This window comes from Poeciliopsis prolifica, unplaced genomic scaffold (assembly GCF_027474105.1).
Source record: "Poeciliopsis prolifica strain line A6 unplaced genomic scaffold, Auburn_PproV2 SCAFFOLD092, whole genome shotgun sequence".
In the NCBI taxonomy this organism is placed as follows: domain Eukaryota; kingdom Metazoa; phylum Chordata; class Actinopteri; order Cyprinodontiformes; family Poeciliidae; genus Poeciliopsis; species Poeciliopsis prolifica.
In genome coordinates, this window is record NW_026562467.1 from 302,163 (window position 1) to 404,541 (window position 102,379).

Consider the following 102,379-nt stretch of genomic DNA (forward strand, 5'->3'; position numbering starts at 1 on the left):
CAGGGCAAACTGAGCGGAGACAAAAGGATTTATTAGCAACAGATTTATTGGCTTTTTTATGCCAAACAATATTGTTTTTATTTTGCGTGCAGAGTCCTGTGGTACGCCACTTCTAATTTGAATAGTAACCCTCACTTAATTGCCTTCCAATACTGTTGAATTTCAGTCCAATTCTGAAACTTTTGACTAATTTTGACGCCTGAAACATTACATATATTCACATATATATATTGTTTTTTTTCTGTTTGTTTATTTTATTTTGCCAAAGTTTCACTTCTTTCTGCTTTTTCCTCTTGTGTAATGACTCCAGAGTGGAAATTGTGCAAGAAAGATTGGATTCTCTTCCAGGGAAAATGCTACTTATTTTACAATATGCATCCTTGGCTGACCTGGACAAGAAGTCGAGCGTTCTGTCAGGACAAACATGCAGATTTGGTTGTTATTGATGATCTGGAGGAGCAGGTAAAATCTGACACCACCGATACACTAATATAAGAATTAGAAACAAATCTGGAAGGTTTTGTGTAAAACTGATGGCTTGACATAAGAAGGTTTATAAAAGATGATCTGCTAACAGGAATTTGTCAGCAATCACATCAAATTCTACTATGACAAACACCACGGATACTGGATGGGATTACAGCAAACTAACAACGTCTGGATCTGGGTTGACGGACGAAGAGACACTCTTGGGTAAGAATCAAACAAAACAAAAATGTAACTGAAACATTTTAGTTTCTTCCTCTATGAACCAGCACATTTCCAGGTGGCTTTTTCTGATAACATTATTGATAGTTTCCTGCTGCTTGATCATCATCACATCAACTGTACAAACAAGAAAAAAAACAAGTCAGAAAGTCAGTGAATCTGTCCATGTCAGAAGCATCAACATTTTCAGTTTGTCTTTCAGGATATCACAGTTTCTCTTCTTCTGAAACTTTAACGTCTCGGTGGGTTTAAACTGGGCAGCATTAAGCCAAACTGACTCAGGGCGTCATTTCGGCGTCCCTCACTAATGGTCACAACTCCTCCCACCTACAGGAAGCTACATAGAGTTTGTTTTGTTGAAGTGGAACTCACTCTGCATGGTGAGGACAATTCTTGCAGCTATGAGTGCAGAAAACATCATAAAACACAGCAGCACCAGAGAGCAGAGACAGAGTGTTGATGCTTCCTCTTCTGCTCGACCTGAAAGAAACGATGATGATCAGAATGGCTGCTGATGTGGTTTCAATCTGATTTCCACCACTAACATGTGCTGTATGTTTAATCCGACTTCAGTTGAATTCAGTTCAAAGTAAATGAAGAGTCAAAGTCCTCAGGATGGATTATTTAATCTCTGTTTGTGGGACGGGTCTGAATAGTTTTAGATGTAACTGTAAAAAAAACAATATTTAGATATTTACAATCCAGTCTTGCAAGCACAAGCAATTTTTGTTGATTTAATATGATACTGATGTTATCAGTTCGATATCAACAGCTGAGATTTTATTTTGTTCTGAGGTTCATTTCTGTTGTAAAGGTTCTGGGTGAAGGAGCATCTGTACTTCATCCAAAAGCGCTGCTGATCCCAGGGGATCAGGGGAAGAGAAAACCCACAGAAAGCTGAGGCAAAGCAGATGATGGTTTTGCAAACAAATTTATCTGTGAGCGTGAAGCTCTTTCCGGGTTCATGTAGCAGGATTCCTGCAGGAATAAAGCGTGTCATGGTTTTTTGGAATCCACAGGAATCTGGTTTCAGCTCTCTTCATGTTTTGGACCAAGTATAGATCCCTGATGTATGCCACTTCCAGAAATCTACTTTTCAATACTTTTATCACACACTGCTTTTCTTCAGTAACTTTTGGTATAAATTATGATGTCATATGCCCATCATAATTTATACATATATGTATAGAGATTATTTTACCATTGTGATTATGTTTGTGTTTCATTAGGAAGAGCTTATTAAAACTAGAACTTCTTCACATTAAGCAACATATTATTTTGCATTGATAGCCTTTAACTTTGCTCATTAGAGTAAATAATATTTTTAATGCAGTACACTTATAAAATGCTACACATTCAATCATTTCTCATGTATTTGTTGCTTTTGTAGTTATTATGTTTTAAGATTTGTATTTACTTTAGTAATGAACCATTGCACGCTTGTTTTTTTTGTCTAATAAAATATGAAAAATCATTTTGTTGGTTCATTATTTTGTCTCCCTTGTCGCCCTGCAGAAAATGATTTTACTACCATAAATTACACATTTGATCAGTTTTAGCTTTAAAAGGAATAACGGTCCGCCGCAGCCGGGACCGAAGAACGTTTGAAAAGAGCGCGTACGTTGTGTATATCCGCCGAGTGTGCAGCGAGTCCGACATTAAATAGAGCGACCGAGCGATCGGTTGACCTAGAGGGCGTAGAAGAGGCTGGTTTCTGTTTTCACAGGTGAGTCACGTGAAGAACTGAGAGATAGACATTGTTGTTAGAAGTGTGAATAAGTTCAGGACAGCATTTTATCAACGTCAATTATATTCTGAGATATTTATAAGTGACTGTTCACTGCCCTAGCTTGAATGCTAACGGCAGTTAGCATTTTGGAGGCGCTTGACAACTTAGCACTTCCAAAATGCAGGACAGCTCAACTGTGACGTCATCGTACAATATGTCTCCCAGGAACACCTGAGTCATTTCTCGGGTTGCCAGCCGTCCGAAAAATGCGGAATCGTCCTTTATTTGGTACTTAATTAGGTTGCATTCCATATTGAACCGACTTTTCCGTATTTTCACCAATATCCGGAAGATATTTAACACTAAAGGTAACTTTAATCTGAAAGGTCCCGGTCTGTTGCCAGGACAACCAGCCGCTGTCCTGGTTGCCTGGAGACAGACGCTACACACCTGGACGCTTTCTACATCCGCGCGTTTTTATGAAGAAAATAGGACGGAGTTAATGTAACGGGGCTGCTCACCATAGGAGGCATCAGGTCGAGCTTTTTAAATGAAAGTCTCTTGCACAAGAGCAAAGATAATGAAATACATTGATACATTAAGAGCAGGAGAACTGCAGAAACGTCGACGAGACACTGCCTCAGCTGCTTGATAAGAAAGGTTTTTACAGAAGCAGATTCTGAGGATCCTGACGAGGGGGAGAGGAACCCGCCTGCTTTCCGATGAGCTTCAGCTTCAAACAAAAGATACTTACCTTTTCTAATCCTTGTTTTCTTTCTAAAGGATGAAGAACAGCGGGGACAATGACTCCACTTCTACACACAATGACAGCCGTAAGTGACTCAATACATGCTTTATGAAGACTAACAGGTAACATTAACACCCACACTGTAAAACATTTGAGCTGCACTGAGTTGTGTCTATCAAAAATCAGTGATCGGCCAGAGAACTGCAATCGGTGCACACCACTTCCTTTTGCAACAGTAATCAGTACGTAGTTGAGTAATGACCATTAATACAAACAAAATCTATTTAACAGCTATTGTAGAAGTACCTGATACATTTTGAATATTTGACAAAATATTCCCAAGGAAAACAAATCCGTACACTCAGGTGCCAATCCGAGATGTTGACCCTGAGAGAGTTCTTGCTCTGTCACACAGTATCGATTGTCCAAGAACGAGAGGCTGTCAGACATTATGAACACAGTTGCACAGCTCTTTATTCTACTGGTGTTTATTCTGCCACCTGTTTTGCTTCACTTCTGGTTAAAGTAACAAGAAGACAAGAGAAGAAAAGGGATATTATATTCAAAGGCCTCACTACTAGAGCTTGATGCAGACTTGCAGTTAATGGCTCTCATAAGGTTCAGTGCACAATGTGGGAAACCAGCTGAAACCCACTCAGTCCGCCCAAGTGACCGGCAGCCACCTCACGCATCACATCTGAACCAGGCTGCAAGAGGAGGGGCCCAGCAGGAGGGCTGTGTTTGTAGCTATGAGCGTGTGTGTTTTTATCAGTAAACACTGTCCCAGATAGCCGTCCCAGCCTTTGTGTTTGATATGATGGAGCGACTATCGGCACAGTTCTGATGAATTATAACTTTTATACCTTAACAAGTTCATTGTTCCTTTCAGGCGAAGCACAAGAAGAAAGATCAGAACTCTGCAACTCTTGTTGTTTTTGGGGTGTTTGTGGATTTCTTCTATCCTGGTAGCTGGATATATCGTCTACAGTGAGTTTCATTTCAATACAATACATTTTAAATAGCTTTTAGAGTAGCTTTTAGAGTAGCTTTTAGAGTAGCTCCTTGGTTCCGGTCAGAACCAAGGAGCCATGGATTGGAAGACGCTGCAACTGGAAAAACAGCTGCTACTGTTTCCTGAACAAGAAACTCATGGCTGATTAGAAACTGTGTGCAGGGTAGAGGAGAGTATCACAGGGCATTATATAATAAACGTAGCACTAAAGAATAAAGACTTAAGAGACAATAAAATAAGAGGAATGACGTGTTCACAACAAACGTGTCTGGTTTACATTCAAAGTCAATGTCGAGGCACATCGAGGGCCGTTGCAGCGCATCCAACGCATCCAACCAACACATCCAACGCATCTGATGAATGTCAAGCCTCTGCAGTCAAAGTGCAAATGTCGAACCGGAAGCGTCTAAACGCACCATTACTAAGAAAAGGACTAAACACACTAACTAGAATCACTAAAAACTAACTGAAATATAAGTAGAAACAATGCAGAACTAATAGAAAAAACTAAGAAACACAGAACAAAACAAACTAGCAACCCAAGATCCCGACACCAGGAATTCAGGACCTTATTGCTGCAAGGCAGCAGTGGAACTGCGAGGCAGCCCAAAAATAACTTAATGAAATACTAAACTCAGTTAAATGTCTTCTTGTTCTATCCTACGGCAAACTGTCTGATATCCTGAAAGGGGCTGAGAGAGAAACTGAAAATACTTCTGTGATGCAGACAGATTCACTGACTTTCTTACTAATTTGTGTGTTTTTATAGTGAATGTAAACATGAGAGAGCAGCAGGGAAGGATTAAAGACCTTAAAGGAGTAAAAACGCACCTGATAGAAGAAAGAAAGATGGTGAAGCTGAACCAAGCGAATCGAGAGAGAGAAGAGGTGACCCCAGAGAGAGAGGAAGTGACCCCAGACAGAGAAGAGGTGACCCCAGACAGAGAAGAAGTGACCCCAGAGAGAGAGGAGGTGACCCCAGACAGAGAAGAAGTGACCCCAGAGAGAGAGGAGGTGACCCCAGAGAGAGAGGAGGTGACCCCAGAGAGAGAGGAGGTGACCCCATACAGAGAGGAGGTGACCCCATACAGAGAGGAGGTGACCCCAGAGAGAGAGGAGGTGACCCCAGAGAGAGAGGAGGTGACCCCAGAGAGAGAGGAGGTGACCCCAGAGAGAGAGGAGGTGACCCCAGAGAGAGAGGAGGTGACCCCAGACAGAGAGGAGGTGACCCCATACAGAGAGGAGGTGACCCCAGACAGAGAGGAGGTGACCCCAGAGAGAGAGGAGGTGACCCCAGACAGAGAGGAGGTGACCCCAGAGAGAGAGGAGGTGACCCCAGAGAGAGAGGAAGTGACCCCAGACAGAGAGGAAGTGACCCCAGAGAGAGAGGAAGTGACCCCAGAGAGAGAAGAGGTGACCCCAGAGAGAGAAGAGGTGACCCCAGAGAGAGAGGAGGTGACCCCAGACAGAGAAGAAGTGACCCCAGAGAGAGAAGAGGTGACCCCAGACAGAGAGGAGGTGACCCCAGACAGAGAGGAGGTGACCCCAGACAGAGAGGAGGTGACCCAGAGAGAGAGGAGGTGACCCCAGAGAGAGAGGAGGTGACCCCAGAGAAAGAGAAAGTGACCCCAGAGAGAGAAGAGGTGACCCCAGAGAGAGAGGAGGTGACCCCAGACAGAGAAGAAGTGACCCCAGAGAGAGAAGAGGTGACCCAGACAGAGAGGAGGTGACCCAGACAGAGAGGAGGTGACCCCAGAGAGAGAGGAGGTGACCCCAGAGAGAGAGGAGGTGACCCCAGAGAGAGAGGAGGTGACCCCAGAGAGAGAGGAAGTGACCCCAGAGAGAGAGGAGGTGACCCCAGAGAAAGAGAAAGTGACACCAGAGAGAGAGGAAGTGACCCCAGAGAGAGAGGAGGTGACCCCAGAGAGAGAGGAGGTGACCCCAGAGAGAGAGGAAGTGACCCCAGACAGAGAGGAGGTGACCCCAGACAGAGAGGAGGTGACCCCAGAGAGAGGAAGTGACCCCAGAGAGAGAGGAGGTGACCCCAGAGAGAGAGGAGGTGACCCCAGAGAAAGAGAAAGTGACCCCAGAGAGAGAGGAAGTGACCCCAGAGAGAGAGGAGGTGACCCCAGAGAGAGAGGAGGTGACCCCAGAGAGAGAGGAGGTGACCCCAGAGAAAGAGAAAGTGACCCCAGAGAGAGGAAGTGACCCCAGAGAGAGAGGAGGTGACCCCAGAGAGAGAGGAGGTGACCCCAGAGAGAGAGGAAGTGACCCCAGAGAGAGAAGAGGTGACCCCAGAGAGAGAGGAAGTGACCCCAGAGAGAGAGGAAGTGACCCCAGAGAGAGAGGAGGTGACCCCAGAGAGAGAGGTGACCCCAGAGAGAGAGGACCTGAAATGGACCCTGGGATTCCTCCAGAAGTTGACATCTTTCCAATTAATGACTACTGTCCTGCCAAAAGTGATTACATTTATAGACCTTTGAAACTGTGGATTATTCATCTTATTATTTTTTCCTGTAGCCTTCAATTATCAACAGTTTTGCAAAACATACGTGGCCATTATTAGTGATCCAGGGTCTGAGCTGCTTCATTCTCAGCTCCTTACATGTTTACAGCAGTTTTTATCTCTGCTGTTCTAAATGAAACAGTACAAATACTGTTTAGGAGAGGATATATGCCACTCAGAAGCAGAACAGTAGCTTCATCTAATCATCTTCCAGTTTTTCTGCTTGAGATCATTTTGACCAAAGTTTCACTTCTTTTTTTCTCCTCGTCTGATGGATCCAGGATGCCAGCCGTGCCTGCGTGACTGGATTTTCTTTCAGAAGAAATGCTACCTGTTTTACGACGACCCAGTTCCTTGGAAGACCTGGGAACAAAGTCGAAGGTTCTGTCGGGACAGACGAGCAGATTTGGTTGTTATTGATGACCTGCAGGAACAGGTAAAATCTAAAGCCACCTGTGCTTGAAATCTAGAGCTAATCCAGAACTTTCTTACTCAAAGACAATAAATGGTGATCTAAAAAAAATCTTTTCACAGGAATTTGTCAGCAAACATGTCAAATCCTACTCTGATATTCAGTGGGGATACTGGCTGGGGCTACAACAAACTAACAACACCTGGACCTGGGTTGATGGACATGTAGACACGCTTGGGTAAGATCTACTGTTTTATCTAAAAAGTATACACTTCATCATGCAAAAGCAGCTTTTCCTCATGTTATTCCCTCATCAAACACATTCCTGGAGTTTTGCCTTGATTCTTTCATGCATGTTTGAGAAATGCTGTAACCTCCTGTGGCAACAATTGATCCGTGCAAAACGTGTGTTTGGACCCGACGGGCCTTCGAGACGCAGCTCATCCTTATTCTGCCTCTGCTTGTGTGTGTAGGAGAGATCAACAGATAAGTCCAGAAAAGCAGCTCGTTAAGATTCCTTCAAAGCTTTACTGAAGACTCAATGCAAAAAAAAACAACTCGTACAAATACGTCTCGGTTACATTTGTTTCATTAAAACACTCATTAAAAACTGGAGCAACTGTTCATGAATTCAAGCAAACAAAAGGTATAAAAATGATCTTTGTTCATGTGCGATACGAGATCAGGGTCAGTTATACTGACGCTCACATATGATGCAGAGTAAGAAACTGTTTCTGTTTGGCCTCCTCTCACAGCTTAAAGCTCTTTATGTCCTAAATTTAAAATGTTCGCCTGGATATTTTTGCATATTCTAATTGTAGACAGTTCTTTAAATGTGAGTAAATATATTTGCACATTTATCTATAACTGGAACTTTCCATATGTAACGAGTAATTTTCGCAGTCATCTATTAAAAGCGTGCCCTTCACATTAATTCATTCCCTGATAAGGGGGGAGTGAAATTATTAATAACTCGATATCGGCTGAAATGTCTCCCTTTTCAGAAAATGTTGGAAGTTTTCCGATAAAACAAAAGTGTGGCGGAATGATGGTCCTGCTGATTTGTCTGCATCGCCAGCGCTTCGTTTAGGACGTAAGGGTTTAACGCCACACAGGGAAACTAAAGATACAAAATAACACTGCAGTAAAAATTGTGACCACTAGGGGTCCTACTACTATACTTGGTGATGTACTGACAGAATGCTGTTCTCCCAGTCTAACATAAACCTTTATAACACCTGCTCCCCTTTTATAAGTAAAACAACCTCAGAGACAAATCCAGAAAAAACTTTTTTAAAACCCAATACCACTTTACAAACTTTAAAGCCTTTGCAGGGATTCACCACCACTACGATGAGCCACTCGCTTCTCTTGACATGACATCTTTAAGAAGCACAGCGTGTCCCGACAGGTTTGGCTTCTCCACATGCCTCTTTTGCCTTGGCTGTAGTGATGTCAGGTATTCCTGATGCCAGCGATTCCAAACCTTTGGCCAGAGCCTGGACCTGCTTCCTCTGCTTCCTGTAGGTCAGTGAGGTCACATTGTCCAGGTGGTAGCAGCACCAGATCAATTAGCAGCCGTCAGAACAAATGGCATGTCTGGACCAGAAGAAATGGGAACCAGACGCATTTGATGGTCATAACTTTGGACACGAAGATGACCAGAACCTTGTGTCAGATGAAGTGTTTTCGTCTTGAGCCCTAGAGCATCCAGTACTCTGAGAGTCGGGTTCTTAGCCCAAGAGAGTCGGGTTTTTAGCCCAAGAAGCATCTTTAAATAAGTGGAACGATGTCTGGAGTACGGCAGCCTTTCTCCTCTCGGAGCTGCTGCTGCCGGCGGCCGGTTCAGAGCGAACGGCGGGGAAGATTTATTCAGGTCAGCGGATAGACTGAACACCCGTCTATCCACTGACCTGCAGTTGGTGCTCCAGGTAAATGTCGCTTTACGGACAAACCGGAAAATAAGTTTCGTATCATCCCGTTCTCTGGTGGAGCGCAGCGTGGCGGTGCAGAGTGGTATGTTTCTGTGTGTGACGAAGGAACCAAATCCAGTCGTTCACATGGAATCAAGAGCTATAAATTCTGGGCAAGGCCATTAAATCGACTGAAGATAAATAAATCAAATCAAATTTTACTCAATCATCAGAATAATAGATAGATTACTCGATTACTAAGATAACTTTTACCACAGCTCTAAGGGTTATTATAGTTTTCATGTTGTCCAATTTTCTTTTACTGAAAATTATCCTCTGCATTCTGTTAAATGATAAATAAGGTTTTAAATGTATTTTTGAAGTGTTGGATCACAACACTGACTCAAAATAAAAGACAGATCAGCACATGACTATTCTCAGGTTCATGGTTCTGTTTTAAAGGTTCTGGATGAAGGAGCAGCTCAAAAGTCCAGGACCCAAAGCCAGGCTGATGCCTGGAAGAAATCCCTCAGAGAGCTGGAACAAAGCAGACAATTTCTTCCAAGACAAATTCATCTGTGAGCATGAAGCTTTCCGAAGGTGCATCTAGCTGACTGTTCCCTCAAAGCTTGTACAGGAAAGCTCAACCGTGTCCTGAATGTCTATGTATAAAGTATAACACCATGACTGATAATCTGCTGGTGTTTTGTCTCTTCATTCTCATTGTTTATGAACTTTCACCTGATGAAGCCATCATGTTGCACAGCCAGGATTAGATGTTGTTTTTCTGCAGCTGCTCAGGAACCACTGCCTCTCCATTGTTCAGGATTTCTTATCCTGACAGAGAAAACGTTTGATCTATGATCTGAACTGTTCACAACAATACGGTGCGTTGGCCGGCTCCCTCGGCTGGATGCTGGGGCACGAAGCTCCAGCCTGGAACCTCGCTGAGGCTTTCAGACAGAAGAGGACGGGCTCTTCGGCTCCAGTGCTGCAATCAACAAACTCAAAGTAAATCCTGTGTTTTCTGGTGAGACCCTCAGTGTAATAAATTAATTATTGGCCAAACTAAAAATAAACTGACATCTAAACTGGTAAAGGATCCAATGAACCACAGATTATCTCATACTAACCGTTTTAATAAATATGTAAAAAAAAAGATTTTTTATCAAAGTTACATTCTGCAGTTTTAACTCCTTGCAATCGGGTTTCTGTTGGTTTTCAACTTTCTGCTTTCTGAAACTCTGAAACTTTACCAACATTTTACCAGCGTTGCATTGAGAAGCAGCTCAGATGATGAGCTCAGCAGACGCACAGTTCCATCAGGTGTTTGCTAATTGTTGCTGGCTAGTTTAGAGGAGTCGCAGAAGAGGGCTGTTCTGTGAGGCGTCCGAACGTTGAATGTCTGCGAGATTAAAGGATTTCCCAAACATGCATGGATGAACCAAAGCCACGTTCCAGGGATGTTTCTGATGAGGGAATAATACATCCATTTAACTAAAGGTGCAGAAATAAGTGTTAGAAAAAAAAACTTGGAAATTGTTTAAGAAAAGATTTAAATTGTCAGTGTAAATTATGAGAGTATAAAATAAGTTTGAGAACATTTGTGACTCAGTTTAGTTGTTTTTTCCTTTTTGAAAGATGATTTTAGAAAGTATATGAGAGTCAGAATGAAACGCTGGCAAAATGGGAAAGAGGTGAAGATATTCTAAACAGCAGGACATTCCCAGAGAGGCAGCCTGACATGTTGGCGCATTCCTCTCACTTCAATCATTTAATATTTCAAATTGACATCATCAGACAGACCAAAACAAAGTTTGTATTTTAAATATTTATTTTTATTCTAAAGACCAAAATTAAAACAAATATATGAATAACAAAACCAGACAAACAATTATTTTTCTAATCTTTTTTAAATACAGAACTTGAGAAATTTTAACAAAAACTAAGTTTTTGTTAAAGTGGAGTTACTAACAGTGGGAATATTCACTATAGAGACCCAGAGTAATACATTTTACTCAAGTAAAAGTAAAAAGTACATCGGAGCTGAAATACTCCTAAACGTTTCTTTTCTTTCTTTCTGTCCTTTTCGGGTTTGTTTGTTTGTTTTTTTAACAGAAAGGGACTCGGTACCACCCAACTCTGTCAACTGTTAACAATTTACTTTGTCTCTGGTGACGTAGGGCTACGAATATGGCCGTAACCGAAGAACGCTTTGAAAACCTCGCGTCCGATGTGCACATCCGCCGAGAGCGCAGCGAGTCCGTGGTTAGATAGAGACGTTGGTCAGTTCAGTGGGAGCTGCCCGGCTTGAGGGCGAAATCCGTCCCGAAGTTATCTGTTTCCACAGGTGAGTTAAGTGTGGAAGTCACAGATAGGAGCCGTTGTTAGAAGTGTTTGTAAGTTCAGGGCAGCATGAGAGGGTTTTTATTGACATCGGTTGTATTTTGAGTTATTTAGAAGTTGCCGTTTCCTGTCGCTAGCCTAAATGCTAATTACTAATGTGGAGTTTGCCAAAATACAGGACAATTGTGACATCGTTGTACAATATTTCTTGTCAACCTAACATTTTAGCTGCATTTAGGGTTTCCACCTGCCCTTTGCCCGCTGCCAGCAGGAGCTGCTGTCCTGGTTGCCTAGAGACAGGCGCGACACACCTTGACGCTTCCGCCATCCGCGTTTTCCGCTCCACCCAGTCCACACCTAATCAGAAACGAAAACTCTCACAAAGAGCCGCGATCAGCTGGAAGACGCTCATCCCAAGAACAGCGACAGAGGAGGCAGCAAGTCCGTTCTGATCGTCCCTGTTTCAGTACATTGAACAAAATGGCTGAGTTCCCACTGCAGGCTTTAATCCTCAGTTCTGATTTATAGTGAAAACTCGTTTTTTTCAGTTTTTTTGTGTATGCTCGTTCACATTTCCAAATAAATGCGACCGTGATCTCCCGTGTGCGAACTGCAAACCAAACGAGCTTAAAATGTCCCGCTGCGAATGCGCAGTAACGTCACACGTAAAGAGCGTGCTCAGTGTTTGCGGAAGTAAAATTGGATGCTGATAGTAAAAACTCATTATCGTCCGTCATGGTGGATGTTTTTCTTTAATTTTTTTATTAATTACTTATACAAAATCACGTGGCATATACATACATGGAGAAGTTAAATTTCACAGGCTTAAGGCACACATACAACTAAAAGATAATAACAAAATAAAGAAAAAAAAGTTAAATAAATAAAACCAGTCAGATATCAAACAGAGGGATCGCAGAACAAAAAAGAAAAAGACAGAAAAAAGACAAAAGGGCTTTAGTTCTCAAATAAAGTCAGGTAGTTATAGGCGTATAAAAGTTTAATTCCCTGCTTGTTTTTTTAAATCAATTTTAAGGTTCTGAAATGGTTCTCCATCAGAAGGTTTTTAAAGGCTGAAAAGTCCGGTTTTCTATTTCCCCATTGACAGGAGTGGATGAAGAATTTCGTGAGAATCAGCAGGTTGTTAAGAAGAGGTCGGTTTTTTGTGTCTTTGTGGGTGGTTCCAAATATTACATCCTCTCTTTTTAAGGGATGATGGAGGGAAAGTTTTGTTGAGATCCAGTCCTGAAAGTTTCTCCAAAATGATGCAGTTTGCACACAATAGAAAAAACCATGATCTGTTGTTTCAATGTCGTTGTCACAAAAGGTACAGATGTTAATGTCGAAGTTGAATCTTTGTCTTAAAAGTTCCCTGGATGGAACCTCTGAATCAGAAAATAAATTTAAAATGGAGTTCTTATTTGGTCGGACAGGAAATATAATATGAGTTAGATGCTGACGTATTCGTTTGTTAGAATTGCTTTTGTCCAAGAGGTTAAATCCAAACAGTTGAAGAGCTGGAAACTGAAGGTCAGCTGATTTAATGTTTATATTTTGAACCAGATGTTTGACTGCAGTGGGGATGGAGTTTAATACTGTGTGAAACTGAGTGCGTGAACAAACCATGGTGGATGTTTTCTTCCCACTTGAGTTTATCAGGGTGCAGAATAGTGACGTTTATTTGGCATCAATGGCTTTTGAAAAACTCAAACACACATTTTCTTCAGAGCCAAATAACCAAGATGCCTGGGTTGCACTTGTAAAAATCAGATCTGTGGTTCAGACTGTCATAGAAAGATAAGAAAGATAAGGCAGAAATGCATAAAAATCGGATTGGGTCAGTTTGGGCTGCAGTGTGAATGAAGTCAATGTCATACCTGAATGCTCCTACACAGTGAATGCTCAACACATTGAATGCTCCAACTCACTGAATGTTCCAACTCACTGAATGCTCCAACTCACTGAATGCTCAACACACTGAATGCTCAACACACTGAATGCTCCAACACACCGAATGCTCAACACACTGAATGCTCAACACACTGAATGCTCCAACTCACTGAATGCTCCAACTCACTGAATGCTCCAACTCACTGAATGCTCCAACTCACTGAATGCTCCTACACACTGAATGTTCCTACACACTGAATGCTCAACACACTGAATGCTCCTACACACTGAATGCTCAACACACTGAATGCTCCAACACACTGAATGCTCCAACACACTGAATGCTCCAACTCACTGAATGCTCCTACACACTGAATGCTCCAACACGCTGAATGTTCCAACACACTGAATGCTCAACACACTGAATGCTCAACACACTAAATGCTCCAACACACTGAATGCTCCAACACACTGAATGCTCCAACACACTGAATGTTCCTACACACTGAATGCTCAACACACTGAATGCTCCTACACACTGAATGCTCAACACACTGAATGCTCCAACACACTGAATGCTCCAACACACTGAATGCTCCAACTCACTGAATGCTCCTACACACTGAATGCTCCAACACGCTGAATGTTCCAACACACTGAATGCTCAACACACTGAATGCTCAACACACTAAATGCTCCAACACACTGAATGCTCCAACACACTGAATGCTCCAACTCACTGAATGCTCCTACACACTGAATGTTCCAACTCACTGAATGCTCCAATACACTGAATGTTCCTACACACTGAATGCTCCAACACACTGAATGCTCCAACACACTGAATGTTCCAACACACTGAATGCTCCTACACACTGAATGCTCAACACACTGAATGCTCAACACACTAAATGCTCCAACACACTGAATGCTCCAACACACTGAATGCTCCAACACACTGAATGCTCCAACTCACTGAATGCTCCTACACACTGAATGCTCAACACACTGAATGCTCCAACTCACTGAATGCTCCTACACACTGAATGCTCCTACACACTGAATGTTCCAACTCACTGAATGCTCCAACACACTGAATGCTCCAACACACTGAATGCTCCAACACACTGAATGTTCCCAACTGAACCACACACAACAACTGAAACACACTAAATGCTCCAACACAGTTCCAACACACTGAACACACACTGAATCCAACACACTGAATGCTCAACACACTAAATGCTCCTACACACTGAATGCTCTAACACACTGAATGCTCCAACACACTGAATGCTCCAACTCACCGAATGCTCTAACACACTGAATGCTCCAACTCACCGAATGCTCTAACACACTGAATGCTCCAATGCACTGAATGATTCTACATTTAGTGTGTTGGAGCGTTCAATGTGTTTTCAGTTTAAAAAAATGTTAGAGCATAAAGAAAAAGAACTAAGAGATCTATGTTATAGAGAGTTTATGCTGTAGTTTGGCCGAGTACAGATTTATAAATCAGAATCATCAGGTGATTGTTTCTCCATATGCTTAAAGGAGGCCATTCAGCTTTTGCATAGAACTCACAATGACGTGTCAAACGTCTGCTACCGGTTATAAACCTTAAAGCACGATGATACACAGTATTCAATGATTGAAGACATTTGGTCGAAGCATTCATATTTAAAACATCTCTATAATCCAGGAGTGGCATGAATGTCGCTGCTAAATTTACTTCTAGCTTTGAGAGCGAAACAAGATAAATTTCTGTAATAAAACCCAATCTCCATTTTCAATGTTTGTAATAGATTAGCTATGCGATTTTTATAAGAAAGTTTTTTTTATCTAGAATAAAACAAAGATATTTACAATTACTGACAAACTCCTGACCATATTGGGAGGTTTTTAATGATTGTTGAAGACCAGCACTACAAGCACTCACATAACCATGTCATCTGTATACATGAAGTGGTTCATTATGATCTCACCAATATTCAACGCACCCTATCCCACAATTTTGTATTCAGTTTGATTAATCATCATCAAAGGAGACGTTGGACATTTTCTAATCTTTATTATTTTCTCTGTAAAGGATGTCGAGCACCGAGGATGATGACTCCTATTCTACACTCAGTAGCAAAAATAGTAAGTGGCTCAATATATGTTATATATTTATGGGGATTGAAAGGTAACAGTACTATCCAAATGCTCTTAAATAAGTTATAGTCGGTTTTTTCATATAACTTAACGCTTTTCAACATCAGAGAAATCTCTTGGCAAGGCAGTTTTATTTGTTTATCCCATTTCATCAACAATTCAAAGTTCTTGATGAAACATAAAAAGTGCAGGACAGTAAAAAAGATCCATTGTTTTTACAAAAAAAAAAAACACCAGCTGTGATTGCAAGAAAAATGAAATCATACAGTAAACATGTACACAGTTTTTTGCCAACCTAGCAATTTTAAATTTTCTTCTAGTATTTAGAAAAAAAAAAATTTTCTTGTAGATCAAATTTTATTCAGTCTTAACAAAAAATACTTTTCATCAACAAATTAACTGTTAAAATGCAAATGTTTATATATTTTCAATAAAGCTGAATTTAAGTTTACTTTAAACACTTTATTTTTTAATAATAATTATATTTTCAAATAATATCTAAACATAAAATGTCAAAGAACATTTATCACCTAAATGCAACTTTTTTCCTCCTGTGGTCTTCAGAGATCGGCTTATCTAATTAGTCAATCAATCAAACTTTATATGGTACATATATGGTTTATAATAAACAAAAACAGGCAAAACAACAACAAAAGGCCACTAAAACAATAAAAGGATCATCCATTATCATATAAACTCAGTGAAGAGCCTCGCTGAGCTTTGAACAGAGTGTGAATGTGTTTGCAGAGTCTGAGGTCAGCAGTGATGAAACGTCCCAAATGTTTCTCATCTCTGACTTTACTGCTGCCAGACAGAGTGAAGTCAGGGAAAGATAATTTAGTGTCCTTCATGCTCTTGACAGTCATGATGTCACGCTTTCTTGCGTTATATTTAATGTCATATAATGCTGAGCGCAAACAGTTGCTCCATACCAGCGCTGACGATCACGGCATCGTCGTCATTATCCAACATATTTAGACCCAGAGGGGAGCAGAATGTCCAAAAATTGCACTCAGGTAACAAAAGAACTATTTCAACTTATTTTCAACATATTTTTACTCAAGTAAATGTACAAAAGTAGCCACTGAAGAAATTACTGAAGCAAGAGTTAACAAGTATTTGGTAAAAAAAAAAAAAAGCTACTCCAGGACTGAGAAACTGATCAAATTATCAATCATTTAATGTTTAAGAATTACATAATCAGGACTGACCAAAATGTAGGGCTATGTAGAAATATCCTTATTTCAAAGATCAGAATGAAAATTATTAATATTGTTACCAAATAAAATTAGACAAAGAAAAAAAAAGATTCAAAATCAATTTGTTTCAAAATAAAACTTATGAAACTTTAACAAAAACTGCAAGTCTGTGTCTGGTGAAGTTTTGGTTAAAATATTATTATGCTTTATTTAATTGAACATTTTTACTCAAGTAGCAATACTTCATAAAGTTGCCCAAATAAAAGTAAAAAGTACAGTATAGTAAAACTTCTCTACTGGAAAGAAATTACTCAAGTAACCCAGTCCTGTTTAGATCCCATAAGTTTTTACCTCTGTGCGCAGACTAGCGGGGTCACACTGACCCGGCGTGCGCTTCTGCAACAAGGTTTTTCATGTATGTTTTCAGAATGGACTGTGTGACAGGACAACCCCGCTGTCCCACCGCGACATCAGCGCTCCTCCTGAGCATTGCATTGGGCTTAAAACACAAGGAATCAATTTTCTTGTGTAGCTTTTTCCTGTGTTGGCTGGAGCTCAGCTCAAAAGGGTTTGATTCAACCACAGTTTCACTGTTTTTCAGGTGAAAAAGAAGATGAGCCATCATCACCCCTTCAGTCTCGTCTGTTCTTGGGGTCCTTGGGGATTTTCGTTGTCATGGCAGCTGGAATAATCATCTACAGTGAGTTTAATTTCAACCCAATATATTTTAATTATCTTCTTTTATAACATGTTTTTAGAGGTTTAAAGCATCAGATACAAGAGTCTACCAGCAGGCAGGGTTATGAACATTGATTAAAAGTCAGGGACACTGCAGTGTCACCAAGAATCAACTTAACTTAATGCTGCTCAGCTTGAAACCCATAAAGGTGTTAAAGTTTAATATGGAAGATCTAAAGTTGTGGAGAGGACGCTGTCTGGTTGGTGAACCTCAGGATCTCATCTTTTTCAATGACGATGTGTCTCTGCTGGTTTCTTCAGCCCATGGTTCCAGTAAACTCCTCTAAGTCTGAGGCCATGAGTCTGACCTTTGCCCTCTGAGGTGGCGGTAGTCTCTGCCTGAAGTGGAGGAGTTTAAGGACCTTGGTGAAATCAGCCCAATTAAAGTGAAGACGTTCGACATGAGTGATTAGATTTATGCATTACCTTTGAAACTCTGGATTGGTCATTTTGTTATTTCCACACATGCATAAAATAGTGTAATTAGCAATAAAATTGTATAGTACACGATATTAGCACATTAAACATCCATCCATCCACTGGTTGTCAAAGCAGGCTGATAGGATCCGCGTTGCTCTGTGATGGAGCAATGCGGATCCTATCAGAGCAAACTACCACGCACACACTCTCCCCTGAGGGCAATTCAGAGAGCCCAATTAGCCTGAAAGTCATGAGTTTGGTCTCTGAGAGGAAGCCGGAGTACCCAGAGAAAATCTGGGGACATGCAAACTTCATGCATATAGACTCCAAGGATTCAAACCCTGGACCTTATTGCTGCAAAGCAACAGTTCTACCACCGTGTAGCACCCAAAGATAAGCAAGTTAATGAAATATTAAATCAATTTATTGTTCTTTGTTTCTAAACTGAGAATACTGTCTGATATCCTGAAAAGATCTGACAGAGAAACTGAAAATGTTGATGCTTCTCTGATACAGATAGATTCATTGACTTCACTGACTGAATACTTTGTGTTTTTTATAGTGGGCATAAAAATGACAATGCAACAGGAAAGTATCAATGATCTGACAACAGAAAGAAAGAAACTGATTAAGGAAAGAACGACGATTAAGATGCGCAAGCTGGACCAAATGAGCCAAGAAGGAGAGGACATGTTCCGAAATAAAGAGGAGCTGGACCGAGTGAAAGCTGAGATGAGCAAGGCGATAGAAGAAATAGCACATCTGAGTGTAGAAAAGGAAAATTTTTTGCTCAAGAGAGACGAGATGAGTCAAGTGAGAGCGGAGCTTACCAAAGTGAGCCAAGTGAAAGATGAGCTGAGCCAGGACAAACATAAGCTGAATCGAGAGAGAGATGAGCTGACCCGACAGATTAATAAACTGAGCCAAGAGAGATGAGATGAAGGAGACTCTGGAATTCATCCAGACGTTTGACACCTTTTCAGTTAAAGACAACTGCCTCAACAAAAGTGATTAGATTTACACATTACCTTTGAAACTCTGGATTAGTCATTGTGTTATTTTTTTAAATGTTATTATCTTCAGTTATAAATAGCTGTTCAAAACATACCTAACCTAATAGTCACAGGTTCAGTGCTGGTCTGACAGTAAGGTGAGCCAGGGCCTTTGCTGGGCTGGAGAAAAACTGATTCAGTAGCAACAAGTTTAGAATAAAGTCTTGATTTCAGAGAATACTGTTGTTTTTGAGAGAACCGAGCACAGAGCCCTGTGGTACACCACTTCTAACCAGAATGGTAGCTTAACTTAATCACTTTCCATTATTGATCTGCACTCTTTGAAATCTTTGATCAATTTTGACGAGTGAAACATTAAATATAGACACTGGGATATCTTTTATACATTTATGTTTTGTTCTTTTTGGAGTTATTTTACTAATGTTTCACTTTTTAATGATATTTCCTCTTGTCTAATGGATCCAGTATGTAAGCCCTGCACAGCTGAATGGATTTTCTTCAAAAAAAAATGCTACATGTTTTACGACAAACCAGCTCCTTGGAAGACCTGGGAACAAAGTCGAACGATCTGTAAGGAAAGAGGAGCAGATTTGGTTGTTATTGATGATCTGCAGGAGCAGGTAAAATCTAACGCCACATGGAGCAGTTTAGAGCCAATCTGGAAGTTTCTGTAAAATTGATGACTTGAAGTAAATAAAAAAAAATCTGTTCACAGGAATTTGTCAGTAAACACATCAAGTACTACCATGATATTCACCATGGATACTGGATGGGATTACAAGAAGTTAACAACACCTGGACCTGGATTACTGGAAATGTAGACACTCTTGGGTAAGAACTATTCTCTAAAAATATACATGTTGAAGTAGAAATATAAATATATTTGACACACTTGTAGAAGAGTTAAATAAACTGACTTCTCCAGGACTTCTTCTAAACCAAACCTTGGTGGACTGTGAGATATGTTTGGGTTCATTGTTCTGTTTGGACGTCCAATGATGTCAAAGCTTACTGGGTTTCCTCAAGCTTCATCCGTCCTCAGACAGCAGGACAGTTTCTCCCAGGATATCCTGATTGACTCCATCTTGACCTCCACACTCTGCAAGTTTCCAGAGGAAGGGAAGCGGCCCCAGAGCATCATTGGGTCCCCACCGTGCTTCACAGTGGGCAGGTGTTCTTTTCAGCATGAGCTTCAGACGTCTGATCAGACTCAAGAAGTACAGAAAAACAAAACCGTTCTTCATCCTCCTAATATCGCTAAGAGCAAACTGCAGCTGGGTTTTCTTGTGCCTTTGGGTCAGTGGTGCTGAAGGTGATTGAGTTCAGGCATGGAGACCTTCAGTCCTCAGTCTGTCCTCACTGTGGGACCTGAACCCTCTGGCTGATGCCACCAAGCCTTGCTGCTGGTATAGAGACAAAACATGTAGATGCTGCCAGTTATCAGTCTGATGTTAGTGAGCTGCTGTGTGATTTTATTTTATGTTCTGAGGTTCATGTTTCTGTTTTAAAGGTTCTGGATGAAGGACGTGGAGATACAACTAGGACCAAAAGCTCTGGTGGTTCCAAGACTAAATCCCTCAGAGAGCTGGAAACCAGCAGAGAACGGGTTTCAGAACAAATTCATTTGTGAGCATAACGCTCGACTGAGGTCCAACTAACTGTTCTCTTAAAGTTTCATTAAATGTGCCATGAATTTCTATATACAAGTCATCACCACCTTAATAATCTGCTGGTCGTTTTGTCTCTTCATTCTCATTGTTTATGAACTCTCACTTATTGAAACCGTCTGTGTTGCACTGCCAGGGTTAGATGTTGTTTTTTCCAAGACCAAGCAGTCATGAAGAGACGGTCAGGGATGTCCATTATATTCTTGATTTTATTGAACGTCTCCTACTATGCAAAGTTCACATTTAGCATGTTTCCATCTTTCCATTTGGTCATCTCCTGTTCCCAGAGACAATATAAGGGCAAAAATAAAACAAAACACCCAGCAGTTTTTTGGGAAAAGTGTTTCATATGTCGTTTTTGAAACTGTTTCAAAAACCTTTAAATTGATGCGTCATAATTTCATAGCTAGCAACCCCAAGCCAAACCCAGTCACTCACCTGGCAACCCAAATGGAGCTCCGCCCACTTCATTCCAAGCTACCGCTGTACAATGGCTGCTGGAAAAGGTTCACAGAGCTACAAAGCTTCATTGTATTTTTGCCATCAAGGTCAATGTGATGTTGCCAAAGAAAGTTGTAGTTTGCACCAATCAGCTTAGGAAGGATTCCTCTAACTACCAACCGAACAGACAGGATTTACCACAATACCTGGACTGAAGGAAGGCTCCGTCCTCATGGTTTGTCACAAATCTGCAGTCTTGTGTGCTTTGTATTGTTGTTCGGCATGAACATGATTTGTCTTTTAGCATGAGCTAACACTAGCCTCTGCTAGTCCTGTGTTTGACATTATTGTCAGTTGAACTGGAAATGATGGCCTATAGTTTTACGAGCAGATCGACCACAAAGCTGATTTGTTGGATTCTAAAGACGACGTCCGACCCAATTCCAGAAGAAACGGGTCGGAGAGGTTCCTGGGCCTCATATCCTCTTCAGGTAATGGTTTAGTTTCAGTGAAGCGACAGGACTCAACATGTTTTATGTGTTTTTAAGTCTTTGAACTGATGACTGAGGAAACCTTTCCATTCAGGGACCAATGTTTGGTGTCCTCTCGGACTTTCAGGGGACTGGTGTTTGTGGTCCATCACCAGAATGGTAGCTTAATTTATTTATCTGCACTCTACCGTTGAAATCTTTGCTTTAGCCATTTTAGCTATTGAAACATTAAATATACACACAGTGATTTCTTTCATCTATTTGTTTTTTTTGATGTTATTTCACTAATGTTCCACTTCTTTCTGTTCGTTCTCCTTGTCTAATGAAACCAGAGTCAGCAGTGCTCAGATGACTGGATTCTCTTCAAGACAAAATGTTGCATGTTCTTTGGAAAAGTCGTCCTATGCTGACTTGGGCAAAGACAGATTTGGTTTGAATTGATGATTTGGAGGAGCAGCTAAAATCTAATGCCACCTCTACAATAGAAACTCAAAGCTGGTCTGGTAATTTCTGTTAAGGTGATGGCTGGAAATAAGAAGATTAGTGATAATCTAACAAAAATCTGTTCACAGGAATTTCTCAGCAAACATACCAAACAATTCTGTCATCAATTGCTGGGATACTGACTAGAGTTACAAGAAACTAACAACACTGAACCTGCACTCTGTTGGGTAAGAATAATTATAGAAAGATATGCATAATTAAATAAACATTAATTAATGACAACTCACAAAACTTCTTCTGGACTGTGAGATACGATTGGGTTCATAGTGTGGTCGGATCGGCCTCCACCTGAAGACTGCAAACAATGGGCAGTGATATTCAAGTGCCCAGGTCGACCGGCCAGCAGGCCTTGATGCAGGCAATTTCCTCCTGGCACTGAAGAGATGCAGTATGAGGAGGAACTCCTGCTGTGATGCTCTCAGACTCTCTAATCGGAGTGTCTTTGTGAATTAAGCCCTCACAAACATACTGTCAACTCTGCAATGAAAATATATTTTAAAAATTCAGTTTTTCCAAAAATCTACTCAGCTGTTGAGATTGAACAGTTTTTATATCCAACTGTGAAAGCAGGGACATTTAAATCTTAAATATCAAATGTTGCAAGCTGATGCAACTCTTTTAACACGAGTCTGGCTTCTTTTCAAATCTGTTTCTATTCATATAGTCACATGCTGACAATTCTTAATTTGTTTTTAGTGAGCTGCTGTATGAATTTATTTTTTGTTCTGAGATTTATGTTTCTGTTTTAAAGGTTTGGGATGAAGGAGGATCTTTGTATTCCAGGACCAGAAGAACTTTTGATCTATGGAAAAGATCTCACAGAGAGCTGGACATAAATAGAGGTTCTCTAAGGAGATCATCTGTGAGCATGAAGCCAATAAGGTCCAACTAACAAACTTTTCTCTTAAAGTTCGAGTCAGTGAAAGGAATACTCAACTCTGTTATGAATTTCTACATGTAAAGTGTAACACCATGGCTGACAATCTGCTGGTCATTTTGTCTCTTCATCCTTAGTGTTTATGAACTCTGACCTGATGAACCTGTCTGTGTTGCACAGCCACAGCCAGATGTTTTTCTGCAGCTGCTCAGGATCCAGACTGCCTCTCCATTGTTCAGGATTCCTTATCTTTGGTATAAACCCATGTGTGGACTCTGCCTGACAGAACAAACTCTGAGTCTGACCCTTTAATCTGACATTTTGATGAGTTTCTCATCTTGAGGCTCTCATCTCTTGCACATGGCATTACATAAACCTGACTGAGTGATTTTCTCTTAACGGAGCTTGGAAATTTGTCATTTTCCACAACAATCGTCTTTATGGTTTAATGTCAGACATGCATGCATCCTGCAGAGTGGCACAGTTGGTAGTGATGTAGCCTTGCAGTGAGGTTTCGCTCTGGGTCATCCAGCTTCTAGTCCTAAATTCACCTGAGGTGTGAGTGGGTTATTTGTCCTGACCTTTGCTCTCTGATGGACTGGCGGCATGTCCAGGCCGAACCCGACTCCCGCCTGACGACTCCTGGAGACAGACATGTTGGAGATGAGCGGTTTTATATGCATTTAAGATGCAGTTTTATTAAAAGGATTCAATAAAAGATATATTATGAAACACATTAAAATATAAACAAAGTTCAGTGATTTCATTCAAACAGTTGCAGCTTATTTTTAAATTAACTCATTGTTGCAAAACCTCAAAATGAATTTTTTTATCTTGCAGGTCTAAGGGCAGTTTCCCAAAGCGAGGATCGTGGATTAAGCTGGGATTTTATGCATATCCTGGCTGAATTAATCCTCAATTTGGTTTTCACAACAGGACTTTATCTTGTGCAGCTGACCTGCTTCAGACAAGGCCAGCAGTCAGGCTTAGTTCATCCTGGAGCAGCAGTCAGGTCGGTCAGAAACTAATGTGTTTTTTCCATAATTCCGTTTAGAAAAGCAAGATTGGCAAAAGAAAAATATTCAAATTTAAAATAATCGTGTGGCGATACTCAGAAATAATATGCAATTTCACTTTCTGGACCCAAATGTTGAGTTGCTCAACACCCTGGGAATGTTTCCTTCTCTTTCAGGCACACAGGTTCGATTCCACACAGAGACATCTGAGACAGTCTCAAATTTATAAAAGACTATTTATTAAATTCTTTTAAAAATGTTATTTTTTAAAAACCAGTTCTTATAAAAAAAAAACACTAAGGAAAACAGAAGAAACGACAGTGGCTGAGGTTACAGGCAGAAGGGGCTTCTACAGGGAGGGCCCCCACCAAACACAGCAAACAAAACCCTGAAAGCATCAGACGCAGTGAGAAAACCCAAAGTCAGGAATCACAAAGAGGAAGACACGTCATCACGGCCTCAGCGCTGCAAACAGAAAAACAAACAACCAGAAACCTAATACAAGAAAAACAATGTCAGCCCAAATAAATAAACAGTTATATGAAGAATCAAAAGGGCTGGAACAAAATAAAAACATAGAAAATACAGGTTAAATATCAAAATCAGGTGTGGCCCGCTGGCCGCGCAGCAGGAGGCGGACTGGGCGCGCCCCAAACACCGCTTTAATCGGGGCGTGTGACGTCACCACAGTCCGAATCTGATGAACATGCAGAAATCCGGGAGACAAAAGAGCAGCAAAGGTCCGAATATGGGGGAGACCTATGAAATAATCAGCGTTTCAAACAAAGCTGCAACAAACTAGAGCTTAGAATGAGCGTTAATTCTTACCTGCAGAGCCGCACAAACACAATGAGGAGGGGGAAGAGGAGGAGGAGGAGGAGGAGGAGGAGGAGGAGGAGAGCAGCGCAGCGGCCTTTCACCACCATCTCACTGAAACTCAGCTGTTGTGCAGGCAGAGAGAAAACCTGCACAGGAAATCAGAGCAGCATGCGCCACACTTGGCGATTTGTTGCCATTCACGGCCATATCCCACGACACGCAGTGGGACACGAGGAAGACACGCGTCCACCTGGACGCAACGGCTTCTTACAGACCACGCCCACTTTACTCAGCTGAACCTTGTCACCTGGAAACTATTTGTGTAGAAATATGTACATTTCTACACCACTACATTGGCATTAAAATTTCATATTAATACAGTGAATTGATTAAAAGATAATTAAACGTCTTAATCAGTTTAGGTCAGATTTGAAACATAATTTGTCTGACTCTGAAGGGTTGAATACGTCACAATAAAGGCCGAAGAACGGCTTGAAAAGACCGCTCTAAGCGATGTGCACGTCCGCCGAGAGTGCGCTGCGGTCCGCTGTCAGAACGCTGTGTGGAGGCGGAGTGATCCGTTGGTCAGTACAGCGGTCCTCGGCTACATTGGACCAGAGAAGCTGATTTCTGTTTTCACAGGTGGGTCAAACTCACAAGTTATATGTACCACTGTTAGAAGTGTTTGTTAGTTCACGACAATTTTTTTTTTTTACTTAAATCGATTGTATGTTGAGATACTTGTGTATTTGAAGTGTCAGTTTGCTGGCGGGAGCCTAACTGCTAACTGCCGCTAGCAAAGGATCGCCAACTCAACATCTCCAAAATACAGGACAACTGCGACATCATCCGACAATATTCATTTGTTTCGCCAACATTTGAGTTGAATCCATGTAAAAGTATTTTTTACATTTTTCTTACAGTTTTTCAGCTGGTCTGGTCTCAGTAATAAAAAGAAGGATGTTTGAAAAGCAAGACTGCAACTTCAAAATAGAGCACCAATCCGCATTTTACTCAGAAGCATATAACTTATGTCAGTAAGCTCTACTTAAATCTTAATGATAAATTAAGTTTTAAATAGGCTTCATTACTAAATAAGCATGTTTATTAAATAGGCTTATTATCAAGTTATTCTCCAAGAGGATGATTCAATAGAGATTAAATCATCCTCTTGTCCATTTGAAAACTTTATTGCATAATTGCTAAAAGCTTTAATCACACCTGAGGTTTAACCCTTTGACTAGTTTGTTCTTTTTGCAACTGCATGGTCTCATTTTCTTTGCTGGAGCGCCATCTAGTGTTTGTAAACACTAATTGCAGGCTGCTGTCTCGTGACTCCAGATTCAGCCTGAGTGACAGAAAACCTGGCGGTTAAAACAGCTGGAAACTGCCGCCAGCCTGAACTCCAACCGCTGTCACTCTGAGTGCTATGACGTCACCATATGTGTAGTGACTGTTTACTACCGTTAGTGTGAAAGCTAGCAACCGTTAGCACCTTTTAGAAGTTGGGGAGTCACGTTTAGAGGGTGTTTTAGTCCAAACGACTTGATAGTTTTATGTAGAAAATGTATTTCTATTATTAGTGTAAACCAAATTTGTGTATACTAATTGTTTCATTGTATTTATTAACATTTCAGTCTGTGTAAAACAAAAGAAGCTGAATGAATGTAACCGCCATTACTGAAGAAACTGATTGCAGTTTTGGCTGCATATCAGATACTTTATACCCAAATCAGTCGTCTGCAGAGCGTAACCAATAGGTCCCAGCCTTTTCTGTGCCCTGGGCGAACATGCTGTGTTGTATCAACCTTCTCAGGTCTGGTTGGTTTGCTCAGCATCCTCAGAACCAGAACCAAACACGGGGAAGGAGCATTGACTTTTAATGCTTCTCTAATCTTGGACCAAACTTCCATAAAACTGTAAAACAGCTGAAACACTGAGTTCTTTTAAAGTTGCAGTATGAAACTTTTATAAAATATTTTTAACATATTCATTAAAAAATACAACAAGCAAAACATTACATTTTGTCAATGTTCAAGTTATTATCAAAGACAACTCTAAACAGGTGGGTTCTTAGGACAGTCTGATTTTTTAGACTGTTTTGATACATAATTTGTGGATTGACTGGAAGCTGCAGTTTGTAGCTTATTTAAAATAATATCTTTTGTAAATATTTGTTAAAACTCTCCATGTTGTGACAGTTTGTCATGAGACAGATAATCTGTGAAATCTCCCTGAGCTGCAATTGCTGTCTGAAAAAATGGCTGTTCCTGACAAAAGCAACCCATCAGAGCCAGGAGGGGGGGTCCTAGGGTTGTCAATAAACCTCATGTACTCGCTGCTCAGTGTGCTAAAAGTGAAGAAACACTTTAACATTTTTCCACTGTCATTGGTGGCCATGCTAACTATACTGAGCATTCACAAAATTCTCTACTAACTGCAGCTTAGCAGAAAGCCAGTGGGGGAGAGGGTTGAGTAACGCCACGCAAGGTTGTGATTGACAGTGCTAACACACGGCTCCTGGTTCTGATTTTTTGTCCGTAGTTAGCACTCAGAGAAGGTAGAGGAGATCAATTTCTTTCACAGGTTATCTGTTTCATGCTCTACCGTCAGGGCAGAGTGACCCAGCTGCATCGGTCTGGATGATTAGATTTTTTTAGTCAGACCTGTGAAGACACAGCTGCAGTAATCAACACAACTAAAGATAAACACATGGATGGGTTTCTCTAGATCTTGTTGCAACATTAGTCTCATAAGCCTGGAAATGTTCTGATGCTGCATCAAACCCTGACGTCTTTTAAAAAGCGGAAGAGGAACGCGCCTGCTTCCCGATGAGCTACAGCTGACATCATTCAAGCACATGTTGGACATTTTCTAAAATCTGAATCTTTATGATTTTGCCTTTAAAGGATGGACAGCAGCGAGGACGATGACTCCTATCCTTCAGTCACTAGTCACAATCGCAAATATTCTCATGAAAGTAAGTGACTCCATTGTATATTCTATGAGTATTAAAAAGTAACAATACTGCCCAAATGTACGTATTACATCATTATTTTTCCTGTGTGGGTTTTTTACATCACATGGCCTTGAGGCTTATCTCCTTGTATCATTGGAAATGTCTTTGCAAGGCAGGGTTATTTGTACAGCACATTTTAGCAACGAGACAATTCAAAGTCCTTCACATGATAAAAACAAAAAAAGGGGAGTAGCTACAATGCAGCGGCGTAATAAAGGAAAGTAAATATGATTTGGAGTGTGGACTAATATTAATGTTGTTTCTAGGGCTGCACCAATTTATTGGCCAGCCAAAGTATTGGAAGTTATTTCTTTAATTTTGGAAGATTGATGATTGGCCGATACTTACATGTGAAGCCAATCTTCTTCTCCACTGATGTTATGTACCTCAGAAACGATTTAAAAATCAGCCACTGTCCTCTTCTGCTCTACAGTGACAGGTTTGATTGACCGATCGCCCACCAGGTCATCTTTGCACATTTGCAGTTAACAATATTGACCTCACTGTTGCAGGCTCAGCGACATTCTTGCTATATTTAGCAATATTTCAGACAACAAAAACTTTAGTATCGTCCAGAATCAGAATCAGGGTCAGGCTTTTTAAAGATTAGTAATCGCCAAACCATCCACCAAGTGAACAGTAGACCTTCTTTGGTCTACATGGTTGGTCTCCAACAGCTGTTTGCAGCTCTTGCTGCAAGGCAAAAGTGCTACCAACCACTCCACTGTGCAACCCATGTTCAAACATTCAGATCTTAATCTTGAACCTTAGAAAGATGTCAAACAAGACAACACAGTGCGTTGGATCCATAGTTATTTCTTGCTCTCTCTTACTGATACATGCAAGATCCATGGTATTACCCAAGTGGTGGGTGTCCTAAATAGATACTCCATTGATGCTCCTTATTACCAATATAAATGGTCTAGACACTGTTCAGTACAATCCAGAGGGAGTCGTCTTCTCTCCGCTGTTGTGCAGCTCAGAGGCAGATCGGCCGTCCGGTCTGCTCTGTGTTTACCTAAACCAGTCACAGCTGATTTTCCATGTTTTCCTGTCCTGTTAAACTGGGACTAAGAAAATAACTCATACCCCTCTACCAGTATCCAGGCCTTCTGATGAATTATAACTTCTATACCTTATCAAGTTTATTGTTTCTTTCAGGTGAAGAAGAACAACAACAACAAAAGAAGAAGAAGCGCCATCACCCCTTCAGTCTCGTCTGTATTTGGCGGGTTTGGGGATTTTTTGTATCCTGGTAGCTGGAACAGCTGTCTACAGTGAGTTTAATTTCAACCCAATATATTTTAATTATCTTCTTTTATAACATGTTTTTAGAGGTTTAAAGCATCAGATACAAGTGTCTACCAGCAGGCAGAGTTATGAACATTGATTAAAAGTCAGGGACACTGCAGTGTCACCAAGAATCAACTTAACTTAATGCTGCTCAGCTTGAAACCCATAAAGGTGTTAAAGTTTAATATGGAAGATCTAAAGTTGTGGAGAGGACGCTGTCTGGTTGGTGAACCTCAGGATCTCATCTTTTTCAATGACGATGTGTCTCTGCTGGTTTCTTCAGCCCATGGTTCCAGTAAACTCCTCTAAGTCTGAGGCCATGAGTCTGACCTTTGCCCTCTGAGGTGGCGGTAGTCTCTGCCTGAAGTGGAGGAGTTTAAGGACCTTGGTGAAAATCAGCCCAATTAAAGTGAAGATTTCAGACATACAAGCAATAAAATTGGAATAATAAATGTAAAATTGTACAATACATAGTATTACGAAATGAAACATCCACTGTCTAAACTTGGCTGTCAGTGCAGGGTTGTTGGGCAGGTTGGTGTCGTATTTCTACTGGTACATGGGCAAGAGTGTCCATTGGTAAACTTTATGCATATAGACTCCAAGGATTCAAACCCTGAACCTTATTGCTGCAAGGCAACAGTTCCACCACCGTGCAGCCCCCAAAAATAAGCGAGTTAATAAATATTAAATCAGTTTACCTTTCTATATATTCTGAAAAGATCTGAGAGAAAAATTTAAAATGTTGATGTTCCACTGATAGACATAGATTCACTGACTTTCTGACTAATTTGTGTGTTTTTATAGTGAGTGTAAAGGTTAACATGCATCAGGAACATATCGATTATCTTACAACAGAAAAAAAGAAATTAACTGAGCAAAGAAGAACAATAAAGAACCAGGAGATGAGCCGAGTGAGCAAAGCGGAGAGGAGCTATTTCGAAAGAAGGAGGAGCTGAGCCGCATGAGATCTACGCTGAAGCTAGTGAACGGAGACAGAGCGCTGCTGAGACAAGAGATGGAGGAGCTGAGCCGACAGACGGAGGAGCTGAGCCAAAAGAGAGATGAGCTCAACCAGTTATACAAAGAGAAAGATGAGCTGAGCCACGCAAGAAATCAATCAACCCAAGAGATTGAAAGGCTCATTCAGGAGAAAGACAAGCTGAGCCAAGAGAGAGACGAGATGAAGGAGACTCTGGAATTCATCCAGACGTTTGACACCTTTTCAGTTAAAGACAACTGCCTCAACAAAGTGATTAGATTTACACATTACCTTTGAAACTCTGGATTAGTCATTGTGTTATTTTTTTAAATGTTATTATCTTCAGTTATAAATAGCTGTTCAAAACATACCTAACCTAATAGTCACAGGTTCAGTGCTGGTCTGACAGTAAGGTGAGCCAGGGCCTTTGCTGGGCTGGACAAAACTGATTCAGTAGCAACAAGTTTAGAATAAAGTCTTGATTTCAGAGAATATTGTTGTTTTTGAGAGAACCGAGCACAGAGCCCTGTGGTACACCACTTCTAACCAGAATGGTAGCTTAACTTAATCACTTTCCATTATTGATCTGCACTCTTTGAAATCTTTGATCAATTTTGACGAGTGAAACATTAAATATAGACACTGGGATATCTTTTATACATTTATGTTTTGTTCTTTTTGGAGTTATTTTACTAATGTTTCACTTTTTAATGATATTTCCTCTTGTCTAATGATCCAGTATGTAAGCCCTGCACAGCTGAATGGATTTTCTTCAAAAAAAAATGCTACATGTTTTACGACAAACCAGCTCCTTGGAAGACCTGGGAACAAAGTCGAACGATCTGTAAGGAAAGAGGAGCAGATTTGGTTGTTATTGATGATCTGCAGGAGCAGGTAAAATCTAACGCCACATGGAGCAGTTAGAGCCAATCTGGAAGTTTCTGTAAAATTGATGACTTGAAGTAAATAAAAAAAATCTGTTCACAGGAATTTGTCAGTAAACACATCAAGTATACCATGATAATACCCATGGATACTGGATGGATTACAAGAAGTTAACAACACCTGGACCTGGATTACTGGAAATGTAGACACTCTTGGGTAAGAACTATTCTCTAAAAATATACATGTTGAAGTAGAAATATAAATATATTTGACACACTTGTAGAAGAGTTAAATAAATGACTTCTCCAGGACTTCTTCTAAACCAAACCTTGGTGGACTGTGAGATATGTTTGGGTTCATTGTTCTGTTTGGACGTCCAATGATGTCAAAGCTTACTGGGTTTCCTCAAGCTTCATTCGTCCTCAGACAGCAGGACAGTTTCTCCCAGGATATCCTGATTGACTCCATCTTGACCTCCACACTCTGCAAGTTTCCAGAGGAAGGGAAGCGGCCCAGAGCATCATTGGGTCCCCACCGTGCTTCACAGTGGGCAGGGTGTTCTTTTCAGCATGAGCTTCAGACGTCTGATCAGACTCAAGAAGTAGAAAAACAAAACCGTTCTTCATCCTCCTAATATAGCTAAGAGCAAACTGCATCTGGGTTTTCTTGTGCCTTTGGGTCAGTGGTGCTGAAGGTGATTGAGTTCAGGCATGGAGACCTTCAGTCCTCAGTCTGTCCTCACTGTGGGACCTGAACCCTCTGGCTGATGCCACCAAGCCTTGCTGCTGGTATAGAGACAAAACATGTAGATGCTGCCAGTTATCAGTCTGATGTTAGTGAGCTGCTGTGTGATTTTATTTTATGTTCTGAGGTTCATGTTTCTGTTTTAAAGGTTCTGGATGAAGGAGAACTTCACCATTCCGCAACCAAAAGCTCTGGTGGTTCCAGGAAAAAATCCCTCACAGAGCTGGAAGAAAGCAATGAATGAGTTTGAGAACAAATTCATTTGTGAGCATAACGCTCGACTGAGGTCCAACTAACTGTTCTCTTAAAGTTTCATTAAATGTGCCATGAATTTCTATATACAAGTCATCACCACCTTAATAATCTGCTGGTCGTTTTGTCTCTTCATTCTCATTGTTTATGAACTCTCACTTATTGAGTTTAGATGTTGTTTTTCCAAGACCAAGCAGTCATGAAGAGACGGTCAGGGATGTCCATTATATTCTTGATTTTATTGATCGTCTCCTACTATGCAAAGTTCACATTTAGCATGTTTCCATCTTTCCATTTGGTCATCTCCTGTTCCCAGAGACAATATAAGGGCAAAAATAAAACAAAACACCCAGCAGTTTTTTGGGAAAAGTGTTTCATATGTCGTTTTTGAAACTGTTTCAAAAACCTTTAAATTGATGCGTCATAATTTCATAGCTAGCAACCCCAAGCCAAACCCAGTCGCTCACCTGGCAACCCAAATGGAGCTCCGCCCACTTCATTCCAAGCTACCGCTGTACAATGGCTGCTGGAAAAGGTTCACAGAGCTACAAAGCTTCATTGTATTTTTGCCATCAAGGTCAATGTGATGTTGCCAAAGAAAGTTGTAGTTTGCACCAATCAGCTTAGGAAGGATTCCTCTAAACTACCAACCGAACAGACAGGATTTACCACAATACCTGGACTGAAGGAAGGCTCCGTCCTCATGGTTTTGTCACAAATCTGCAGTCTTGTGTGCTTTGTATTGTTGTTTGGCATGAACATGATTTGTCTTTTAGCATGAGCTAACACTAGCCTCTGCTAGTCCTGTGTTTGACATTATTGTCAGAGTTGAACTGGAAATGATGGCCTATAGTTTTACGAGCACATCGACCACAAAGCTGATTTGTTGGATTCTAAAGACGACGTCCGACCCAATTCCAGAAGAAACGGGTCGGAGAGGTTCCTGGGCCTCATATCCTCTGCAGGTAATGGTTTAGTTTCAGTGAAGCGACAGGACTCAACATGTTTTATGTGTTTTTAAGTCTTTGAACTGATGACTGAGGAAACCTTTCCATTCAGGGACCAATGTTTGGTTTCCTGTTGGACATTTGGTCTGTTCAGTAGGGGTCACGAAGCTGACCTTGGTGACCCCTGTCGGTTCGGTCTCCTGTGGAGATTCTTCAGAGCAGTGAGATAAGAAGACACCACACTGATGTGTCTAATGCTGGTTGTACCTGTGGACAACATGGACGGTGAGGACAACCAAGGAACCAACACAGTGACCCAGCTGGGGAGGATTACGCTGCAGCAGCAAGAGGGCGAGCGAGGCGGTCCACGAGCCTCAGACTGAAACTGCAACCATTAAGTTCAGAAAAGAGCCAATAAAAACAAATTCCAACTAAAAATGTAGACGTTCTACGTTATGAGTTCTGGAGTTAAAATCGGATATTTTCAAAGCCCCATTACAACCTGCTCACAGTTTGCTCTACTTCACCTTTACGTTTCTAAAGGCGGTTTAAAGACACTACCGACGGGATCTGGCTGGAGGTGAGCGGTTGCTGCAGTAATAGAAGTTACTGCAGAACCTCAACTGTTAAAGGAAGATTAGGCCCATTGCATTTGGAGCCCACAAATATCACAAAAATACTGTAGCAATTATTAAAACAGCAGCATAAAACCAAACATGCCATGATTAACAAATCTAAAGGTCCCAAAAACATCAGTGGAGTGGCATAGGGGCACCCGGGGATTCCAGGTAGATTCCAGCTCATGCAGGGGCGGCCCAAGGTAATATGGGGCCCTGGGCAGAATCATGATTTAGGCCCCTGTCCCTCTTACTAAAATCCTCAGCATCACTAACATGTTTACACATACATTTGGTGAAGTTTGTGATAGGGAGTCCAGGTTAATTGGCTGAATTTAAAATAAGTCACTGGTTATTGGTATTATTTGCTGCGATGTATTTGTGAACAAACCCAGCTCAAACACAAAGACTATGCCATGATAGCCATGGTAACACAACAATCAACTATCAAGATGATTCTTTAAACTTTTGCAAAATAAACTTCCTAATTAAATCCCAATGTACTTTACATTTTTTTGAATGCATTAAATAAGATTTAATAGCATTATCATACTCAGTAAATGATGCTACAGGTTTGTATCTATGGTCTGTGTTACAGTTCACCATTTATAAGAGCCCTGAATGCCTGGAGGACATGGCAGAAAAAGAAACGAAGACTTAACACAACTGTGTGAATATCATCTCAATGGCAATCGGCAGGTATGCAGAAGAAAGGTTTTGCACATTGATAAGAGGACGCTCATATCAATGTCAGGATGAAAAGAAGCTTTAGGTCCAAAACATTCTTTAATTGAGCTGAATGTAGTCTAAAACAAAAAGAAAATAAAAATCAAGGAAAACTATTTGTTGACACTTTATGAATAATTTCTGATTTCTCCCAAATACAAAACCTACCATGCCTTTTTAATCTGAACTCTTAAAGTTATTATACTTATATTCTTAGGTTGCAGATTTACATCCTGTTCAAACAGAAAAAAAACTTACTTTTCTTCATCTTTACACATTCAGCCTCCAAGTTTCTCTATCAACTTGATGAACCATGATCATACAAAAACAGTTTATTAGCAGCATGAGCTTAGCAGAAAACACAGTTACACACACCGTTAAATTAGTTTAAACCTCAGTGTAAAGGCACAACTCATCATTCATTCATTCTGGAGTGACAGCCACTAATGAGAAAGTCCCACAGGTCACATGTAATGTGGAGTTCCTGACTTGAATCTTTGAGACACCAAAACAAAACTTACAATTTAATTAATCCTGTTAGTGTAAGCTGCATATGAAAGCAGCTTAGTCTGTTTAATCTGTGCTGTGAATAAAATATTCCATAAACTTCATCTTCCATCAACCTAATCTACTAATTTATGTCTCAATGTATCCGTTTATATACCTGCAGTATGAAAACTGTTTTGCTCTTTTTAAAAAAAATAAAGCCTAGCTTTTTTATTTCTATGAACATCAAAAATAATTAGTTCTTCCGTTTCTTTTGCATCCTGCTCTGTCACCTCAGACTTCCAGACTGTACTGAGCCTGGTTCTGGTTCTGCTGGACGTTTCTTCCTGTTAAAGGGAGCTTTTCCTCTCCACTGTCGCCATGTACATGCTCAGAGTGAGAGGTTGCTGGTCGTTGACTCATGCAGTCCACTGGGTTTCCTTAGGAACCTTTTAAATCACTTCCTGCATTGAGAACTTGAATCAACTGCAATGTTTCTTATGACTGAACTGAAATTATTTTTGTAAAGTGCCTTGAGGTGACATTTTGTCTGAATTGAATTAGTTATTAGTTTGTTTTTGAAGCTTCATTAAACTTATTTTACTTTTCCAGTTTTAACTTAAATGTATTTTGCATCTAATTTCATGTGTTTTTGGTCATTTAGGTGGTTTAAATGTCCAAATTGTTTAGCAACTCATGAATTCAGGTTTATGTTTCATTTTAGATAAATTTAAATGTATTTAACATTTAGCTATGCCACTTCTCTGCTCTTTGGAAAGACTTTTTCACTCTGATGCTGGCAGTTGTTATTCTGCATTTCTGTTTCATATTAAGCCTCGATTTTCATTTTAATGTTGAGATTTTGCATAAAAATGATTCATCTGTGTTGAAAGGATTTTCATTAGTCATGTTTTCTCTCTCCACTTAGAATAAGATAATATAAAATGACCATCAGATTACTAGAATAATGATGTAATACCTTGTATACAGAAATTAATGACACAGCTGATATTCCTGCACAAATCTTTAAGAGAACAGTCAGTTACATTAAGGCTTGCGAGGGTCACGCTCACAAATGAATTTGTTCTCAAACTCATTCATTGCTTTCTTCCAGCTCTGTGAGGGATTTTTTCCTGGAACCACCAGAGCTTTTGATTGCGGAATGGTGAAGTTCTCCTTCATCCAGAACCTTTAAAACAGAAACATGAACCTCAGAACATAAAATAAAATCACACAGCAGCTCACTAACATCAGACTGATAACTGGCAGCATCTACATGTTTGTCTCTATACCAGCAGCAAGGCTTGGTGGCATCAGCCAGAGGGTTCAGGTCCCACAGTGAGGACAGACTGAGGACTGAAGGTCTCCATGCCTGAACTCAATCACCTTCAGCACCACTGACCCAAAGGCACAAGAAAACCCAGCTGCAGTTTGCTCTTAGCGATATTAGGAGGATGAAGAACGGTTTTGTTTTTCTGAACTTCTTGAGTCTGATCAGACGTCTGAAGCTCATGCTGAAAAGAACACCCTGCCCACTGTGAAGCACGGCAGGGACCCAATGATGCTCTGGGGCCGCTTCCCTTCCTCTGGAAACTTGCAGAGTGTGGAGGTCAAGATGGAGTCAATCAGGATATCCTGGGAGAAACTGTCCTGCTGTCTGAGGACGGATGAAGCTTGAGGAAACCCAGTAAGCTTGACATCATTGGACGTCCAAACAGAACAATGAACCCAAACATATCTCACAGTCCACCAAGGTTTGGTTTAGAAGTCCTGGAGAAGTCAATTTATTTAACTCTTCTACAAGTGTGTCAAATATATTTATATTTCTATTTCAACATGTATATTTTTAGAGAATAGTTCTTACCCAAGAGTGTCTACATTTCCAGTAATCCAGGTCCAGAGTTGCTAACATGTTGTAATCCTATCCAGTACCCATGGTATTCATCATGTAATACTTTATGTGTTTGCTGACAAATTCCTGTGAATAGATTTTTTGTACATCGTCATAAATTTTCTTATTTTAAACCCTCAGCTTTTGAGAAACTTCCAGATTAGCGTTAAGCTACTACATTTGGCGTTAAAATTTTACCTGCTCCTCCAGACTACCAATTGTAAGCAAACGTGTTCGTTTGTTCTGACAGAACCTTTGACTTTCTTCCCAGGTCTTCCAAGGTGGTGGACTGTCGTAAAAGAGGTAGCATTTGTTCTTGAAGAGAATCCATTTATTCGGGCATGGTTCACACTCTGGATCCATTAGACAAGAAGAAGAGAAGAAAGAAGGGAAAATAATCAAATGGAAATAAAGTGTACATTTTAATGTTTCCTCATCAAAATTTCTCAAGCAAAGATTACAAAGGTAGAATGCATCAATATTGAAAGCTGATTAAATGAAGCTACTATTCTAGTTAGAATTGGCTCTATGCTTGCTCAAAAAAATTAATTATTCAGAATCTAAAGTTTGCTGTAACGCTGTTGCTAATAAATCAATCTTACTGAACCAGTTTCTTGTTAAACAAGTGTTCTTCTGCACCATATAATACATAATAATGATCAGGTAAAGTGGTTTTCAGAAGTATTCATACGCCTTAAACTATTCCATATATGGAATAAATGAACATAAAATAAATTGAATTCATTGAAATTTAATTTGAATCTTGAGCACATTATGAGCTGTGAATACTTGCAAACCACTGTAATTCTTGAAAATTGTTAAGAATTGATGATAACAGAAAATAAAGAGTTCCAAAGGTAATCTAAAAATCAATCACTTTTGTCAATCTCTTGGTTGAGTTCGACGATCTCTTCCTCCATCGTCTTAGTTTCCGAAATAAGCTGCATTCTTTTTGTTGTAAGGTGATTGATATTTTCCAGCACCGTGACCATCCTTACACTCACTAAAGAAAAACACAAATTAGTCAGTCAGTTTCTCTCTCAGATCTTTTCAAGATATCCAACAGTATTCTCAGTTTAGAACCAAAGAACAGTAAACCTATTTAAGATTTAAGCCCTCCTCTATGAGAAAGATGAGATCCTGAGGTTCACAAACCAGACTTCGTCCTCTTCACAACTTTACATCTGCCATATTAAACTTGAACACTTTGACAGGTTTCAAGCTGAGCAGCATTAAGTCAAATTGATTCTTGGTGACACTTCAGTGTCCCTGACTTTTCATCAACCTTCATAACTCCTCCTACCAGAACGGCCCAAGGCAAATGAAGTGACTGCTTACGGCCACTAGGGTGCACTCAAGTGGAACTGATTTATTTTTCAAGTAATTTCTATGGGACTATATTAACAGAAACACACAATTTCATTGTAAAGTTGTGATTGTTTTTTACAATAACAGATATTTGATCATTGTTTCCAGTTGCTCTTGCTCAGGTAGGTTATGCTTCACTGGTAATATGAGCTACAAGGAGCATTGCTCATTCAAACCGCCAAAGCACCAGTGGAAGATAAGTTGGCTGAACAATGTCACAAAAAGGTCAAAATCCATCAGGGACAGAGAAAAGAAAGAGGAAAAAGAAAAACCAAGATAAAGCTTGTTTTAATGTGTCTTAGTAATGTGATTTTTATCCAGAAAATTTCTGGAGCTGCTAATAGACTGATTAATGTCTCCTACATGACACATGCATATAGGATGTAATGTAAACAGCAATGTCAGAGATGCAGTAAGTTAATATCAGGTGTGTGGATGAACTAATCATCTCACTGTTGATAGAAGCAGTCCACATTATTAGCAGAAGTAGAGGGCCCCAAAACCAAATATACCTCCTACTGTTAGACACTTGTATCTTAATGCTTTTAACCAGTGGTCCCCAACCTTTTGTTGCGGTCCAAGTGGATCGTCAGATAATGTGTTCCTTGGCCAGGATGAAAACCACACTGCTCTTCCTGAATTCGAGGTTCGACTGTCCGACAGAACCTCCTCTCCAGGACCCCCAAATAGCCCTTGCCAGAGAGGCTTAAGAGTGTGGCCCCCTATAATTGAAGCACACCCTCCGCTCCCCCTTTTAAAATAGGGGGACCTCCAACCCAGTCTGCCAATCCAGGGAACTGCCCCTGATGTCCATGAGATATTGCAGAGTCGTGTCAACCAACACAACCCTACAACATCCAGAGCCTTAAGAAACTCTGGGCGAATCTTATCCACCTCCAGGGCTCGGCCACCAAGGACCTTTTAACCACCTCGGCAACCTCATCCCCAGAGATTGGAGAGCCCGACCCAGAGTCCCCAGACTCAGCTTCCTCAATGGAAGGCATGTTGGTGGGATTGAGGAGGTCTTCAAAGTACTCTGCCCACCGGTCCACAACGTCCTGAGTCAAGGTCAGCAGCACACCATCCCACTACAAACAGTGTTAGTACTGCACTGCTTCCCCTTCCTGAGACGCTGGATGGTGGACCAGAATCGCATTGAAGCTGTGCGGAAGTCTTTTTCCATGGCCTCTCAAAACTCTTCCCACACTCAAATTTTTGCCTCAGCAACCACCCGAGCTGCATGCCACTTCGCCCGCCGATACCCATCAACAGCTTTCTGAGTCTCAGAGGCCAAAAAGGCCCGATAGGACTCCTTCTTCAGCCTGACAGCTTCCCTCACCGAAAGTGTCCACCAACGAGTTTGAGGGTTGCCGCCGCGACAGGCACCGACAACCTTGCAGCCACAGCTCTGGTGAACCACCTGGACAATGGAGGCACAGAACATTGTCCACTCGGACTCAATGTCCCGCCACCTCCTCTTCATAGAGAAAAATATATATCGTGTTGAAATTAAACTTACTGTAAATGAGTGTTCCAGCAATCAGGCCAATAAAAATCCCCAAACCCACCAAATACAGACGAGACTTGGTGAGTGCTTGTTGCTCTTCTGGTTCATCATCTTCTTCTTCTTTACCTGAAAGAAACAATGAACTTGATAAGGTATATAAGTTCAATATAAGTCCATTCTCCAAATCGTATTTACGTTCTTTTATTATGCGACAGCAGAATAGCTTCTCCATGTTTTATGTTTTCATCATATGAAGGTCTTTAAATTGTCTTAAACTTGATTTGCTGAGAGAACTTTGGGATGATTCAAAGACATTAAAGCTCATCTGTGATTTAAAAAGAAAAACGAACACAACAACGTGGGTAGCACTGCTACTTTTCAGTCCTCATAAAACATATCTAGAGTTACTTACTTTGAGGAGAAGGTTCGTCTTGGATGTCGGTGACTGTAGAATAAATTTCTTCGTCCACTTTGTCCTCCATCCTTTACAGAGAAAATGATGGAGACGTTAGAAAATGTCCAATGTCTCCTTGAACGATCTCAGCTGTAGCTCACAGGAAAGCGGTGGGTTCCTCTTCCACTTTTTAAGAGACATCAGGATTTGATGCAGCATCAGAACATAAAGATAATTACAAAGTCAGCCTTCTATCACCTGAAGAACCAAGGGAGGAAATCCCATTTCATTATTTTCAATAAACAGAGAATGTTTTAAAGAACAATTTGGAGATGAGGGTCGGCAAAGTTACAGTCTGGGTTTGATTCAGTGTCGCAGATCTAATTTCTGCTGCACCTTTACAAAAATTTAAGGTTCACGATAAAAAGTTTTAATGAGTAACTCCATTTGATAAAATTCCTCATAAATATTGATTTATTGTAGTGGCTCGCAATACAATTTATGTTATTTACTTAATCTAAAAGTCTGTAAAATAATGAATATCTGGGAAGTATCATAACTTAAACTTAATGCTCAAAGCACCAAGGTTTTTATAGAAAAATATTCAGATTTTTTTGTGTACCTGTGTGGTTTTAGAGGCTCTGTGTTGAAGATGGTAAGAACTAAAGGCATACATTTCTGTTTCTCTCTCTGCTTTCTGCTCCCACACACTGAGCTGTCGGCTACTTGCAGCGCTTAGCTCCCCCGTTTCAAACTCTTCTCATTAATGGAAGAGTTGGAGAGCTAAATATAGTTGATATCTGCGTATGCCTATCAAAGCAATGTAGCCAGTTTTGCTTTCCAAGGCATCACAAGGCAGTTTAACATGATTCAGCCAAAGTAATGAAATAACAAACTGCAGTCTGATTTTTGTTATTAATGCATTTCTTTCTCTTCAGCAGTGAAAACAAGCTAAAGGTCTTGCATGTCTTTTGCTTTCAGTATTTACTGACTGGAGGGATTTTTGTTTGTGCTGCAGAGCCACAACTACCTCTTGACTTCAATGACTGACTGACCCTGTGCCACAGGGCTTTTTGTTGCTCCTCCTACACTTTGGACTAAACCATTACCTAAGAGTTGCAGGAGGGGGGGACATAAAAAAATATTTTTTTCTTTGGTGAATGTCAGATTTGTTTCGTTCTTTGTTTTTTACGTTTTCATATTAATATTGTTTAAATACAAGGTTTCTTGTATGATTTTTTTCCGCGGGGTTCTAGACTTTTTCTAGATTGAGGGGGTCCGGACTCACCAAGGCCTCGGGATTTCAACCTATGCAAAGAACATTTCCAGGGTTAAAGGACTAATGTTGCAGAAAGATTTAGAGAAATTCCCCCATGCATTTCACACTGATTACTGAAAGGGTCTGTTTAGAAATAAATAAAATCAATCCTCCAGATGAAGCTGATCTAGAACGCTGCTGCTGATGTTCTGACTAAAACCAGGAAGATAGAGCACATCACCCCAGCTACAAAGCCCTGACAAAGGCTCCCTGTAGCTAAGAGAATAGACTTTAAAATAATTTGTTAGTTTTTAAAGTACTGAATGATTTAGCATCAAAATACATTAAAGATCTTCTGGTTCTGGTCTGCTCTGCATCCCCTGGACCAAAAATGGAGGGGCAGCATCCAGCTTCTATGCGCCACCAATCTGGAACAAACTTCCTGAAAACTGTACAACAGTTGAAACATTGAGTTCATTTACATCAAGGCTTAACAACCACCTGTTGAGAGTTGCATTTGATTAACAATAACTGGTATTAATCAAAGGCAGTGATATTCTAAACCTTCAGAGAAGTTCAGACTCTCGTTTAGCCACGAACATGTTTAACCCATTTCATTTTGCAGTTATAGAAACTAATTTAGTTTGCAGATTTCTACAAATTCATCGTCAAAGTAAATGTGTCTGAATTAGCTATGACTTTGATAGGAAAAGCCTTTGGCAGATGAAGCACAGCTGCCCGCGCTTTTGACTTCATATATTTATCGATGTCTCGGTTTGTAAGGAGCGGAGCGCCATCTAGTGCTTGTCAACACAAATTGCAGTCAAACACGACAAACAGCGTCCGGTACAGAGGACTTCAATTTGGTTTAAAATACGGGATGTGACGGCTAATACGGGTCAGTTGGCAAGCCTACATGACACTGTTAACTGTCGCCAGTCTGAATGCGAACTACTGTTACTCGAAATGCTAAACGTTAGCACATTTGTAGAGGAATTGGGTCGTAACTGTTGACTGCCGTTTGCATGAAAACTCACAATTGTGTCAACGTAAGTTAAAATGAAACAAACTATCCTGGACTTACAAACACTTTTAACAGTGGTACCTATAAGTTGCCAACTGGATATACCTGTGAAAGCAGAAATCAGCTTCTTCACCGACCCCCGACAGCCGAGGCCTCCGGGACGGATTCGCCGTCAGGACCGCTGCACTGACGAGCGGATCCCTCCGCCTCCAGCCAGTGTTCTATCAAACAGCGGACCGCTGCGCACTCCAGGCGGATGTGCACATCGTAGGTGCTCTTTTCAAGCCGTTGTTAGGTTACAACCGCAGACAGCGAGATTTCTCCAGCGGAACAGAAACAGTCGCGTAAATTACAAAACGCGAAGAAAAGCAATGAGATCGTTTACTAACAATTAGATTCTTTAAAAGGTTTTACACTATGAACAGAGGACTCGAGTCTCAGTGAGAGCAGTAGTTTTTGTTTTAGGAAGTCTTCACACACTGCAGTGGATATTACTCTATTTAATTTAGAATTATATTTATTTAATCCGCGAATAAATTAAATAGCATGAGAGCTCACAGAGCGCATGCTCTATGGTCTCCGTTTGTTTATATTTTATTTAATTATTTCATAGTTTTTCCCAGGCTTTTTTAATATTTCTAACAGTTATATACATTCCAACCTTTGCACCACCTAGTAGTTAATTACTAATTACAAATTCACTAAATTTGTGAATATTTAAGTTTCATACGAGTCGTTAGAAGATACATTTGTTTATATTTTAGTTTTATACATATAAAAATAGTCAAGTCACTGGTTTGAAGTGATGCCACTTCCCACCTGCAGGTGGCAGTACATTTTACTTGCATACTTATTTTCGAGTAATAAAGTCACATTTATTATCATACCTAAAGGCAAATGTTTAAGTATACTTGCACCACCTAAAGTGGTGCAAAGGTTGCCAAATTATCAGCTAAATTTGTGAATATTTAAGTTCCATACGAGTCGTTAGAAGATACATTTGTTTATATTTAAGTTTTCTTCAAGCTGTAAGACGCATCCTATGATCCACACAGGCCCCCCACCCCTTCACTCTCTATTCTCTCAGTCACTACTTCCTCTTCTGAGAGGGGAGATGTGTGCTACCAGCTCTCCATCTAACGGGTAAATTGAGTTTCCTAAATCTGCTGGGATTTACCCTATCAGAACTGAAGTAAACTCTGTTTAAGCTGGTTTCCAGAAAGGATTCGCCTGACTACTAACGGCCTACATCCAGATGTGCCACCCTTCTTCCCCCTGTGAATTAGCCAGACTGAGCAGCATACAGCCAACTAGTTCCACAGAGCACATCTGTTAACGGTCGCTCCTTCTCTTTTATACGACTTGCACTTGTTACTGAATCAGGTTGGTTTTAGTGACTCGGGCGAGTCCCAAGGATGTTGTTTTAAATTTGGGCTAAAGCAACCTATAAAACATTACCTACTTTACCTCCCCAGAATCAAACATCACAGCTATTTTACTACCATCAAAGAACTTTGAGGCGACTCATTAATTGAATGTCCACAACATCTTTTAGATTTCCTTTATGCTAAATATTCTATTAGTAAAGCAATTTTGCAAGGGTCAGTACAGCTTAATTCAGTAGCAGAAATAATCAAATAAGTAAAATAAATCATCTAGCCTATCTTTCCCTAACGCTGATACTAAGAACTAAAAAGGGAACCTTTTAGAGAGACGGACGGAGTTTGGTGTCTCGAACCCCAGAACTGGATCGATGATGAAGAAGGTGTTGTAGCAGGAGGAAGAGGAGGTTGATTGATGAAGGCAGGGATCTCTGTTGGTCTGATGAGCTGTCATCTCTGCATGGATGATGAGGTCACACAGGACTTGGGTCTTTGTCTTGATCTTCATCTTTGTCCTTGGGGTCTGAACCCAGCCGATGAGAGAAGTCCGATTTGAAGCCACATGTTGCGGGGCTGATGGGTTGGTCCCCGTGCACAGGCCAGTCTTCGTCCCTGTGGCCCCGGCTCTTCTTCAGCTGCAGAGTTCTTTGTCCATCTCGGTCTTGACTCGAAGCTGCCTGTAGGATCCAACCAAAGATTCCTCTTTTGCTCTCCCCTTATATAGGGTTTATACCCGCTTTCAGTGCATTTTCATTGGCTAACACTGTTGCTGTGCTTTATTGGGTAACTGTTTGGACAGATAAACTCATATCCATCACTGTCTTAGAGACATTTTGTCCTGAGGTCTTGGCTAATGTCTCAGGGTTGCTCAATCTTCCTCCCATGTCTCTGACATGTTTAAGTTGTTCAACAAGCTATCTCCTAATAAGGTCTTGGTCATCTCTGCTTTCCCATTAGTCCCCATTTGACCCCTGACCTTTCACCTACTGTCCACCTCCAACACATCATCAGTGATCTTTAATAGCAGTTACATGTTTTACACAATTTCAAGTTCAATGTTAAAATCACATTCATAAACCTTTTAGTTTCTTTAATTTAGCATTAATTTATAATTTTATGATAATCACAACTTATTACTCTTTTCTTATTTGATACCAAAGTTACAGTTACTTGTTTTACTTGTAAGTTTTCCCACAAGTGTAAATATTGTTATAAGTAAACCAATATTAATATAAGTACTTTACTTTAAATCTTATCTAATTTATTCAAAATGTTTAGATTTTATCCTTTAAAACGTTTATGCTTTTAAACAAGGACTGGTCTCAGCTATTTTTATACAGCTGCAAGCTGGAACTTACTTCCTCTTTTTCCAGGAAACCTGCTCTTCCTGTCTCATCTCTCTCTGACTATAATTTCTTATGATTAGATAGAAAAAATAAGTATAATGAAAGCTGAGTTTGCAGGAGATAAAAAACATACACAACCAGATTTTTTATATTGCAGTCTGGGCCTACTGTTGGATCTAGATGTAATTTGTGTGACTTATTTTAAAGGTAACTTTATTTATTGTTACTGTTAACTAAAATCTCCAGCATGGGGAAGAGGGATGATCTCGGATTTTCTTGACAAAGCCCTCCTAGTTTCAGTGTGTCCAATGAGAAGTGGAAAGCAGCTGTAAGGTTCATCAAGTGAGAGTTCAAAAACAATAAGAATGACGACATCACATGACCAGCATTTGATGAAAGTCATGATGAAATGCATTGTATATACACATGACACAATTGATATTCCTGCATGAAACATTAAGAGAACAGTCAGTTACATTAAGGCTTGCGAGCGTCACGCTCACAGATGAATTTGTTCTGAAACTCATTCATTTCTTTCTTCCAGCTCTCTGAGGGATTTAGTCTTGGAACCACCAGAGCTTTTGGTTGCAGAATGGTGAAGTTCTCCTTTATCCAGAACCTTGAAAACAGAAACATGAACCTCAGAACATAAAATAAAATCACACAGCAGCTCACTAACATCAAACTGATAACTGGCAGCATCTACATGTTTTGTCTCTATACCAATAAGAAGTATTTAAAAAAGAAGCCAGACTAGTATTAAATTAAGAGTTGTATGTACTTTACAGATTTAGATGTTATTGTTTTCACAATTGCATCTAAAACTGTTGAGAAACTTTTATAAGTTTTTAACAAATTATCTACTTAAGTAGAATTAATCTAACAAATGTATTTGATCCAAATTCAACATGAAATTTATAAAGAAATTAACAACAACAAAATGTCTGGGGCATTGGATACAGTTTATGTTTGTCAAAATGCTACACAACACTGGTTTTAATTTCAACCAAGGAAAAATTGCATCGAACAAGGAAATATTGCATTTTTAGTTTTCCCATCTTGATTTTTTCTGTACTAAAGTGCAACAGTTTTTCAGTGTTTCACTGTTGAAAAGGGCATGATCCCATAGGCTTTACTAAGCAAGATGACCCATTTGTTATCCAACCACTTCACTGGAGGAACCCCTTCAGCAGCCCTAAAGTCACAGGTCCCACGCCCCCTTTGCATCAGGACTTTGTCATCAATGGAGCTCCACCAGTGCAGTTCGGTTTTACGGTGCCGATACACTTGACACCAAGGGCAGTGTGCAGGTACTGAACCAAGTTGAAACTTGTAAAGAAGTTGTCACAAAAGACAACAGACATCTGGGGCTCTTTTATCGTTTTGCAGAGTGTTGGCACCACTTTTGCTCCCAAAGGAAGAAATTATTACAAAAATTATTTTGTAAGATGATGTTATACAGCAAGAAGGTCCTGGGTTCGATTCCCGGCCCGGGGTCTTTCTGCACAAAGTTTGCATGTTCTCCCTGTGCGTGCATGGATTCTCTCCGGGTTCTCCGGCTTCCTCCCACAATCCAAAAACATGACTGTCAGGTTGATTGGGCTTTCCAGATTCTCCCTAGATGTGTGTGTGTGTGTGTGTGTGTGTGTGTGTGTGTGTGTGTGTGGTTGTTTGTCCTGTTTGTCTTTGTGTTGCCCTGCGACAGACTGGTGACCTGTCCAGGTGACCCCGCCTCTCGCTCGGAACGCAGCTGGAGAAGCACCAGCAACTCCCGACCGCGTTAGGTAGAAGGGTAACCAGAAAATGGATGGATGGATGATGTTATAATTATTTTTAGTGTATAACATTGTAATAACACTTATTGTTTCCTATTTACACCAATAGATGAAAATGACTTTTGATTTTATACCCAAAAAAAAAAAGTTAACTAAATTACCTTGATTTGCTACATTTAGCATCAAGTGACAAATCAACCGTTTGGTCAAGCATATTTTGAAAAAATTATTAGACCTTTAATTTAGCTTTTTAGGTGGTATCAAGTAACATAATTCTGTTTAGTAAGGTCTAGAACACTATAATATGCCAGAAAACTATTCTTGCCTTTCAAAGTTTTACCACAACCAGTCAATATTTGTGACAGATTTTTTGTGTTTCTGACTTCCTGGTTGGAGAGGGGAAGAAGAATACTATTTAAAGAAGCAGAGCCCTGTAGTGGATTTCTTTAGCATATCGTACCTCAACCAAGCGACAGAGATGGCTCAATGAGGTTAAGCTAAGTTAGGCACTCCTCATATGGAGATAGAGACCCAAAATGTGCTAAACCATATGGTTGAGTGGGCAGTTAAAGGGTTAAAATGATTCGTCCCTGAACAGATGTCTTCAGATGGGCCTGCGTTTGTAAACCAGCTGTTTTATCTTGATCTTCCTGATGTAACAATGACGGCCCTCACCCACATTCCCAAGGAGGCAGCTGGTCAAAAACCATCGACTGACTGCAAAAGACCAGCAGCAAGGCTTGGTGGCATCAGCCAGAGGGTTCAGGTCCCACAGTGAGGACAGACTGAGGACTGAAGGTCTCCATGCCTGAACTCAATCACCTTCAGCACCACTGACCCAAAGGCACAAGAAAACCCAGCTGCAGTTTGCTCTTAGCTATATTAAGCAACAAAAATAGTGTTATGGATTATGAGTCATCTATGTCATTTATCTGCTTACATGCACATTGCTGCTTACATAACCATAATCACACAAGACTGGCGACACACATAAACAAAATGACTAATTGGACTGATTAGGGTTCAAAATGAGGAGTAGAATAAAAGCTAAACTCGCATTACAATCTTTGCTTTACTTGGTGTCAGCCCTAAGCTGAGTGACGCCCAGCGATGGACAGTGAATCTCAGACTGCTGAGTGATAACATTAAGAAGGTCCTCCTGCAGCATGACAGCATATTGTTCAAGCACCCATGAGCCACCTAGCTTTTAGCTTGCGATTGTTTTTTTGTTTGTTTTCTTCATTTCAGTAAGAATAACTTCCGGTTTTTGCCAGTCCCTTACAAGTTTCTCGCCAACTCCAAACTTTCTTGTTGCTGCTCGATTACTGTTTTCGGCTGCATATTTTACTACTTGCAGCTTGTAATCTGCAGAATATAATTTACCTTTTGGTGTGTCTAGTGGCGATTGTTTGTCAAACCAAACATCCAATAAAAACTTTCATCAGCCACTATACAGCACTGGAGTCAAGATTCTTCACGCAGCCAAAGGAAGTTTAATGTCCAAACTTGTTGACTGTCTTGGTTGCTTATATTTTCCTTTTCAGCAAGCAATTACAACATTCAAACTTCTCTTTGTTTTTCTATCTCAGGGGTCGGCAACCCGCGGCTCCGGAGCCGCATGTGGCTCTTTAGTGCCGCCCTAGTGGCTCTTTGGAGCTTCATCAAAAATGTTTGAAAATGGGAAAAGATGGGGCTGGGAAATATATTTTTTGGTTTATTATGGTTTCTGTAGGAGGACAAACACGACACAATCATTCTTAACGATTTCCAATGCTATAAAAATGTGTAGAAGAAACATTCAATGATACAATTCTTGGACCGAATCCTCTGCATTCGTTGCCAGTGTGGACGGATTGCCTGAATGTTCGCTCTGCAGCGACAAGTTGTCAAATAACTAACTGGAGCGCACCTCAATGAAAGCCGAAACTTGGAAAAAAAAAAAAAAACTGAAAACATACATCAATAAGCAATCCAGTAATTTTCATCAGTATACATTTAGTGTTGTTTTTTTCATTATTTTGTGTCGTTGCTCAGGTCGGGTTGCTCATGGCTGCTGTGTGTTACTATTGCACTGATTTGCTTGGCATTTGCGCATAAATTGAACTCTATTGATTTTATATACTTTACGTTTTCAAAAGGCTGCCGTTTTATTACACTCCGTTTGTTGTTTTTTTGATCACACGCTTAACGGTGATTATTCACAAAGAGCGATCGTCGTTATGCAAACTGGGGGCAGATTTTCTGTGATCCAAAAAGGGAAAATAATGACACTTTCCCTGTCGCTCTTCATAATAAAAATAATATCAAGAATCTGATTTCTTTATTGCGTTTCTTTAATTTTGTAAATGCATTCATGTTGTAACAGAAGGTTAACATAAAGCACCATCGTACAACAGAAGAGTCACGTGATGCGTCATTTCTTCCAGGACGCACTACAGGGAAAACAAACATTTAATCATGAATACTAATTTTGTATACACTTAGTCATTTTGATAATACGCTAATATAAACACCTAGAGCCTGTTTTGCCTTATATAAAAGCCTTATATATGGCTTTTACTTTTTTGCGGCTCCAAACAGATTTGTTTTTCGTTTTTTGGGTCCAATATGGCTCTTTCAACATGTTGGGTTGCCGACCTCTGTCCTATCTATTTCTCTTGCTCTGGTAAAAACCATAGGCCCTAAACCCAAATGCCTGCTGGTCCTTTACCAAGCCCTACATTTTAGAAAGCGGACCGACCCACTTTACTTCCCATCTGACTACAAAAAGAATAAATAAGATAAATGACATATAAAAAAATAATAATAAAATCAACAATTATTAACCTGCAAATAAACTCTGTAAATAATACAAAAAATAGAAGTTTAAGAATAAACGAAATTGAAATGGATAAAGAATAAATAGTTCCAACAGTGCCATTTTTGCTAAGCCCTTCTCGGTTTTTATGAATTAGTTACCGCCTGTTGTGTTTATTTGAGTTTCTCCGTGTCCTGAGTTCTCCTCGTTGTCCTGTCTTCCCCTTGATTACTCCCAGGTGTGTCTTGTTCCCTTGATCACCCTCTGTGTATTTAGTCCCACCCGTGTCCTTTGTTCCTCGCCGGGTTTTTGTCATTGTTTGACGTCCATGTTGTTTGCTTGTGCTGTTCGCCTATTTGACCAGTTGCTACCGGTGCGAGCCCTGGCTTCAGCTCAGCCTTGCTGCCTGGCCGCGGACTTGTTTGTTGACTGTTGTTTTGGACTGTTTTTTGTGATTAAATCTTCACCACCTTACCTTACCTGGGCCCCCAGTGTCTGCCTCACCACCTCCTCCACACCACTTCATGACACCGCCAATGTTGAAATTATTAACACAGGCCTCGCGCGGCTTCATGCGGTTCAGTGTGAATACCATGTGGTATAATGTGTTAATAATTTCACACATAAGTCGCACCCCGGCCAAACTATAAAAAAACCCTGCGATTTATAGTCTGGAAAGTATGGTATATTTAACTCTTCTACAAACTTGTAAAACATTTTACATTTTACTAAGGTTGTATATTTTTAGATAATAGTTCTTACCCAAGAGTGTCTACACGTCCATCAACCCAGATCCAGGTCTTGTTAATTTCTTGCAACCCCATCCAGTATCCATGGTCTTTATCATAGTAGTATTTGATGTGTTTGGCGACAAATTTCTGTGAACAAATTTTTCTAGATTGTCGTAAATCTTCTTCAAGCAACAAATTTTCCAAAAACTTTGGGATAAGCTTTAGATTTCTAGTGTTAGATTTTACCTGCTTCTCCAGATCATCAATTACAACCAAATCTGATCGTCTAATCTGACAGATCCTTCGACTTTCTTCCCAGGTCTTCCAACGAGGTGGCCTGTCGTAAAACAGGTAGCATTTGTTGTTGTAGGGAATCCAGTCAGCTGGACATGAGTCACAAGCTGGTTCCATTCGACAAGGGGAGAGAGCAGAAGGAAATGAAACTTTGGTCAAATAATATCAGAAAGAAAATTATTCTTTCTGATATAGCATGAAAGAATATATAGCATGCATAAAATAGCATGCTATTTTATGCTATACAAAAATAGCATAAAAATCCCAGTGTCTATATTTAAAGTTTCACTTGTCAAAACTGATCAAAGACTTCAAAGGTAGAGTGCAGATCAATAATGGAAAGTGATTAAGTTAAGCTACCATTCTGGTTAGAAGTGGCGTACCACAGGGCTCTGTTCTCGGTTCTCTCAAAAACAACAATATTCTCTGAAATCAAGACTTTACTCTAAACTTGTTGCTAATGGGTACATTTTTCTCCAGCCCAGCCAAATCCCCGGCTCACCTTACTGTCAGACATCAGGACTGAACCTGTGATTATAATGGTTAGGAATGTTTTGAACAGCTACTTATAACTGAAAATTAGAACCATATTTTAAAAATAACACAAATAGTCAAACGGTTCAAAGGCAATCTAGAAATTGTTTAACCTGTCTCTCTCTCTTCTATCAGATGCTCGATGTCTTCCTTCAACGTCATCCTTCTCTCCATCAGGTTCTGTGTGTCTGTTGTAAGATCATCGATACTTTCCTGTAGCGCAGTCGACTTTATACTCACTATAAAAACACACAAAATAGTCAGAAAGTCAGTGACTATCAGTATCAGAGGAGAAACCACACTTTCAGTTTCTCTCTCAGATCTTTTCAGGATATCAGACAGTATTCTCAGTTTACCACCAAAGAACAGTGAAATTATTAAATATTTCTTTCACATTCTTACTTTTGGGGCTGCACGGCGGTAGAACTGTTTCTTTGCAGCAATAAGGTTCAGGGTTTGAATCACTAGAGTTTGTATGCAACATTTCTGTGTCCTCAGATTGTTATGCTAATTATAGTATTTAATGCCTGAGCAAGGTTTTTATGTCGGAAGTTTTGAAATAATTGTGCTGATTTTCTAACCATCCATCATGAACAAGACACAAAGATCCTTAAACTCCTCCACTTGAAGTGGTTTTAAATCTTTTTTTTCTCATGTAAATCATTCACTTATGGCAGGAGTGCCCAAAGTCGGTCCGGCATCCTGCAGGTTTTAGTTCTCTACCTGATGGTGGCAACAACCGTTTCAGCAGGTGCATGTCCTTCTTAGGCCTTCTAATGAGCCATCGTTGGATCCAGGTACGTAAAACCAGAGAGAGCTAAGACAAGCTAGATGACGGCCCCCGAGGATGACTTTGGGCACCCTTGACTTACGGCTTATGTAAAGTAGAACTGCAATGCTTTGGTCTGAATTCCTCGTTATTGTAGCTCCACAGACTTCGTAGCGCGTTTTAAAGCAACTTGTTTTAATATGGCCTTTATAAATGTGAGTGAGACATTTCATGCTCCGTCCCCTCCAGGTCACATAGCATTCTTCTCCCTAAGTCAGCCATTTCTGTAGTTTGATAGCAGCAACATCTTCAATAAACGTTGGAGACAGATGTCACTCCATCTGTGTCATTTTTATGACTTGTAACATTTGATCCTTTTCTGCATTAAAAGCCTGTTTTATACAGAAACAAATCTCATTATTTCTCAAGGTAATTTACACCCAGGGGTTCCGGTGGGGTCCCAAAACTGGTAAACAAAGCTGAATGGTGCACAGAGATAAAAATGTTTGCACTACAACAATTGGGGGCTCATCTAAGCTAGTTTTTGGGCTTCTGAGATCAGGACCCCTCCTCACGGAAGATCCCAGACCGTGGTGACAGTGTATGCACAACTAAAATGGTGGGCAGAAAGTTTTATTTCTGCTGGCGGTTTGCTTTCAAAATATCAAACTGCAAAGCTCAATTGCTGGCCGGAAAAGTTTGTTTCTGGCCTCCAAGATTTTGAAAGGTTTTGAAAGAGGGACATTCACTTTGTCGTATTGTTTTGGAGAAAATTAAAATGGTAAAAAGTATATGGTTTACAAGATTATTGGCAAAAGCATTGTTGAGAACCCATGGATAGAATTAAGTTGTTTTGGGACAGTTGAAACTCTGGGCAGAAACTGATCAAGTTACAAAAAAAAGCCCCGTGGGAAAACGGGTTGTACCCTGGAGAAATTCAGAAATAGTGTGTGGTGTTTGGGTCTAATGTCATGCAGCCAGACTATAGTGCTTGGGGGATTGAGTATCTGACAACATCAGAATCAATACGAACCCATGGTTAATAGATTACATTTAGATGGGATGGGTCCGGGGGTTGGTTAAAACTCCAGATAGGGTAGACATCATTTTCCAAAATAAAGTACCCTGTATGTTGGAAAAATTTGGAGGAGTGTGTAGTTTTGGGTCAAAATCAAGAGTATCTTGCATGGGTGGTTTTAATTCTTCTTTTATTTGTTTTACTTTTATTTTAATTAATTTTCTCTTCTGTCTTCTTGTCTTTGTATTATTACTATTTTTTTTGCTTCTTTACATATATACACCATATTGAACGAAAGGCATTGAGGCCTGATCTAATTCAGTGGGTCGATCAGATCCCGGTAGAACGAATGCGGTTCTGTTGTCTTGGCGAGCTGAAATCGTTTAACTGTGCCCAAAGCACCAGAACGGGTGTGTTGTGAAAATGAGAAGGAATTCACAAAGGCGGCCTTGTGAAACCAGGTGTGAGCATGAATGAATCTGATAATCATTACTCTGCCAGCGACCAGAACAACCAAAGAGTTTTTGTTTATCAGAGTATAGAGAAGATCTATGGAACTGATTGAATGAGCAGTTCAACAAAGTACAAATATAAACCAGCTTAAAAAACTGTTTAAAAAGGAACTTAGTGGAAAATATGTTGTATGACATGAGTACCGTATTTTCCGGACTATAAGCTGCAGTTTTTTTCATAGTTTGGCCGGGGGTGCGACTTATACCCCGGAACGACTTATGTGTGGAAATTAACACATCATTATTTGATATCACGTTATTTTCACACTTAACCGCATGAGGGCGCTCCAGGACTGTTATTCTACCTTTGGAGTTAGCAGAGTTGTTTAAAAACAACACCGAGGATGAAGATTTCATTGTGTTTTGTGATTTGGAGTGACACGGATGATTTGGTAAACTTGTCAGCATGTTATGTATGCTTTAGTTATCTGAATAACTCTTAATATGTTAACATACCAGGCATGTTCTCAGGTCGTTGTTTGTCATGTAACATTAGCATAACGTACAATTATTCCGCCTGTTGTTGCCCCTATTCTATTTTTACTGCCTTTCAAGATGACATGTCTGTTCTTATTGTTGGATTTTATCAAATAAATTCCCCTCAAAAATGCGACTTATACTCTGGTGTGACTTATGTAATTTTCTTCTTTATTATGCATTTTAATGCTGGTTCGACTTATACTCTGGAGCGACTTATAGTCTGCAAAATACGGTAATTCAAAGACCAAAAACTGCTATTTATAAGATTAAGATGTAGAAATCATTTTACATTTAAGGATGAGAAAGGATTAAAAAAAGGATTAAAACAATGAAAAGCAAGGATGAGATCCTAAAAGCTCGTCATATAGGAAGATAATCAAAGTATACTGTGGTAATGTGGTGCGACAGACTGGCGACCTGTCCAGGGTGTACCCCGCCTCTCGCCCGGAACGCAGCTGGAGATCAGTGAATGGATGGATGGATGTGGTAATGTGAAACTCACTGTAGACAGCTGTTGCAGCTACCATGCCACATAAAATCACACCTCCCACCAAATACAGACGAGACTTGGTGAGTGCTTGTTGCACTTCTTCTTCATCATCTTCTTCTTCTTTACCTGAAAGAAACAATGAACTTGATAAGGTATATAAGTTTAATATAAGTCCATTCTCCAAATCGTATTTACGTTCTTTTATTATGCCACAGCAGAATAGCTTCTCCATGTTTTATGTTTTCATCATATGAAGGTCTTTAAATTGTCTTAAACTTGATTTGCTGAGAGAGCTCTGGGATGATTCAAAGACATTAAAGCTCATCTGTGATGTAAAAAGAAAAACGAACACAACAACGTGGGTAGCACTGCTACTTTTCAGTCCTCATAAAACATATCTAGAGTTACTTACTTTGAGGAGAAGGTTCGTCTTGGATGTCGGTGACTGTAGAATAAATTTCTTCGTCCACTTTGTCCTCCATCCTTTACAGAGAAAATGATGGAGACGTTAGAAAATGTCCAATGTCTCCTTGAACGATCTCAGCTGTAGCTCACAAGAAAGCAGGTGGGTTCCTCTTCCACTTTTTAAGAGACATCAGGATTTGATGCAGCATCAGAACATAAAGATAATTACAAAGTCAGCCTTCTATCACCTGAAGAACCAAGGGAGGAAATCCCATTTCATTATTTTCAATAAACAGAGAATGTTTTAAAGAACAATTTGGAGATGAGGGTCGGCAAAGTTACAGTCTGGGTTTGATTCAGTGTCGCAGATCTAATTTCTGCTGCACCTTTACAAAAATTTAAGGTTCACGATAAAAAGTTTTAATGAGTAACTCCATTTGATAAAATTCCTCATAAATATTGATTTATTGTAGTGGCTCGCAATACAATTTATGTTATTTACTTAATCTAAAAGTCTGTAAAATAATGAATATCTGGGAAGTATCATAACTTAAACTTAATGCTCAAAGCACCAAGGTTTTTATAGAAAAATATTCAGATTTTTTTGTGTACCTGTGTGGTTTCAGAGGCTCTGTGTTGAAGATGGTAAGAACTAAAGGCATACATTTCTGTTTCTCTCTCTGCTTTCTCCTCCCACACACTGAGCTGTCGGCTACTTGCAGCGCTTAGCTCCCCCGTTTCAAACTCTTCTCATTAATGGAAGAGTTGGAGAGCTAAATATAGTTGATATCTGCGTATGCCTATCAAAGCAATGTAGCCAGTTTTGCTTTCCAAGGCATCACAAGGCAGTTTAACATGATTCAGCCAAAGTAATGAAATAACAAACTGCAGTCTGATTTTTGTTATTAATGCATTTCTTTCTCTTCAGCAGTGAAAATAAGCTAAAGGTCTTGCATGTCTTTTGCTTTCAGTATTTACTGACTGGAGGGATTTTTGTTTGTGCTGCAGAGCCACAACTACCTCTTGACTTCAATGACTGACTGACCCTGTGCCACAGGGCTTTTGTTGCTCCTCCTACACTTTGGACTAAACCATTACTCTAAGAGTTGCAGGAGGGGGGGACATAAAAAAATATTTTTTTCTTTGGTGAATGTCAGATTTGTTTCGTTCTTTGTTTTTTACGTTTTCATATTAATATTGTTTAAATACAAGGTTTCTTGTATGATTTTTTTCCGCGGGGGTTCTAGACTTTTTCTAGATTGAGGGGGTCCGGACTCACCAAGGCCCTCGGGATTTCAACCTATGCAAAGAACATTTCCAGGGTTAAAGGACTAATGTTGCAGAAAGATTTAGAGAAATTCCCCCATGCATTTCACACTGATTACTGAAAGGGTCTGTTTAGAAATAAATAAAATCAATCCTCCAGATGAAGCTGATCTAGAACGCTGCTGCTGATGTTCTGACTAAAACCAGGAAGATAGAGCACATCACCCCAGCTACAAAGCCCTGACAAAGGCTCCCTGTAGCTAAGAGAATAGACTTTAAAATAATTTTGTTAGTTTTTAAAGTACTGAATGATTTAGCATCAAAATACATTAAAGATCTTCTGGTTCTGGTCTGCTCTGCATCCCCTGGACCAAAAATGGAGGGGCAGCATCCAGCTTCTATGCGCCACCAATCTGGAACAAACTTCCTGAAAACTGTACAACAGTTGAAACATTGAGTTCATTTACATCAAGGCTAACAACCACCTGTTGAGAGTTGCATTTGATTAACAATAACTGGTATTAATCAAAGGCAGTGATATTCTAAACCTTCAGAGAAGTTCAGACTCTCGTTTAGCCACGAACATGTTTAACCCATTTCATTTTGCAGTTATAGAAACTAATTTAGTTTGCAGATTTCTACAAATTCATCGTCAAAGTAAATGTGTCTGAATTAGCTATGACTTTGATAGGAAAAGCCTTTGGCAGATGAAGCACAGCTGCCCGCGCTTTTGACTTCATATATTTATCGATGTCTCGGTTTGTAAGGAGCGGAGCGCCATCTAGTGCTTGTCAACACAAATTGCAGTCAAACACGACAAACAGCGTCCGGTACAGAGGACTTCAATTTGGTTTAAAATACGGGATGTGACGGCTAATACGGGTCAGTTGGCAAGCCTACATGACACTGTTAACTGTCGCCAGTCTGAATGCGAACTACTGTTACTCGAAATGCTAAACGTTAGCACATTTGTAGAGGAATTGGGTCGTAACTGTTGACTGCCGTTTGCATGAAAACTCACAATTGTGTCAACGTAAGTTAAAATGAAACAAACTATCCTGGACTTACAAACACTTTTAACAGTGGTACCTATAAGTTGCCAACTGGATATACCTGTGAAAGCAGAAATCAGCTTCTTCACCGACCCCCGACAGCCGAGGCCTCCGGGACGGATTCGCCGTCAGGACCGCTGCACTGACGAGCGGATCCCTCCGCCTCCAGCCAGTGTTCTATCAAACAGCGGACCGCTGCGCACTCCAGGCGGATGTGCACATCGTAGGTGCTCTTTTCAAGCCGTTGTTAGGTTACAACCGCAGACAGCGAGATTTCTCCAGCGGAACAGAAACAGTCGCGTAAATTACAAAACGCGAAGAAAAGCAATGAGATCGTTTACTAACAATTAGATTCTTTAAAAGGTTTTACACTATGAACAGAGGACTCGAGTCTCAGTGAGAGCAGTAGTTTTTGTTTTAGGAAGTCTTCACACACTGCAGTGGATATTACTCTATTTAATTTAGAATTATATTTATTTAATCCGCGAATAAATTAAATAGAGCATGAGAGCTCACAGAGCGCATGCTCTATGGTCTCCGTTTGTTTATATTTTATTTAATTATTTCATAGTTTTTCCCAGGCTTTTTTAATATTTCTAACAGTTATATACATTCCAACCTTTGCACCACCTAGTAGTTAATTACTAATTACAAATTCACTAAATTTGTGAATATTTAAGTTTCATACGAGTCGTTAGAAGATACATTTGTTTATATTTTAGTTTTATATATAAAAATAGTCAAGTCACTGGTTTGAAGTGATGCCACTTCCCACCTGCAGGTGGCAGTACATTTTACTTGCATACTTATTTTCGAGTAATAAAGTCACATTTATTATCATACCTAAAGGCAAATGTTTAAGTATACTTGCACCACCTAAAGTGGTGCAAAGGTTGCCAAATTATCAGCTAAATTTGTGAATATTTAAGTTCCATACGAGTCGTTAGAAGATACATTTGTTTATATTTAAGTTTTCTTCAAGCTGTAAGACGCATCCTATGATCCACACAGGCCCCCCACCCCTTCACTCTCTATTCTCTCAGTCACTACTTCCTCTTCTGAGAGGGGAGATGTGTGCTACCAGCTCTCCATCTAACGGGTAAATTGAGTTTCCTAAATCTGCTGGGATTTACCCTATCAGAACTGAAGTAAACTCTGTTTAAGCTGGTTTCCAGAAAGGATTCGCCTGACTACTAACGGCCTACATCCAGATGTGCCACCCTTCTTCCCCCTGTGAATTAGCCAGACTGAGCAGCATACAGCCAACTAGTTCCACAGAGCACATCTGTTAACGGTCGCTCCTTCGCTTTACGACTCCGGTTGTGGGGGAATCAGGTTGGTTTTAGTGACTCGGGCGAGTCCCAAGGATGTTGTTTTAAATTTGGGCTAAAGCAACCTATAAAACATTACCTACTTACCACCGAATCAAACATCACAGCTATTTTACTACCATCAAAGAACTTTGAGGCGACTCATTAATTGAATGTCCACAACATCTTTTAGATTTCCTTTATGCTAAATATTCTATTAGTAAAGCAATTTTGCAAGGGTCAGTAGAGCTTAATTCAGTAGCAGAAATAATCAAAGTAAAATAAATCATCTAGCCTTTCCCCCTAACGCTGATACTAAGAACTAAAAAGGGAACCTTTTAGAGAGACGGACGGAGTTTGGTGTCTCGAACCCCAGAACTGGATCGATGATGAAGAAGGTGTTGTAGCAGGAGGAAGAGGAGGTTGATTGATGAAGGCAGGGATCTCTGTTGGTCTGATGAGCTGTCATCTCTGCATGGATGATGAGGTCACACAGGACTTGGGTCTTTGTCTTGATCTTCATCTTTGTCCTTGGGGTCTGAACCCAGCCGATGAGAGAAGTCCGATTTGAAGCCACATGTTGCGGGCTGATGGGTTGGTCCCCGTGCACAGGCCAGTCTTCGTCCCTGTGGCCCCGGCTCTTCTTCAGCTGCAGAGTTCTTTGTCCATCTCGGTCTTGACTCGAAGCTGCCTGGAGGATCCAACCAAAGATTCCTCTTTTGCTCTCCCCTTATATAGGGTTTATACCCGCTTTCAGTGCATTTTCATTGGCTAACACTGTTGCTGTACTTTATTGGGTAACTGTTTGGACAGATAAACTTATATCCATCACTGTCTTAGAGACATTTTGTCCTGAGGTCTTGGCTAATGTCTCAGGGTTGCTCAATCTTCCTCCCATGTCTCTGACATGTTTAAGTTGTTCAACAAGCTATCTCCTAATAAGGTCTTGGTCATCTCTGCTTTCCCATTAGTCCCCATTTGACCCCTGACCTTTCACCTACTGTCCACCTCCAACACATCATCAGTGATCTTTAATAGCAGTTACATGTTTTACACAATTTCAAGTTCAATGTTAAAATCACATTCATAAACCTTTTAGTTTCTTTAATTTAGCATTAATTTATAATTTTATGATAATCACAACTTATTACTCTTTTCTTATTTGATACCAAAGTTACAGTTACTTGTTTTACTTGTAAGTTTTCCCACAAGTGTAAATATTGTTATAAGTAAACCAATATTAATATAAGTACTTTACTTTAAATCTTATCTAATTATTCAAAATGTTTAGATTTTATCCTTTAAAACGTTTATGCTTTTAAACAAGGACTGGTCTCAGCTATTTTTATACAGCTGCAAGCTGGAACTTACTTCCTCTTTTTCCAGGAAACCTGCTCTTCCTGTCTCATCTCTCTCTCTGACTATAATTTCTTATGATTAGATAGAAAAAATAAGTATAATGAAAGCTGAGTTTGCAGGAGATAAAAACAACATACACAACCAGATTTTTTATATTGCAGTCTGGGCCTACTGTTGGATCTAGATGTAATTTGTGTGACTTATTTTAAAGGTAACTTTATTTATTGTTACTGTTAACTAAAATCTCCAGCATGGGGAAGAGGGATGATCTCGGATTTTCTTGACAAAGCCCTCCTAGTTTCAGTGTGTCCAATGAGAAGTGGAAAGCAGCTGTAAGGTTCATCAAGTGAGAGTTCAAAAACAATAAGAATAAACAATAAGAATGACGACATCACATGACCAGCATTTGATGAAAGTCATGATGAAATGCATTGTATATACACATGACACAATTGATATTCCTGCATGAAACATTAAGAGAACAGTCAGTTACATTAAGGCTTGCGAGCGTCACGCTCACAGATGAATTTGTTCTGAAACTCATTCATTTCTTTCTTCCAGCTCTCTGAGGGATTTAGTCTTGGAACCACCAGAGCTTTTGGTTGCAGAATGGTGAAGTTCTCCTTTATCCAGAACCTTGAAAACAGAAACATGAACCTCAGAACATAAAATAAAATCACACAGCAGCTCACTAACATCAAACTGATAACTGGCAGCATCTACATGTTTTGTCTCTATACCAATAAGAAGTATTTAAAAAAGAAGCCAGACTAGTATTAAATTAAGAGTTGTATGTACTTTACAGATTTAGATGTTATTGTTTTCACAATTGCATCTAAAACTGTTGAGAAACTTTTATAAGTTTTTAACAAATTATCTACTTAAGTAGAATTAATCTAACAAATGTATTTGATCCAAATTCAACATGAAATTTATAAAGAAATTAACAACAACAAAATGTCTGGGGCATTGGATACAGTTTATGTTTGTCAAAATGCTACACAACACTGGTTTTAATTTCAACCAAGGAAAACATTGCATCGAACAAGGAAATATTGCATTTTTAGTTTTCCCATCTTGATTTTTTCTGTACTAAAGTGCAACAGTTTTTCAGTGTTTCACTGTTGAAAAGGGCATGATCCCATAGGCTTTACTAAGCAAGATGACCCATTTGTTATCCAACCACTTCACTGGAGGAACCCCTTCAGCAGCCCTAAAGTCACAGGTCCCACGCCCCCTTTGCATCAGGACTTTGTCATCAATGGAGCTCCACCAGTGCAGTTCGGTTTTACGGTGCCGATACACTTGACACCAAGGGCAGTGTGCAGGTACTGAACCAAGTTGAAACTTGTAAAGAAGTTGTCACAAAAGACAACAGACATCTGGGGCTCTTTTATCGTTTTGCAGAGTGTTGGCACCACTTTTGCTCCCAAAGGAAGAAATTATTACAAAAATTATTTTGTAAGATGATGTTATACAGCAAGAAGGTCCTGGGTTCGATTCCCGGCCCGGGGTCTTTCTGCACAAAGTTTGCATGTTCTCCCTGTGCGTGCATGGATTCTCTCCGGGTTCTCCGGCTTCCTCCCACAATCCAAAAACATGACTGTCAGGTTGATTGGGCTTTCCAGATTCTCCCTAGATGTGTGTGTGTGTGTGTGTGTGTGTGTGTGTGTGTGGTTGTTTGTCCTGTTTGTCTTTGTGTTGCCCTGCGACAGACTGGTGACCTGTCCAGGTGACCCCGCCTCTCGCTCGGAACGCAGCTGGAGAAGCACCAGCAACTCCCGACCGCGTTAGGTAGAAGGGTAACCAGAAAATGGATGGATGGATGATGTTATAATTATTTTTAGTGTATAACATTGTAATAACACTTATTGTTTCCTATTTACACCAATAGATGAAAATGACTTTTGATTTTATACCCAAAAAAAAAAAGTTAACTAAATTACCTTGATTTGCTACATTTAGCATCAAGTGACAAATCAACCGTTTGGTCAAGCATATTTTGAAAAAATTATTAGACCTTTAATTTAGCTTTTTAGGTGGTATCAAGTAACATAATTCTGTTTAGTAAGGTCTAGAACACTATAATATGCCAGAAAACTATTCTTGCCTTTCAAAGTTTTACCACAACCAGTCAATATTTGTGACAGATTTTTTGTGTTTCTGACTTCCTGGTTGGAGAGGGGAAGAAGAATACTATTTAAAGAAGCAGAGCCCTGTAGTGGATTTCTTTAGCATATCGTACCTCAACCAAGCGACAGAGATGGCTCAATGAGGTTAAGCTAAGTTAGGCACTCCTCATATGGAGATAGAGACCCAAAATGTGCTAAACCATATGGTTGAGTGGGCAGTTAAAGGGTTAAAATGATTCGTCCCTCTGAACAGATGTCTTCAGATGGGCCTGCGTTTGTAAACCAGCTGTTTTATCTTGATCTTCCTGATGTAACAATGACGGCCCTCACCCACATTCCCAAGGAGGCAGCTGGTCAAAAACCATCGACTGACTGCAAAAGACCAGCAGCAAGGCTTGGTGGCATCAGCCAGAGGGTTCAGGTCCCACAGTGAGGACAGACTGAGGACTGAAGGTCTCCATGCCTGAACTCAATCACCTTCAGCACCACTGACCCAAAGGCACAAGAAAACCCAGCTGCAGTTTGCTCTTAGCTATATTAAGCAACAAAAATAGTGTTATGGATTATGAGTCATCTATGTCATTTATCTGCTTACATGCACATTGCTGCTTACATAACCATAATCACACAAGACTGGCGACACACATAAACAAAATGACTAATTGGACTGATTAGGGTTCAAAATGAGGAGTAGAATAAAAGCTAAACTCGCATTACAATCTTTGCTTTACTTGGTGTCAGCCCTAAGCTGAGTGACGCCCAGCGATGGACAGTGAATCTCAGACTGCTGAGTGATAACATTAAGAAGGTCCTCCTGCAGCATGACAGCATATTGTTCAAGCACCCATGAGCCACCTAGCTTTTAGCTTGCGATTGTTTTTTTGTTTGTTTTCTTCATTTCAGTAAGAATAACTTCCGGTTTTTGCCAGTCCCTTACAAGTTTCTCGCCAACTCCAAACTTTCTTGTTGCTGCTCGATTACTGTTTTCGGCTGCATATTTTACTACTTGCAGCTTGTAATCTGCAGAATATAATTTACCTTTTGGTGTGTCTAGTGGCGATTGTTTGTCAAACCAAACATCCAATAAAAACTTTCATCAGCCACTATACAGCACTGGAGTCAAGATTCTTCACGCAGCCAAAGGAAGTTTAATGTCCAAACTTGTTGACTGTCTTGGTTGCTTATATTTTCCTTTTCAGCAAGCAATTACAACATTCAAACTTCTCTTTGTTTTTCTATCTCAGGGGTCGGCAACCCGCGGCTCCGGAGCCGCATGTGGCTCTTTAGTGCCGCCCTAGTGGCTCTTTGGAGCTTCATCAAAAATGTTTGAAAATGGGAAAAGATGGGGCTGGGAAATATATTTTTTGGTTTATTATGGTTTCTGTAGGAGGACAAACACGACACAATCATTCTTAACGATTTCCAATGCTATAAAAATGTGTAGAAGAAACATTCAATGATACAATTCTTGGACCGAATCCTCTGCATTCGTTGCCAGTGTGGACGGATTGCCTGAATGTTCGCTCTGCAGCGACAAGTTGTCAAATAACTAACTGGAGCGCACCTCAATGAAAGCCGAAACTTGGAAAAAAAAAAAAAAACTGAAAACATACATCAATAAGCAATCCAGTAATTTTCATCAGTATACATTTAGTGTTGTTTTTTTCATTATTTTGTGTCGTTGCTCAGGTCGGGTTGCTCATGGCTGCTGTGTGTTACTATTGCACTGATTTGCTTGGCATTTGCGCATAAATTGAACTCTATTGATTTTATATACTTTACGTTTTCAAAAGGCTGCCGTTTTATTACACTCCGTTTGTTGTTTTTTTGATCACACGCTTAACGGTGATTATTCACAAAGAGCGATCGTCGTTATGCAAACTGGGGGCAGATTTTCTGTGATCCAAAAAGGGAAAATAATGACACTTTCCCTGTCGCTCTTCATAATAAAAATAATATCAAGAATCTGATTTCTTTATTGCGTTTCTTTAATTTTGTAAATGCATTCATGTTGTAACAGAAGGTTAACATAAAGCACCATCGTACAACAGAAGAGTCACGTGATGCGTCATTTCTTCCAGGACGCACTACAGGGAAAACAAACATTTAATCATGAATACTAATTTTGTATACACTTAGTCATTTTGATAATACGCTAATATAAACACCTAGAGCCTGTTTTGCCTTATATAAAAGCCTTATATATGGCTTTTACTTTTTTGCGGCTCCAAACAGATTTGTTTTTCGTTTTTTGGGTCCAATATGGCTCTTTCAACATGTTGGGTTGCCGACCTCTGTCCTATCTATTTCTCTTGCTCTGGTAAAAACCATAGGCCCTAAACCCAAATGCCTGCTGGTCCTTTACCAAGCCCTACATTTTAGAAAGCGGACCGACCCACTTTACTTCCCATCTGACTACAAAAAGAATAAATAAGATAAATGACATATAAAAAAATAATAATAAAATCAACAATTATTAACCTGCAAATAAACTCTGTAAATAATACAAAAAATAGAAGTTTAAGAATAAACGAAATTGAAATGGATAAAGAATAAATAGTTCCAACAGTGCCATTTTTGCTAAGCCCTTCTCGGTTTTTATGAATTAGTTACCGCCTGTTGTGTTTATTTGAGTTTCTCCGTGTCCTGAGTTCTCCTCGTTGTCCTGTCTTCCCCTTGATTACTCCCAGGTGTGTCTTGTTCCCTTGATCACCCTCAGTGTATTTAGTCCCACCCGTGTCCTTTGTTCCTCGCCGGGTTTTTGTCATTGTTTGACGTCCATGTTGTTTGCTTGTGCTGTTCGCCTATTTGACCAGTTGCTACCGGTGCGAGCCCTGGCTTCAGCTCAGCCTTGCTGCCTGGCCGCGGACTTGTTTGTTGACTGTTGTTTTGGACTGTTTTTTTGTGATTAAATCTTCACCACCTTACCTTACCTGGGCCCCCAGTGTCTGCCTCACCACCTCCTCCACACCACTTCATGACACCGCCAATGTTGAAATTATTAACACAGGCCTCGCGCGGCTTCATGCGGTTCAGTGTGAATACCATGTGGTATAATGTGTTAATAATTTCACACATAAGTCGCACCCCGGCCAAACTATAAAAAAACCCTGCGATTTATAGTCTGGAAAGTATGGTATATTTAACTCTTCTACAAACTTGTAAAACATTTTACATTTTACTAAGGTTGTATATTTTTAGATAATAGTTCTTACCCAAGAGTGTCTACACGTCCATCAACCCAGATCCAGGTCTTGTTAATTTCTTGCAACCCCATCCAGTATCCATGGTCTTTATCATAGTAGTATTTGATGTGTTTGGCGACAAATTTCTGTGAACAAATTTTTCTAGATTGTCGTAAATCTTCTTCAAGCAACAAATTTTCCAAAAACTTTGGGATAAGCTTTAGATTTATAGTGTTAGATTTTACCTGCTTCTCCAGATCATCAATTACAACCAAATCTGATCGTCTAATCTGACAGATCCTTCGACTTTCTTCCCAGGTCTTCCAACGAGGTGGCCTGTCGTAAAACAGGTAGCATTTGTTGTTGTAGGGAATCCAGTCAGCTGGACATGAGTCACAAGCTGGTTCCATTCGACAAGGGGAGAGAGCAGAAGGAAATGAAACTTTGGTCAAATAATATCAGAAAGAATATTATTCTTTCTGATATAGCATGAAAGAATATATAGCATGCATAAAATAGCATGCTATTTTATGCTATACAAAAATAGCATAAAAATCCCAGTGTCTATATTTAAAGTTTCACTCGTCAAAACTGATCAAAGACTTCAAAGGTAGAGTGCAGATCAATAATGGAAAGTGATTAAGTTAAACTACCATTCTGGTTAGAAGTGGCGTACCACAGGGCTCTGTTCTCGGTTCTCTCAAAAACAACAATATTCTCTGAAATCAAGACTTTACTCTAAACTTGTTGCTAATGGGTACATTTTTCTCCAGCCCAGCCAAATCCCCGGCTCACCTTACTGTCAGACATCAGGACTGAACCTGTGATTATAATGGTTAGGAATGTTTTGAACAGCTACTTATAACTGAAAATTAGAACCATATTTTAAAAATAACACAAATAGTCAAACGGTTCAAAGGCAATCTAGAAATTGTTTAACCTGTCTCTCTCTCTTCTATCAGATGCTCGATGTCTTCCTTCAACGTCATCCTTCTCTCCATCAGGTTCTGTGTGTCTGTTGTAAGATCATCGATACTTTCCTGTAGCGCAGTCGACTTTATACTCACTATAAAAGCACACAAAATAGTCAGAAAGTCAGTGACTCTCAGTATCAGAGGAGAAACCACACTTTCAGTTTCTCTCTCAGATCTTTTCAGGATATCAGACAGTATTCTCAGTTTACCACCAAAGAACAGTGAAATTATTAAATATTTCTTTCACATTCTTACTTTTGGGGCTGCATGGCGGTAGAACTGTTTCTTTGCAGCAATAAGGTTCAGGGTTTGAATCACTAGAGTTTGTATGCAACATTTCTGTGTCCTCAGATTGTTATGCTAATTATAGTATTTAATGCCTGAGCAAGGTTTTTATGTCGGAAGTTTTGAAATAATTGTGCTGATTTTCTAACCATCCATCATGAACAAGACACAAAGATCCTTAAACTCCTCCACTTGAAGTGGTTTTAAATCTTTTTTTTCCCATGTAAATCATTCACTTATGGCAGGAGTGCCCAAAGTCGGTCCGGCATCCTGCAGGTTTTAGTTCTCTACCTGATGGTGGCAACAACCGTTTCAGCAGGTGCATGTCCTTCTTAGGCCTTCTAATGAGCCATCGTTGGATCCAGGTACGTAAAACCAGAGAGAGCTAAGACAAGCTAGATGACGGCCCCCGAGGATGACTTTGGGCACCCTTGACTTACGGCTTATGTAAAGTAGAACTGCAATGCTTTGGTCTGAATTCCTCGTTATTGTAGCTCCACAGACTTCGTAGCGCGTTTTAAAGCAACTTGTTTTAATATGGCCTTTATAAATGTGAGTGAGACATTTCATGCTCCGTCCCCTCCAGGTCACATAGCATTCTTCTCCCTAAGTCAGCCATTTCTGTAGTTTGATAGCAGCAACATCTTCAATAAACGTTGGAGACAGATGTCACTCCATCTGTGTCATTTTTATGACTTGTAACATTTGATCCTTTTCTGCATTAAAAGCCTGTTTTATACAGAAACAAATCTCATTATTTCTCAAGGTAATTTACACCCAGGGTTCCGGTGGGGTCCCAAAACTGGTAAACAAAGCTGAATGGTGCACAGAGATAAAAATGTTTGCACTACAACAATTGGGGGCTCATCTAAGCTAGTTTTTGGGCTTCTGAGATCAGGACCCCTCCTCACGGAAGATCCCAGACCGTGGTGACAGTGTATGCACAACTAAAATGGTGGGCAGAAAGTTTTATTTCTGCTGGCGGTTTGCTTTCAAAATATCAAACTGCAAAGCTCAATTGCTGGCCGGAAAAGTTTGTTTCTGGCCTCCAAGATTTTGAAAGGTTTTGAAAGAGGGACATTCACTTTGTCGTATTGTTTTGGAGAAAATTAAAATGGTAAAAAGTATATGGTTTACAAGATTATTGGCAAAAGCATTGTTGAGAACCCATGGATAGAAATTAAGTTGTTTTGGGACAGTTGAAACTCTGGGCAGAAACTGATCAAGTTACAAAAAAAAGCCCCGTGGGAAAACGGGTTGTACCCTGGAGAAATTCAGAAATAGTGTGTGGTGTTTGGGTCTAATGTCATGCAGCCAGACTATAGTGCTTGGGGGATTGAGTATCTGACAACATCAGAATCAATACGAACCCATGGTTAATAGATTACATTTAGATGGGATGGGTCCGGGGGTTGGTTAAAACTCCAGATAGGGTAGACATCATTTTCCAAAATAAAGTACCCTGTATGTTGGAAAAATTTGGAGGAGTGTGTAGTTTTGGGTCAAAATCAAGAGTATCTTGCATGGGTGGTTTTAATTCTTCTTTTATTTGTTTTACTTTTATTTTAATTAATTTTCTCTTCTGTCTTCTTGTCTTTGTATTATTACTATTTTTTTTGCTTCTTTACATATATACACCATATTGAACGAAAGGCATTGAGGCCTGATCTAATTCAGTGGGTCGATCAGATCCCGGTAGAACGAATGCGGTTCTGTTGTCTTGGCGAGCTGAAATCGTTTAACTGTGCCCAAAGCACCAGAACGGGTGTGTTGTGAAAATGAGAAGGAATTCACAAAGGCGGCCTTGTGAAACCAGGTGTGAGCATGAATGAATCTGATAATCATTACTCTGCCAGCGACCAGAACAACCAAAGAGTTTTTGTTTATCAGAGTATAGAGAAGATCTATGGAACTGATTGAATGAGCAGTTCAACAAAGTACAAATATAAACCAGCTTAAAAAACTGTTTAAAAAGGAACTTAGTGGAAAATATGTTGTATGACATGAGTACCGTATTTTCCGGACTATAAGCTGCAGTTTTTTTCATAGTTTGGCCGGGGGTGCGACTTATACCCCGGAACGACTTATGTGTGGAAATTAACACATCATTATTTGATATCACGTTATTTTCACACTTAACCGCATGAGGGCGCTCCAGGACTGTTATTCTACCTTTGGAGTTAGCAGAGTTGTTTAAAAACAACACCGAGGATGAAGATTTCATTGTGTTTTGTGATTTGGAGTGACACGGATGATTTGGTAAACTTGTCAGCATGTTATGTATGCTTTAGTTATCTGAATAACTCTTAATATGTTAACATACCAGGCATGTTCTCAGGTCGTTGTTTGTCATGTAACATTAGCATAACGTACAATTATTCCGCCTGTTGTTGCCCCTATTCTATTTTTACTGCCTTTCAAGATGACATGTCTGTTCTTATTGTTGGATTTTATCAAATAAATTCCCCTCAAAAATGCGACTTATACTCTGGTGTGACTTATGTAATTTTTCTTTATTATGCATTTTAATGCTGGTTCGACTTATACTCTGGAGCGACTTGTAGTCTGCAAAATACGGTAATTCAAAGACCAAAAACTGCTATTTATAAGATTAAGATGTAGAAATCATTTTACATTTAAGGATGAGAAAGGATTAAAAAAAGGATTAAAACAATGAAAGCAAGGATGAGATCCTAAAAGCTCGTCATATAGGAAGATAATCAAAGTATACTGTGGTAATGTGGTGCGACAGACTGGCGACCTGTCCAGGGTGTACCCCGCCTCTCGCCCGGAACGCAGCTGGAGATCAGTGAATGGATGGATGGATGTGGTAATGTGAAACTCACTGTAGACAGCTGTTGCAGCTACCATGCCACATAAAATCACACCGCCCACCAAATACAGACGAGACTTGGTGAGTGCTTGTTGCACTTCTTCTTCATCATCTTCTTCTTCTTTACCTGAAAGAAACAATGAACTTGATAAGGTATATAAGTTTAATATAAGTCCATTCTCCAAATCGTATTTACGTTCTTTTATTATGCCACAGCAGAATAGCTTCTCCATGTTTTATGTTTTCATCATATGAAGGTCTTTAAATTGTCTTAAACTTGATTTGCTGAGAGAGCTCTGGGATGATTCAAAGACATTAAAGCTCATCTGTGATGTAAAAAAAAAACGAACACAACAACGTGGGTAGCACTGCTACTTTTCAGTCCTCATAAAACATATCTAGAGTTACTTACTTTGAGGAGAAGGTTCGTCTTGGATGTCGGTGACTGTAGAATAAATTTCTTCGTCCACTTTGTCCTCCATCCTTTACAGAGAAAATGATGGAGACGTTAGAAAATGTCCAATGTCTCCTTGAACGATCTCAGCTGTAGCTCACAAGAAAGCAGGTGGGTTCCTCTTCCACTTTTTAAGAGACATCAGGATTTGATGCAGCATCAGAACATAAAGATAATTACAAAGTCAGCCTTCTATCACCTGAAGAACCAAGGGAGGAAATCCCATTTCATTATTTTCAATAAACAGAGAAGTTTTAAAGAACAATTTGGAGATGAGGGTCGGCAAAGTTACAGTCTGGGTTTGATTCAGTGTCGCAGATCTAATTTCTGCTGCACCTTTACAAAAATTTAAGGTTCATGATAAAAAGTTTTAATGAGTAACTCCATTTGATAAAATTCCTCATAAATATTGATTTATTGTAGTGGCTCGCAATACAATTTATGTTATTTACTTAATCTAAAAGTCTGTAAAATAATGAATATCTGGGAAGTATCATAACTTAAACTTAATGCTCAAAGCACCAAGGTTTTTATAGAAAAATATTCAGATTTTTTTGTGTACCTGTGTGGTTTCAGAGGCTCTGTGTTGAAGATGGTAAGAACTAAAGGCATACATTTCTGTTTCTCTCTCTGCTTTCTCCTCCCACACACTGAGCTGTCGGCTACTTGCAGCGCTTAGCTCCCCCGTTTCAAACTCTTCTCATTAATGGAAGAGTTGGAGAGCTAAATATAGTTGATATCTGCGTATGCCTATCAAAGCAATGTAGCCAGTTTTGCTTTCCAAGGCATCACAAGGCAGTTTAACATGATTCAGCCAAAGTAATGAAATAACAAACTGCAGTCTGATTTTTGTTATTAATGCATTTCTTTCTCTTCAGCAGTGAAAATAAGCTAAAGGTCTTGCATGTCTTTTGCTTTCAGTATTTACTGACTGGAGGGATTTTTGTTTGTGCTGCAGAGCCACAACTACCTCTTGACTTCAATGACTGACTGACCCTGTGCCACAGGGCTTTTGTTGCTCCTCCTACACTTTGGACTAAACCATTACTCTAAGAGTTGCAGGAGGGGGGGACATAAAAAAATATTTTTTTCTTTGGTGAATGTCAGATTTGTTTCGTTCTTTGTTTTTTACGTTTTCATATTAATATTGTTTAAATACAAGGTTTCTTGTATGATTTTTTTCCGCGGGGGTTCTAGACTTTTTCTAGATTGAGGGGGTCCGGACTCACCAAGGCCCTCGGATTTCAACCTATGCAAAGAACATTTCCAGGGTTAAAGGACTAATGTTGCAGAAAGATTTAGAGAAATTCCCCCATGCATTTCACACTGATTACTGAAAGGGTCTGTTTAGAAATAAATAAAATCAATCCTCCAGATGAAGCTGATCTAGAACGCTGCTGCTGATGTTCTGACTAAAACCAGGAAGATAGAGCACATCACCCCAGCTACAAAGCCCTGACAAAGGCTCCCTGTAGCTAAGAGAATAGACTTTAAAATAATTTTGTTAGTTTTTAAAGTACTGAATGATTTAGCATCAAAATACATTAAAGATCTTCTGGTTCTGGTCTGCTCTGCATCCCCTGGACCAAAAATGGAGGGGCAGCATCCAGCTTCTATGCGCCACCAATCTGGAACAAACTTCCTGAAAACTGTACAACAGTTGAAACATTGAGTTCATTTACATCAAGGCTTAACAACCACCTGTTGAGAGTTGCATTTGATTAACAATAACTGGTATTAATCAAAGGCAGTGATATTCTAAACCTTCAGAGAAGTTCAGACTCTCGTTTAGCCACGAACATGTTTAACCCATTTCATTTTGCAGTTATAGAAACTAATTTAGTTTGCAGATTTCTACAAATTCATCGTCAAAGTAAATGTGTCTGAATTAGCTATGACTTTGATAGGAAAAGCCTTTGGCAGATGAAGCACAGCTGCCCGCGCTTTTGACTTCATATATTTATCGATGTCTCGGTTTGTAAGGAGCGGAGCGCCATCTAGTGCTTGTCAACACAAATTGCAGTCAAACACGACAAACAGCGTCCGGTACAGAGGACTTCAATTTGGTTTAAAATACGGGATGTGACGGCTAATACGGGTCAGTTGGCAAGCCTACATGACACTGTTAACTGTCGCCAGTCTGAATGCGAACTACTGTTACTCGAAATGCTAAACGTTAGCACATTTGTAGAGGAATTGGGTCGTAACTGTTGACTGCCGTTTGCATGAAAACTCACAATTGTGTCAACGTAAGTTAAAATGAAACAAACTATCCTGGACTTACAAACACTTTTAACAGTGGTACCTATAAGTTGCCAACTGGATATACCTGTGAAAGCAGAAATCAGCTTCTTCACCGACCCCCGACAGCCGAGGCCTCCGGGACGGATTCGCCGTCAGGACCGCTGCACTGACGAGCGGATCCCTCCGCCTCCAGCCAGTGTTCTATCAAACAGCGGACCGCTGCGCACTCCAGGCGGATGTGCACATCGTAGGTGCTCTTTTCAAGCCGTTGTTAGGTTACAACCGCAGACAGCGAGATTTCTCCAGCGGAACAGAAACAGTCGCGTAAATTACAAAACGCGAAGAAAAGCAATGAGATCGTTTACTAACAATTAGATTCTTTAAAAGGTTTTACACTATGAACAGAGGACTCGAGTCTCAGTGAGAGCAGTAGTTTTTGTTTTAGGAAGTCTTCACACACTGCAGTGGCTATTACTCTATTTAATTTAGAATTATATTTATTTAATCCGCGAATAAATAAAATAGAGCATGAGACCTCACAGAGCGCATGCTCTATGGTCTCTCCGTTTGTCTCGAGCCCTGCATCGGACGCTTTGCACCAGGTGATGCAAGGCTGGGATGCAGCTGGTCACCAGGGAAACTCATTATATGAGGCTCTCTGCACTGTTCCTGAGCTATTCTGGAGGTCTGCAGTGATTGACTGCAGAAAGTTGGCAACCTTTTCGCAGTATGCACGTCAGCATCCGCTGATCCCGCTCCTTCAGTTTACGTGACCTACCACTTGGCAGCTGAGTTGCTGTCCTTGCCAAACACTTCCTTTTTCTCATAATACAGCTGACAATTGCATGTGAAATATTAGGAGTGAGGAAGTTTCACAACTGGATTTGTTGCACAGGTGGCATCCTATCACATTTCCACCCTGAAATTCACTGAGATCGAGCCATTCTTTCACAAATGTTTGTAAAGACGGTCTGCATGCCTCATTTTATACAACTGTGGCCATGGAAGTGATTGGAAACCTGATTCCGATCATTTGGTTGAATTGTGAACAATTCAGAGACTGAGATTCAGACAAAAGTCAGGGAGCAAAAACAATCTTCACAAAATACTCGGCAATATAGTGTATGATGCATTTCTATGGGAATGCTCCTCTGTATCAAAGTTCTGGAAATGTATAACTAAATAGATGAGACCAGAGTTTGTACAAATCAAGTGTCTACCTCCCCCAGATAAGAGTAAAAGGTTTAAAAAAACAAACAAAAAAAACAACTTTAGCCCACTGATAAACTACCATTTTTAAATTGGAAATGTTTTCTGTGAAACTAGGTTTATGAGACCTCTTAACTCAATCGCACAGAGAAATATTTGGAAATTATTCCAATGGAGAGTTTAGGTGCAAAATTAAGTGGCAAAACTTAAAACTTTATGGTCCTTTGGCGCCCCCTGATGGATTTCCTGCCCAATGATCTGCATTCTGACCCCCCAAAAGAACTGGAAATTATGTCCACTAGCTTTATATTTATGGACTTATGTTTTAAATCATTTCTTTTATTTAATTATTTCATAGTTTTTCCCAGGCTTTTTTAATATTTCTAACAGTTATATACATTCCAACCTTTGCACCACCTAGTAGTTAATTATCAGCTAAATTTGTGAATATTTAAGTTTCATACGAGTCGTTAGAAGATACATTTGTTTATATTTTAGTTTTATACATGTAAAAATAGTCAAGTCACTGGTTTGAAGTGATGCCAATTCCCACCTGCAGGTGGCAGTACATTTTACTTGCATACTTATTTTCGAGTAATAGAAAGTCACATTTATCATCATACCTAAAGGCAAATGTTTAAGTACATTTCCATTTAGGTGTGCATTTAAATGTATCGAAATGCAACACGTATTTACAAACACTATATGTCACTCCACTCCGACAAAATAGAGCAAAGTATCTGTCCCTCATCTGCAAAGACATTTTGCAGTCAGAAATCGCGGCTAATTCGAAAATATTATTTTAATGAGTGGAGAACAATTTATATCATCTGTTTAAATAAAGTTTAACGATAAATAAGTCATATAATTTTGAGTAAAAATCCAGGTTGGTATTCCATTGATTTTTAAATCTACAATGTTTGATGTTGAAATAACTGAGGCCAACTACCAGCTGAAAAGTTGTAAGGAAAAATATAAAAACATTCTGTTGATTAAATCCCTCTATTGATCCATTATGTTGCATGGAAAAAGCTTAAATATCAGATGTTTAGGGAGACGATGTGATGTCATAATTGAGGCGTCTTGTATTTTGGAGATGCTGAGTTGGCAAAACTATAGCAACGGCAGTTAGCATTTAAGCTTGTGACAGAAAACAGTTACTTCTAATCTACAAAAATATATTTAAATACAATCAACGTCAGTAAAAAATTGTTTGTGACTTTAGAAACATTTTGACAATGGTGTCTATCGATTACTGGTGAACTTGATCCACCTTTAAAAACAGAAATCAGCTCCTTCAGTGGTCCATGATAGCATAAAGAGCTAGCAGACTCCGGTCCGGTTTCCCCGTCAGGACCGCTGTACTGACCAACGGATCACTCCGCCTCCATGCAGCGTTCTGTCAAACAGCGGACCGCTGTACCGACCAGCGGATCACTCCGCCTCCATACAGCGTTCTGTCAAACAGCGGATCACTCCGCCTCCATACAGCGTTCTGTCAAACAGCGGACCGCTGTACCGACCAGCGGATCACTCCGCCTCCATACAGCGTTCTGTCAAACAGCGGACCGCTGTACCGACCAGCGGATCACTCCGCCTCCATACAGCGTTCTGTCAAACAGCGGACCACCAACGGATCACTCCGCCTCCATACAGCGTTCTGTTTAACAGCGGACCGCTGTACCGACCAGCGGATCACTCCGCCTCCATACAGCGTTCTGTTTAACAGCGGACTCATCGGCTCTTTTCACACGGTTCTTCTGTCTGTTGGTCGCAGTCGGGGCTTTACAGCAAAATTCTCGAGCGGAATATAAATTGTCAAATTAAAGACAAAAGAATAAATGATAGAAATTGTTCACCGATAATCCGATTGTTTCGAACGGCTCTTTACTATGAACACAGGAACCGAGGACGAAAGTCGTTCTTTAGTTTTACAATATATACTACACACACTGCAGTAGCTATGATTATTCTAAATAAATTATTTTTTGATCGGCAAATAAGTAAAATATAAAGCACACGGAGTGCATGGTGAGGAGGGAGCAGCTTTTTTTCATTTCTATCTCGAGTTGATATTTTAGGCCTCCTGCATTTTCTGTATTTGTCCCTTGCACGTTTTTCAGCTGTTACAACTCTAATCCATTGTTAACATGTCACAACGTGTGTGTTATTAAATTCAGTGGAAGGTGATATGAGACAGCAAGGCCACCTAAACTAGATTGAAAAACAGGGAACTAACTGGAAGGGTAAGTCAGCAGCTTCAAAAACCAGCCGCACAAAAATGTCAATAATTTATTTCTTTATAATTTAATGAATTCATGTTTAAAAATGCAGTCAGCTCTAAATAGCATGGTTAGAAACTAACTAATTCAAAACAAGTTTTAATGCTTAGAAAATATCTTAATACGTTTGATTATACTTTGAAGAAGGCTTTTTAAAGTTTTAATGTTTCACTGAACTCTTGAACCGATCACCAAGAAATGTATTGTTTTGATAGCAGATAGACTCCATGTCTGCATAGCAGTTGAGGGAGTGCGGGCCTGTCTATCTGCAAAATCCTCTTTATAAATTTATGTAAGTTCACCTTATCGTAAAATGTCTACCCAAAATGTTCATGCTAGATCCAATATTTCATATGCACAAAGGTTAATGTCTCTATAGTTATGCTAACTAGACTTATAGTCTCAACAATAGAGAAACGTTATCTAGAAAAGCTTCTCTATATATCTCTAAACTGTATCTAGAAAAGCTTGTCTAGATGAACTATCTAGAGAAGCTTTTTCCACATTCCCCACTCAAAGGACTGTTTTTAAATGGTGGCTGAATGCGCTGCTGTTCAAACAGGCATTTCACTTGGGTTTTTATTTTCTTTATTTGGAATTTTTTCTTTTAAATTAATTTTTTTGTGAGGTGACCTTATGTGCCCTGAAAGAGCATTTTAAATAAAATATATCATTACTATTACTATAAATACTTATAAATGCTAAAGCAAGTACCGTTGCCATTATTATTGCGTCGTTGCTTCCTCTCTGGCCATGTCATGGGCGGCAACACAAACCTCAGAAACACAGACGCACAAAGCAACAGTGCATCTGTGCATTCATTTAGGGCACAGCTGCCCTAAATGAATGCACAGTAATTAACCCTGTAAGTGGGTCAGTCCTTTTGGACCCAGTGAGATCGTCTTTTTGCAATATCTTTGTAATGAAAAGTTTTTAATCACTTCATATTCCAGGTATTCCTCAAAAATATGTTACTGATATTATGCAATTCAAATGTTTAATTGACCTTTTCTACATTTTAAGAAATATCATGTTTTTATTATTACCCCTTTCTTCTGTGAGTGGGTCAAAACTGGCCTGCATTCATTTCCCATTTAATTTAATGGGAATCTTTGTTTCTTACCGACTGAGACAGGAAAACATGTTTGTGAAGCGTACACACCGAGTCCTAAGCGTCACTCCTGAGTGATGATATTTTACACAAGAACTCTTAGAGATAAGTATCTTAATTCTTTACCTCACAAATGTAACAATCATGAGTACCTTGACAGTGTTGTCTTGAATCAACATATTAGCCTTTTAGCTAACATTAGTTTTCTACCCAACGAGCTAACACTGGCGCCTATGCTTTATTGTGTATTATTTGTGTGTGTCTCTGTGTGTGTCTGACCCACCGGATAAGAAAACCACGAGAGAGCGAGAGAATGTGTTGAATGACATGCAAAACCTGTTGATCAATGTGTTCAAGGTTTGTTCTTTTATCTTCTCAACAAATAAAATAAAAATGTATAGCGATATAAATCAATGCATAAATAATGAGCCAGAAAAGAGTAGAGTGCCTTCTCCGGGTCGAGGAGGATGTCCTGCCCTGAGGGGAGGAGTCAAAGTATCTCGAAATCTTGTTCACCAGGGAGGTCGACAGACGGATCGGCGCAGCGTCTGCGGTGAAGTGGGCGTTGTACTCGTCTGATTTAGAGGTCAAAAGGCCAACCAGCCCCCCCACTTTTATGAAATTAGGCAAAACTGGTGTCAAATGTTTGTGCAGCAAAATTTTTTGTTTGTGCCTCTATCACTTTAAAGATATAAAGAAAGAGATCAAAGGTCAACCAGACCCCCCACCTTCTTCAGATCAGACAAAATGGGTGTCAATTGGCTCCACTACGTTTGTGCTGGTATTTGCAAAAATTTGATACCAATTTTGTCTGATTTCATATAAGTGTTAAAGGTTGACCTTTAACCTTTCATTAATATCTTCAAAGCCAAAGCAGCACAAACGATAATTTTTGCTGCACAAACCAGTATAAACGTAGTCGAGTTACCTGACACCCATTTTGTCTGACTTGCAGAAGATGGGGGGCCGGTTGACCTTTGATGACTTCCTCTTGGCCTGTGGGAGGAAGCCGGAGTACCTGGAGAGAACCCACAGATACACCGAGAGAACAGAAAGACCTCAGACCGGGACTCAAACCCAGGACTTTCTTGCTGCCAGGCAAAAGTGTTACCAACTGTGACTCTGTGCAGATTTCATGTAAAAACTACAAAGAACAAACAGATCACATGACACGACTAACAGATTATTATAGTTATTATGCAACACCTTGTATATTGGATGAAACTTTAAGAGAACAGTTAGTAAGGTGGATATTTGTGAGCGTCAGTCTCACAGATGAATTTGTTCAGAAAGCCAGTCATTCCTTGTTTCCAGCTGTTGGAGGGATTTCTTTCTGGGAGAACGCAAACTTTTGATCCTGGAGAATAGGGGACGTCCTTCGCCCAGAACCTTGAAAACAGAAACATGAACCTCAGAACATAAAATAAAATCACACAGCAGCTCACTAACATCAGACTGATAACTGGCAGCATCTACATGTTTTGTCTCTATACCAATAAGAAGTATTTAAAAAAGAAGCCAGACTAATATTAAATTAAGATCAAGATAAAACCAGCTGTTTTATCTTGATCTTCCTGATGTAACAATGACGGCCCTCACCCACATTCCCAAGGAGGCAGCTGGTCAAAAACCATCGACTGACTGAAAAAGACCAGCAGCAAGGCTTGGTGGCATCAGCCAGAGGGTTCAGGTCCCACAGTGAGGACAGACTGAGGACTGAAGGTCTCCATGCCTGAACTCAATCACCTTCAGCACCACTGACCCAAAGGCACAAGAAAACCCAGATGCAGTTTGCTCTTAGCTATATTAGGAGGATGAAGAACGGTTTTGTTTTTCTGAACTTCTTGAGTCTGATCAGACGTCTGAAGCTCATGCTGAAAAGAACACCCTGCCCACTGTGAAGCACGGTGGGGACCCAATGATGCTCTGGGGCCGCTTCCCTTCCTCTGGAAACTTGCAGAGTGTGGAGGTCAAGATGGAGTCAATCAGGATATCCTGGGAGAAACTGTCCTGCTGTCTGAGGACGAATGAAGCTTGAGGAAACCCAGTAAGCTTTGACATCATTGGACGTCCAAACAGAACAATGAACCCAAACATATCTCACAGTCCACCAAGGTTTGGTTTAGAAGAAGTCCTGGAGAAGTCAATTTATTTAACTCTTCTACAAGTGTGTCAAATATATTTATATTTCTACTTCAACATGTATATTTTTAGAGAATAGTTCTTACCCAAGATTGTCTCTTCGTCCATCAAGCCAGGTCCAGGTGTTGTTAACATTTTGTAATCCCATCCAGTATCCATGTTGTTTACTGTGGTAGTACTTGATGTGTTTGCTGACAAATTCCTGAGAACAGATTTTTTTTTAGATCGTCATAAATCTTCTTACTTTAAGTCATTTTCCAGGAACTTCCAGATTAGCTTTAGATATGTAGCATAGGTGGCGTTAGATTTTACCTGCTCCTCCAGATCATCAATTACAACCAAATCTGAACTATTTCTCTGACAAAACCTTCGACTTTGTTCCCAGGTCTTCCATGGAGCTGGTTTGTCGTAAAACATGTAGCATTTTTTATTGAAGAGAATCCAGTTATCCAGGCAGCTGTAACACCCTGGTTCTATTAGACGAAATATAAGAGCAGAAAACTAAAATTTTGGTAACAATAATAGCAAATAGAAAACCTGCAAACATACTTAATGTTTTACCAGCCAAAAATTCAGTATCAGAAAGTGACTGAGTTAAGCTACCATTCTGGTTAGAAGTGGTGTACCACAGGGCTCTGTGCTCGGTTTTCTCAAAAACAACAGTACTCTCTGAAATCAAAACTTTACTTGATTTCAAAGTTGCTGCTACTGAATCAGTTTTACTTGCACACTTTGTCAGACAAGTGACCTTGAGGACTGAACTTGTGATGATTGTCACAGGTACCGTCAGAAAACTGTCTACGAATGAAGGTTATAACAAAATTTAAAAAAAATTACATGAATGATACAAAGTTTCATTTCAAAGGTAATTAGAAACCTAATCACCTTTTTCTTTGTCTTGGTTCAGCTCCTGGAGCTCTGCCATCGTTCTTCCTTAATCAGTATCTTTCTTCTGCTCTAAGAGCATTGATATTTTCCCTTTGGATGGCCATCTTTATACTCACTATAAAAACACAAATTAGTCAGAGTCAGCGAATCTACCTGTATCAGAGAAGCATCAATATTTTCAGTCTCTCTCTCAGATCTTTTCAGAATATCAGACATTATTCTCAGTTTAGAAACATGTAACACTTATGGGCGAGGCAGCATCAGAAGAATGGCCTTTTAAGAAGGTGTGAATGAAAAACAGTGCTTTTGGTTTTGGTGCATATATTAAGTGAACCGTATAAGTACTGTCATAGTACTACTAGTACTACTAATGTTTCACTAGTAATGAAGCATTATCCAGACTTGCTTCATTACTGATTGTCTTATGAACTCTCTGTATTACACAATATATAAATAAACTCGATTGAGTGATTTTACCTGAACAGTGCTTAGAAATAGTTTTTTCACGGCACTGAGTCACATGATGGGTCAGTTATGTGGAGCTTTAATGTTGGAAGTCTTGACACATAATTGGGTTAATTTTATATCCATTGTGAACAAGATCCTTAAGATCCTCCTTCAGGCAGAGACTACCACTAACTCAGAGGGTTCAGTGCAGAGTTTCGGCCTCTGACTGAGAGGAGTTTACTGTCTATCCAGGCGCTTCATAACTCCTCCTACTGTTACACACGTGCATCCCAATGTGTTAAACCTCTAAAAACCTGTCCTAAAGGAAGCTAATTAAAATATATTGTGTTGAAATGAAACTCACTGTAGATAATTGTTCCAGCGACCAGAGCACCAAAAATCCCAAAACCCGCCAAATACAGACGAGACCGAGTGAGTGCTGTTGATTCGTCTTCTCCTTCTGCTTCTGCTTCACCTGGAAGAAACAATGAAACTGTTAAGGTAAAATTATAATTCAGCAGGAGGGCTCAGATGCATGTATTTGTCAGGATCTTGGTTAGTTTGAGATTGTTCTGGGTTTTGTTATTATTTGTGTTTGCTTTGTTCTATGTATTAGTTTTGCATTGTTTCTATTTTTACTTCAGTGATTCTAGTTTTGTTTATTCCTTGTGTCGAGTCCTTTTCTTAGTTACAGTAATGTAGTTTTTATTACGCTTCTTATGTCTACTAATTTTGTTATATCCATTTCCTTGTCCTCAGTGTGCTCTCCCTGGCCCCCTGTGTCACTTCCTCCTTTCCTCTCTCTCGTAACACCTGCAGCCTGTTAGCTCATCAGCCCAGGTCATTTGTTCTGCATTCAACCTCCCAGTTCTTCAGCACCTCATTTCAGTCCCTCCTTGCTGGTTCTTCCCGTTGAATCTTGTCTCCTCCCTGTTGTTCTTGTTGTTATTTTAGTTTTGCTTTGGCTGTCTGTGTTCTACATGGTTTTAGTTTAGTCATTTGTCATTAAATATTCAAAATCACCTGCTGCCTCTACCTGCATTTAGGTCCAACATCAACACCCACCATGATAGAAGAGGGGTAAATCTTATTTTTAATTATATTAATATATAAAATTGAAATGTCAAAGAGTAAATTCACACTGATGATGGTAAACTCCTGGACTGTAGCCACAGCTGCCCTGGAGTGATCTGATGAAGGGAGGGCACAATTTTGGGCCATCAGCCCTTGGACGAATGTCTCACCTGAAAACATAGTCGACGAAGACAAATGGACCGGGAATCAAACTGGCAATCCACCAACTGCAGGGTGAACTCCTCCAATATTGTTTACAGTTGCCTTTGAATTCTCTATCACTACTAAAGATCACTAATTCACTTTCCTTTATTATGCCACTGTAACATAGCTACGCCCTTATTTGTTTTCATCATGCAAAGTTGTCTTGTTGCTGAAATGTGCGCTTCAAATAAACTTGCCTTGCAGAGAGATTTCTCAGATGACAGAAACACTCAATGTTTATATGTTGTCAAAAAACAACCTTATTACAGAAGAAAATGAAATGTACCGAGAACATTTTGGTAGTAATTTTACTTTTCAGTCCTCTTAAAACATAACATGTGTGAAGTCACTTACCTTCAGGAGAATATTTGTCTTTGTTGACACTGCCTGTAGAAAACACGTCATTGTCCCCAATGTTCTCCATCCTTTAAGGAGAAAATTTAGGAGAAGATTTAGATTTTGGAAAATGTCCGACGTCTCCTTGAATGATCTCACCTGTAGCTCAGTGGAAAGCCTGTGGGTTTCACTTCCACTTTTTAAAAAACAACACCAGGGTTAGATCCAGCATCAGACATAAAGACAGTTACAAAGTCTGCCTTCTGTCACCTGAGGAACATTTTCTGTTAGTATTTAAGCTAGTGGTAAGTTATATTAAAATGCTTTCTTTTTCTTCCTTGCATCTTGTAATTAAGATTATTTACTTATTTATTATTAATTTTAATTTAAATAATTCAGATAAATTGTTCTCATCTCCATATCTAATTGAAAACTCCAGATGGCATAAATCTTTAATCAGGATTAAGCCATGAATAGTTTTATTCCCATTCCTTTCTCAGGTACAGAATCTCGGGTTTTTTTGTAAATTTTTCTAAATAAGTGTTTAAAATAAAGTTTTCGAATTAGCTGTGACTTCTGACTGGGAAAATCCTTTGCGGATAAAAGCAACGCCCAGCTTTCTACTTCGATATAATGTCTCGGTAAGTAAGGAGCGGAGCGCCATCTAGCGTTTGTACATAAAACTTACAGGATGCGGTCAAATATGAAAGAGCATGCGGGACTTACTGAACATGACGGTTAATACGGAACAGTTGGCAACCGTTAACTTATGCGTTTTAATACATCAATTTACATGGAAATAACAGAAACAAGATTTGTTTAGGTGGATCTAACTGAAATGTTAGCGATATAATAACATTTGTATGATGGTGTCACAGTTGAATTGTCCTGTATGTTGGAGATAAACCCACATTAACGGTAGTTAGCATTTAGGCTAGCGGCAGTGAGCAATCACTTATAATGAACAGAAATATCTTAAAATAATAATTGATGTAAGCAACAAAAGAAAAAAAAAACACGAAAAAAAGAAACAGCTCTGTGTACTGACTTGTGAACTTGACCCACCTTTTGAAAACAGAAATTAGCTCCTTAAGTGGTCCCTGATAGCAGAGACAGCTAGCAGAGACTCTGGGACTGATTCCGCCAGGACCGCTGTACTGACCAGCGGATCACTCCGCCCCCAGACGGCGGATCACTCCGCCCCCAGACGGCGGATCACTCCGCCCCCAGACGGCGGATCACTCCGCCCCCAGACGGCGGATCACTCCGCCCCCAGACGGCGGATCACTCCGCCCCCAGACGGCGGATCACTCCGCCCCCAGACGGCGGATCACTCCGCCCCCAGACGGCGGATCACTCCGCCCCAGACGGCGGATCACTCCGCCCCCAGACGGCGGATCACTCCGCCCCCAGACGGCGGATCACTCCGCCCCCAGACGGCGGATCACTCCGCCCCCAGACGGCGGATCACTCCGCCCCCAGACGGCGGATCACTCCGCCCCCAGACGGCGGATCACTCCGCCCCCAGACGGCGGATCACTCCGCCCCCAGACGGCGGATCACTCCGCCCCCAGACGGCGGATCACTCCGCCCCCAGACGGCGGATCACTCCGCCCCCAGACGGCGGATCACTCCGCCCCAGACGGCGGATCACCGCCCCCAGACGGCGGATCACTCCGCCCCCAGACGGCGGATCACTCCGCCCCCAGACGGCGGATCACTCGCCCCCAGACGGCGGATCACTCCGCCCCCAGACGGCGGATCACTCCGCCCCCAGACGGCGGATCACTCCCCCCCAGACGGCGGATCACTCCGCCCCCAGACGGCGGATCACTCCGCCCCCAGACGGCGGATCACTCCGCCCCCAGACGGCGGATCACTCCGCCCCCAGACGGCGGATCACTCCGCCCCCAGACGGCGGATCACTCCGCCCCCAGACGGCGGATCACTCCGCCCCCAGACGGCGGATCACTCCGCCCCCAGACGGCGGATCACTCCATCATATGAACTCTTTTCAAACCGTTCTCTTCGGAGTTTACACCGAGACAGAATAATATCAATCAATCAATCAATCAATCAATCAATCAATCAATCAATCAATCAATCAATCAAGTTTTTTTTCAGCAACAAGGCAGTTCAAATTGCTTTAGTCATGTGTCAATTAAAGACAAAAACATACATATTAGTTATGTGGTTGTCCACGAACGATCAGATGTTTTTTTCAACGGCTCTTTAATATGAACATAGGACTCGAGTCTCAATGAGAGCCGTTCTTGTTTTTCAGTAATGCTCTGGTGTTCTAGATTAACTGGTGGCAGCACCTGGAAAAGACAGATGTTTGTGTGGGCGTGGCTTTTTAGGACCCCTTACCGAACCAGGAAATAGACAATGCGATAAGCTTAAAGAATCTTTGTAAAAAATACTATCCAATCCCATAAGACAACTATTAAGATCGTGGGAATAACTAATTACAAAGACACTTATTGGTCTAATATGGTACGTTGCCTTTTTTTAAATTAATTTGAAAAATATGTAAATTAGGCAGAACTTGTCCTGATTTGCTTCAGAAGTTGAAATTTGTCAAAGGAAGATTGAAATAGATCTCAAGGTGCCAAAAACAGATCTCAAAGCAAAGATTAATCCCTGAAAGCCGATATAAATGTTTAAGAGCCTTGGGATTAATATAAAATGTTTAAAAAGAACTGGCTATATGTTTTTCACATCTCCCTCATCTTGTATGATATTTCAATTAGACATCCACAGAAAGAATATCGAAAAAATTTTAAGCATGTTATAGTTTATTTCTTCGCTCATTTACAGAAGACATGGCTCCTGCAGATCTGGATAATTTTGTCTTTATTGTTGATATTTTTTCTCTTAATTTACCAAAACATCTTTATTCTTTTCATTAAGTGACTAACACTCAACTGTAAGAGACAATGCTGAAAAAACTCTTACATACTTTTACATCAGAAACAGGTTAAAATCTTCACTCAAACTGAGATTCTGAAAGTGTCACCAGTTAATCCAGGTTTGCCTCTGAAAGCGCGAAGTGTCCGTTAGATCAGGATCAATAATAGGATCGGTTGATATAGTTGGATAAAACATCGCTCTCAGAGCTCAGCGGTCGCTGGTACGAGTTCAGTTAGAGAAGTCGTATAATTAATATACCAGAGCCGTTTTATTGTCTAAAAAAATTATATTCACTTGCAGCCAACGTTAACAAGTTTGCCAGGCAAACTTTTAACTGTAAGAATAGTCTGCTGCTCAGTTAAAGTGCAAAAGAAACAATGTGGCTTCCATTAAACGAGCAAGGAATTAGTTTGCGTGATATCAGAACTGTTTACATTTATTGACATGTTTGCAGAACATGCCAGTCAATATAAGACTGAGAAGATGTAAAATAATCGTCAGTCCTTTAAATGCTGGGTGATAATACATATTCTTACAGTTTAGCACCATCTCCTCTTCAAGTGATTTATATTTTTGTGATATTTCAATATATTCTTGAATATTCCTTCACATACAAAACATTGTTTTGAAGAGATAATAGAGAAAGAAACATTTTCTAATCCGCTTATTTACATTTGTCACATTGGTTATCGTTAGAAAGGTATCTAACTGCTTAAAAAGCTTTTTCAATAATTTTCTGATGAATGGGAGGTCAGAAGTCAGCCTGTAATTCTGCTGAAATTATTTTTCCAGATTGTTCTGTTTTATCAACGGTTTGCTAACTTCTGTTTTTAATGCCTGAGAGCGATGAGTTTACTACTTGGATCAGTGAAGAGGCAATGATAGGCAGGACTTTAAGGTCTGGATACAATATCTAGACAGTGGGAAGAGGAACTGAATTAATTTATAATTTCTTCTAAACTTTCAGAAAGTAGTTGAAATTGAGTCATTTTTCTGCATTTATTCTTTGGGCATAGCATTAGTACTGAATTTAGTGTGGATGTGTGGATTAACCCTCCATTTTGGGAAATTTTCCTCTGCCAAGAAGAGAAAATTAAACAGTTGACAAACTGATGGCCTCACTGTTGCATCTCCCAAATAAAAAATAAAAAAAACAGAAAGAAAAAGAGGAAACATGACAAAGCCTAAACTTTTCAGTTAAAAAATAATTGATTTTCAGGATTTTAATATATGGATTTTGATATGAAGTCTAATGCTGAGAAATAATCTGGTTAAAGAAACAAAAAGACAGAAAAAGAGACCTCACAAAAAAGACCAAGGTTGACACAACTTATTCCTAATGGCTCCATCGAGTTTCCGCTGAATACTGCAGTCCGATGGACAGAAAAGCCTGCTTGCAACACCTGCTTGTTGTTCGGGAGGACTCCGTGGCTTTCCTGTTTGGAGGATGGCGGCGGTTTGTTTTCTGTTCTCTTCCACACCTGATCACGGCCAACCGGTGAACAGGAGGATGTTCATTTCAAATCAAGTACCTACTCTCCTCTTGAGAAGGGACCTTAAAATCATGTCAACTATTGGAAAAACAGTAGTTGAGAGTCTGATGCTCACAAAAAAGGCCGGATAGAGTCGATCCCGTGAAAAAGGGGCATAACTGCCGTTAGCATTAAAGCTAACGGCAGTTAAAGGCCACTTCCGATGCACACAAATATCTCAAAATAGAATCAATATCAATAAAACAATGTCCTGAACTTTGAAACACTTCTAAATATGATATTTATAAATTACTTGTGCACTTCACCCACCCGTGAAAACAGAAATCGGGCTCTTCTTCAGTAACGGCTTTGCTGGAACGCTGACTTCTTCCTCTTCTTCTTCTTTGACAGTTATTGGCGATTGGCAGGCAATGAAACTGGTGCTTTACCGCCACCGTCTGGTGATTGTCTGTCAAGGATTTTGTAACCGTTAATTTAAGATCGCAAAATGTTCCTTTTTTCAGCCATAATGCTCTTATTAAATTCCTGTTTTTCTTTATTATTACTTTCTGACTTCCGCACGTTTTACTGCGTTTAACTTCTTCTGCTAACAAATTATGCCAATAAAATGTCTGCTTCTTCTAGAGATTCTTTATTTTTAAACATTTCCCATTTTTAACTTAGGGAAAAGTTGAAAATGACTAAAATAAATAACATCGTATTGGAGTTGGTTTCATTGTAGCAGAGTTTAATCAAAGTTAGGAAAAAGAATGAACGAACTTTCAGTTACACATGAGAAATGATAAAAATATTATCAGCCATTCAGTTATTTATTCAGTTATATATAATTTCAATTAAAGAAATAATATTTAGGATCCGTAAATCGTTCTGATTCCAATTCATTATTAGTCAGATTTCAACACAACAATTCAGAAAACGGATCAAATATCTTAACAGATATTCAACAAACATTAGACAGAATATGATGTCTAATGATTACATTTTTATGGGCCACAGATCATCATGGTGTCAAAGGGAACAAAATGGCAGCTGAAGCTGCAAAAGGGGCAAATAGAAATTAGCTTGTGGGGTTATGTTTCCATTTTATAAAAACAGATAATTTTTAAAATAAAACAGAAAATGGATGAGAAAATGTAAAAGCAGTGTGAAAAAGAAAGGAAAGAATGTTGCTTCTCTAAAATCCAATAGAAAACTAGAGAAATGAGAAGTAAATGGAGAAGGAGGAGAAGAAGAGAAAATTACTTGTCTCCTCAGATTTGGGTAAACTGGGCCACTCAGCACTCTTTGTTTCAGTGAACACAGAGGGGATGATGAGACAATAGAACATGTTCCATCATTTAGAAAAATAACAATTTGATTCAAAATTTTAAAACAATTACACTTGAACTGGATTTGATTGACTTATTTAGTAATAACACGAAAAGTAAAAGTTATTAGATAATATGATGATAATGTTTCCTACCCAGATTATTTTGAACAGATATAAAATTTTAGTGATATTCTGTTTCACATTTTATACCAGTCGGTGGCGGTAATGCACCATGACCGTCGTTAGCCAACCGCTAATAACCATCGAAGAAGAAGTCAGCCTCGCAGCAAAGCCATTACTGAAGACTCTGATTTCTGTTTTCACAGGTGGGTTAAATGCACAAGTAAGCGATATATATTAATTTTAAAAGTGTCTTTAAGTCCAGGACAGTGTTTTATTGACAAAGATTCTATTTTAAGACATTTCTTTGTGTTAGAGGTGACTTTTTCTGCCGCTAGCTTAAATGCTAACTACCGTTACTATAAACAGGTTTTATGTTATTGTTTACGTCCAGAAATTTTAGGCATGCGCACAACGCTGGACAACAAAAAACAAACAAACAACAACAACAACAAAAAACGTTTACCTTCCGCTTCAAAACAATTCCGTTAACAAAATGAAACCTGGAGATGAAGCTATCATTAATTTAGGGCCGTTCGCCACAGCAAAGGGAAGATAACGCAGAAAAACCGTTGAAGAACATCTCCAAACCACTCGTTCATTTTCTCGGTCCCTGTGTTTGCTACGCAATGCAGACCCGTTGCCATAGAAACAGTTACAATATTGTATCAATATAAATAGTAAAAGCCGTGGCTTATGTATAACCCCAAATTAAAGCTGTTGCTAGTGGGTTTATCCTTTGTGCCCAGCGCAGCCCTAAAACCTTCAGTCCACATGCTGATTGGACGCACTTCCGGTCTGTATAAATCACGGTCAGAGCGACAATCAGCTCCCAGATTGATTTATTCTCCATCTATTTAGGAACCAGTGAGGCCCATTGCTGTTTCCAGTAGGGTTTGTCATTAAGGCCGCTTCTGTGGGTTAAAGCAGGATGTAGTCTATGCCTCACTGGTTCCGGCCAGACGTCCGACTCCATGTGCTGCTTCATAACTTTAAATGCGTTGTCATTTTTCTGAGGCAACAGAAGAAGAGAGTTGAGCTGATTTTTAGAGCCTGATTGGGATTCTTCTGGGATTTCAAGAGAGATGCTCAGTGGGAGGAATGCTGCAGACAAGGTTTTCAATTAGTAAACACAGATAAACGTTTATGTGACCTTTCAAATAAAATAACCTTGTTTATTAATACTAAATAAATAATGATGCAAACATTGTCATGTATAAAATGCTTTGTAATTATACTCACATTTGCATAAACACTAGCTCATACATTACAGAAACCTAAGAAACAAATGTTTCCAACCTGAAGTCTTTTTGTATCGATGCAGAATCAATCTGCTCAAGGTCATCAATAGTTCATAATATTACTCAAGTAAATGTAAAGTACAGTGCAGTAAAAGTACTCGGATAAGTACTTGTATACGTAATAAATGTTTTTAGGAACATCAGTGAACAGTACCAACAGCATGCAGAGTGGGAAGAGACAGCCAGTTATTTTTAATTGAACTTTGCCATGTCTTTTATATATTTTCCAACACTGAAATATTTGGTCTTCTATACCAATGATCACTTAATCGTTTCTTTTTCTGTTTCTATGCTGGCAGGACAAAGTTAATGTTTTATATCTGGTCTGATCACTAATTGAGTACCTGTGGTCGATTTATTAAAGTATCTTCTGCAAGAGCAAAGATTGTAAAACATATAATATGCATCAGAGTGTAAACCTTTATGGAGTGAATAGATTTATTTTATAACCAAGGACAGGAGAATTGCAGAAATGTGTATGAGAGAGTGAGAGCTTGTTTCTTGGCATGAAAGGTTTGTTCCAGAAGCAGATTTGTTTCCCAAAACTGTATTTTTCCTGTAAAGGATGGAGAACTACAGCGACGACGATGACTCTTCTACAGTCAATGTTAACAATGCCAATCCTCCTATTAAATGTAAGTGACTCTCTAAGCATTTTACAGTTTTTGAGGATTAAAAACTAACAGTGCTACCCAAAAGCATGTCATACATTGCTATTTCCTCTGTAGGAAGTTATACTTTCTTAACATGGGCTGTATCAGGAGTTGTTTTTATGTCACATGTAAACCTGAAGCTTTAATTTTCTTTATTTTCTTTAATTTGCTTTAATTTGCTTTCTCTGCAAGCCAAGTTTAGTTGTATAGCACATTTCAGCAACAATTCAAAGTTCTTCACATGATAAAAACAATAAAATGGAGAATAGCTAGTGGTCTAAAATTAGTGATGGTTAATTTATTATTCTAAATAATCCAAAATCAACTCTAAACATGTTTTTAACCTTGTGTTACGTTCTGGTTCGGACGACGTCTACAAAATCATAAGGGTTATATAACACCAAAAGACATTTTTAGCCTTTTTGATTCATTTGTTCATAAAATAAGTCTAGGGGTAGTGGGCAGTGCCACAGGTTGCACCGGTGTGTGCGCGTTTCCGTCTGGTCAAGTTTACAAGTATCCTTCCAGAATCCAGAAAGTGTCCTTCCAGAATCCAGAAAGTATCGTTCCAGAATCCAGAAAGTATCCTTCCAGAATCCAGAAAGTATCCTTCCAGAAACAATCAGCAAAGACACTTCCATATGACCCACTGGGACAGTCTAATTTTAGCTTTAGACAGTAATTAAGTTCAGGTTGTTGTTCTATCGGACAGTTTGTGTTTATTTTTCAGCTTTAGGTCATGTTCAGTAATATTGATAAACAGGTTGCTTATCAGGAATCAATCAATCAATCAATCAATAAATCAATCAATCAATCAATTTAATTTATAAAACACCCTTCATGCTAAAAGCAGCTAAAAGTGCTGTAAGGATCAATAAAAACAAACAATAACCCACCACACATGGATGAACACACAGCTGCCTGGAAAATGCACGAACTGAGCAGAAATGATTCAGTTCAGGAAGTACTGAACTGATACGTTAAAAAGACGGATCTTGACTGCTCTTAAAGACAGCAACACTTTCTGCTCTTGGGTTTTCTGGCAGACCGTTCCAGAAACGGTGGTCAGTAATACTGGAAAGGAGCCTCACCATCAATGTGTTTCTGACTCGAGGAACTGTCCATAGTCAGGTGCCAGAGGACCTTAGAGTCCACAGAGGTTCATAAGGTAATAGCAGCTCTGTAAGATAAGATGATTAAGCCATTTAAAAACCATTAAAAGAAACTTAAAATCAATTCTGAGAGGCACTGGGAGCCAGTGCAGTGATTTTAAAACGGGTATGATGTGAACCTGACTTTTGGTCTTGGTTAGCACTCAAGGCACAGAGTTTTGTAATAACTGAAGGTTGAGCAGTTTTCATTGGGAGACCAGATAGCAGGGTATTGCAATAGTCTATACAGCTGGAAATGAAAGCATACATAAGAGTCTCAGTATTAGCGAGGGAAAGAATAGGGAAAACTCAGGTGATCATTCCTTACATGATAAAATCCTGTTTTATCATGTTTAATGCGTGGAATAAAAGTGAGCTCCAAGTAAAGAAAAACTCCCAGGCTTCTGACTTGTTTTGAAAGTTTAAAGGCAGCTATTCGAATCATTCGGAGAATGGTTTCAGCCCCAGTTAGAATTATAACTTCTTCTGATCCTCTGGTCCAATGATTAAACCTTCTGTTTTGACCTGGAGAAAGTTTTGTGCCATCCAGTTTTTATGTTTGAAATACAGTAATACAGTGAAATAAAAAGTACAGTGACTGGCTGGGGGTCATCCTGAGGCAAATGTAAAATCTGTTTCTGGCTTCACAATTGGTGACGGCACGATGTATTTATAATGGCTTTCTGCTGTCACGATGCAAATCACTTTGAACATCCTTGTTGCTGAATTGTGCAATACAATTAAATTTCATTGATTAGTTAATCAATAACTTACTAATCCCATTGTTTTGTTTTAGCTGAAGATGCAGTGGAGTCATCAGCACTTCGGTGCTCTTCTCTGTTGATGGTGTTTTTGGGGTTGCTTTGTGCCATACTGACTGCAAATTCATCTACAGTGAGTTTCATTTCAGCAAGATAAATTTAAGTAGCTTCCTGAGTAACAAGTATTTAAAGGTTTAAAGCATTGGGATGCAAGCTCATAGATGAGCGCTCCAGTGCCTGGAGTGGTTTGATGCTGAGTGTGAAGGAGCTGGATGGATGGTGTTAAGAATTAAAAAGAGAAATAACTTGATTTAGCTCGTTAATTAATTCTTTGTCCCGAATTCCTGTGTCTGTGTAAGTGTGCAGAGAGAAAAGAGCAATCATACGACGTCAGACTTCAGATATTCAGAGTTTTATCCAGAGAAATTCAATGCAGTTCAGAATGTTACAACAAGCATCTCACCTAGATTATCAAAAAGTCCAAGACATTACAAAACAGAGACAAAGAACTGAGTAAAAAGACAAAAGATTAACAGAAGATGCATCCTCCGGGAAACTCTCACTCAGCATAAAGAGATTCAAACTTCTGCTGTAAAACAAATCATTTATAGAATGCGTATTCTCCTCATTTAAATATATGCATTAGGAGGTGTGTTCTTTTCCTTTGTGTGGGCTGTCTTAATGTTAATTTTATTACCTCCTGCTAAAGAGCCCAAAAGCAGATATGGCAGCCCTTCTCATATCAGCCGCTGTCCAGTTTGATATATGATTGCAGCTGCAGCGCTATCTCTGCCTCAAAATGTTTCCACAAGAAAGTAGTTTGTATTTTTAACCAAGCTTGCACACAATGTAATGCTAAATAATGACTATAAGTTTGGATCTAATAAGTAACTAATTAAAAACATGCTTAAAGAAATATAGTTAATTCTAATATAGATAAAATTATTTATAAAAAGTTTTAAGATCCTAGTGAACTTTTGAACCATGCTCAGGAATTTGTTAATTGCCTGGCATATAGGCTCCTTATCTCAAGAGAACCAAGGAGTCTAGGCCTGTGCTCTGTCTACTCCTCTTTTTAAGAATTTATCTTTATCTGCGTTCATAGAGTGAGCCGTTGTTCTAGTATTATCTAAATTTATATGCATTAGAGTGTACTTTAACTTTCTATGTTATATTCATATGTATCAAAAACTATCCTGTGCAGTATTGTGCTAACTTAAAATTCTATTTCAACAATGGTAATCTCACATTTCTGTTCCAAGAAGCTACAGAATGTCCCCTGCTTCAGTCTGACCAAAACTGGTTCGAGGGTGTTTTTTGAACAATCAACCACCTCATAAAAGAAAGAACACAACTTTATTCTCTGATTTAAGATATTTTTTCCACATCAATTGATCTTTAATGTTCAAATAGTCCATCTGAATTACATCTTTTAAGAACATCACCCAAAAACATTAATTCATTTACTGATTTTACAACATTTTTAAAGATTCTCATTTTACCTGTTTAAGTATTTTTTTTGTTTGTCACACTGATATTTAGCATAAACATTAGTGCTTATGCCAAACACTACAAATCAACATTAGTTAATTTATAGTAAGCCAAAGTTAACTATAAAGTTTGGTATTTCCCAATATGTATTGATTTTATTTAGGAAATAACCAAAGATTTATTTTCCAAATCACATATTTCTTCTCATTTTCAAGCGCATACACTAATCACAAAATTTATAAACTAAAACTCACAAAGTTCACAGCTGCAAGCAAATGTATTCTTTTCTCTCCATGGACATGCATGTACAGACAACAAGCATACAAAACTTACAGCAAGCACAGAGGTCAGCTCAACACCAAAAGCAAGTAGAAATGGTTTCTGAGTATGTTAAAAAGAATCAGAAACTTGAGGTCAGCAAGCTCATGTTTAGTAATGAAATAATAACTGTACACACTGAAAGAAGTTATGCGCACTAGGAGATAGAGTGGGTCAACCTTCTCATTGGGTCCACATCCCAAATAATCAGTGTCGGTGCTTCCCATAAACTCTAAAACCAGAGGGATGTCTAAAGCTGCCCTACGACTTCCAGTGTCCAACTCGGCACTGGAAGAACGTATCTGCTGGACCCTAGTCAGTTTTGCCAGATACAGGGCTGCAAAGCCCAGAGGCACCTTTTTTCTTGAGCATGCAAAATAAATGGAGATGAAGACATCTCCAGTTTCACTGCACACTTATACGCAGCCTCAACTGCCAGGTTCTTGGTTAGGATATATTAACATTAGCAGACCAGCAACCATGCATCTGTCCTGAAGAGCACATCACATGACCCCACACTTCATACATGTCAAAACTCATACTTGTTAAAAAATGTTATGTCTTGTTCTATTTTTTACCCATGAAGGTCTCTAAAATTTATTGAAACTAAACAGCCTGCAGGATAGTTACTGTATTACTTTTACATCTAAAATAAATATTTCTTAAATAGTCTATTGTTACAAGTAATCATGGATCCTTTAAGACCTATTTATTCTCTTTTTAGTTACTTGTTATCTATTAATTACTTGTACTACATTTAAATGGCTATTTTTATGAACAGGCTCATATTTCATAAAGGTTCAATACCTAAGGGCAATTTAGTGAGACCAATCAGTCTGACAGTCATGAGGCTGAACTGACGCATGAACAGGAAGAACATGCAGACTCAACAAATATGGACCCCACTGACTCAATCAATGAACCTTATTGGTGCAAGGCAACTGTGCTACCACCATGCAGCTCCCAAAAATAAATGAGTTAATGAAATATTCAAATCAGTTAAGTGTCATTTGGTGCTATACTAAGAATATGGTCTGATATCCTAAAAGGGTTTAAGAGAGAAACTGAACATTTTGATGCTCTGTGATACAGATAGATTCACTGACTTTCTGACTAATTTGTGTGTTTCTAGTGAGTATGATGACGACCAATCAGCTGGAAAATATCCAAACCCTTACAACAGACAAACAGCTGATTTATGAAAAAGAGATGATGCAAAACCAAATTGACCATATGATCCAAGACAGACACCTGAGCCTATTAAGAGAGGGTTATCCGAGAGAGGCTTACTCAAGTCAGAGAGCAGCTGAGCAATATGACAGATGAACTGGACCAACAGACAGAGGAGAAGAAAGAGAGAGATGAGCTGAGCAAAGAGAAAGAGGAGGTGAACAAAAAGAAGGAGGAGGTAAACCAAGACATAGAGGAGCTGATTAGTAACACACAGGAGCTGGAGAAAGAGAGAGACGAGCTGAGTAAAGAGCAAATCAAACAGAGCAAAGAGACAGAGAAGCTAAAAAAAGAGGAAGAAGAGCTAAGCAAAGAGAAAACAGAGCTGAGTAATGAGAAAGAGGAGCTGAGCAAAAAGAAAGAGGAGCTGAAAAAAAACAATGATGAGAGAGCAGAACTTATTGAAGAGAAAGAGAAGCTGAGCAAAGAGAAGAGGAGCTGAACACTGAGAAAGACGAACTGAAGAAAAAGAATGATGAGCTCAGCAAAGAGAAAGAGGAGATCAGAAAAGAGAAAGACAAACTGAACAAAGAAAATTACAAGCTGAGCAAAGACAGAGAAGAGCTGAGCAAAGAGAAAGACAGGCTGAACCAACAGAAAGAAGACCTGGACAAAATGAAAACGGAGCAGATTAAAAAGAAAGAGTGGCTCAGCAATAAAACAAAGGAGCTGAACAAAGAAATAAATGAGCTGAACAAAGAGAAAGATGAGCTGAACAAAAAGACAGAGGAGCTGATCAAAAAGAAAGACGGCTAAACAAAGAGGAAGAAGAGCTGAAAAAAGAGGAAGATAAGTTGAGCATGAAGAAAGGAGAGTTGATCAAAAAGATAGAGGATATCAGCAAAAACATAATGGAGCTGAACAAAGAGAGAGCAGGGTTGAGCAAAGAGAAAGATGAGCTGAGCACAGAGAAAACAAAACTGGACAAAGAGAAAGAAAAGCTGAGCAAAGAGAAAAAGGAGCTGAGCAAAGAGAAAGATGAAGTGAACAAAGAGAAAGACAAGCTGAGCAAAGACAAAAAGAAGCTGCACAAAGAGAAAGATGAACTGAACAAAGGGAAAACGACCTAAACAACATGAAAGTGGAGCAGAGCAAAGAAAACCAGCAGCTGAGCAAAGAGAAAGAGGAGCTGAACAAATGAGAAAGGAGCTGAACACAGAGAAAGATGACCTGAGCAAAAAGAAAGCAAATCTGACCAAAAAAAGAGAGGAGCTGAACAAATTGACAGTTAATCTGAACAAAGAGAAAAATGAGCTGAACAAAAATAAAGAGCTGAACAAGGAGAAAGAGGACCTGAACAAAATGAAAGTGACTCTGAACAAAGAGAAAGAGGAGAACAAACTGAAAGTGAATCTGAACAAGACAAAGATGTCCTGAACAAAAATAAAGGAGAGTTGAACAAAGAGACACAGGAGCTGAACAGACTGAACGCAGAGTTGAGTAAAAAGAAAGCAGAGCTGAGCACAAAGACAAATAATCTGCACAAAGAGAAAGAGAAGCTGAAACAATATAAAGAAGACCTGAGCAAAGAGAAAGCAGACCTAAGCAAAACGAAAGAGGAGCTGAACAAAGAGAAAGAGACGCTAATAGCAGAGAAAAAGAAGACGGAGAGTCGATGCAAAGACAAAGATGCCCTGCAAATCTTCTATAATTTTGTCATGTCATTTCAGACCTTTACAGTTGAAAAATTCTGTCCTCGAGATAGTAATATTTTCTGGATTACCTTTGAAACTCTTAATTATTAATTTTATTTTTGAAATATTCAACTAAGTGTTTCAAGACACAGCTGACCATTATAATCAGATTATAATCACAGGTAGAGTGCTGAAGGTCACTTTCCTGACAACAAAGTGAGCCAGTAAAATTGATTCATTAGCTCCAGGTTAACAGCCAACTTTTGATTTCAGAGAATATTATTTTTAGTGAACCCTGCGGTATGCCACTTCTGACTAGATAATGTCTTAATTTAATCACCTTCCAATACTGATCCGCACTCTACCTTTAAAAGCTTTTTTAGAGGAATTTTGATAATGAAAATTTAAATAAGTCCACATGGATTTCTTCTAGAAATGTATTTTTTCTTTTTGATATTTGACCAAAGTTTCACTTCATTATGCTCTTTCCCCTTGTCTAGTGAGACCAAAATGTCTGGATTGCAGGGTCGGATGGCTTTCCTTCAGGGGACACTGCTACTGGTTTTCAGATAGAGGTCATTCTTGAATTTCTGGGACGTGTCTCGAGACTTGTGTCAGCATGATAGTGGATATTTGGCTATAATTGATGATCTGGAGGAGCAGGTAAAACATAACATCACCTCTACTCTAGAAATTTAAAACGAATCTGAAAGTTTCTGGAAGATTGATCGCTTGACAATACTGAATTGCCCATATAAATTGAATCAATACGACCTAATTAAATTTTTTAAGTGAGAATAGAAAACCAAAGAGGAGGAGGTGTTGCCCTAATACATGATGATTTCTTTAATTGCAAAAAATATTTTTAGGTCATTTGAACTCTTGAATATCTGGGAATTGAGGTAAAAAACCACAAACAAGGTCTGATACTAACTCTATGCAAAACTCCAATATATGTGGAAAACTTCTTTATTGGCTTTAATGGGCTTTTATGTGTTACATGCATCAATTATGATAGTTTCATAAAGTCTGCATTCTTGCTTTGTTGAAGCGCATACATGATGCTAGGAATGAATCTTGGCTCAATATCCATATGCTCCCACTAGCTCAGGTTATATCAACAAATAAGATCATCCACCATAACTACGCAGATGATACACAGCCAGTGATGGCATAGTTACCTGAAAAAGTAACTGGATTACTGATTACTCCTTAAGAAGTACCTTAGCTAAATTACTGATTACTTGATTTGGTAAAGCGTTACTGACTTCACTGATGTCACCAGGTGACTCTGAACCCATCCAATCACTGAACAGATACTTAGAGCAGATAAATGTGAGGATGTGCCAAAACTTTCTGCGTGTTTCAGGAGTTTCCCTGCGTCAACCCAGCTCATTTCAATTGATGAATGATTAACAGGTATTTGCTGCACTGCAATCACCTGAATCAGGAGTACAAAGGCAGGGAGACATCTAAAATATGCGGGGCAGTCTGCCTTGAGGACCAGAGTTGGAAAACACTGATGTAGAATCAATGCACAGCTTCAGCTATACATCTGGAAACCAGTGATCAGACTAAAACCTGGAGCGGTGATGGACTCAGACCTGAACCTTCAGGGTCACATAAAGGCAGTCATAAAGTCGGCCTTCTATCACCTGAAGAACATCTCCAGGGTTAAAGGGCTAATGTCCCAACAAGATGTAGAGAAACCCAATCATGCGTTTATCTTTAGTCGCATTGATTGCTGCAACATTGTCTTCATAAGTCTGACTAACAAAATCAATCCTCCAGCTGCAGCTGATCCAGAACGCTGCCGCTGGCGTTCTGACTAAAACCAGGAAGATGGAGCACATCGTCCCAGTTCTACAGTTCCTCCACTGGATCCCTGCAGCTCAGAATAAACTTTAAAATACTGATATTAGTTTAAATCACTGAACGGTTTAGCACCACATGAACCATCTGCTGCTGTATCAACCCTCCAGACCTCTCAGGTCGTCTGGTTCTGCTCAGCATCCCCAGAACCAGAACCAAATATGGAGAAGCACCTTTCAGCTTCTATGCACCACAAATCTGGAACAAACTTCTAGAAAGTTGTAAAACAGCTGAAACACTGAGTTCCTTAAAATCTAAAGAGCCAGCTGTTTAGAGTTGCTTTTGAAACATTATAAAAGAAACTATCAACATTTTGATTACCATTTTGTAACGATAGAGAAAATTGACAAAATGTAACGCTTCAGTTTTTAACTGTGTTCTATGACTGTATTTTTATGATGCAAAGCACTTTGAACTGCCTTGTTGCTGAAGTATGTTGTATAAATAAACTTGATTGATTGATTGAAGTAAAAGAGATTTATGACAGTCTGAAATGAAATCTGTTCACAGAAATTTATCGTCAAGCATGCCAAACCCTACGAATCTCAACACCAAGGATACTGGATAGGGTTACATCATAAACTCGCCGGATGGTTCTGGGTTGATGGACGTAAGAACGCTCTTGAGTAAGAACTATTATCCAAAAATATACATATTTAGAGCTACTGTGTGTAACTTTTATAGAAAATACATTTTCATATTTGTTGAAACGGCTATCATGTCCTAACAGTATGGTATCTAATAAAGATTAATAAGGTGTGAAAAATTTGGGCTCCTCTGCCTTCTCCCATTGCTCTGAGTGCTAACTGGAAACAACCAATCAGAGCCTGGAGGCGGGTCTTAGCGCTGTCAGTCACAACCTAGTGTGGCTGCTCTGCTACTGCTTTTGCCTATCAGCAGATCCTGCTGTGATTGCTCAGGCTAGTTAGCATAGCAACTGATGGCAGTTTTCCTGTAACAGTAAGTTGTTTCTCTGCCATTAGCACAGTTAGCAGAAACTAAATGAGGTTGAGTGAAAACGTTAAGACCCTCCTCCTGGTGTAGCAACTGTCCCTGTAACTTTAAAGTTGGGCTTTTGCTATGTTTGTGCTTCTGTTGATGGCAATGCCTTTGACTAGGCCATTATTGTAACATGCAATGAAACATTAAGTTGGTGAAGGCCTTCACTGGTTAAATCAGGGGTGATCAAGACAAAAGACCTGATTTGCAAACACATGCTGCCATGAAGAATTCTGTCCAGAGGGATGAATAATTTTTAGACTTCATCATTGGAAGTAGTTCCTTATGTTGAATTTGGATCAAATATTTTTGTTTCATTAGGTTTAGTTACATTTGTGTAGTGTTACTCATTTCTTGAAAACATCTGAGAAAATCCTAAGTTGCTGTTGTAGTTGAGTAATTTTAGATTCAACAGTAGAAACAAGGACATTTACGGTGCGGAGGTGGCGCTGGAGTAAACGCTCGACCCGTGTATAGACGCAGCTATCACAGGTTTGAGGTCCAACCTGTTGACCTTTGCTGCATGTCTTTCTTCTTTCTCACAACCCAAATAAAGACGATTAGATCCAAGATTATTCTTTAAAAGATTGGATCTTTGGTAAAGCATTTAGAGCTTTAAAATCCAAGTTTTCAAGTTTGTAAAACTTTACTACAAGACTTATTTACTACAAGTCTAGTTTCTTTGCAAGTGTGTCTTTATTTACATTGAGACAACAACGCATGCTGACAGTTTTCAGTTTGATGTTATAAGCTGCTGAACAATTTTATTTTACAAATGTTCTGAGGTTCATGTTTCTGTCTTAAAGCTTCTGGACAAAAGAGGTCCCCCATTCTTCGGGAGCAGCTCTGCATATGCCACAAAGAAAAGCCAAAGAGAGCTGGAGAGCAGAAGACAAGGCAGTGAAGCACAGATTCATCTGTGAGCATCCTATGACTGTTTGGCCCTACAACTAACACTGTTCTGTTAAAGCTTCAGCGAGGAATACTCAACTGTGTCATCAATTTTTTGACAAATGTCATGAATGAAAGCACAATGTCTGTAGGTTAAATCCCACATTAAAAGATTCAATACAGATGTGGCGTTTCTACAGGAGACTCGTATCAGAAGTTGTGACGGTGGGCATCTCCTGGCATGCTGGAAGGGACAATGTTTTCATGAACTTTTTCAGGTTAAAGCACGAGGGTCTCCATACTGATCAGCCAGCATATTCCACCTCAGGCCGATAATGTGGCAGCCAATAAACATGGCCGATTTATCGCCTGTACAACATTCTGAACGCCCTACTGAGTGTTTATGGTCCGTATTCAGGTGATGAGAATTTTTTTTCTTTTCTGATAAATACTCGTTGGTTTAGTGGTCGATTTCAATTGTTGGCTTGACCCAGGTTTTGACCCTCATCATTAAAATGAATGTCATAAGCAAGTCTGCATCAGTCATCCAAACCGTTTTATCTGAATGCAGACTGTGTGATGTGTGGCGTACTTTAAATCCCGACCAGAGGGAGAACTCATGCTTCTCACGTGTCATTCAAGAATTTATTATTTTATCACTGATACTAAATGCCTGCTGCAGATCCGTTCCTGTGGCTATCAAAACATTGTTATTTCACTCTGTCCTGGTCCCTTCCTCACTTTCCTAAAGTTTATTCAGGATGAGATACATGTCTTTTTTGCTACTAATTCCTCCCAAGAAACCTCCAGCATTGCAGTATGGAATGCCATTAAAACCCAGTTAAACCTGCACAATTTTAGAATTGTTGTTCCATTTTCAAAGCCTGAGAGATGACACACTAGCCGATTATAATGGCAGGTATAACGTGTTTGATAGTAGAGTGTGAGGTTTCACTCGCAAACATTCCAACTCCAGATACGAAATCCCGTAAAATTCTACGATTCCACACCTGAATTTAAAGTTAGCAAACATGGACAACGACGTTGAAGCAACAGAAAAAGAGATGCAGCAAAACGTTAAAGCTTTGGATTAGGAACTGGAGATCAGAGCGAAATCAAGGGTTATATTTGTTGCACTACAAGATAGAGATGAGTTGTATTTTTCTACCTTTTAACGAACATCACACTGGGTTTCATTTCTTTTCTGCTCTGTCGTTTAATTAATCGTAACTGTTTAATGATACGTTTTTACGTTGATGTTGCAGAATATGTGCATGTTCTGGGCCTTGTTTCAGAAAGCTGAACAATTGAAAGATCCAAGCAGATTGAGCTAGAAGAGTGCATGTCCTGCATATTTGCTTTTAGAGAACCAGATACCAGTTAAACTTGTTTTTCCCCAACAAAGGTAACGTCTTCCAGCTCCATTTATTGAGACCGCATGGTGAGTTAATTGCAGTTTTTCTGGCCTCAGCTCTGCCGCTCCTGGAGCTGCATGCGCAATATTTGTGCACTTCGGTTTTCACAGTTCAATGAACTTCTGCACCTATATTTTCCTCTATTTGCCCTTCTGTGTAGGCTCGAAACAGATTAACACATTTTCTATATGTTTCTCTGTTGTGTTATCACTGCAGACTGAAATTAAACATGCCATTTCAACCAAATGTTAGAATGCGCTTCTAAATCAGATGTACTCTGTGCCAAAAGTTTATCATTTTTCAGTGTTTTTTTCTTTCTGGTTACCTGTCACATTCAACAGGCTGCGTTCTCGCTCCCAGTCGGGGGACACCACACACACTGTGATCATCGGGCCAAGGCCAAGATGTTGAATATTCCTGTTTTTAGATCGGAGCAGTCCCAACGTTCTACCGACTGGACCCGATCAGCCGTAACACACCACACAGTTCAGGATGATTGGTTACAATTATCGCAAAGAAATCGGGGCAAAACATTGTGCAGTGTGAAGTGAGCTTAAAGCCTACATAAGAGGCCAGATAACTGCCGACTTAGCAAAAATAAAATAAAAAACAGTATAATTGGTCAGCAGAACAACTGGGGGAGAATTTTCTATCATAGTCCAAGAGCACAATTTTCAGTGTGACAGCAGGACTTCATGTTTTTCTTCTCAAAACTTGTAATGATTGTCCTCAAAACAAAATTGGAAAACTCCAAAGTCATAGTTAACAAATATCTTTATCCCAAAGTTAGTGGAAGAAACAAAGAAATTACTTAAACAGGTCAAATTTGAATCTTTTGAGAAGCTGTAAAATAATTAACTAATGCTTCTGGGTGATGTTCTTGAAAAGATGGACTATCTGGAAAGTAAAGATCAACTGATGTGAAAATATACCTTGAATTACTGAGAATAAAGTTGCTTTATTTTTGGGTTTGTTAATAGACAGAGTGACTGGGAATGACTGGTCTTAGTGTGTTTGATGGGTTTCATGAAGCGCTTTGCACATGTGACATCACTTCATTGTCCAACCTACAGTGAATACATGTAGTGATTTTTTCTTATTTTTAAACTTTGTAGAAACAGTAAATATTTTATTTATAACCAAAATAGAGATAAATCTAAGGAAACTTTCAGTGGTCTCATAGATCCTTGATTAAGCAGAAACATCTGAGAAAAAAGTTTTATTTGATACATTTTTATTTTACTTAAGATTTTAAGGTAATGTTCAAAAACCCAGGGTGACAGTTACAGTTTTGAAACTCCAGTAATTTTGCTTTGTTTATAACAGCTTCCAATGGAAATTGGAAACTATATTTGGGTATTCTTGAGGTTATGAATTGGTATGAGGATGACAAAAAGGACAGAGTTTTATAAATTATTACACAAATTTTGTCTTAACTGATTACAAACACTTTGAATTACAAAAAGAGGGGAACCAAATCATTATTGTAAGGGAATAAAATGACAGATGGGG

At 39.6% G+C, this 102,379-nt stretch overlaps 3 protein-coding genes, 2 long non-coding RNA genes and 3 pseudogenes across 7 annotated transcripts; 5 read left to right on the top strand and 3 right to left on the bottom strand.

Moving 5' to 3' along the window:
• Positions 1-2,366: 2,366 nt before the first annotated feature.
• Positions 2,367-9,709, top strand: LOC129353501 (neurofilament heavy polypeptide-like; annotated as a pseudogene).
• A 1,630-nt stretch (positions 9,710-11,339) lies between these two features.
• LOC129353559 (CD209 antigen-like) lies at positions 11,340-20,487 on the top strand (annotated as a pseudogene).
• Positions 20,488-25,118: 4,631 nt separating this feature from the next.
• LOC129353562 (CD209 antigen-like) lies at positions 25,119-31,863 on the top strand (annotated as a pseudogene).
• A 3,700-nt stretch (positions 31,864-35,563) lies between these two features.
• LOC129353514 (C-type lectin domain family 12 member B-like) lies at positions 35,564-42,219 on the bottom strand. Of its 3 annotated transcripts, XM_055022861.1 has the most exons (9): positions 42,102-42,219; positions 41,316-41,421; positions 39,733-39,803; positions 39,333-39,446; positions 39,153-39,233; positions 37,323-37,448; positions 36,644-36,798; positions 36,419-36,532; positions 35,564-35,743 (listed from the first exon to the last, which is right to left on the bottom strand). In XM_055022861.1, coding segments are annotated over exons 2-8 (606 nt in total). In that variant the 5' UTR covers positions 41,318-41,421; positions 42,102-42,219; the 3' UTR covers positions 35,564-35,743; positions 36,419-36,475. The 3 variants fall into 3 exon arrangements, with proteins under 3 accessions (XP_054878836.1, XP_054878837.1, XP_054878839.1); XM_055022862.1 differs by lacking the exon at positions 41,316-41,421 and having other exon boundaries at positions 42,102-42,218; XM_055022864.1 differs by lacking the exon at positions 39,153-39,233 and having other exon boundaries at positions 42,102-42,217.
• Positions 42,220-45,105: 2,886 nt separating this feature from the next.
• LOC129353506 (natural killer cells antigen CD94-like) lies at positions 45,106-57,021 on the bottom strand. Its single transcript, XM_055022856.1, has 7 exons — positions 56,909-57,021; positions 54,537-54,607; positions 54,137-54,250; positions 50,969-51,094; positions 50,274-50,428; positions 50,059-50,174; positions 45,106-45,343 (listed from the first exon to the last, which is right to left on the bottom strand). The coding sequence occupies exons 2-7, from the start codon at positions 54,604-54,606 to the stop codon at positions 45,202-45,204; spliced, it is 723 nt and encodes a 240-aa protein (XP_054878831.1). The 5' UTR covers position 54,607; positions 56,909-57,021; the 3' UTR covers positions 45,106-45,201.
• Positions 57,022-59,914: 2,893 nt separating this feature from the next.
• LOC129353509 (natural killer cells antigen CD94-like) lies at positions 59,915-71,822 on the bottom strand. The gene is made up of 7 exons (XM_055022859.1): positions 71,709-71,822; positions 69,338-69,408; positions 68,939-69,052; positions 65,774-65,899; positions 65,079-65,233; positions 64,864-64,979; positions 59,915-60,152 (listed from the first exon to the last, which is right to left on the bottom strand). Exons 2-7 carry the CDS (start codon positions 69,405-69,407, stop codon positions 60,011-60,013), a joined length of 723 nt encoding a protein of 240 aa, XP_054878834.1. The 5' UTR covers position 69,408; positions 71,709-71,822; the 3' UTR covers positions 59,915-60,010.
• A 15,429-nt stretch (positions 71,823-87,251) lies between these two features.
• LOC129353513 (uncharacterized) lies at positions 87,252-91,140 on the top strand. The gene is made up of 3 exons (XR_008605027.1): positions 87,252-87,357; positions 89,017-89,087; positions 91,053-91,140. It is a non-coding gene; the product is annotated as an uncharacterized LOC129353513 (long non-coding RNA).
• A 4,283-nt stretch (positions 91,141-95,423) lies between these two features.
• On the top strand, positions 95,424-99,636 carry LOC129353512 (uncharacterized). The gene is made up of 4 exons (XR_008605026.1): positions 95,424-95,760; positions 96,191-96,353; positions 98,073-98,188; positions 99,368-99,636. It is a non-coding gene; the product is annotated as an uncharacterized LOC129353512 (long non-coding RNA).
• Positions 99,637-102,379: the final 2,743 nt, after the last annotated feature.

Bases quoted from the DNA above. Each gene is read 5' to 3' on its own strand.
- LOC129353514 (XM_055022861.1), bottom strand. The intron at 39,447-39,732 runs GTAAGTAACTCT...TGTTTCTTTCAG, and splicing joins AGACGAACCTTCTCCTCAAA to GTAAAGAAGAAGAAGATGAT. The intron at 36,799-37,322 runs GTGATTGATTTT...TAATGGATCCAG, and splicing joins CAACCAAGAGATTGACAAAA to AGTGTGAACCATGCCCGAAT.
- LOC129353506 (XM_055022856.1), bottom strand. From the start codon at position 54,606: ATGGAGGACAAAGTGGACGAAGAAATTTATTCTACAGTCACCGACATC. The intron at 54,251-54,536 runs GTAAGTAACTCT...TGTTTCTTTCAG, and splicing joins AGACGAACCTTCTCCTCAAA to GTAAAGAAGAAGAAGATGAT. The intron at 50,175-50,273 runs GTAAAATCTAAC...ATTTGTTCACAG, and splicing joins TTGATGATCTGGAGAAGCAG to AAATTTGTCGCCAAACACAT.
- LOC129353509 (XM_055022859.1), bottom strand. From the start codon at position 69,407: ATGGAGGACAAAGTGGACGAAGAAATTTATTCTACAGTCACCGACATC. The intron at 65,234-65,773 runs GTTAAACAATTT...GAATGGAACCAG, and splicing joins GATAGAAGAGAGAGAGACAG to CTTGTGACTCATGTCCAGCT. The intron at 60,153-64,863 runs GTAAGAACTATT...TCTGTTTTCAAG, and splicing joins GGACGTGTAGACACTCTTGG to GTTCTGGATAAAGGAGAACT.